This window comes from Vicugna pacos, chromosome 9 (genome assembly GCF_048564905.1).
Source record: "Vicugna pacos chromosome 9, VicPac4, whole genome shotgun sequence".
In the NCBI taxonomy this organism is placed as follows: domain Eukaryota; kingdom Metazoa; phylum Chordata; class Mammalia; order Artiodactyla; family Camelidae; genus Vicugna; species Vicugna pacos.
In genome coordinates, this window is record NC_132995.1 from 42,172,488 (window position 1) to 42,316,666 (window position 144,179).

Here is a 144,179-nt window from a genome sequence, read left to right on the forward strand (position 1 = left end):
ACAGTTGCATCAAGAAGGCAGGATAAGAGTATATATGGTGTAGCCAATTTTCATATATATGATACAAAATGTATCCTAGAGTTTTTCTAGGAAGATATATACTAAATGATCTCCTCTATGTGGTGGTTTATAAGTTTTTGACTAATTGTTATTTATTAACTTCTTATTTGTATTTTCAGTTATTAGTTTTGGTTTTTACAATGAACACATATTGCTTTGACATTATAAAACCCCCATGTAACTTATTTTTGATTAAAAAAAAACCCACTCAGTTCTTTATAAAGCATTGGTGAACATGTTACCTACTGTGTCCTGTCAATTTAGAGAGCAGAGAAGAAGGAAATGGCTGTGTACAGAATTTAATTTAGACATAAGAAGAATTTCCTGAAGGTAAGACCTTTAATCTGTTAAAATGGTAAGGGGCCTCAGTGAAACAATTAGGTGAAGGGAGGTGGTCAGGGTGCTGACGCCCTAGGCTGAGCTGAATGTACAATGGTGGAGAGGACTTAAAGGTAGAAAATCGAAGGCTTTCTAAGGCTGGCTCCCTAGGATACAAATTGCCTTGATAATGACTCGGAGATGCAGTCAGTTAACAAGCATGCATTGAGGACAGAGTTCTGAGGAGAGAAAAGAAATAGAAATTCAGATTGCAATTATCCATTCATTCATTTCTCAACCATTATCCATTGCTCACTATAAGCCAGCATTGTGCTAAGTGTTGGGCTCTGTTCTTTATAAGTTTACAATTTAGCTGGAGAGATAAAAGATGAGGATATAAATCATTTGAGAAGTACTGGACACTAGAAGGAAAAACCAGAGAACTTAGTTCAATTAAAAATAGGGATCAGAAGAGTTGAAGTTAGTGAGAATGGGCTTCGTGAAGATTGAAATTTTAAAGTTTAAGAAAGTTTCATGGAAGTGATAATAAATGTGAAGGGTTTTTGACTAATAATCTGATATTTCACATGTATCTATGGTCTTTTCATTTATGAGATATAGTTCTACTTCCCCAAAATTTGAGATTTTAAAAAATGTGCTCCCTTTCCACAAAATGTTTAGCTCTTTTCCATCAAGAAAGATTTAGTTAAAACAAAATAGATTAGAATTAAAGGATTTCAGAGAGGGAGTTTACCTTTGCCATTATGTAGTCTGTGGCAGACTAAAATTGTCTACCCAACACCTGTTCTCCCCCATCTTCCTTACCAATAGACCCCTAATTGTGCTCAGAGATCAATGTACCCATCTAATGTACCTACACATCTCCCAGCCTTCCTTTCATATGGGATGACCATGTGGCACAGTCCTAGCCAATGATATGTAAGTAGAAGCTACTACGTAAGTCTTCCAGGGACCAGACTTGTTCCTTTTGCCCTTTACCCTTCCACTCTCCTCTCACCTGGAATGCAGACAGGATGCCTAGAGGTGACAGCTATTGGGCAAGCATGAGAATAAGGGACCACATCTCAAAATCTTGCAGAGAGGAAAGTCTGTTTGCCTGATGGCATCATGGGACTGCGAGACTAGCTCTGAATTGCCTAATCCAGACTCCTTGCATAAGGAAAATAAAACCTCTAAGCCACTGGTGTTTGTTACTAGCAGCCAAACCCAATGACTGCCTGATAAATAAGCCACTTATTTCACAGAGAAGAGATAAAGATCCAAGAGAATGTTATAAACCTGGGCAGATTGTATCAAGTTAAGACTTTCTCACTCTGAAGTGACCGAAAACCCAATCCCAAATCCTTTAAGAAGACGAAAAAAAGGAATTTATCGATTCAGATCATTGAAGACAGGAATGGCTTCCTCCAGAGACTAAAGTGATTTTTTTCAGGTTCTGTCTTTTCTCTCTCTCCATCTCTTGGCAATGCTTCTGCTCCTTCCATTTCAGACAGGCTCTTTTCTCTTTGTGGCAAGGTGATACCAGCAGCTCCAGCCTTACTCCACCTAGGATTAAGTCTAAGGAAAAGCAAAAACTCCGCCCTGGAGGAAAGTCATACTACTCAGGAGAAGTGTGATTGCCTGCCGGGTGTTCCAAAAGTGGACATCCTCTGCTTAGTACATGCATAGAACTACAATTTAGAGGACTCCTGGTTCTAAGTCCATTCACTTTCCACTTTATCAAGCAGCCTCTGATAGGTTGAACATAAATAAGTATGTACAACAGCTATGAGAAATACACATCCATCAGATATTTCCTTGGATCATGTGATTACATGCTCCTTCGGTAACTTTTGACTGTGGAGATATTTGAACACTGCAGAAAAAACACCAAGTCTGTCTAGGAGAAATTAGAACCCATGGAGTGCGACATCTAAAGACAGCCCCCAACTCTGAAGATTAAATTGGGGTGGACTCACTCATGAGTAGTGATACAGATTACATCTTCTTCTTTCGCTCTGGAGGAAAATCTACTGGAACAACTGTCCAGAGATGTTTCTCTCATGTTTTTCTCTTCCTGAACTTTCTGCCTCTTCATATTTCTATTGTACCCCAAAAGAGACTTATTTAATAACTACAGAGAGCAGACAACCTGCTTGTTCCTGATGGCCCCAGTTTAGACAACCAGGGCTAAGCGCAGAGTTCCCTCAGCCTATCTTGAACTTGTCTTTTAAATGCTTTCGTCCTTGGTCCACGCCTCCCAGAGTAAACCTTTGGGCCATTATTACCCAAATCTTCCGTGAATGGAAGGTTTGCAAACTGATCTTCTTTAAAGACGTTGTGATTGCTTTTTATTCCTACAAGCCTTTTTTTTTTTCTCTTTTCAGAAGAATTGTTGGCCTTTAGGATTCTTGAAATTCTTCCACATTTAGTTACTATTAAAGTAAGTATGTAAAGACTTAAATGTTAATGTTTAAGTACATTTAGAGTGAAAATTGGGAATGTATGCTCATGTAGATTTGTTTCTTATCAATTTACTCTTTCACTGAGTGTCAGCAAGTTGTGTTTACTTGGATTTCCTACTGGTAAGAAGTAAATCTAGGATAATTTCTTTTCTGGTTAGAGTTTTTGCTGCTCCCAGGCAACAAAGTATAAAGTTTTTTGGGTAATTCATGTGCAATGGCATTTGCTTCTCTGTTAAATACTTTTTTGATAGGCTAAGCCATTGAACTCCAACAATGAAGAAACTATTGGTGGATGTTTCAAATTTTGCCCATCATCTCCTTTTCTTCACTGATCTCAGGCTTTTCTCTCTCCCTCACTCAACATTTAAGCAGTTTTGAGTCCTTTTGGTTCTTATTCCTTAATACATACCCAACGCCTTCTTTCCATTTTTTTCAGTCTCTACCCTTTAAGGCCTTATTCACTCTTGGCTGTGTTCTCTTTCCAGGCCCTTAGCTGCCAATTTACTCTCCACACCTCTCCCTGTTACTTTCTTAAAATACAGCTCTGGGTAGGTCACTTCCCTCCTCAAAAACCTTCAATGGCTCCCCAGTGTCTAGAGGATAAAGAACAAAATCCTCGGTGTCATGTTTAAGGTCTTTCACCTCTGCCCTCTTCTTACTTTTTAAGTTTCTCCTTTCATCCTCTCCATCTCTGTACGCTGCATCAAAATTCCTATTAACATAGCAATACATGGCTTATGAGAGAGTTCGTTTTATTCTGTCTAGGTGCTAAATTATGCGCTCACAATCAATTATAATTTATTTAAGGCAAGGATGTGTTTTAATAATTTTGACTTTCTCAGAGACTGTACAACCAAGTGTTCACAATATAGTAGAGAAAGACCCATGTAATATAATTCACTGATAATTGCTATACCAACAGTTTGAACAAAATGCTATGGGAACCCAGAGGGGAGAACAATTAATATTACTTGGAAGGGTTCAGGATGAATTCACAGATGAACTAATATCTGAGCTGGACTTTGAAGGATAAGTAGGATTTTTGCAGGTGGAGAAACTGAATGAATAAATAAATGAATATTATTTCTAAGCCTCATATTTTATAATTAGATTCCACACCTGTCGGTAGATACCTTATGTGTTGCTTCCCATGTTTGGAGCAGTCCACCTTTCCTTATTCAGGTGAAACAAATGCTTCTCAGGTGGAAAATGTTATTTCCAAAGTTCGTCTAGTTTATCCAATAACTTCACCTTAGCCCTTCAACTCTAGGGCTTAGTTGTGGATGACCAATTCAACTATTTTATCATTGCATTCTTAACCTAAGTATTTAGCCATAATCCTCAGCAAACCTGAAAAAAGACACTCTGTTTCTTTGACCATCCATGGACAAAGTCCAATGAAGCCCAGGTATTTCTTGGAATATTTCTATCAACACATAATAGCTGTGATGCATCACAATGTAAACATTTGTAAAGTCATAACTTTGCCTGGCAACTATCTAGCCTCTTTTAACCACTTTAGGAAACTGGGGTTCGAGCGAAGAGGTATCAGCTGTGGGGGAGTGGGGGATAGTAAGCAGAGAAGAAAAAGTGATGTGTTAGGTCGTATTCCTTCCCCTTCCCCTCTATCAGCTAAGAAAGCAAAAGGACAATTTATTTCTAGACACCTGTACAGAACTCTAGCTTAGCACCTGTCACAATGTGTGTTTGTTTACAGGTCATCTCCTCCATCAGGCTGGGAGTTGATTTCTCATATTCAATAAAATCTTCATGTTTCCTGCATCTAGCATTATTTCTGGAGCCCATTTGTGGAAAGAGGGAAGAGTGGATTTTCTTCCTATACAGGAATAGTTTTTCATCTTATCTGGGTTATGGATCTTTTTCTCCCCCCAGAAATATTATGAAAGTTAAAGACCTTCATCCCAAAGAAAAAGATGCATGTAGGTACACACTTGCAAAACTTTGTATACAAATTTAGGGAGATCACAGATGCTTTGAAGCAAACCCATGGACCTCAGGTTAAAACTCCATGAAAGAGACAGGGTAATAGGAAATTGTAAAACCATTTCTAATTCATACTCTTGGTCACACTAATATCACAGCTGAGGTGAGGCTACTAGACTTAATAAATATTATAATTAGATAATTAGATGTGGAAAGAGCATCATAGCAAACATAGGTGATGGTATCAAGGCCAGTGTGAATAAGTTCTTGTGCAGTTTGCATAAGACTAACCTGCCTACTGTTGGGATGGGATGACCTAGAGAAGTTTTCCTTTCTTGGTTTAATGGGCTAAGCAGTTTCTATTTCCCCATTAAAATTTCTCCTCCCTGATTCACCCTTCGAATTCCTCTGGCATTTATCTCTTTTCTCACTAAGTCCTCTTGATTCAGACTTATTGCAGTGTATCTCAGGACTTGCAATCATTCTAGATCTTGAGAGACTTAACTGGTTCCTATGAGACTTCAAATGAAAACTCTGACTCAGACCAACCAACTCATAAAGTGCTTCATCAAAGTGCATGAGATGCTTGATTATCAGATTTAGGCACTTTGAAAGAGGTAAGGAGTGAGAATATTCTAAACTCAACAGAAAAACTAACAAAACTAATTTCACCTTCAGAAATATTGCTGGAATATGTTCTAAGGGTGAAAATGAACACATAAACATAATCAAACAAGAATCTGGTTACTATTTCAGTGCAAATGCTGTCACTGCTATTTCCCACCGCTATCAATTCTCCATTATTAAGGAGTGCTTTCAAAGTGGGACAAAGATAATTTGTGGTCTAAACTTTTTTTTTGGTCTATGACTTGAATCTGGAAATTTTCCTTTCAGGTTTTGCGTTTGTTTAGCAGGTTCTCTACCATATACGTGTGACTAAAATTATTTTAACAGCCTTAATTGTACTACGATGACGAAGATTCTGTAGATCCTATGACAGCACATTCCTCTGTTCTGTATGATTTTATTTAATTCCTTTTCCGTGGTTGATATTTGAACCTCTTTCATTGAGAGTAGCTCCAGCTACACAATTCATTAAGTGCCTAAACAAGTCCAGGAGGGGTTAAAGAACACACCATCAATATAAAAACTGCCACTATATTGCATAATCTACACAACCTTGTAGTTGAATCTGGGTTCTTGGGAGATTTTAATCAAGTAACTGGGGAATGTGATATAGCAACTGGGAAGTAATATAAAGAAATTCTACTAACTACTAAATCCTCTTTATATTTTGTTCCATGATCCTATTATAATTTTCAGTGAGAGGAAATTTCCAAATTTTATATGCTTAAAGTCTTACTTTTTATTGTGTACACAGAAAGTTTAATGAAGATGTATGTTTGGGTGACAGAGTGGTTTTTAAAATAAGACAAGAGACTATTTCAAATATCAAATACAAGGGGGGAAGCAACTGAGACATTAATGACCAGAGAAGGAAATATCATAGGAACTTGAGGTAGTACGTAATTGATTAAAAATGCAATGACCAGATAGTTATTTTTGGTAACCCTAAATATCATGTAGGTCATATTGTATTTTGTGATCAGAACAGAACAAACATTGTTTACTAATGAATTTATTTGTGTTTTTAGTCACTGGAATTTTAAGGACAAAATGAAAATCTGGGTCTTTATACTATTGCAAAGCATGGCCATTTAAACACTTTTTCAAAAAGCATGTCTCTGTAAAAGGATGGGAGGTGGGTTTAACCACTGAATTTTCAAATATTCATTTATATATAATCACTGCTTGATGCAGGGCTTGGTGGGGTGGGGCCTGAGCCCAAAGAATCTTTAGAATTCACAGGTCTAGGTCAAGTCACACTTTGGGGGACCTCTGTTCACTTTGCTCTTAGCTAATCAGGGGGAAATCTGATTAACATAAACAATGACACATCCTTACTGGGGGAAAAAAATCACAAAAGGGCAGAGAAGTGTTGATGGAAAGGGGAAGGAAGAGGCCTTGCCAATTCTCGTCTTGTTAATTAGGGTCAGAACAGCACTGGGGATTTCCTATACCCTAAATTTGTTGAATTATTACATAGGCCTGGGGAAGAGGAATACGCTCAGAGTGATTCACCCAACTTTCTTTTTAGTATTGGGGTTCTGCCTGGTGCATTGCAACTTCCTCTCCTCACATTATTTATTGACTAATGGAGGGGAGAGGTCTCCAACAGGTGTTTACTCTTACTCAGATTCAAAAGCCTTGGCCTAGCCGTTGGCCTGTTGGGCAATGTGGGGTTTGAATCTTCCTCTCTCAAATGAGTGGGACTCTGACCAGTTTTGAAGGGACTTCCCTTGGGACTTGTTACAACAGCATACAGAGGTGATGGAGATTTGAGGATAGTTTTCTGTTCTGCTCTGCTGTCTTGGGGTGGTTCTGAGAAGCTTTCTTACCTCTGACAGGAAGAAAATGTTCACAGGGCTGATTACTTACTTACTACACAGAATGCAGTGAAAAGAATTGAGCAACCTGGAATCAGATGTTCAGATGTTAAGATACAGAGATTCTGATGACACAAGTTTAAATTCTAGGTCTGCAGGTAAATCTTTGCAAAGGCCCCACCCTAGAGACACCTGCAGGGGCCCCCTGCTAAGAGCTTCTTCCCCCCCCCCCCCCATCTCCACCACTGCAAGTCCAGGTGAATTCCTAGGGGAAAGGCTCTATAAATTATATATATAGCAGCAGACTCATTTTTATGATTTGTAACTATCTTTGTAGATAAAATAACAGAATCGAAACCAACTGGCTGCTGGGATCAATATTCCACACAAGATTAAAATTGTTTCCCAAGTAGCATACCCTGCACTCCAATTGATATTTTAATAACTTGATTAAAAATTTCTCATAAGTCTATTAGACTCAGGAAACGGTCTGCGGTGTAGGTGAGGGTTTTCAGTTTTTGCAACGGAAACTTTTGGCCCCATGAACAGAATAGCAAAAACTCAATTAAAGATGTTCTTCCTCCCTCCTTGCCTGGTCCAAAAGTAAAAAAATGAAAAACTATTTGGAAGAGCGGTGTTTAGGTTTGCTTGTTTCCCTTTTTCCTCTACAACAGCCACGTGGATTCACATGACTCATTTCTAAACCGACTTTTATATCCCACTCCGAATAAACCCGGCCATCGCCATCCCAGCACCATCAGAATGGCTTTTTTTCCCCTCGCTTTTTAAAGTTTTCAGCCTCTAAAGGTTGGGGGAGGAGGGAAGAGAAAGAAGGGGAAGGGCCCAGGAAGGGGGAGAAAGTACTTTGATTAAAAAATCACCAATAACCCGAGGTTTTTACTATATTATCTGTCATTTCCTAATTGAGTTGGCCAACTCAACTTAGACACTGCTACGAAAACCCCAAAGGGATGGTGACAGTGCAAGCAACGAAACTCCATTCCCCTGCGAGACCCCAAGCCAGTCCGCCCTGGCGGCCGGGTTCTGGGGTCCGTCTCTACTTTCCGCACACGTCTCGATTCCCCTGGTCGGTCTCCTCCGGCGCTCAGCTCGGCGCTGGGCCGGTCGCCTCCGGCTCGCCGCCACCAGGTCGGTGCAAATACCTTTTCTTTCCCCGGGGCCCCAGGCGCGGACACCTCCCAGCCTCCCTCCCTCCCTGCCGGCGGGGCCCTTTCCCGGCTGGGGAACAGCAGCCCCGGGCGCGGTGGCAGGAAGCGAAGCCCTTGTTGATGCTGTTCCGTGGCGCGCCTCCCCTCCCTCCGGCGGCCGCCCCGGCTCTTCCCCGCTCGAAGACACCCCCCCTCCGCGCCTGCGCAGTGGCCCGCGGGGGGGCGGGGCTCAGATTCCTGTCAGCGGCAGCGGCGGCGGCGGTGGCGGCGACCGTCAGTTTTCGCTGAGGAGAAGCAAGAAACGGACCCGTTGGCTCTCCCCTTCCCTTTCCCCGCCCTGAACCCCCCTCCTGGCTCGCCGGGAATTAGTCCCCGTGGAGTTCCCCTGCACCCCGCCGTCGTTTCTTCGGTCCTCGGTTCGGTGGAAGTCACTGCCCTCGAGGAGGAGGCAGCGGCAGCCGCCCTCGCCTCGCCGCCCCCGGTTCGGTGCCCGCGGTCCCGGAGAGGAGGTGCCGCCGCCACCGCCGCTCCCCCCCTCCCGCTGCCCTCGGGCCGGGCTGGGTCGAGCTGCGATGCCCTCGGACTTCATCTCATTGCTCAGCGCGGACCTAGACCTGGAGTCGCCCAAGTCCCTGTACTCGCGAGGTGAGTCAGGCTGGGGGCTGGGGCGTGGGGGCGGGGAGGCCTGGCTCGGGGAAGCCGGGGGGTCCCCGTCGGGGGCGGCGGCCCAGCTCGGGCCGGGATGGCCTGCCTTGGAGTGTAGGGAGAGGCCGATGGGGTCGGGTGATGTCGGAAGGGGCCCAGGAGGAGTGGCGGCCCCTCCCCCCGGGAGCCGCCGGCCGCGCGGGGCCCAAATGCCGTTGGCCCCGGGGTCTCTGCGGCACCAGGGGCTCTGAGCGTCCTTCGGTGGGTCCGGCCCCGCCACACTCCTCAAGAGGCCGGCCCTGGCCTCCCCGGCTCGGAAATCACCTTGGACTGGGCCCCGCGCTGGGGCCGGCGCGATATGTGCGCCGCGGCTCCTCTTACCAGGACCATCCTCCCCTGCAAAGTTGCTCCAAACGGGCGGCTTGGCCTGGAGCTGGCTCTGGGTGCAGGATCACCATTTTCTTCCCCCTCCAGGTTGTTTATGCGCCGTGGTTCTACCCCCTTCTCCCTCCGGCCTAGTCCACTCCCTCCCCTTGTTGGGACGGCCCCCCTCAACCAGGCGTCCTTTCCTCGTCATCTTATTGCTGGAAAGAGCCCGAATTTTCTTTTTTCCCCCCTCTCTATCCACCTCTGTGGCATTCTACTTACTTACTTCTCCGTTTCTTTTACAAAGATAGTGGTGTTCTCTCTGGATTAGTTTTATTGCTCTCCTGTCCCAGGGGTACCGGCTCAGGCACAGTCGCTGCCCTTTGAGAATTTTCGGTTTCATTGAAGTTCAGGGGCTCGTTGCAGGGAGTGGGCATTGGACAGAACTTCCCATTTTAAAACTCTTTTGGCTAAGTCCTGAAGGGGATTCCCGGGATATAAAATATTAACACGAGCTGATGTCTTCTGGGGCTAAATTCCTATACTGGACACCACAAGAATGTGTTAGAATAGGTTCCCTGTGCAAGGGCCATCAAACCGCAACGATCCCACTGCACTCTTCATCACTTTTTAAGTCACTGGAAGGGGGCAAAAGATAAACCTGGGCAATTAGCTATTCATTTAGCCATATTAAAATTTTGTGTGTGTGCCGTTGTGAACCTCCTTCCTGAGAAATTCAGTTTCTTCAGTTTTTGGTTTGATTTATCCATCCGCTGATTTCACCTCCTCCAAAAAGAGGGGCTTCAGCTTCGCCTTAGTTTATTTACGTCGTTTAAGTGAATCAGAGTGAGATGGTTTAGACTGACTATTGAGTTTGTACACAGAGTCCTACTTAGTAACTGTAGCCATTGTCTGTTGCTCTGATGGGTTTAGTTGGCAGTCACCATCCTGTAGAATGTTTTTCGGGCCACGTTACCTGAGGTTGTTCGGAAATATTGTAGTTTTGGTTGTCAGAAGGAAGAGACGTTATCAAGCGGTGATTCTTAGAGGAGGGCTAATGTGGTACAATTGGGTGCTAAAAATAGTCAAGACATTAACACCATTTGGGCAGTAATCATCAGATAATTTTCCATGAAACAAATGCTTTATGAAAGTCTAAGTTTAGCACAGAGACCAACATAGAGGCAATTTATCCTTCTTTTGCAGAGAACGTATTCACAAATACTTTAGCTCTTGAAAAAAACATAACAGTTATATAAGAGATGTATGCTATCCTTGGCTTTTTTTATTTTTAAATTATTCAGCATAAAAAGTACTTAATACTTTTTGTGTTTTTCAGATTCTCTGAAGTTACACCCATCACAGAATTTTCATAGAGCTGGACTATTGGAAGGTCAGCAAAGTGCCATTTTAAAGCATGTTGTGTGAGTATGCAAAGGCTTTCTCTGAAATGGAGTTTAAATGAGAAAGTGTGAAACTTTGCAAACTCATACAATGTAGTTTTCTCCTTAAGAGCCTGATCCTTCTTTTAGGGCAGCTGAATGTTTCAGGGGATTTTGTTGCTGTGTTTGATGTCCTTGTTAGCTATTGTATCTGCTTTGAGAAGCTTGGAAAAACCTCCACAAAATCATTAAAAATTATGTGTTAGTCACATAGTTCTACTTTAGAAGTCCAGATCTTAATTCTAACTTTTTACAGACCAAACTGAATAGGAAAAGGATCAAACATTAAGATCACGAATATAACTAAAATAGTGACACCAAACACATACTTAGTTTGAAAAGTCAGAATTTAGAACTTTTATATGCTGAGCATTTCAAAATGGTATATTAATTATTTATTACAAAAGCATTGATGCCATTACTATTCCATTATTTTTAAAGATAAGGAAAGCCAAATAATAGAGATGATGGTTGAGCTATGCTTAGAAAAAAGGGCTTTGGAACGTTCTGGAAATGTTAATAGAATGTGTAGAATAATTTAAACAGCTAACAGTTACTTTAGAAAATTTTATTTTGTGTTGTTTTTAGTATTTGAAGTCAAAAAAGACTGTGGTGTTCTTGCAGTTTTTGAAGTGATTTCACATATATCATCTTTGACTTTTGTAATCCTGGAAGTTGGGCATCAAAGATACTGATTTCCCCATTATAGAGATGAGCAACCTGAGGCTGAAATTAAGGGACTTGGGGGAAAAAAACAGTTATACAGTAACAGAAACAATGCTTTTGTGTTTTAGTTGGTGCTCTTTACCCAAAGTCAACCTGCCACTGTAAAATATATAGGTAACCAGAAACTTAAACATTTTATAGTCCACTTAAAAAAGGCCCTGAATATTTAAATTTTACTTGAATGTAGGTGTTTGCCTACCATATGCTGGTTTGGTATTGCAGGGGAAAAAGTGGTTTTTGTAATTAAGCTGAAGTTTGAATACCAGTTTAGCTACTTATTAGCTCTATGACCTTGGGCAATTGATTTTACTTCTTTAAACTTTAATATTCTTTCTCTAAAAATGTATATAGTCTCCTAAATTTAGTGCGCTAATGTGTATGCAAATTCCTAGTATTGTATCTGGCTTAATAAATATTGAATTTTTTCCTTTAGTGTCTGGTAAATTGTTTTAACTATAACTTAAAGCATATAAAATGTCCTCAAATTAATTATTGATTATATTTATACTTCTAAAAAGCCCATAGACATATATTAGAGTGAAAATTAATAATTTGAAGTGAGGAATTTTTTGGAGTGTTTGTTAGTGAAACAGATTTGTTGTTTTTATTTATATTGTTCAATTTGTGACCCTGTTGTGGTGTCATATTTGTCTGTACAAAAACTCATCCATTTTCTGGGCAACAAACCAGGGTGTCATAATCATAGAGATCAGGCAGCAGAAAGAGTTAATTATTTACGCAGATATTGTTAACAAGTTGATGGAAATGCAGACAACCATTTCATATGTATATTTAGATGTTTATGCCTGAATACTTTTAATAAGTTTTATTTTAGTTGAGAGGATACTCAATTATTTAAAGTAAGACCACCTTTTACAGATTGTGTATAAGTTGTATAGTGTATAAGTATCAAGTATGTCATGTCCTTTTATATCTTTGACAGGGAATCATAAGAAAGTTATTTGCTTGTGTAATGAATGTATTTAATCTATGTACCTTATTTCTATTTTCAACCTTTTTAATGGACATTTTAGAGAATACACCGAAGTAGAATAAAATGTTGAACCCCATATACCCATCACCAAGCTTTTTTTGGTGAGGGGGTAGATAGTTAGTTTTATTTATTTGTTTATTTATTACTTTTAAAATATATTTATTTATAAATGGAGGTACTGAGGATTGAACCCAGGACCTTGTGTATGCTAAGCATGCATTCTACTACTGAGCTATACCTGCCCCCCATACCACTAAGCTTTAACAATCATCAATGTATGTCTAATCTTGTTTCTTTTATCCTTGCTCCTCCCCCAAGCTGTATTATTTTATAACAAATATCAGACATTATAGTCATTTCATATAAGTGCTTCTGTATTCTAGTGATATTTCTTAAATTGCTTTTTAAAATAGTCTTATTTTCTTCCAAAAATATATATATTTTAATTTATTTCAGCAAGATATACTACAGCAGGAGGCTATGCTCCTAATGTATAGGAGCAATCTGTGCTAAAAATTGTAGGACAGAGTTGGGTTCAAATCTTTGTTCAGATTTCTTTATATGATCTCGACTTAGTCGTATGATCTTTTTGTGCTTCAATTTTCTCATCTTTAAATGGTGGCAATAATAATATCTTCATCATTGGTGCTATAAAGATTATTTGAGACAAATTCATGTGAAGCCTAGTGCATAGTTAAGTGTTCAGTAAAAGTTAGCTAAATTTTAAAAAATTTAAACGGCAACCATCCATATAGTGCTTACTAAGTGCCAGGAACTTTACAAATATGAATTCACTGAATTCTCAGAACAGCCCTTTGAGATGGTTATTATTATCCCATTTTACAGTTGAGGAAGCTAAGGAGGCATAGGGAGTTTTCAGTAAATTTACCCAAAGTCACACAGCTGGTGAGTTGTAGAGCCTAGATTCCAGTTCAGGTGGTCTCTCTCTTAACTACTATGCTATACTGACTCCGTATGGTATATAATATGAAGTATTGTCTAGTAATATTTATGTATGTATGCTTTACATCAGTTGTCTAGATTTCCATCTAATAATTAAAAACTCAGCCCAGAGTGAGGATAATTTAATTGTTATCTTATGATTTGTTAAATTTTTTACAGAAAATTAATTTTATAAATTAAAGTTCTGTTTTAGGAAAACGAGGTTGGAAAACCTGCAGTTGGGTATTTAGCTTTAAAAATAGATTCAAAATCTCTTTAATACTCACTTTGTTTGCATTTATCCTACATATCAATGCTTCCTTCTGCTCCCCACATTTTAGGAATAGGAAATTAGTTTTTTTAAATTGAGGTGTAATTGACGTGTTACATTATATTAGTTTCAAATCCACAATGTAATGATTTAATATTTATACATTGGAAAACAATACCCATAATAAGTTTAGTTAACATCTGTTATATTCTAGTCTAGTCACCCTATATAGTTCTGCTACTACCTTTTTATTTAATATGGTGATTGCTGAACAGTGGAAAAGGGGTCTAGCTATTTAATGCAATAATACATAATAATAATGTTTCTGATGACCCCATTATTACATGTGAAACTCTTAATGAAGTAAATAAAAGATACTATTGCAATTATCTTAAAAATAACTTGCATAGGAAAAATACGAGACAAAAATATATACAAGTTTTTACTTGATTCTATTTTTGCACTTTTTCTACCTTCTTTAAAGTAGTTGTGTACATTAAAAAAAAGTAAAATGGTTTATCCCTTTGATGTTCAGACTTGAAGGTTAGGATTCTTCTTTGGAGTTCCTAGAAAATAAGTTCAACTACAGAGAAAAAGGTACTGTTTCTTAGACTTTCTGTGTTAAAAACTGTTAATTTTGGCATATATAATTTGCCATATAAAAACAGGTAAAAATTAAACCAAAGTAAACAAATAAGAAGAGGTCATTCTAGAAACACAGAGATGTAAGATAAGATGGTAGAAAATCAGATAAAACAGGAAAAATAATACAAGCAAATTGGAAAAAATAGAGTAATAAAAACTATGGATTAAAATTTTAAAATGCTTTTAAAAGTATGAATTAAGAAATTACATTAAATGTTTTAAAAAGTATGAGTTAAGGAATTACATTTGGATCAAATTAAAGAACTGGTTAAATAAGAGCTAAACACCAATATGATGTAGTCCTGATATGACTTAAACATTTAAGATTGGAAGATTTTTAAAAGAAAATATGAAATATTACAATCTGTTTTTTACTGGTTTTATGGAATATTTCTGAATTGTCACTAGGCTGATTTATTTCTCTTCCTAGGTCCTGTGTTAGTAAGGTGTTCATCCAACTCTTTGTTTCTAGGATCCATCTTTCTGTGATTTCCTGTCATTGTTTTGTGTCTCTTCTTAAACTCTGCTTTTTATTTTTATTTTATTTTATTCAATACTAGAATTCTATTGGTTATTACAATAAGAGGATAGAAATTCATACTTAATCAGATGGGTCTTGGACTGCTCTTAATTCACTCTTGACTCTACTGTAATTTTTTCAGAAGTCCCCTAAAACTTGAAAATGATAGTAAGAAAAACATTTCTTTTTTTTTTTCCAGAAAAACATTTCTTACTGTGATCAATATTATATATAAAAATAGCCACTTTTTACTAGGAAAAATTCACTCATCAGATTACATTTTCTTTTAAGAATAATAAGTTTTTAGAAAAAAATAAAGATCAGATTATTCTGAGACATCAGTTGGGCCTGATTATGTAGTGATAGAGGATAATTCTGTTAATTTTAGAGAGGTAAAGGACGTTTATTCTTCAATTGAAATGTTGCTTATATGCTGCTGTCTTTTCTTGTTGCTAAGATTTTATTTCAGGTTGTGCAAAAGAGATTCACATGTCTTTCATTTGCTGTTGTCTTAATAAAAATCAAGGTTAAAAATAAAGTATAATACACTAATTATAAAGATGTACTTGAATGAAAAGTATGGATTAACTACAGATAATGATTTTAGCCTCCAAATACAATTGAAATCTGATGTAGTGATGAAGGATCTATATTTTCCATGATTTGAGCTAAAGATGTGATACAGGAGATTTTTCAGTTACTTTTATTTATTCTTAATAAGTATTTAAAATAGATTTTTTCCTTGCTTTTATTTTTCAGTACTTACTTGATTAGTAGGTGATGATTGACTGCTGACTAGCCATGAGTGTTTATTGCTTCTTTCCCACTCAGAAATGTTATGATTAGTCCTTTAGTAAATTTGGTAGTTGGTTTTGAAAGTGAGACAAGAACAGAGGAGTTACTAAAAAATAATGAGCCAAGTTGTTGATTACTCTTAATTCCTTATAAATTTAGTTTTACTTAAAAAAAATCTATGTAAAGCAGTCTTTGTAGGACATGTTAAAAGAAACAGTGCTGGTAGTTAAAGAGAAGAAAGAATAATAAATTCAATGTTAGTGATAATTGAAAACATTTTTTGAGCAATTTGTGTGTTACCAGCATTTTACAGGTATTTTCCACCTTTAGTCCTCAGAAAAATCCTGTGAGACAGTATTATTATCCCTGTTTCATAAATGACTAAACTGAGGTACAGAGGGATTCACTAATTTTCCTAACATCACGCAGCTAATGGAGGAGGCTGGAATTTGAAACTTGACTATTTTACCCCAGAGTTTTGAGTTTATACTGACTCTCACAGTACAAATGTGATAATTTGGCATTTGCACTGAGGTCCTAATAAGATTACCACTACTGTTCAAATGGTATAAAAAGAGTACTTTTTGTAGATTTCTTTCGCTTAACAGTTCCCATAAAGTAATGAGAGAAAATTTGTAAGCTACACATAAAAGTTAGGAAAGATTAAGATGATGACTCTTTTGAGGAGTATTTTAACACTCAAAATTAGCAAATCATTGCCTGGCTTTGGTGGATGTCTTTAAGATGTAGCTGAAGCACCCTGCTGGTTGAACTGCCTCTGTTTTGACTGACAATGGTGCTCAGAAGTGAAAAGTGGGGGAAGGGTAAGCAAGCCACCATCTAAGGAAAATTGCTTTAAAAATGAAGGATACCATGGAGCTCTTTATTTCTTTGGTGGTAGCTTTATGGAAGCATAGAAGTCCTTGCATCCCATTTCTGATGGCATGTTTCAGAGCCTAACTAAACTTGAGAATAGGTGAGCAACAGAAAAAGCAGTACTAACATAGAGCTTTGGGAGTTCTGTTTCTTGTTATGGTTGGTGTTTGTTTCTGAACTTCCTGAAAAATCTGTGTTAGGAAGTAGAAATTTTGGATTTTAATTGTAGTTTAGCCTTAGGCCACTTTGAAAATCGTGTATTTCTTTTCTTCAGTAGAGACATTATTGTCAATCTTGCTTACCTAAGAGTTGTGAGGAAGTCACAATTGAAATAACGTTAGAAGATTTTGAAAACTATGAAATGCTATATGAATAGTGATACTTCGCATACGGCCTTGTTAATTTACTTTGGTTCTTCTTTTCCACTCTCTCTCTCCCTCTTTTTCTTTATCTTCCCATTCTACCCGTGTCTCCATTTTCTCATGGTACTCTACATTTTGCTTATGGTTCTGCTGTCACTTCTTGTATCTTTTCTCTCTTTCTCTTTTTAAAAAAAGACTCCATCTTTATAGAGGTACACAGGTACACCCATTTTAAGTGTTCCTTGAGTTTTAAACAAGTATGTTTGTGTAATCACTAGAGACAAGATAAAGAGTTTTTCAGTCATCCCATAAAGTTACCAATTGCTCTTTTGTAGCCAGTTCTGCCTACTCCAGCCCCTGAGGCAACTACTAATATGTTTATCTCCTTACCATAGATTAGTTTGACCTTTATTTTTAGAATTTCATATAAATGGATTGATTTATACAGTACACACTGACTTATAGTGTACAGTGTATACTCTTTTCTCTTTAACTTCTGTTGTTCAAACACCATAACCTTCTAAAAAGGAAAGTTATTTTAAGGACATAAAGGTAATAAGGTTTTTTTATTCTCTTGTATATTCCTATATTCTATAATGTAGTCATGTGTAGTTTTGTAGAGTTGATTTTTTTAAGCTTAGTTGCAAGTATAGGTTACTTAGTCTTAATATCGTTACTTATTCATTCACTGAGAATGAATTTACACATATCCTGGCCACATATTGCTTATAGTTTAGGAGAAGAGATTATATGTGAATAAACAGTGATAACACAGTTTTAAAGGGAATGGAGAATGAAGTTAATATGAAGTTCCTATTTATTAATAGGGAAGTACTTTTGTGCAAAGTATACCTGAGCATATAGTTTGCCCTTGTACTTAATAATTGTAAATTGAAGTGTAAAACTTTAAACTTTCTTTTAAAAATAGTTTAAGTCTTCAAAGGGTTATAGAGTTGAGGATTATGTAGTGGGTATGTAATTATTTATGCTCTGATAATTTCTGTAAGTTAAGCATAAAGGTGAAAACAGGATATGAACTTTCTGTTCCATACAAGTGAGTACTGTCTTGTTCTTAACTGTATGTCATAAATACTAATTTTGGATAAAATTCACCTTTGCCCAGTAACCATATATACTATATACTATACTGCTAGTTTGGACATTAGACATTAAAATAGTTTTGTTAAACAATGTAACAGAACAATTAAATGTTTGTTGATGGGGGCTTGATTAACCCTTAAGTATTTGTTTTAATTAAAGTTTTCTTTGTAATTGTCTGGGTAAATCAATAAAACACCTTGTGTTTAAAAGTGTGTCTTACAGCAGTGAAACATCCAGACATAGGCTTAAGCTAATAAGCAGCTATCTTTCACAATAGAGTTGTAATTAGAAGTCTTAGAGAATTTTTTACTGTTTCTCTTTTTTTTTTTTCCAATTTTTAAGTAGTAACTTGCTTGTTGGGTTTTCATTCTGAAACAAAGATTTTACTTGAAAAAAAAGTGCTGTAAATTGGAATTAATGATAATAAATTAATGGTGACAAATATAAATATTCAGTTTATAAGCACCAGGATAATGGGCAGTTATGATGACTTTAGAAATACTGTAAATTAAAACTTAATTGAAAAAATTTGTATAAAATTGTATTGTGAACTCTAAGACTTTTCTATTTTTCTTTTTCCATTTTTATTTTTAGATCATACTCTAGAATATTAGGCTAATGTAAAATGAATGGGAAATAGCTTGAATTTTATGATTTTTTTGAATAACTTTCCATTTTTTAGTTTATTTTTACCTATAAAATTGAGTATAGGATGAAAACATATATAATATTAAAAAAACATACTTCTGATAAAATGGCTACTTAATTCCTTCAAAAACCTCATTATTATTATTGTTATTTTTAACTATGTAGTGAAGTAGTGGAAGAACAGAAAGTCATTGTTACCTAAGTTACTACTCTTATAGTAAATGTAAATAACATGTTTACTGTGTAAAATACAGTTAATAAAATAAAAAAATAACTTTCTTGAAAATATTTTTCTATCAAATTTCACAAGAATGGATAGAATGATCATAAATTCTACACAGAAGAAAATTTAGTGCATACTGAATTGAGAAGAGATGAACAAAAGAGTTGAAATTGAAGAGTATGAAGTACTTTTCTTAGAAATTAAAAATGGTAGTGACAATGAGTGTGTATATGTCCATGAATGACTGAAAAATTGTGCTGAACACTGGAATTTGACACAACACTGTAAAATGATTATGAATCAATAAAAAATGTAAAAAAAAAATAAAGACAGAATTGTTGTGACTAAAAAAAAAAGGTAAAAAAATAATAAGCAAATCAAAAAGTCCCACATATCTATCTGACTTGTGAATAAAAACCCAATTCAAAAACATGCATTGCTTAATAGCTGTGTAATTTCAGGCAAGTTACTTAACTTTTCTCGACTCAGTTTGTTCTTCTATAAAGTGGAAATAACAGACTCAAATTTGTTATGAGGATTAGATGAGTTAATATTTCTAAAGCACTTGGAATAATGATTGGCACATAGTAAGCACTATATAAGTATTTGTTAAATAAATAAAAAATGCATATCTATAGGTAAATTAGTTGGCAAACATACTTATTTAAGATGTAGCAAGGAACCAGGATTTTATTTCTGAATACCCAAATCAGATGTTGCTAAATTTATATACTCAGGTTTAGGCATTCACAGCACTATGTTGTGCAGTGTTTATCTTCCTAAAATACAAATCTAATCATACTGCTTGATTAAAAATCTTTTAATGGTGTCCATGGGCTTTGAAATCCAAATTCTTAAATACCTGACTCCTGATTATCTTTTATTTTAATTGAGATGAAATTCATATAACATAAAGTTTATATTTTAACCATTTTAAAGTATGTAATTCAGTGGGTTTTAATCCATTCACAGTGTTGTGCACCCAGCACCAATATAGAGTTCTAGGACATCTTCATCACCCCAGGAAGAAACTCCTTACTCATTTAGCAGTCATTCCCCATTCCCGTCCCCAGGCCCTGACAGCCACTCCTCTACTTTTTGTCTCTATGAATTTGCCTGTTCTAGACATTTCATATAAAAGGAGTCATACATTATGTGGTCTTTTGTGACTTACTTGTTGCAGTGTTTTCAAGGTTCATTCATGTTGTAGCATGTTACCAGTTTTTAATGTCTTTTTATGGGTGGGTAATAATCTGTTTAATAGATCCGTACCACATTTTGTTTATTCATTCACTTATTAGTTGATGGACATTTGGGTTGTTTTGACTATTATGAACAATGTGCTGTGAACATTTTGTGTACAAGTTTTTGTGTGTCCAGATGTTTTCATTTCTATTGAATATATACCTAGGAGTGGAATTGCTGGATCATATGGTTACTCTAGATTTAACTTGTTGAGGAACTGCCAAACTACTTTCTTCAGTAACTCCACAATTTTACATTTTCAGCAACAGTGTACAAGGGTTCTGATTTTTCCACATCCTTTCCAACACTTGTTATTATCTGTCTTTTGTTTATTCATCTCTAGTGAGCATGAAGCAGTGTCTTGTGGTTTTGATTTACATTTCCCTGACGACTAATGATGTTGAGCATCTTTTCATGTATTTATTGGCCATTGATATATCTTTTTTTAAGAAATGTCTATTAAAGGCTTTTCTCATTTTTAAATTGAATTATTTGTCTTTTATATTGTGAATTGTAAGGTTTCTTTATATATACAAGTGCTTTTTATATACATGATTTGCTAAAATTTTCTATTCATTTTTATGTCTATTCTGCCAGTAACATGCTGTCTTGATATAGCTTTGAAATTGGAAAGGGTGAGTCTTCCAATTTTGTTCTTTTGCAAAATTGTTTTGGCTACTCATTGTCCCTTGAATTTCCATTTGAAATTTAGAATCAACTTCTGAATTTCTGCAAAAAGTGAGCTGTGATTTTAGTAGGGATTGCACTGAATTTGTAGGTTAGTTTGAGGAGCATTTCCATCTTAATACAGTATTCAGTCTTACTCTCTACGAACATGGGATGTCTTTCCTTTTATTTAGGTCTTTGTAATTTCTTTCAACAATGTTTTGTAGTTTTCAAAGTATACATTTTACACTTCTTTTTAAACATTCATTTTTAAGTGTTTTATTCCTTTTAATTATTGTTTTTAAGTGTTAATAAAATTATGGAAATAATTTGAGAAAAAGTCTCTCAAAACCTAGGAGAGCTTTAGTATTAAAGTACTAGATAATGCCTGTGTTCAGGAAAGAAAACCCAAACCATGGTAATATAATTGTAAAATACTAGAATCAGCCATAGAATTAAAGCAGCAGTAAACTATAAATAACATTTAGTAAAGTCCAGTTTTGTTTAAAAAGTTATACTGGATGGTATTTTTCTCAAGGACAGTGACTACACCTTGCATTCTCATAGCATCTGGCAGAAATGCTTTCTATCTGAAAGGTGCTTGATATTTTGAATGAATGAATAAATGCATGAATACCACATCCAGAAAAGAAGGAAGGAATGGTATTGAAAGTCTTGAGAATTGTACTCTAGTTATATATAACCATGTAGAGAGCTTTAATTGGAATAATAACTGTGTTAAAATGACTACAGATGAAAACCTAGGCCTTTAAAGAATTGGAGCTATTTAATCTGTAAAGACAAAGGTTTAGATAATTCAGATGAAAATAGAGGTGGATTTGTTCACTATACCCAGAATACTCAAATAAGAAAATTCTCCTGATGCTTGAAAAGGACAGCTCTAGGGCAAAATGTATGACTGTAAAATAGTGAGCAGAAGTTCTCTTCAAGGAACTTTTGTATGCTACAGAACCTAGTAGAATCTAGAATGGTTAGTTAAATTAATAGATATTAGGATCATCATGGATAATTAAGAAAACTAGTTGTGACCTTAGTTTTATGGCATAGATGTTTGGTGCCTTTATCAGAAAATATAATTGTTCTCAAAAGGACTTCTTTTTCCCCTCTGTGTTTTGGAGGTTTTTTTTTGTTTTTTTTTTTTTAGTAAGGTGGGCCTCAATAAAAAAAGTTTTCAAAACTCTGGTACCCCAGAGAATAGAATAACCAGTTAATATAAGGTGGCTGTAGAACTGGAAATGGACCTTTTTATTCAACATCAGTTCTTTATAACCTAGCTTTCTCAGCTCTTACTTGGCATACTTTCCTTGGGACTTGAGTAGAGTGAATTCTGTGTGTAGGTGTGAGGACCACTCCTGTCAATCTCTGCCCCCATCAACTACTAAATTTCTCTTTTAATTTTTAACTGTTATTTCCTAGGAGCAAATTTCACTTAAAATATGTCAGTGGGAAGTAGGACTTAGCAATATTATTTATAGATACATTCTAAAAATACCTATGTCTATATCTATATCTGTATCTGTAATCTCTATACACCTTTCGTGTGCAGAAACACTGTATGGAAATTTTTTTAGCCTTTAATTTCGGCTGGTCCTAGGAACAATGTGGCATCTAAAACACTGATTTGGGATTATACTATATACCATGCTTATAGTATTGATTTCATTGGTATAATACCAATTCCAAACTTTTGGAATAACTGTGTTAAGAGTTAAGAATACTTTAAAAATATTATTTATTTCTTTCAGATAGCAATTAGTCTTTGAATTATGAGATTTTTAAGTCCAGAAGAGTTGTTTTTTTTGTTTGTTTGGGGGTTTTTTGGTCATTTTTTTTTAATTAAAAATTTTATTGAGGTATAATTGACATGTAACATTGTATTAGGTTTAGGTGTATAACAATGATTTGATATATGTATATATTGTTATATGTGTTACATACAATATGTATATAAACTAAACAATAAGTTTAGTTAATATCCATCACTGCATATAGTTAACACTTTTTTTTTCTTGAAATGAGAACTTTAAACATTTACTCTTAGCAACTTTCAAATGTACAGAATGGTATTGATAACTGTAGTCACCATGTTGTATGTTACATTCCAGAACTTATTTATAACTGGAAGTTTGTATCATTACCCACCTTTACCTGTTTTGTTCACAACCTCCATGGTCCCCCACCCCACCCCCCAACCTCCACAATCACCAGTCTGTTCTGTGTATCTATGAGTTCAGTTAAAAAATTCTTTTTATTCCTCATATAAGTGAGATCATACAGTACTTGTCTTTGTCTGACTTATTTCACTTAGCACAATGCCCTCAAGGTCCATTCATGTTTTTAAATGGCAAGATTTCCTTCTTTTTTATGGCTGAATAACATTCAGATGTGTGTATCACATCTTTATCCATTTATTTGTCCATGGACAGTTAGGTTGTTTCCATGCCTTGGCTAGTGTAAATAATGCTGCAGTGATCATGGGAATGAAGGTATCTTTTCAAGGTAGTGACTTTGTTTTCTTCAGATAAATACCCAGATGTGGAATTGCTGGATAATATGGTAGTTCTAGTTTTAATTTTTTGAGGAACATTTATACTGTTTTCCATAGTGGCTGTACCTGATTGGCATTCTTGAGCATAGGAATTGATTGTATTGAAATAAAAATGTGTTAGTTAAATGAGAGAGATATTTAGAAATATTTATGGTTGGCTATAAACAAACACAATATGAAGAGCCTGACTACTTCATTTTACTTATTAGGACAGTAATCAGTATATTTATATTTCTCTATATTTAGTTCAATACAGCAAAATATTGCTTGTGCTATTAAACATGTTAGTTTAAGTTATATTTAAGAACATTCTGACTTTAGTATCTTTTTCATAAACATTGCTAACCATATAAATGTTTTAGTACAAAAGCACGGATACAGTAAACTATATAAAATATTGATAAGTACATGAAAAGATTTTCACTGTCATTAGTCATTAGAGAAATGAAAAGCATAACCGCAATGAGATACCACTTCACACTTAGGATGTCAATAATCAAAAAGATGTATAATAACAAGCATTAGCAAGGATGTGAAGAAATTACCTCACACACTACTGGTGGGAATGTAAAATGGTGCAGCCACTTTGGAAAATAATTTGATAGTTCCTCAGAAAGTTAAACATAGAATTGCCATATACAGCAGTCTCACTTCTAGATACATACCCAAGAGAAATGAAAACACCTGTATGCATAGAATCTTGTGTATATATGTTCATAGCAACATTGTTCATAATAGCCAAAGTATGGAAACAGCCCAAATGTCCTTCAATTAGTAAATGGATGCATAAACAAAATGTAGTTTTGGAATGGTATTTGGCCATAAAAAGGAATGAATTACTGATACATGCTGCAACACGGATGAACCTTGAAAACATACTAAGTGAAATAAGCCCATCAGGAAAGACCACATATCGTTTGACTCCATTTATGTGAAATGTACGGAATAGGCAGATCTATAGAGGCAGAAAGTAGATTAGTAGTTCTTAGGTGTTAGGGGGAGGGAGGGAGGTTATAGTTAACGGGCTTAGGGTTTCTTTTGAGAATGATGGAAATGTTCTAAAATGTATTATGGTGATGGTTGCACAACTCTGAATATACTAAAAGTTAAGTGTCCATCAGCAGAAGAATGGATAAATGTGGTATATACATACAATGGACTATTATCCTTGGAAAGTAATGAAATACTGATATATGTTACAACATAAATTAACCTTGAGAACATAGTCTAAGTAAAATAAGCCAGACACTTGAAGGACAAGTATTGTAAAATTTCATGAGGTAAGTAGAATAGAGAAAGAAAGTAGAACAGTGGTTACCGAGGACTATGAGGAGAGGTCATTAAGGAGTTATTCTTTAATGGGTACAGACTTTATGTTCGAAATGATAAAGAAGTTCTGGAAATGGGTGATTGTTGCATAACATTGTGAATGAACTTAATGCCATTAAATTGTAGAGTTTAAAAAAATGGATACAATGGTAAATTTTATGTTACATGTAATTTACCACACAAAAAATATGTTGAAAAAACAAAAAAAAATTTTTAAGAGTCTGAGATATACTTTTTTTCTAAAAAATAAGACAGGTAGTTGTATGGTGGCATATGGAAAGGAGACTTTTCATTTCTTCATTTAACACAATATATTTTAGTTGTCTAAATCATTTACATGCGCTTTAAATGTAAATAGGATGACCTAAACACCACTGAGTTTGCTAACATATTGGATAATCAAAAACAAAATTTTGATAAGCCAGACTACACTACAGATGACTTTGTGGAAAATTCATAAAGTAGATGAATTAATCTCATTTAGATTGGAAATCATTTTGACTATTAATATGCATGGTTGACTCATTTTGTTGATTTCAGGACAGCAAATGTTTATTTTTAATAGAAGCAAGAGAATTGCAGTTTTCCAGATTTTCCAAATGTCATATAATTGTGACAGTGAGCCTGGAGGAAGAAAACTTCATTAATGAAGTGAGATACCCTTATATAGCTATGGAAACTATAAACCCTGCTAAGTCTCAAAAAGGTGTTCCCTTTTGTTTATATTATTAATTAGACATTAGTAAAGGTTAATGAGGACCCTAGATGACTGCTAGATTAAATATATGTATAATTGTATTCATCAGAGGGCCTGGGTAAGAGGCATTGTTTCGTAGTTTAGATTTGTTTGGTGTGAACATTTTTAAGTGCTTAATGTATTTTTCTTCTATTTGTTATGGTCCTCAACTACTAAAATACTTTCTGTATAAAAGGATGTTTTCTTAGATTATTGTCACAGCTCAAGTTTTAAGTTTGAGAATGAATGGGAGAACATGAACTTGATTCAATTTAGTGAAGTTAAATTATCTTGCCCAATATTTGTATGTTTACTGATAAATGCATGTTAATCTGTATACAGTTAGCTTTTATGAATCAATGTTTTTAGTATAAATTAGACACTTTGGTAATTTACAGTAATTTTTGTCGAATGACTAGTGCTTTTACCAAGTACTAATTTCCTGCTGGATACCCTGACTAACCTATAAGCTTAATATTTCCCCTAACTATAGAAACAAACCTGCTCCTAAGAATACTTAAGGTTAGGTCTGTAATCATTTGGTGGAATTATAATGGCTACTTGAGGTAACAAGCTACAGAAAGGAGATGGCCACTAATTCTAAAAATAGGTAACCTACAGCTGAAAGATAACTACTCAGTAGTAGTGTTCTCACTGTACTTGTTCTCTTTTTTGTGTTTAAACCCAAAGTGCATTTTCCTTTAAATTTAGATGTGTTTTGTTCTCTTATTCACCTATACTGGGAAGTATTTCTTGAACTTGTTAGGCCTTTTCAAGAACATCAGCTGTCAGCCAATTACATTTTGGAATCTCCCGAACAGATTTAGAAGTGAAATTTATCAGTCCTTTATTGTATGAACAAAATGAAACAGAAAACGTGAACTATGAGAAGTAAACTCTTGGAAAAATAATTTTAGGTTTGACCCTATAATATTGCCCGGAAGAGAGAACCCATCCTTTGGAAATGCTGCATTAAAGGGAAATTGGTAGAAAAAAGGTTCTAGGCTTTCTTTCATTAAGAACTGTTTGAATATTCACCACTGTTTAGTTCTGGAACAAAGATGGACCAGAGCATTACAGGAAGAGTCCTTCTCAGTGTTCTGGACCTCTTCTTTTCCTACTTCCTTTTTAGTAGGACATTGTTCATCTACTTGTCCATTAATTGCATATTGTAGAGATCATGGGTTGTAGTAAACATAGCTCTTCATTAAGGGATTGGATGGTATGTCCTGTGAGAAAAGCACCATTTTAGCAATCAAATGTGGACATACTACTTTAGAATGGGTAAGCAAACCCACATTTGGATTACTAAAATTCTTAAATGTAGATAAAACTTCAGCTCAGAAATTCAAAGTGTACAATTTGATCAAAATAAGAGTAAAAAAAATTACCAGTTAAAATAGCTAGGAATAGACAAGAGTAAAAAGCAATATCCCTAATTTTGATATTCAACTGAAACTGAATAGAAACTTCAGGTTGTGGAATCTGTACTTCAGGATGATTCAGATCACTCCTTTGAGTCTTTCAGGGTAAGACTCTTGAATTCCAAATCCAGGTAAAGGAGGTGTCTTTTTTTTTTTTTTTTAAATCTGCAACTGGAAGGTACTTTTTGATATTTTGTTACTTTGTTTTCCATAATCTTTTCTCTGTATGTTTTGTCTTTCATCATAGACGACTCTGACAACCGAGGTATCTGAAGAGTTCCTCACTTTGGCATTTGTATGTTTTCTCAGTACAGATTTTAATGAGTGCTAAGTACCAGGTGACCAAGTATTCTGAAAGAACCAAAAAAAATTGACAAATCTATTTTTAGGCAGTTAGGCTATGATATATAACAAAGTGAATTACTAATAATTTTAGGTTTGAGCATTTATTAGAAAACAAAAAACAGTTACTCAAAGTTCAGGATTTTCCAGGGAGAGGTTTTTCATAAAAACAACAATATTATTTTTTTATGTTAGTTGATTTTCTGCTTATAAATATTGGAAAATTGTCATTCACAGCTACTTTGTTTTACGTTAGAAAACTATACGGAGAAATTTAACTTTTAAAGTGGTTTGGATAATATTTTAGGTTTAATGTTCTATAAACTTCAGGTTGTGTTCTGTGTCTTTTCTAGCTTTTTTCCTCCTTAGCCTGACAGCCTAAAGTTTGTCTTATTGTAATTATTTTTCAATTTTGCTAAACATATTTTTAAATGGCTACCTTTGGGCTAAGGGTATATAAAAAGACATTGAATCTCTCAGTGTCTCATAGGTGAGTTGTTTTATAACATTTTACCAGGTAATTATGCTGTATTTCCTCACTCATAATTTCTCCATTGAAATAAAGATCACACAGAAGTTATGCTGTGTCCTCTGTTTTACAGCAGATCCAATTCCAAAGTCTAATGCCAGACTACATAGGAACATTTCATATCCCACTGTGGGGCCAGTGTTCTTGTTCAACAACAATATTCTTGTGTTCATGCTATACAGAATTTAAAAACATTGAGGCACTTTGTAAAAACTTTTCTTATTCTCTTTACCATATTCTTTCCCATAATAATATATTAATAATATAGAGAGGGCGGTTAGTGTGTGTAGTGGTTAAAGATTTGGGCCTTGAAACAAGATTGCCTTGTTTCAGGTTATATTGTTCACTAGCTATGTGGCAGCTTTGACAAGTTCATTGACCTCTCTGTGATTCATTTTCCTCATCTGTAAAAAGTTATTGATAATAGAGCTTACATCATAGGGTTGCGAGAATTAAATGAGTTAATATAAATAAAGTGCTTAGAATGGGTGCCTAACCTAGGCTACTTAAATTGCTATTATTATTATTGGAATATAGTTTGTACATATTTTTTCAAAAGAAATAAAAAATTACTTTTATTTTGCCGTCATTAGTGCCAAAGACAAAGGGGAAGACATAACACTTTAAGTAAAGCAGAATAAATATCAGTATTGTTCTTTTTGGCATTTTGTGTTTATGGCCATATTTCTTTGGGTGATTTCTTGATTTATCTGATTGTAGGACTTATAACAGTGTCAGGGGGAGGGTATAGCTCAGTGGTAGAATACATGCTTAGCATGCACAAGGCCCTGGGTTCAATCCCCAGTACCTCCACTAAATAAATATAAATAATCCTAATTACCCTCTTCCCCCCAAAAAAGAAAACAAACAAAAAAATATAACAGTGCCAAAGTTTCTTGGGTTTGAAAACAATAATTTGTGCCAGTGCAAGAGGAACTGTACTGCAAATCATCTCTTTACTAATGATTGTACCGTCCAGAGTATATGGTTTTTAAGTTTCTGTTTTCTTATTCTGGGTGAATAAGATGAAAGGAAAAAGCTTTAGGTAGTTGGTTCCAGGCTGGCTACCATGGAAAAATTACTTTTGTATTTTATTTGTATTATATATGCAGTTTAGTTAATCTAGAGGTACCTCTGTGGTAGGGGGAAAAAAGTACAGAATTTGTAAGTAGGAAATATAGTATATTTAAATACGTTTCACATTTTCTTAGTCGAATTTCTTTTTATCCTCATCTCCTCTTTATCCTAACAGGATTATTATGAAGTTTATATGAAATGATGGTTTTCATTATGCATAATGCTTTAAACATTATTTAAATATGAATCTCCAGTTTGCTTCAGACGGCTTGAGAAAAAGTTGAATATATATTGAAGAGTAGAAAGTTAATTTCTCAGGACAAGTTATTCTTTTCGGGTGTTTAAGATTTTTTAATAGAAATTTTTCAAAAATTGAAAAACCTTTTTCAGATTATAATAAAATTACACCTTTTTATGCTTGTTATAAAAATGTTAAGCCATTGTGAAAAGTTTAAAGCATATAAGTGTAAAAGGAAAATAATATGTAATCCTATCATACAGAGATAACTAGTGTTCACACTTTGATGTACAGTATATCATTCTGTACTTTTCTTCTTTTCTGTGCATATGTGGACATTTTATATTTATTTTTCTAAATTAGAATCATACTTTTTCTCTTAGAATGTTTTTAACACCACTCTAGTAAATGTAGCATAATTTAGCTTTATTTTTTATTATAAAAATTTCAAACAAAAATATAACAAAGTAAAAATCACAAAAATATCAATCACATCTCTCATAGATAACCACTATATTTCTGTGCATATATATTTTTTACACAAATGAGATTATTTTTATGTGGTTTCGTACTGCAAATAGGCTGCTTACTCACTCAGCAATGTGTTACAGACATTTTCTATGTCCAAGTAGGTCTGTGTCTTTAATGACTGCATTGTATTTCATAATATGAATGTGCCATCATTGTCATCATTTGTTTAATTACTCTTTTGATGACATTTAGGATGTTTTAGGTTATTATTTCTATAAATAGTGCTGCAGAGAGCATTTTTATATGTGCATATTTTTGCATACTTAACTATATTTTTTCTTAATTTAAATTATATACCTTTACTAAATGTGAATAAGTGAATTAAAGAACATGTCTTTTTTTTTTTTTTTTTTTTTGATTGAGGTACTGGGGATTGAACTCAGGACTTTGTGCATGCATCTACCACTGAACTGTTACCCACCCCCAAACAACAAATCTTAACAATTTTATTTTAACTGGTCAGGTTAAAAAAATAAGACTTAAAAAAAAATAAGACTTTTACTGGGTTCCTGTATCTCTCTGTCTTTTTGGAAGATGTTATAGTGAAACATCTAAGAAGTTAACTGGAATGGCATTTGCCATTGAAATAACTTTAATTCACCTGTAGTATTGCAGTACTGTTATGTTTTAACAAAGTAATTTTGAGGCTACAAATATAAAGGTTGTAATCCTGAAACTGGCAGCTGTGTATGTAGAACAGGATGAGGGAAAGCAAGCAAATTAAAGGAAGAAAATGGTAAATTGAATTTTGAGTTTATTGTTTAAAGAAACTATGCCATTTTTTGGTACAGTATAAGAGTATAAGCTTATCAGTATTTTTTAAATGTAAAAACTTGTATTTTTAACCTGTTTTTATGGTAGAACTTTTTTCCCAGGTGCTATTTTCAGCTGTAACTGTTAGAGGGCTGAATTTATCCCAGTCTTTCTAGTTGTTCATTAACCTTTAGCGCTTGACTACTTTAATAGGTTCAGGTAAGTCTACTGCTTGTTAGCTGAAACTGCTAAGAGCTGGAATTGGAGCTATTCTGCTTCTAATATATCTTCCAAATCTGATTTCATTTTGAGAAAAGTTCCTTTTAACTTTAGTAGACTGACTTAACATGTTATGATAAATAGCAAGTAGGATTATTTCCATTATAGGAGAGTGGTCAAGGTAGATAGTTTACACTGGTGTTGTATTATACTTTGCATATAACTTTGTGGAGCACTTTGATATACATTATTCCATTTAATCTTTTTGTACCTGGGAGATATAGTTATCTTATAGATAATAAAACTAGAACCCAAAATTATTAAGAGACTTGCCCAAGTTGACACTGTTAATCTGTAGAAGAACTAGGTTTTAAAGAAAGGTATTCTGACTTCTGATCTGTTCTTTTTTTTTTTCTGTAACCTTGGCCAAGATAATTTATTTACTAACTATATATATATAACTAGCAGATATAATAGTAAAAGACAAAAAAACCCACCTGAGCTTACCTTCTGGTTTGGTAGACAGACTAATAAATAATTAAAAATAGTATGTATGCTAAGTTCTCTGAAAAGAGAAGTACAAATTGATGAGGTGGGACATGAGAAGGTGCCAGTGTGCCAGGAAATTAGAGTGGGCTTTTGAGAGAATGTGACATCCAAACTCCATTTCTGAAATTATAAATATTCATCAGGTAATGGTGAAGGGGCTGTGTTGGAGGAAGAATGTTTTAGGCAAGGGGAGAATATCGTATTGAAAGATTTGAAGGTGAGCAAGAGCTTAGTATGTTGGAGAATTGATAGAAATTCAGTATGGCTGGATCATAGAGCTAGAGATTGGGGAAGGGTAGGGTAAGGGAGGGAAAAGGAATAGCTGTGCAAGATGTGGTTAAACCAAGGCTGGATATGATAAGAATCTAAATTAGTAGCAGCAAGGATAGAGATAAGAGACCCACAACAAGTATCATAGAAAACTGAATAAATATGATAGAAATATCATAGTCAACATGTGATACTTTATACAGTTGTTATGTATGTTTTGTGTGTTTTTTGTGCATTAAAGGTCACATGATCCTAATAGTAGAAAATAGGTAACTCTGCACTATTTACCGTGGTGAACCCTGGAGATTGCTCTGGTTAGCAAATTCTTTCGCTGCCATTTCTACTCTGGCTTCCCTACTCTGGTATGTTTAGGTTAATCTTCCTCCAGCGTATTCTGAAGTAGGTCTTGGACCTAAGTTAATAGAGGATAAGTAAGTAAGTGAGGGTTACCCTTGCTAGACCTTAATAATCTCTATTGTCTAAGAAAAGAAGGTATTAGGGAGAAAGTAGGAATGGAGAGGTGGAAGTTATGATTTGTTGCTGTAATGGTATTTAGTTATTAATTTAATTTTAAGCATAAATTTAAGTCATTAATACACAGAATATTAAGATATTTAGGAAGTTGCTCATTTGTCCAATATATTTTGTGCCCAGGGCTTAAGGAAAACAGACTTACCATCGTTAGGGCAGACAGACACAATTTCAACATAATTTGGTAAGTGCTACTTTAAAATAATTGTTCCATGCTGAAAATAAGGCAGCAGAAGATAATGAGTTCTATATTGGATATGTTGAAGTTAAGATGCTTGTGGGATATTGAGCACCTACTAAATAACAAGCACTAATCTGGATACTGGGATATAGAATTAAAATGGTCTCTGCCTTCACCAGTTTATATTCTGATGATTGGAAAGACAATAAACAAATAATTATCAAATATCAGAGGGTAAGACTAGGCAAATCCATAGGGACAGAAAGTAAATTAGCGGTTGCCAGGGACTTGGGGCATGAGGGAATCAGGAATGACTACCATTGGGTAAGGAGTTTCTTTTGGGGTTATGAAAATGTTATGGAATTAGGTAGTGTTGATGACTGTAAAACTTTGTGAATATACTCAAACCACTGTATTGTACAGTTGAAAGGGTGCACTTTTGTTCTGTAAATTACATCTCAATAAAAAAAAAATGCCAGGGAATGAAAAAACAAAGCAGGATTAGGAGAGGTAAGAAAGTGGTAGGGAGTGCTGTTTTATATAAGGTGGTCAGAGTGCCTCAAAAAAGTGATGACTCATTTGTACAGAGACCTGAAGGAATTGAGAGAATAACCTGTGGTGATATCTAGGGAAAAAATTTTCCAGATGGAGTAACAGCAACTTGAGAGTATTTGAGATTGGGAAGGTGCTTGGTGTGTTCAAGAAACCACTAGTAAGGAGGCCAGTGTAGCTGGATCAGAGTGGCTAGAGGAGAGTTGTGGGGGAGATACAGTGAGAGGGATGTTAAGGTGCTTAGATCATGTAAGGACGTCTGGTTTTACTCTGAGATGGGAGCTGAGTAGTGGTTTGAATTAGGTTTTAAGTGGATTATTCAGGCTATAATATAGATAATAAACTGTAGGAATGAATATTAAATCAGTTAGGAGGCACTTGCATTAGTCCAGGTGAGATAATTAGATCAGAATGTGAGGTAGTGGAGGTAAGGTAGCAGGAAGTGATGAAATTCTGGATATATTTTGTAGGAAAAACAGATAGGATTTGCTTATGGATTAGGTATGGAGTGTGAGAGAAAAAGATGAATGAAGGATGATAACCAAAATTTTTGAATTGAACAACTGAAAGATTGGAGTTCTCACTTAATGAAATGGTAAAGACTCTGGTGGGTGGGTAAGTAGCAGGAAGTAAACCAAGAGATTGGTTTTAGACATATTAAGGATGAAATATCTGTAAATATCCAAATGAAATTATTGTATAGGTATTTATATCTATAAATCTGGAACTGGAGGCAAACAGTGGTAGTCATCAACTTATGAATATCATTGCAGTTATGACTGAAGCTGAAATGAACAATCAGGAGAGAAGAATGAAAAAGAAGAAGGTTGAAGATTCATTTCCCTGGGGAAAAAGCCCCAAATATTTAAGGGCCATAAAAGAAGTAGTAGACTTAAGAGAGTCAGTGAGGGAAGAAAAGAAACAGAAGATAGTGGAGAGAGGAGTTTCCAGTAGTAGTGTCAGAAGTTGCAAATAAGTCGATTAGGAATTTATTGGTGACAGAAATTTTAATGGGCTAGAGGGAACCGAAGCCAAGTAGTAGTTGGTTGAGTAATAAATGTAAGTAGAGGAAGTGGAGGCAGCTAGTAAATACAACTTCTGTTGTTTTAAGTGTGGTTGTGAAAGGAAGGGGCAGTGGAAGCTAGAAAGATACAATAGGAATAGGAATCAGAATCTTGTGGAGTGAGGGGGTTGAAGATCAAGGATAGGAATTAATAGAAGAAAGTTTTGGAGGAGCAAGGAAGAAAGGGGGGATCTAGTGTTGAGCGTTGCTTCTTCTCTTTGTTCTAAAGGGGCAGAGCAGAGGTAGGGATATTTTGTATATGGGAAAGAAAGTATAAGGAATTCATGCCCTATAGCCAGTTTTCTCTCTGAAGCAATAAACAGTCATTTGCCAAGAATGATAGATACAGGTTGGTAGCTTTAAGATTGCAGGAGTAGGGAGCTGAGGAGGAATACTTAAAAAAGAAAAGAAGAGAAGAAAGGTTTCTTGAGCTACTTTGAGAAAGATCGTTAATTTATGTAAAGTGATAATAGCCTGTCTTGATTTTCTCCATTCAAATTTAGAAGCTATGGTTCAGAAAATGAGTGGTTAGTGTCATTGACAGTTGGGCATGATTAATAGGGTGAATATGTTAGAAAAACATTAAAGGTAGGTTAAAGGAATTCTTCAAGACACAACCTCATCTTTTTCTTGAAGTTATCATCCATTGGTCTTTTTCACTTTGTACTTTTTTCCCCTGCTAATGTTCCATATTTACATAATACATATATATTTATAATTTATTTATCTTGATTTTTTAAAATATGGAAAAGTATAAAGCAAAGACAAATCACATGAAAGCCTGTTGTATGTATATATGACCACTAATATGTTGATTATTCATTCAGACATCTCCGTACTGTATGTATGAATACACAAGTACTTATTAGTACATTTCTGTGTAAAATGGGATACAGTAATCCTGTTTTCTCATCTGCTTACTGATGTTAAGTACAGATCTATTATAATTATTATAATAGTTTCGAAGTACAGTAGTCCCTCAGTATTCACACAGAGTTGGTTCCAGGACCCTCAAGGATACCAAAATTTGCAGATGCTCAAGTCCCTTATATAAAATGGCTAGTATTTGCATATAATCTATGCACACCCTCCCATATACTTTAAATCATCTCTAGATTAGTTATAATACCTAAAATGATGTAATGCTATGTAAATAGTTGCCAACCTATGGCAAATTCAAATTTTACTTTTTGGAACTTTCTCAGTTTTTAAAAAATCTTTTTGATCTGTGGTATGTTGAATCCAAGGATGTGGAACCTGTGAATACAGAGAGCTGACTGTATTAAATAGTTTAAATAACAAAATATACTTAAATCAGCCAATCTTTGACGATGGGCTTTTATTTTATTTTTTACCTGTTATAAACATCATTATAAGGAACACAGTGTATACTTTTTCTCTTTTTCTTCTGTACTATTATGATTATTTCTTATGAGTAATAATAACTAATAATTATGTAGCATTTTCCCTGTGGTGAACACTATGCTAAAGGGCTTTAATTTCTCTTTTATTTTAAAATTTCTACCGCTGTTAAATTTCAAGATGAACTTTTCAGACTAACATCTTTTAGCTTTATCTTGAGAATGAAGTAACTAAGACTGCCCACGTGTTATTAGGTAAGACCACACCCAAATCATCCTCTAATGTTTTGGTTAAGTGCTTAGGCTTTGAAGTCAGAACTGATCTGGATTTAATTCCTTGCTCTGCTATTTACTGTATTTGTAGGATTTGAAACTTCAGCTCTCCAGTCTATTAAATGAAAGATATTTAAAGCATAAGACCTTTTTCCATTGGGAGACTTTTATAACTCAGATGAAATAATTATTTTTTGAAATTTAGCTAACTAAAATTCTTTAAGGTGCAATTTAATGTTAGAATTTTTTTTTCCCATAGGTTAAAAGACGGTAGAGAAATCTTGGTTATCTTTTGTCTGCTAAATGTTCATAAAATTAAATCTTACTGTAAATCATATATTCAAAGAATGGTTAAATGATAGAAGAAAATGTCCAGGATGAATGTTAGATTTTTAAGAAGGAAAATATAAAACTGTGATCCCAATTTTATTTAAAAAAAAATAGTAGGAAAGAGATTAATTAGGATGGTGATCTCTGAGAATTGGAATTTGAATTGGAATTTTTATACTTAACAGATTTCCATGTTTTCCTTAATGATACATTCTTTGTGTATCTTTTTGTCTATCACTTTTATAGCTTAATGAAACATAGAAATGTTAAAATAAGCTTCATGTATTAGAACATTGTAACTAACTGAAACTTTTATGATACCATATTTTTTTCTTCACAGATTTTAATTTTCAATGTTTATATTTATTGCAACCCTCTAAGTGGTCTTCTTGTTTTTCATTTATATCATGCATTATAGAACTTAAAACAGAAACATATTTCTCTTTTAAGGTCTGCTTCTGTGATTGTATAATTCCAGGATTATCATTTCCTTCATGTATATTCTAAATAAAAGAACTTGAGATTTGAATAATTTGCTTGTCAGTACTATCATATGCAAGCAGCTTTTGGTGACTGAGAGACCTACCAGTTAAAATTTCTAACAGCATTAATATTAATTAATGAAATTAGCTATATTATTGATAATTATATAAATAATAATAGCTAAAATTTGTTTAATTCTTTCAAAGAGCATGGGTCATTAAACTTGGATTATCTCATTTAATCCTCAGGACAACGCTGTGAAGTGCAGATAGCATCATAACTCCTCTATTTTACAGATACGAAATCAAATTAAAAGTAACTTGTCCAGGGGTACATGGTATCAGAACTTCCTCTCCCTTTCTGCCCATGATAAATTTATCTGTCCTGGTTGTTGTGTGAGGTTTGCTGAGATAATTTATATTTAAAACATCAAGCATTGCACTGGGTACCTAGTAGGTGGTTGAATGGTTGTGGATTTTTTGTTTGTTGATTGATTTTGTTTTTTTCCTAATAGGAAGAGCAATTACTTTGAATTAGGTGTCATATTCCACCTGGTGGTCAAATAAGGAATTGTTCTTTAAAATGTCTATTGATGTGAAATTCACATAAATTAACCATTTTAAAGTGAACAATTCATAGCATTATGTAACCACCACCTTTATATATCTAGCTCACAAACATTTTCATCACCCCAAAAGGAAACCCCTGTATCCGTTAAAGGGTTGTTTCCCACCTCCCCCTCTCCTAGCCCCTGGTAGCCACCAATCTGCTCTGTCTCTATGGATTTATCTGTTCTGGATATTTTATATAAGTGGAATCATACAATATGTGACCTTTTGTGTCTGGCTTCTTTTACTTAGCATAATGTTTTCAAGATGTATCTACCTTGTAGCATCTGTTAGTACTTCATTCTTTTTTATGAGCAAACACTATTCCATTGTATGTATACCACAATTTGTTAATCCATTCATTTTCTGATGGACATTTAGATTGTTTCCACCTTTTGACCACTGTGAATAGTGCTGCTTGTCACATGCTATGAATATGCATGTATGTGTATTAGCTTGAGTACCAACTTTCAGTTCTTTGGGATATAAGAAGTGGGTTTTTTTGTTTGTTTTTTTAAAGTGGCCTTTATTGGTCCTTATAATTCTATTAAAATATTAACAAAAAATAAAGTGGAAAAATAGTATATTGTAAAAAGTACTACTGTATGTATTTGTATCCATATCATCTTGCATGGTGCCTTACAAGTATTGGATGCTTATTAAAGTTAAATTGAACTCTTGGTTTTGAGACTGCTTTCTAATTCTGATTTTGCTGACAACTATCTGATTTGGGGCAAACTCTTAATATCTCCTTATATAGATAAAATTTACATATCTTTGGCCCTATATAAGGTTTATATATCTATGTAGATACAGTTTCTGTATCTATAACATGAGGAAATAGACCAAGTAAACTCTTGAAAAATCAGATTGTTAACTTCTGTGAAAATCTATACCTTTCTTAAAAATAGAAAGTGTTTTGGTACTGCATCTTTATTTCACCCTCTGAAAGTTCAGGTGCTTAACAGCCCTTATCTATCATATATAGTTTCTTAATTAAATTTGCCTCTGGAGATTGATCAAGAAAGTTATGATTTATATGGTCAAGAAAATTGAAACCACCATTTTTAGTCGTTAAGCACTTCTTCAGAAAAGACTTTGTTTACTCTCCTCTCATTTCATTAAAAGATCTCAATCATACAACTCCTAGTGTAGAGATTGAAAACTCAGATGTCTACAGGACTCAGTATAATGTGAATCAGTAACTGGAAAGCACACTAAAAGAGTTTTTTCCTTGTGGAAATATATACTTACTGCTGCCAGATCTTGTGTTTTGTTGAGAGAAGCCAGAAATCTGGGTTGTGTGACATTCCATTATTAAATGTTGACTACTAATTCAAAATGTTTTAGAACACTGTGCAGGCCAAACAGAACACTTCTGTAGTCCAGATGTGTACTGTAGAAAGTGCAAGACCTGCAGAAAGAAAAGTTGTGCATTTCAAAGTGAAATTAGTCATTTTGAAATGGTCATGAGGTATTCACCTGATTGCCTTTGGAATAAAAGAAATAATGCTCATGGACTATCTCAATAACACCTCCTCATTGCATATTCCCACTCCTTTTTATAATGGAGATCCTGGGGATTGAACCCAGGACCTTGTGCATGCTAAGCATGTGGTCTGCTACTGAGCAGTTACCCTCCCACCTGCATAACCTTTGAGGGCAGGAATTATGACTTATTTATGTTAGTAGCTCCAATTAATACCTCCATAACTAAGTGGTTCCTGGTAAACCCTCACTGAAGGCATGTAATTTAAGCTAATGTGGCTCCATCCATAATAGTTTATAGGCTTATGGTAGAGACAATCACAGATTATAACTAGTTCACATGTAAATTTTTGGCACATTTTAGGTTGGGGGAACACCTGCAGTACTGTGTTTGTTAATGTGTGTTTAGCTCTTGTTTACCTTCCCATCTATATTTTTAGCCTTACTAGGACAATAGTAATTATTTCTGTATTTTTTTACTTTGTTTCACTTCCCTAAAAAGTGAACTAACTTGAATAAGTAGAGCTTCATTGTTTCTGTTTTTTTTTAAAAGTACTGGCCACGTCATTAGGTATTCCTCTCTTCTGAGTTCTTTGTATGAACTTTCAATTCTGTTTTATGCAACTATCCACCTCTTCATCCATTTAATAAACATGACCTTGACCTTATCCAAGATGCCAAGTCCTGCAAGATCCGCCCTCTATCATCCCCACTAACCATATTTCATGCTAGCAAGTGGAAGCTCTTGATTACTATGTTTTAGCCACACTGTGCACCTTTCAGTTACTCGAACACGCCATGTCTTTTCCTGCTTAGGGACTTTTGTACATGTTGTTCCCTCAGATTGTCTTACTTCTTTTTCTTCAATTTGAGTTGCTGATTCTTTCTTATCTCCGTAAACCTGTCAGAGAGGCCTTCCCTCACTATCTTCTCTTAAAGTAGTTTCTACATTATTCTTTGTTACAGATTCTTTTTGTTTTCTTCATAGCATTCACCCCACTTTGAATTGTTAAGAATTATTTCCTTATTTTTCTGTTTCTCTCATTACAGAAAAACTCCTTAAGGACAGGGAACTTTTTGTGTTACTCAATTTTGTATCCTTGGCTCACAGTAAATTACTTTTGAATGAGTTAATTACTCACCAGCATAATAATCACATTGTATACCTACACTATGCCTAACAGTTTATTTTAGGTATGTTGTATAGATTGTTGTTGGTACTCACAATTCTACAAGGTACATAGATAATACTGTCATATTATAAATGAAGACAGCCATGGCTTACTGTGATAAATAACTTGCCCAAAGTAAAAAAATAAGCAATAGAGTTATATTGAAAGCCCAGTTCTCTCCATCTTTTCTTTTTCATTATGACATGCTACCTACCTCTTACTTATTGTGAACAATATTGGTTCCTGACACAAGGATCATACTGCTTTGTATACATTCCTGTGTAACCTTGTGGCTTTCTCCTTCCTTCCTATTCCCCTTCATGCAAAAAAGATTGCAATAATATTTGAAATGCCTACCAACCATCTGTTATATCTGGTAGCTCATGATTTTGACATTCTGATCCGAGCCAAATGTGAATTCATGTACTTTTGTTTAATAATAATATTGACACCCTCTAGTGTTAGAACTTTTATACCCTGAGTCTTAATCCAGCCCTTTAAACATTAATAAGTATAGAAGGAGTTCTTATATGCCTCTTAAGCATCTGTTTCTAGAACACAGCCACTGGTGAAAAGAAATAATTGAATTATCTTCTAGAGCACTTTAAAGTGCTCCTACTGAAGTCCCTCACCTTTTTACCTCTTCATGTCAAAAATTTATTTAGATCTTCTCATTGTCTGTTTTCTTTTCCTTTCATGTCAGTGGAAGAAATGCCCAGGTTTTTTCTAAGTCACCCTCAATCTCCTGGGCTTGATTTCACAACATACTTTATCTCTCTTTAATATTTTTTCACTCTGCTTTTTCATTATTTTCTGTCATGTTTTTGTTTCCTCATAGCAGTAGTTGTCAAACTGTGTTTAACTACACTTTCTATGAGTTGCCTCTGCACATGATATAATTGCAAAAGAAATTATACTTAAAAAGAAAGTTATAAAACAAATTTCTTATAGCAGTATAATTCTATAACAGTGCCCTGGAAAACCATTGTATTACATTCATTACTATGCTAATCTCAGCTTCTTCACCATCTAATTGTCCTTTAACCCTTTAGTAGCATGCAAGCATTTTGTAGGAAATTCAGTTATGATTTCACAATTGTCACGTCTGATGGTGTTTTCTTAATTAAGTCTCTTCTGTATGTCCTCTCTTGAATCTTCAAGCTTTTCCTCATTACTGACTGTTTTCCTTATCCTGTCAAGCATACATAATTTCTTCTTCCACATAACAAAATAGAATTAAACCCTTTATTTGGCCCCATCTCCTTAAGTATTCTTTTTCTTCTCTTTGGAAGGACTTTGTGAAATAGTAGTCTGTATTTATGCTTACGCTGCATTTCCTCACTTCCATTTGGTTGTCAGCTCTTTGCCTTCTGACTTCTGTCTATCCCCATCATTCCCTTGATAGTTCTTTGGCAAAGGCTTCAAGAAATACCTTTTGCCACATCAAATAAGCACATTCTTTCAAGTTTTTCCTTACTTGAACACTAAATGAGGCATTTTTATTTTTGGCAGTCCACTTCCAAGACTGTTCCTTTTTGACACTACTCTCCAGGCTCTCTTCTGACTTTTCTTCCCTAGCTTTTTTTCCTTGACTTCTTTTCTCATTCTGACCCTTCTGCCTCTTTATTCATTATATGGTCCATCACCATTCTTTTATGTATTCCCACAGATTCTGTTTTCTTGCTTATTCATGCATTCATCAAATGAATGCCTGTTTGTGCCAGGCACTGTGCTATTGCTGAGGAGACATTGTGAATGAGATGGACACAGCCACTGTCCTCATGACATGTGTAGCGTAATAGGAAATACAGATAGATAAACTGACAATTGTGGAACAATGGGTGATAAGTGTTCTGGTAGGGGCGATACAGAGAAGGGATACCTGACCAAGACTGGAATGGTCAGTAAAAGCTTCTTGGAAAGAAGTAACAGTTAAAAGGGGCTGTAGAAAAGTGCAGTGTTTCAGACAGAAACAATAGCATTTGCAAAGAAATAAAGATAAGGGGGTGCATAGCTAAAGAATTGAAAATCATTGTATTTTGCAAGTGTGGAAGCAAAGAAGAGAATGGAGAGGGATAAGGCACGTGATCATAAAGTAGGCACTTAAAATGTTCATTCAACAAGTATCTAAATAGTGCTCTGTTACTTTATAGCTATACTGCCACATAATTATACCTTGTAATAGCCTAGTTTTCACTTTTGATGCTGTGGACAATCAAAACTTGGTTTTAGGAGATATCTGAGTCTGTGATAATTGCTTATTGCTATAGACTGGTCTTAAGATAGGTTTGCGCTGTTTATGTTACTAGATCTGACTTAAAAGATTCAGAGTCTTTTATTGATTATTCAAGACTTCGGCCTTTGATCTCTGAGCTTTAATTATAATCATTGTCAATAATGTATAACCTATTCTTATTCTCTAAATATTTAATATATATTGCCTTTCCCCACCATTTTCAGCCTTTTGAGGACATAGACTACTGAATCTTTCATTTCTTTTACATGTTCCTTTATGTATAGAGTACAAAGGGTGCACTTGTGTGTGTCTTTATGTACAGAATATTTTTGTATTTTTACAAAATTGATTCTTTTTTTTAAAACCCCAAAGGGCTTAACCCAATGTTTTTTTCATAGGTCACATATAATATTTATCAAATATTTAATTAAATAACCTAAAAAATATTCAGATCTATTGAAGGTAGTCAAGTAGAATGTGGTGTTATTAGTTCTAAATCCTGAGTATAGAACATACTAATAAAGGTTAAAATTATAGTAGAATAACTTCCTTTTTTAGCCAAGATAGAGGCCGGATTTATCCTCCTGCCTGAAGCAACATAAATCCAGATAAAATATATGAAACAGTAGTTCTCTTTACGTTTAACATCAGGTGAAAAAGGAAAATGATCTCTGAAGAAAAAAGCAAAATAAAATGAACCCTAGAAGTACCCTGGCTTTAACTGCCTGGAGAAAGTTTACAGGCTGTGATGTAGAAGGGGCAATACAAGTATAGTCCATTAGTCTCCCTGAGTTGAGGAAGTGAACCTAGGAGTCTGGAGAAGCCAAGATAGTTAGAGTTCTTGGGGTAGAGTACTGGAAAGGAGGGAAACGGACACACAGTTCTGGAGATCTGCAGAGAGTCTCCTTTGAGTATTCAGTTTAACGGTGATAATTACATGCATGCAAGAAAACTACTCAAGACCGAGGAAAGAACTACCTGAAAGAATTAGAGGTAACAGTGTTCAGACCTCAAAGAGCTGGATATGATGCCTGTTTGCACCAGAAAGAGTAGAAAACCTCTTAATTCAGGGGACATTGTGTAGTGCTAAGAAGGGTCTTGCCTTAGTAGTAAGGAAAAATTAACCCTGGACTAAACATGCTCTGGTCATGCCAAACAAAGCTTAAAAAAAACCAAAAGCCAAAAGGATCAAACTATTCCAAAATAACTTTACCACATCACAGGGAACTCACTGCTTCTTCATTTCTGGGTCCCACCATCTCTAGCTGGTCAATCTTCTTAAAAATTACCTACCGTAAATGAAAAGATTGATAGATTGAACTTCGTTAAAATTAAGAACTCCTGTTTATTAAAGATACCATTAAGGGGGTGGAAAGGCAAATCACATATGGGAGAGGACATTTATGATATGTATATTTGACATAAGAGTTGTATTTAGAATATATAATGAACTCCTACAAATTAATTTTTTTAAAAAAGACAACCAAATTAAAAAATGGGTAAAAGACTTGAATAGCCACTTTAGGAAAGAAGATAACCACATGACCAATAGGCATATGAGAAGGTGCTAAAATCATTAGTTATCAGGGAAATGCAAATTAAAACCACAATGTGATACCATTCGATAACCACTAGACTGCTTATAAAAAATTATAAAAACATTTTCTTATGAATGAGCTTGTGGAGTAGCCAGAACTTTTCATACACTGGTGGTGAGAATGTATACTGGTACAACAACTAAGGAGAAGTATTTAGCATTATCTACTAAAGATGAGTATACACATACCTTATGACTCAGCAGTTTCACCTCTAGGTGTATATCCAATGGAAGTACATATATCACGTATAAGAATATTCAGGGCAGTATTTTTGTAATGGGTAAAAACTGTAGACAACTCAGTCATTTAACAGCAGAATGGATTTAATTGTGGAATACTCACATGACAGTAAATGTATAGCAGTGCTAAAGAATGAACTGCTATTAAATAACAGCACTGATAAACTGAACAGGCATAATACTGAGTGAAAGAAGTTAGGCACAAAAGAGTGTATCCTAGGTAATTTCTTTATATAAAATTCATAAATAGGCAAAACTATAATCTGTAGTGATAGAAGTCAGAAGATTGATTACCTCTTAGAGTAGTTCCTTGGAGGAAGCATGAAGGATGCTAAATCAGCTCGGTGGCAGTTGTGTGTGGCAGTTCACTTTTTAAAATTCTTCAAGCTCTAGACTTAAGATATGTGTACTTTATGTATATGTTAGGCTTTAATAAAACATTAAAAAAGAAACAATCTTCTGAAATTATGATTAGTAATTTATAAGATTAGTAATAAATATGTTTTATTTATATATATTTTCGAGTCAGAGCACTTCACAGTTATCAATACTACAATTGTAAATATAAAAGTACTTTGGAAACTCTAAATTGTAATATGGTCAGATATATTTTGTTTTTAGAACAATTTCAGTTTTCTTGAGCTATATATGTGTGTTTATATCTATCTGTTTATAGACCACATTGTGGCACAAAGATTTGTGTAAGCTACTCTTTCATTTGCTGTTGTAAAAAGACAACTGAAAATCATTATCAGAATTAATGAAACAGTGGCCTCATTGATCAGTAAAGTGACATCTAGTTAGTTCTCACAATCAAACTATCCTTTTTTAACAAGAAATGAAGTATTAAACTTTTATATAACAAGTACTCTTTGTGTTAGAGAATAGCCAGGAGATGATCTGGAAGACTACCATATGCCGGGTGAATTTTATGCATTGAGAATCTTTAGATATCGCCCATGAGAGATAATTCCAGATAATTTCTCTCGGGCTCAAAATAACGACTACTGTGCTAATTTGTTTCAGTATTTTAGGTGTTATTAAAGTCTCCATGTGTCATATCAAATCTAAATATCAAATACCTAAAATCATCTATCATCTTGTGATGTGCTATGCTTTTTATATAATAATGGATTTTATTTTGTAATATTTTAAAGCTTTTGCATCTATATTCATGTTTGTTCTGCAGTTGTTTCTTTAGTCGTTTTTTTCCCATTGTCTGTCTTTAATATTAGGGATATATGAGTAAGCCTCATACGGTGATTTGAGAAGTATTTCCTTCTCTGCTTTCTCAAGAAGTCTATTTAAGATTAATATTTTTCCTTAAATGTTTTAAAATGAATCAGTGTTCTTCTAGGACAGGACATTCATTTGTAGGAAGATTTAAAAATACCATGTGGTCTATCTTGGTGAAAGTTTCATGTGCAATTGAAAAATTTAGTGTAGTGTCCCATAAATGTCATAAATGATGGTCAAGATAGTTGATATTGTCATTCAGATCTCATTTTCTTACTGATCCGTAAAATATATCAATTCCTAAGAGGTGTTAAAATATTAAAAAAAAATCATCTGCCATCATGTGAAATAGCAATTGTCATTTTGTCAGGAAAGATAATGTTCGTTTCCTCTTTTTGATATGTAAGTATAATTGTTTTCCCATTAAGATTTAAAAATTTAGGTAATCTGCAGAGCACTCTTAAGCTCTTTGTTGCTATTATTTTCTACTGTTCAGGAAAAAAATTAACTAGCAATATTGAAAGAGGCAGTAAACTCAGGCCAGTATGTTTGAGGCTGAATTTTATGCTTTAAAGTAATGGCTTTTAGCCAGAATCATCTGTGGAGTTTCATAAAAATATGCATTCTGTGATCCTGCCCACTGAAACCCTTATTCAGTTGGTCTGTGGTAGAATCCCAGGCATCTTCATTCAGGAAAAAAAAATTCATAATTTCATATCCAGTTCTGATATTCCTTGTTGATAACCACTCTCTTAATTTAAGAGGCAGATGAAGTAATGAACTTTGTCGTTTGTTAATTGCACTCATGGTAGGCAGATATTTTTGATCTCTCTGTAAACAATCAGCTTATGTCTAAAAGTATGAGTTTTACATGCTTTTTTGCTTGTTGATAATCCTTGTGTAGAGTAGGAAAGAGGAAGTGAACCTTGATGATCTCTTCAGCATTGGCTTGAAGGAGGAAAAAAATCATTTTACATGAATAGAAAAGAAGAAATTTGATAGAAAATAACGTTAATCATTAAAAATGAAGACCCTACAACATGAAAAGTAATTTTTATTTGTTCATTTAGAAAATGGTAGTTTAGATAAAGATGGGGCAGAAGTTGGAAGATGAGACATGAGAGAATAGGGTATTTCGGTTAGGAGATACCGTATAAAATGACATTTTTAGTTGGGGTGGTAGGACATTCTGGTAATGATTGCAAGGAAAAAAGATTTTTGTTTGTTGTTTTTGTTTTCCCTTACTAAGATTATGAGTATAAAAACAAGAATGTTTTAGGGAGGAATGAATAGATGGAGAACAAGGGATTTTTAGGGCAATAAAATTATTCTGTGTGATTCTATAGTGGTGGCTATATGTTGTTATGCATTTATCAAAACCCATAGAATGTACAACATCAAGAGTGAAGCCTAATATAAACTATGGACTTTGGTTGATAATAATGTGCCCATGTTGGTTCATTGATTGTACCAAATATGCCACACTGATGAGGGATATTAAGGGTGGAGGGGTATATATGTGTGGGTGGGGAGGGCTGTGTGCGAACTCTCTGTATTTTCTGCTCATTCTGTTGTGAACCTGAAACTGCTCTAAAAGAAAAAAGTCTATTAAAAAAAAACAGAATGTTTTAGAATTGCTTCGGTAGAATAATCAAGGTAGATGATTTACTCATTCATATATTCATTCATTAAGCACATTATTGATGTGCCCATTATGTGCCAAGCACAATAATAATATAATAAAATAGATGGAGTTCCTAATTTCAGTATTCTTCCTAATTGCATAGACAGGAATTCTGTGTGGGGAATTTTTTTTTGAGGGGGGAGGTAATTAGGTTTATTTACTTACTTACTTACTTAATGGATGTACTGGGGATTGTGCATGCTAAGCATGTACTCTACCAGTTGAGCTATACCCTCCCCTGGAATTCTGGATAAAGAATTTATCTTTCAGCCAGCTTATTCTTCTGCTCAGGACCCAGCTTTAACCAGTCTTGGCTATGCCAAGCAAGTCAGAACCTAATTGTAATACAGTTTCTTCTATGTAAAAACTGAGAATTAAGCTGAATACTTTCACCACTTCTGCCTCTAAAATTCTGTGCTTTTTATGTGAATTTTAGATTAATCTCATAAAACTACATTCAAACTACATTCATTCCATTCATATTCTTCTCTCCATATTTATATTTTTCCTTTTTTGCACATAGCATCTATATCTTGGTACTGATTTCATTAGTTAGTTATGTATGTATTTGCCGTCTTCCTCACTAGACTATATATAAACTGCTTGAAAACAGATGCAGGTCACTTTAGTGTCTGCATCTATGCACACAAAATGGATCAGTGGTGACCAAATGAGGTTTTTCTTTTTTTAGAGAGTAGACTTATGAGCCACCTTGTCATGCAAGATCTGTGCAATTAGAAATAACATTGAAGTTATGAACTCTGTCTATTTTATTTACTGTATTATTATTCCTGGCACGTAATAGGCAGTTTGGTAATGTACTTTATGAATGAATGAGCAAATCATCGTTTAACTCTTTTCAAGATCAAAACCAAAATAATATACATAAAATAATATCATATTAGTTCTATTTATTTCTTTTATTGATAAATTATTACATACATTCATAAGTACATTTTAGTTTAAAAAGGAATGGCTATTAAATATATGGTTATATAGTATGGTTAATTGTTGAGTAAAGGAACAGATTTCTATTCAGTATTGGTTCTGCAAACATTCAGCTAAATTATAAATGTGTATACTATAAAGTTTTTTTTTAAATCAAGTTTTAAAGTCAGTGTATGTTGAGACTCTTCTACTGCTTATATTCCAGAAATGAATTTATTTTAGTAATACTACAATTATATTTAATTTTACTAAGGGTGAAAAATTAAGTTTACTAAGAGTAGAAAATTATAGGACACTGGATCCTCCTCTCTTTAGCAAGCAAGTGGTCACCATAATTTAAGTCCATTAGAGTGGAAGGTCTATGACACAGATTGTTGTCTGTTTTATTACTAATGTATTCCCAGGACCTGGGATGGTATTTGACTTAAATCAGTCAGTAGATATTTGTTGAGTGAATGAGTACATGAATAAATGAATAAAAATATTTTTTGAACTGCTTCATTCTATAGCAGCTACAGTGTTGTCACCACTCATATGTTATTTATTACCTCTTTTGTTTATTAGCAATGTTTTTGAAATAATATGAAAACTAGAAATTTTCCAAAAGCGTAATTCACAACTTAAAATTATTACCCAGTAGCTTTCCTTAGGTTTTTGATAAACTTATCAGCTAACATTGAGTGCCTATTGTAAGTAGGGTATTGCTAAACTTTAGTCATTCAAAGAGGATATACTATAGTTTCTTCCCTAGACGTTTTCAACTAATTGGAGAAGTAGAAGATAGACATAAAGATAATACATAGCAATAGGAAAGTGTCAAAGATACAGTACATATGAGAAATTAATATATTCATTAAAAGTTTGATATTAAGTTTATGTGCATTATTATTCAACTTTTAAAACATATGCATAGAAGAATAGGGAAAGGCAGTAAATGTACTAGTGTTTTAATAATCAACTTTGGATAGTGCAATCATGGGCATATTTAATTTTTATTTCTTACATGCCTGTATTTTTAAAAGCAAGCAATAACTTTAAATAAATTAATAATTTTCTATTCCGGTTCTAGAGCAGAATTTGTATAAAAAAGAAAAATAAAGCAGTCTGTGTGCCTTGCATTATCAATTGCTGCACCTCTTTCCTGTTTATACATTCACTAGGCTGCCCCATAGGTACCTCAGCCTTATAGTTTAAAACTGAATTCATTGCCTTTCCAGATTAACTCTTTTTCTTCAGTTCCTTATCATGGGAAATAGCACCACCTTCCATCAGTTTTCCCGAGCCAGAATTCCTATGAGCTGCTTGGAACTTTTTTTTCCCTCTCTCTCTCTGTCCCTCTGCAGCTAGTCATCCAGTTCAGTATTCAGTTTCCTGAAACCTTTAAATTCATATCCTATTTGCCATTCTCATTGCTACTGGCCAGGACCTCATTATTTCTTACTTAGAGGATTGTAAACACCTTCTTACTCATCTCCATCTCTAGGATCTAGCCTATTTTGCATATACCTGGGAGGATGGTCTTCAAAAATAAGTCTGAGCTTATCATTTCTTTGCTTAAAACCCTCAAAGCCTCCCTATGCGCTGAGGGATAAAATCTTTACTGCTTAGTGTAACATCCAAGACCTTTTAATATCTAGCCTCTGCATGTCTTTAGTGGCCTCGTCTCATGTTACTTCTACCGTATTTAAACTTAATTGAATTACTTGAAAAATTAAAATAACCTACACACACACACACACACACACTCTTACATATATATATTTATATTCTCTTTGTTCAGGTTTGCTTTTTTAGTTTCTCTTCTGTTTTCACAAATTTGTCTGTCAGTTGCCCATTTCAGTGTTCAAGATTGACCTCAGGTGTTAGTATACCCTGTGCAGCTTTTTCTCATCCTTTGCAGGTAGTGTTAAGGATTTCCTCTTCTCAATTTACGTAACACCCCATATTTCTATTAAATCACATAATGTATCATTTTAAACTTGACTAATTTTATTTTCTCTTGACAGTGAACTTCATAAGAGTGATTTCATTTTGTATTTGGGTCTTTAGTTCAGTATAGAAACTAATAAATGTTGAATGAATGTTTAAATTAATTGTTCTGTCCAGTTGAAGGTGTTAGTGAAGAGGGGATAGCATAGGTAAAAATACTGAGCCTATGAATGTGGCAAATAAGATGTCAAACAAGTGAGTGTGACTAGGAAGATAACTTGTGATATATTTTGTAACCCAGACTGCCTTTTTCTACTGGAGTATTTGGTTTTGTTTGTTTGATTTTAGGCAGAAACGGTAGCAAAAGTGAGAAGGACAATGTAGATTATTTTTTGATGACCAGGTATTCAAATATGAATATGTGAACTAAACTTGTTTCCTCTGATACATTCATTTCTTTGGAAATTGCAATTAAAAAAAGCAAAATTATTAGTTTTAGAGCTGAATATTTGGATTATGTAGTAATTAAATATTAAATCTTTAGTGAAATGTATACATGTGTGCCTCTATGTACTTTTTAGAACAGTCTTGAATTTATAAAGCAGTTGTGAGTACAGTGCAAAGAACTTTTTCTTTTTTCCTGAACCATTTGAGAGTTAGTTATTGACATGATGCCCCAACACCTTCGGATAGTTTAGTAAGTATTTCCAGCAAACAAGGATATTCTCCCAACATAATCAGAATATAATCAGCAAAATGTAAAAAATTCACATTGATACATTTTTCCCATCTAATCTGGAGACCCCCCCTCCCTCCATGCATATTTCTCCAGCTGCCCCATTAATGTCCTGGATAGCATAAGAATCCAGTTTAGAATTACATATCCATTTAGTTGTTGTGTATTGTTAGTTTCCTTCAGTCTGGAGTAGTTCCTTCATTTTTCTTGGACTCTTATGGTTCTGATAATGTTAAAGATTACAAGTCCATTATTTTGTGGAATATTTCTCAATTTGGATTTGTATGCTTCCTCATGACTGCGTTCAAATTATGCATCTTTGGCAAGAGCATCACAGAAATAATGATGTATTTTTAGTTCATCCCCTCAGTGGTATATACAGTGTTGATTTGTGTCATTACTGATGATACTCACTTTGATCACTTAATTAAGATGGTATCTGTCAGACTTCTTCACTTTAAAGCTACCTGATTTCTCTTTTATAAATGATAAATATTTTGTGGAGTTAGTTGTACTTTGAAACTGTATAAATACCTCATTCTTCATCACTCTTTCATTTATTTATTACTATTTTATATCAGTATAGACTCCTATGTTTTCAGTAGATTATAATCTGTTACTGTTATTACTTATTTTCATGCTCATATTGTGTCATATTGGAGACTCTTCAAACTGGTTTCTGTATCCTTTTTTTTGAGTTATAGTCAGTTCACAATGTCGTGTCAATTTCTGGTGTACAGCACAATTTTTCAGTAATACATGAATATTCATTACATGTTCATTTTCATATTCTTTTTCACCATGAGCTACTACAAGATCTTGAATATATTTCCCTTTGCTATACAATATAAACTTGTTTATCTATTCTAAATATACCTGTCAGTATCTACAGATCTCGAACTCCCAGTCTGCCCCTTCCCACTCTTCTCCCCCCGGCAACCGCAAGTTTCTATTCTATGTCTGTTAGTCTGTTTCTCTTTTATATGTAAGTTCATTTGTCTTCTTCTTCTTTTTTTAGATTCCACATATGAGTGATATCATAGGGTATTTTTCTTCCTTTTCCTGGCTTACTTCACTTAGAATGACATTCTCCAGGGACATCCATGTTGCTGCGAATGGCATTATGTTGTCATTTTTATGGCTGAATAGTATTCCATTGAATAAATTAAACACAACTTCTTTATCCAGTCATCTGTTGATGGACGTTTAGGTTGTTTCCATGTCTTGGCTATTGTAAATAGTGCTGCTATGAACACTGGGGTGCAGGTGTCTTTTTGAATTAGGGTTCTTTCTGAATATATGCCCAGGAGTGGGATTGCTGAATCATATGGTAAGTCTATTTTTAGTCTTCTGAGGAATCTCCATACTGTTCTCCAAAGTCGCTGCACTAAACTGCATTCCCACCAACAGTGTAGGAGGGTTCCCTTTTCTCTACACCCTCTCCAGCATTTATCATTTGTGGACTTTTGAATGATGGCCATTCTGACTGCTGTGAGGTGATACCTCATTGTAGTTTTGATTTGCATTTCTCTGATAATTAGTGATATTGAGCATTTTTTCATGTGCCTATTGGTCATTCATATATCTTCATTGGAGAATTGCTTGTTTAGGTCTTCTGCCCATTTTTGGATTGGGTTGTTTGTTTTTTTCTTTTTAAGTCATATGAGCTGTTTATATATTCTATAGATAAGCCTTTGTCAGTTTTATCTTTTGCAGAAATTTTCTCCCGTTCCGTAGGTTGTTGTTTTGTTTTATTTATGGTTTCCTTTGCTGTGCAAAAGCTTATGAACTTAATTAGGTCCCATTTGTTTATTTTTGCTTTTATTTCTATTTCTTGGGTAGACTGACCTAGGAGAACATTGCTGAGATTTATGTCAGAGAATGTTTTGCCTATGTTTCTTTCTAGGAGGTTTATTGTATCTTGTCTTATGTTTAAATCTTTGAGTTTATTTTTGTGTATGGTGTGAGGGAGTATTCTAACTTCTTTGATTTACATGCTGCTGTCCAGTTTTCCCAACCCATTTGCCGAAGAGACTATTTTTATTCCATTGTACGTTCTTGCTTCCTTTATCAAAGATTAACTGACCAAAAGTTTGTGGGTTTATTTCTGGGCTCTGTTCTGTTCCATTGATCCATATGTCTGTTTTTGTACCAATACCATGCTGTTTTGATTACTGTAGCTCTGTAGTATTGTCTGAAGTCTGGGAGGGTTATTCCTCCAGCCTCATTCTTTTTCTTCAGTAATGCTTTGGCAATTCTGGGTCTTTTGTGATTCCATATAAATTTTATTATGATTTGTTCTAGTTCTGTGATATATGTCCTGGGTAATTTGATAGGGATTGCATTAAATCTTTAGATTGCCTTGGGCAGTATGACCACTCTAACAATATTGATTCTTCCAACCCAGGAGCATGGGATATCTTTCCATTTTTTTAAGTCTTCTTTAATTTCCTTGATTAATGTTTTGTAGCTCTCCATGTATAATTCTTTCACCTCCTTGGTTAGATTTATCCCTAGGTATTTTATTACTTTGGGTGCTATTTTAAAAAGGATTTTTTTTTTACCTTATTTTCCTGTTGATTCATTGTTAGTGTGAAGAAATGCAGCTAATTTTTGTACATTAATCTTGTATCCTACTCCCTTGCTGAATTCTCTTATTAGTTCTAGTAGTTTTTTGTGTGGAACTTTCAGGGTTTTCTGTATATAGTATCATAATCATCTGCATATAGTGGCAATTTTACCTCTTCTTTTCCGATTTGGATCCCTTTTATTTCTTTTTCTTGCCTGATTGCTGTGACTAGGACTTCTAAGACTATGTTGAATAGAAGTGGTGAGAGTGGACAGCGTTGTCTTGTCCCAGATTTTAGTGGGAAGGTTTTCAGTTTTTCACCATTGAGTACTATGCTGGCTGTAGGTTTGTCATAAATAGCTTTTATTATGTTCAGATATGTTCCCTCTATACCTACTTTGGTGAAAGTTTTTATCATAAATGGGTGTTGAATTTTATCAAATGCTTTTTCTGCATGTATTGAGATGATCATGTGGTTTTTGTCCTTTCTCTTGTTGATGTGGTGTATTACATTGATTGATATGCGTATGTTGAACCATCCTTGTGTTCCTGGGATGAACCCCACTTGATCATGGTGTGATTTCTATATCCTTTTGACATGCCTCCCATAATTCTTTTAGTACTTCCTTTCTTTTAGGAAAACAATGTATTTCAGGCTCATCTTGTATTTTCCCTGTCTGAGTCCTGATAACAGTTTTTCCTCACAGAAGCCCTAGCTGCTTTTGGTAGAAAAGAGTTTAGAAATCAAGATCTGGATACTAGATGTGCTCATTTTGCATGAGTATGATTTTGGGGTGCTGCTGCTCACAGGACCCTTCAAAAGACAGCTAGGGAATATATGTTTGCTTATACACATATTCTTGTTCATACATGCATTTATGTCTTTATTTTATTCTTTCTCTCATGAGTTCATGCTGATACCTCCAGTTGCAACTCAGTACCATAGAGTTCTTTCTTATTTTTCTCCCTTTTTATGTTTGTAACTTCTTTGACACTAAGAAACTTTATTCCCTTTAATTTTAATATATTTACTTATTTGAACTATCTCCGTCTGTGTAATTAAGCTTCTTTTGCCATTGCTTCCCCCTTTCCTACATATTTATAGTCTTATTATCCAACCTGGACTCCCATGTCTTGCCTGCAGGCTGTGGCTGCTGTCCTCCTACATGAATGTTCTCTTCAACCCATGTATGGTATGACACCCAGAGTTGCCTTCCTGCTTATCTATGGACACCCTCCTCACCCTGGTCAGGTTCTGACTCCCCACATTGGGCAGATATCATCCTATAGCCCTCACCTTCTAGGATTTTGATACTCTACCTAAAGTTATCCTTTGCTCCTGCTCCCTTGACCCCCGTGGATGTCTTGCTTACCCTACTTGAACTCCAAAATCTTATGTTGGGCTGCCCACCCATGGGAATGTCCTCTTAATCCTGCTCAGGCTTGAAGACCTCACATAAATGCCTTCCTCACCCTACTTGGATTTCTAATCCCCATGCTGGACTTCCTACTCCTCCATATGGGCACACACTACCTCCTGCTTAACCTTTGATATCCAGCCATGGGTAGCCCTGCTATATTGAGATCCTTCTTAACTGCTTGGATTCTAACACCCTATGCTGGATGCCCTTGCACAGATACCCTTCACGTCCTGCTTCTCTGTACTGGCTATCCTCCATCACCTTCTCACTGACTTTGGCTGTGATACTCTGTGCCATCCCCTTGAGGATAAACTTCTCACCATGCTCTGGCTCTGACACCCAATGCGAGGCTCTCCCCACTCCCTCCTATGGATACTATCCTCATTGTGCTTAGGCTCCTCATCCCAGGAGACTCACTTTGCTTGGGCTCCAGTCCCCCATAGTAGGCTGTCCCTCTGTGCGTTAGGCTTCCCTCTTATAAGGATGCTCTTGTCATCTCACTTTCTTGGACTCCATCCCAAGCTGGGTCATCCTTCCATTTCCCCTTGCCACCAAGATATATTCTTCATCCTGCTTGGGCTCTGACATCACACGCTAAGCTGCAGATACTTTATTTGCATTTCTTGGACTCTGCACCTGTTTGTCTCTTCTCTCTCTCTCTTCCTCCCCATTATTGCTTTCCTCACCCTGCGTGGGCTCTCAGACTCCTTGCCGGGCCTCCCCTCACCATCATCCCTCGGTCATGGATTCCGTATTCACTCCACTGGGCTTCTGACACCCAGGTCTGTGTCCTCCTCACTCCTCTTGGACTCTGTATGAACTCTACAGTTCTTAAAGCTCTATTGAAAAGTATTCTTGTAAGATCTTTGAAAATTATAAATAAGCCATAAATGTTTTACTCAATAGTTTTATGTCATGGATAGGACTTTGAAAGTCTTGTTCCTTCTAGAATAGACTTAAGTAATTTCTTTAGAAAATTGTATAAATAAATTAAGAAAGTATATAACCAAAATGGTTAGTTGACTAGTATACTCCATTCTTTATTTCATTATTGTTAAGAGGTTATTTCAAAAATAATTGGTAAGTTTAAAGTGAAAAGTAATACCTGTTAGAAAAAATATATGATGTACTATATTAAAATGATTGTGGAACTCATTATTTTTCTTATTCCCCAGTTGTAATCTATGCTGCTGTATATTATTTAAAATTACCATAGAACACTAGTTTGAGGAAAATACAATCATGAAGAAGGGATATGATTACATAAATAAGTAATTGCAAGCTAGTAAGTTGGTTTAAACTTAAATGAGAAAAATTTGTTAAAATAGAACATCACCTACCAGTTATTCTTGGACTTAATACTCTTTTAGAAACCAAATATCCAGTAAACCTGCAGCCAGTACATTTTTCCAGTTAAGATGCCAAGTATGATGACTGTCAAGCCTGAAGTGTTTTTAACAGGATGAATGCCGTCTCTTTTCAATGCCGAACTCTGTTGGCACAGTGGAGGTGCCAGGCATTTTGTTTTAGAATGTCTGACGTGAAACCAGAGAGCCTTGGGATTCATAAGCTTATTGAGATAGTTAATGGAGACATGGAAGAGTAAAGCAATTAATTTCAAAACTGTTTGCAAGAAATTTTTGAAAGTCTTTTAACTCTTTTGGGTGTTAAAACAGCTCTGTATATAGAGTTTAAAAAGAAAAACCCATTTTAAAAACAAGACAGAGCGGGGAGGATATACTTCAGTGGTAGAGTGCATGCCTAGCATGCATGAGGTCCTGGGTTCAATCCCCAGTACGTCCATTTAAAAACAAACAAACAAACAAACAGACCAACCTAATTGCCTCCCCCCAAAAATAATAATTTAAAAAATAAGTAAAAACAAGATAGAAACATTTATAAATATGTTTTCCAGTATTATAGTGCTTGCATCTGATATCAGGGAGCATTCATTATTTGAATAATATCTGTACTGAGTATTAACTCACTTTTAGTTTTTTAAAGCATTCTTGCTACAAAGTATCATCAATTATACATATATTTTATACATATTTAGCTGCTTGCTTGACAATTGAATGGAAAAGTGTTACTTACAGAGCTTTCCCCCCACTTTTTTTGTTCATCTCTGCATGAAGTTAAGTCTATAGTATTAGTTGTGTACAACTTTTATTTATTTTGTTACCTAAAAGTTAATGAGAATCTTCAGAAAAATGATAAAGTAGATGGGCTCTGACAATTTTGATTTTTTCTTTCTGACCCTAAAGTAATTGAACACTGAATGCTAGCTATCAGGTCCACAAAAGAAGGTGGGGTAAAAATTCCATAAAAAAGAATAAAGATTTAAGAGTTCTTCCCTCTGCCACCCTCCACAGAGTTCTTTTTAACAGATCATCTTATTTAATCCTTACAGCACCTTGGTGAGGCTATGCAGTATGTTCAGCCTTAGTATTTATTGTATTTTTGATTTGATTTGATTATATATTTTATTAAAAACATTCATGAGCCCAACTTATTTCTGCTACTCCTTTGTCCTGTATCCTTGTCTTGTCATCAAAGGAAACTACTATCCTAAACTTAATATTTATCATTTCCTTCTTTTATCACATGTATTTTTCACTTTCTAGTATTATACAAGTTTCATATTCTTTATTGGTCAAACCTACCTCACATTATTGTTTTGAAATTAAGTGAGAATATGTGTATAATGAACTTTGCACAGTATCTGCCCCTGTCCTCAAGTGCTCAATAATTGGTAGCTATAATTGTATTATTAATGTTATTTTCCAAAGAGAGAAGAACTAGAAAATCATGCTTTTTTCCTCAGATGTTTTCTTTCTTTTATTTCCATGGACTCTTCTGGGGGAAAGGGAGGAGTATGGGGATTCGAAATCTTTTCATCTTTTCCTGGAGCTGAGCAACATGCAGAATCTAACAGTAGAGAGTGGGATTTGGTTGATCAGCAGTTAGGGAACAGTTCCCAACTGAGGAGGAAAAAAAAAAAGCTGCATTATTAAGCTATCAATTTTTCCTTCTCTTTCAATGCCTTGTGCCCTCAGGATAGGGTGTCTTTCTATCTTGAGTTTGTGTGTGGCAAAACTCCCACCCCTTCATAGCCAGTGTTGAAGACTGAAAGACCAAATTGACACAGAAATAATCAGTGACATAAATGGATCAAGTAGAGTTTACTGAATGGCCAAAAAACAAGCCAGCCAGTTGGCTCGTTTTTTACCTTGTTCACCTTCCCACCCAACGTTGGGAAGCGTTAGTTTGCTTTCAGTATGTGAAAATGATTTCATTCCTCCATTTCTGTCTTTCCGCAGTCACCCTAGACTCTGTACTGTTGCACCAACGTAAAACAAATTCTTCATCTTCTGAGCTTATTCCCTTTTCTGCCTAATTTTTTTCATATACTTCTGTTAATAATTTATGTTATTGTATGTTAACATTATTATATTGTACTTGACCTAAGTCTACTACATGGTTACTTAAGCAATACACTTATATTGGAATTTTGGTCAACTTAAAATTCATAATGAATCATTAAATGAGTTGACTAAATATATTATTGCATGAATTAATTAGCCACATTAATAGAATATATATATGACAGCAGTCACCCTGATTCTGGCAGACCAAGGAAATCATTCTTTAGAAAACAAAAGTAAAATAATTTCTAGATTTAAAAAGGAGAGAGAATGAGAAAGAGTGTGAGTGCATTTAAGTACATTGCAAAAGAGCAGTTTTTACCAGCTGGCACATTGATCCTTATTAAATTTCACTTTATTCCTTTGGGCAGATACTCCAGCCTTTCATGATCTGTGATGAATTATGACATATGATATATCTCTCTTAAACTATGTCATTTGCAAATTCCATATATTTGTTCAAGTTGTCGATGTAGTAACCACCTCCCTCATACATTTTGGGGTGCTGGTGCTTATTAGAGTCATCTGTTTTATTAAGTTGTCATTTCTTCATAAGAACTTGTTAAGATTTTCATCAGATATTTTACTGGATGTAGGATAATGATGCCTGTGACATTGTCCTGATCCTCTGGTAGAAGAGCCTTCAAAAGCAAATTAGATTGGTTTGCAGCTTAGCCTTCATATTTTCACTTTTCACAAATAGAAGCTATGTGAAGAGATATTTTTGTCCACGAAGTTTATTAGGAACATTGAGAGACCTAGCTCACTCCTGTGCAGTTCTCACTTGTCCTTGTTCTATTCCTCTTTCTCTCTTTTTAAAAACAGCTCTATCTATGTATAATTTACTTACCATAAAATTCACCCATTTAGAGTGCACAAATTCAAAGGTGGTTAGTATATTTATAGAGCTTTGTAACCATTGCCATAATCTAATTTTGGAATTTTTATCACCTCCAACAGAAACCTTTTAAACATTCTCTCTCTTAAAAAAAAAAAAAAGTCTAGTAGAGTTTATACCTTGTTTTCTAAGGAAGTCTTTCCTCAGGAAACTGCCTTTCCTCTGTGGATTTCTCATTTTCTTTCTTCATATTCTGTATTTCTAAATCTAGAATTTCATTCTCCCCTCATCTAACTGATTTAAAAGATAACACAAGAAAAATAGATATGGTGGCTTACCATGAGGTAGGATTCTTTGTTGTTTTATGGATTTAAAGTACCTATGCTTTTGTTCTGGAGTTCTTTCATTGGCTAGTGGAGGATGTAAAGGTATTTAATTTGGATTAAATTTAGGACTAAATGACAGTAGTATTGATAGCATAATTTATATTCTTTTAATGTTTTATGAGAGTAAGACCAGTATATGTTCTTGAGTTGTACAGTTATATCTTGGAGAGAATCTCTTTGAGATAATGGGGTACAAAAAGAGTTTCAATGAGGAATTAAGTCTGAGAGAGGTTGTTTAAAGTAGCAGAGCCAACCCAGTTCTGTATGAAATCAGAGCCTGTGATGGTAAGGACCGTATATTAACTGCTGCTTTCCTTGGATAGAAAGGATAAAACTTCTGACTTCTCTAATTTCCAAATACTTGAGTCAGTTAATCAGAAAATACCTTTGATAAAGGAATGAATCCATGCTTCCTACATTTTCCACTTGACTATCTTGTTACTTTGGTTTGGGGGTAGGCTGTAGTGGATAGGGGGTAAAATATAATAAGTTCTTTATTTAGGTACACTCCAATGTATTTTTATTAACATTGCTTTTATACCTCTGATGTAGACCCAACTTTATTTCGTTCTTTGGGAAAGGTGGTATTTCAGTCTACAAGGGTTTGTTTTGTTTTGTTTTGATTTATTTAATTTAATAATTAGGGAAGTGGAGAAGTAGTCCCGACTGGTGTGGGGTTAGTGATTGAGCTCTTACTAGGTTAAGTATTTTTCCTCTTGACGTAAATGCATTTTGGTAGATCCTTTCTCTTTTTATCTAACCCAGTTTTTACTTTCAGATTTCCTTTTTGTTTGTTTGGACCACCCCCCTTAAAAAAGGGACTTGAATATGCTTCTTTTTTGTGTATAAGGATTTCTTGTTTTCAATATGGATTGAGAAAAATAATTTTACTAAAATCAATATTTGATGATATATTGAAAAGTTAAATTAAAAAATTTTGATGATATTGCATTTCAGTTTTAATTAGGTTTTCTCTCCTTTGCCTTATATTTAAAAGATGGAAGTAATTTACTTAAGGTTTTTAGCAATATTTTAACAAGCTAAAAAATTTCAGTCAGGGCATATTATATTCAGACAGATGTAAAATTTGCTTAATGCTTTGAAGATTAAAATTTCAAGTGTTAGATAATAGAGTATTTCAAAAGAAAATTTTAGTTGATTCTTTACTATGAATGAAGATTATTTAATACTGCTACTTCTAAGTTTAGCTTTCCTTCATGAAGTTCTTTTTTATCCCTATCTACATTGAACTCAGGATACATACTTTAATGATTAACTGGAAGGATCCAAGTATATTTATGAATTCAATTATTGGTTAACTAAAATTATTGTTTGTTACCAAGGATAAAATGTCTTATAGTGCCACCTTTGTTTTTAAAATCACTTATTAATGCAAATAATTAATTATCTTATTTAATTTTTAGAATATTGGGTTTCTTGGAATACTGGACAAGTCCATTAAACTCTGTGCCTCAGTTCTTTAAAAAGTAACCATATGATTTAAATTGGTCTTTTGAAGATTTTCCCAACATTGATTCTTCTACCTTTAGAGGATATCTTAAGAATTATTTCTGTCTAAATACCATATAATAATAACTATAAAAGAATTTTTAAATAGTTTATATACATTTGATTTTATGGACAATTAGAATATTATAAATATACTTAAAAGATACAGTATTCTCTAATCTGGGATACAAAGGTAATCATAGTCTAATATAGGTATTTGTGCTTTCTGTGATTTAAGAGTATCCTATACTTGTGCCTTTCTAGAGTTGGAGATACCTCAGAGTAAGAAGTGTTTTCTTGTGTCATAACATTCTTCTTTTTAGCTTCTTTAGGAGGGTAATATGTAATATGCATTATGATAGTGAATTAAAATATTTGCTGAAAGGTGCTGCGTAAAATCAGTTGTGGTCTAATGGTCTAATTGGAGAAGCCAATTTAAAGCTGATAAACACTAGTACATGTTCTCTTATATGTAAAGGATAGTAAGTTATACTGTTACTTTTACAAAGGGTATATTGGACCATTTTGGGTTATTTGACATCTCTTCTGTCTAGTTGTATCCAGTTTTAAAATTTAACAACTTTTTTGTAGACCATCTTAAACAGGGATGAAGCCAAGAAAAAAGCAGGGGATAGAATGAATGGAAAATTCATTCTTCTGTTCAATAAAATTATTTAATAAAGGAAAAATATTTGCTAATAATTGTTTACAACAGTAATTATATGAAGTGTGTATGTGTGAATAATATAGTTCTCCTTGTGAGTGAAAAGACTTTACTTTTGTGCTCATATATTAGGTTATTGACTTACATGCTTTTAAAAAATGTTTTCCTTCCCTCCCAACAGAATCTGTCTATGATCTTCTCCCAAAGGAGTTACAGTTACCTCCATCTAGAGAAACATCTGTAGCATCAATGAGTCAGACAAGCGGTGGTGAGGCAGGCTCGCCTCCTCCAGCTGTAGTTGCTGCTGGTATGCATTTCATTTTACTTTTTAAAGAAAACTAAATTATTATCTGGCCAATGTGAACAGTGCTGGCAAAGTTCATATCAAAGAGTATAATTTGAGGGCTTGTTTTCGGAGATTTTTTAAGTATATACTTTTAACATTAAAAATTTCAGTATAATGTTCTTGATACAATTATTATTCCTTGCAATTTCACATTGGCACATCTATTAGTACTGTCTCCTAGAATGCACCTATCTTCATCTGTGTGGAGAAGGTTAAAGCTCTTTTGTTGCCTGCACATAAGAAGGTTAAATACCAATCTATGGATAGAAAATTATATTTGAGACTCTGTTTAACAATTTTTAAAAAAAATTTGCTCAAAGGGGAAAACATTTTGTGTAATCTGAAAAACACTCAAGCACTCAAGTGTCTTTTCTGTTTGTAACATGTTTCTATAACCTTTTCCCTACATTTAAGAACATACATGACTTTAGACATTTTAAATTCGGTTGAAAGTAATAGAAGATTTGAATGTAATATTTATATAAAGACATTTTTTTTCATCAGTGAAAAAGTATTCAAAGTAATGTTTGAAATTTATCAAGTTTATTTGTACTCTGCTCTCAAATCATAGACTTTATAATTATATAAAATTGGTTCAAATTTTGGATGAATTAAACTAAAAGATTGATGGACCAGTGAATGGAAAAGTCTTGATTAGTGATCAGTTACTAAGAATGCTTTCAGTAATAATGTTAGAGTGCCCAACTGTAATTCTTTTTTGGGGGAGGGGCATTTATAGACTACCTGTGTTTAATTTTTTTTTAAAGTTTTAAAATTATGTATATACTCTGAAGTTTTATCTTTCCTACGAATTCGAGGTTTCTTGTTTAATATGATACCTCATTTTAAATGGTACTTAAACTCCATCAGAGAATTGTTTTCAGTACAGTGTTTCAAAAAGAAAAGCGAAGTAGAAAGTTGTGATTTAAATGAGGATTTTGGTGCTATAATAGAACTTTGGGTATTTTTCTCATTTGCGTTAACCTATGTACCATTAACCTTGTGTACCAGTCTTTCCCCTGAGCTGTGTAGTGCAGTATGCAGCCTTCCTGGTTGAGGGCAGGAAAACTTTAAACATTGCAAAGAAACTTACCAGCCCTGCTCACTTTCATGTGTTGCCAGACATTTGCTAACAGATTCTGTGGATTTAACTGTGAATTTTTTAGTAATCAAATTGTTAAGATGACCTGGTCTCACTTTATAATTCACTGGGTTCTGAAGTGTCCCTGAATATTTTTTCTGGAATTAAAATTTTTAATTGTTTAAAAATTATATCAGATAACAAAATATGAAAAAAGATTGTTTAATGAGTTATTTCACTTTAAATCCACAGGTAGAAATTGACTAACTGATTTCTTTTGTATCTTTTGAGATTGGTTTTTAAAGACATGTTGAATCTGTATAGAACTAAAAGTCTGTTTCTTCGGTGCTTTTTAACGTCTGTTGACAGTAGATCCAGTTCCTTTTAAAAGCTGAAAAACTGTTAACTAGGCTTGGAAAAAGAACAACACTTCCTTTAAAATAATATCAAACTCAATTTTAGAAGTTTTTATATATAAGTATTGAAAGTTCTTAAATTTGAGTCACTAATGGAATGTTGATCCTCCCTCCCTCCCTTCATAATTCTTTCCAGATAAATTAGGTTGAAAACTTTGAGTTAAAAAATCATGGCAATAAAAAAATTAACCAAAGGAGGTATTCTGAAGTAATAATAAACTCTTATTAGATAGAGAAGTTATTGACATTTAAAGATGATGAGAATAAGGAGGTGACCTTGGCAGTTTTCTTATATTCACATATGGAAAGTTTCTGTGATCTAAAACTGCAAGTCATTTGTTTCTTTTTTTTTTTTTTTTTTGACTTGTTTACTTCTAGTAACCAACATAGTCTTATTCTTATTCTAGCATTCTAATGTATTATTAGTAGAATTGAATCTTTATTGTATAACATTATAGGTAAGAGAGTTTAAATTGCAGAGTGATTATTGTAGGGAGAACAGTTAGTGTATCATTAGAGTTCCTTTTTTAATATGATATGTTAATATCCTTAGTGACATAAATGTCAAAGAGAGATTTGGAGTAAATTACCAGTTACTCAGTGTTTCCTGGCTAAAAGACAAGATGTCTAGGGAAAGACAAATTAATTTAGACTTCTGTGAGTTTTTTTTTAATCTATAGTTTTTACTGTTTAAATATGAAATGCATAAAAATGATGACTCTTGATGTAGTTAATTCTTCAGAGTTTTGAAGGAGCCGGATTGGCTGCTATCAGGTATGAGGGCCTGGTGGGAACAGACTTCTAGTTCTGCCATAAAGGTTTGTGTTTCACAAGTTCTAAATCAATTTACATTTTAAACTTTGGAGGCTGGACATATAGGTGTTCATGTACATTTTAAATCAAGTTCATGTAAATTTTAAATGTAAAAATGTATTTCTCAGATTCGCCAATCTAGATTTTTTTCCCTTTACATGTTACTGAGGGAATGAGTAAACATGATGCTGCTAATCCACAATCCAGAATATTGGATAGAAGAGTGTCTCTTAAACCTTTTTCTGCCTCTGCAGTAGTCACACTTTTACATACTCCCATTAACAACATATTTTTATCTGGTAAGACCCAGGGTTGAGAGTGGGGGAAAGAGGGCTTACTTGTACACAACTCTTCCCCTCTCCATGGGGACAAATGTCAAAATCTGGGAGGTGTAGTTGAAGATCAACAGTTTGAAATTTGTACTCTTCTCCTCCTTTTAAAGACATCATTTTTTGTTCCACTGGTAAGGTACTTAAGAGTTTGAGGTTCAATATGTGAATGAATAAAGGTTTTATAATACAGAGTTTCTGAAGAATGTTGTAGGTTCTTAGTCATAAAGACAGAAGCCATTTTCCTAACACAAAGTTATCCAGATGAGTTGATGGTATTTTTTGGCAGAATAAGAAGTTGATCAATAAGAAATGCAAATTGTTAAAGTATTCTTTTTGTTTGGGTTTTTTCCCCCAATCCTGTAGTATAGGTTATAAAGAAATAAAATGTAAGTATTATTACAGAGAACTAAAACAACTAGACCTGAAGTTTGAGTTTATGAAATGGCAGGTATTTTTCTTAAATAACAGCTTTATTGAGATATAATTCACATACCAATCAAATATTTTTAAAAATCTACTTATATGTTTACAGTTTTTATCCTTAGATTATTTTTCCAAATAGGAAATCTTTCACAGACGTGAACAGTAAACTTTAATCTTCACTTTAAGAAATCAAATTATTTTCTTGTTCTATCCTAAATTCTATTTGTTTGCCCTTACTTTGTGTTATAGCATTATGTTTATTAGCTTATATCAAAATATGATTTTGATAAGGTAACTGTTTCAGGTTTCTTTAGAAATTTTTATTCTAATTCTTGAGATATGCAGTGAGTTAATCACACTGCAGATTTTATAATTCAACCAGAGAATTTTAGGAATAACTAGTTCGTAATTCTTCTATTGTTCGTTTTCGTAAAATTGTTATTTTGCTTTCAATAGATATATATTAGTCCTTTTTTTTAGAAATGACATAGTCTTGATACACTAATACTTTGTAGCAATTTTTAACATGTATATGTATGCACAGTAATAAATCACATACAGTAGGAATCTCGACTAGTTGGATCACTGGAGGTTTTTAAAGGCTGTAATTTAAGTTAATAGCTTTTATGAAGTATTCCACGTAACAAACTGTTCTGTTGAAAGAGACTACTTAAATAGTGCTTTGAGTTTTATGCCGCAGCAAATACCTAACAAGTATTTCCTATACTGAAAGAACTTATCTTAGTGCTGTTTACACTACAGAAGACACTAAAGAACTGAATAATGCCCTATAATCAGGTAACAGTTATGCTTTAATTCACTTCAGACATCTCAATCACCTAAAGTAAAATCCTAAGAATTTCTAAACTATCCATAACAACAAAACTGTATACAAATTGAGTTGAAGAAAATATAAACTATCATTTTTGAGTTCCTACTGGGTAATAGGAATTGTACCAAACAATTTGCATGTCCTATCTCAGTCCTTCCAGGCACAGGATACTTCTCTTCCTTCCCACTAAGGTCTAAGTTCTTTTCTCCTTGCCATTGTACTTTAGGGAATTTAGCATTGTGAGCTATCACTTCAATTAGGTAAACACAAGATATTGGGCTAGGCAGTGTGTAGGATATTGAGTTGAAAAAGCTCTACTCCTTCTTTTCCTCTGCAGATTTCTGGATCTGCAAAATGGGAATATGATTTCTAGAAGAATATTAATTTTTAATAAAAGTGATTCATAGGAACAGAATACATAGGCCATTGAATTTATTGTAACTTATTTACTAGTGTTAGTAAATATTTACAGTTATGTAATTTGTATTTTCTTGAGTTGACTAAATTTAAGGAGCGACTTTGCCTTTGCTCTCTATCTAGTTTAATGTATTTCAGAATTTTGCCTTTTTATGTAGTATACTATTCCTAAGGTTAAGCCCAAAGCCCATCAGCCTGAAAAGTAATTCACCTACGTAACCTGTGTATTGATGATGTGGCTAAAATGTGAATTGATCTTGGTTATTCCATATGGCCATTCCTAATTTTCCTCGAAAACCGGACCCCTTCCAGAAGGAAGGCAGATCATAGTTATAAATAGTTGTTATATATAGTTGTAAATAGGTTTAAAAACTCTACTCCTCATTCTGTCTTTTAAAATTACATAGTAAATCTAAATACATACATTTATACATGTAGAAATATATGTTTATGTATGTATGTATGTATTGATTTATGCTAACATCTGCATTGTTAGAATGAAAAGCATTAGCATACTTGGACCACACTGGTTAATTCATAAATAACTATCAATTCAAGAGACTATGCATATTATAAATTTTCACTGAGTACATTGAGTAAATTTTCAAAAAGTACACATGGCCTATTATTATTGATTTATTCCCTAAATATTTACATTTTTATTGTCTTCTTAATAATTTTAGCAACTTTTATAAATACTGTGATTTATTCATTTTCTGATAGAATAAGCACGTTTTTATATTACCTGAGTCTAGAATAGCATTTTAAAACTGCATAGATTCTCAACCATTCACAGACAAAATACATATATCAAATAGACAACAATGTCTTTTTATATCTGTTTTGTAGAATTTCACATTAAGAAATTAATGCACAGAACTGGGCTTTTTGTATATTACCATTAAGATTGATAATATCACAAGCAAAAAGTATTGTTATAACTAGTTGTTTTATAACAAGTAGTTGTATAAATAATAGTAATAAAGTTATATAAAAACACTGTAACTGGGGCAGGAGTGAGGGGAATGGATTAGGGTAGGATACAACAAAAGACTTCATTCATCTGCTTCTGTGACATTATTTCTCTTAAAATAAAATTATCCATAGTAAAATGATAGCATTTGTTAAATATGAGCATAGGGTGTACGGGTGTTAGTTTTAAGTATTTCATAATTTAAAAAATACCAGAAATCAAAATGCGCAATGAACCATGCTCTTAGAAAGTTAACAAAAGTGTGGGATATATCAGATACTTGATGAATTTATTTTAAATAAGGGTGCATTAACTTTTCATCCATAAATTCAAGTATATGTCTGTCAGCAGTATTTATTTAACCCACTGCGGTAAAATTCATTCTTCCCTTGTTATCCCTTTATAACAAGGTGTTACTGTCAATTCGATTAAATTGGAAAATAAATGAGAAAGTACCTCAAAGCACCAGGCCCATATAGCTACAGTCTAGATTAAACACACAGAGACACATTCCCATACACACACACACACACACACACACACTTTATTTCTCTTTATTTTTCCCATATATGAAATATGATAAAATTGGCATGGACTAATTTGAATCTGATTACTATAGACAGAATCTTGTGGAAGTTCAGTAAATTTCTAGTAATATTACCCCTGTAACTAGACAATATTACCAACTTTTTCTTAAGGTTATTATGAAGATAAGTATGTAAAATACTTAACATTACCTGACAATTAGTGGTCATTCAAAAGACATTGACCTTGCTCCCTTATGTATTTATTTCATTTGTTAGTAAGATTTTAAAAAATAGACCTTATTTTTATAAAAACAAGTTTTTAAACTTATTTTCCTTCTTCCTTTCCATTCTGAGTCTACTTTTTAACCTTATTTTGAAGTTTTGCCTATCAGTCAAGATACAGCCACACATGAGCCTTGGGATTTCCTTTTGGACTTACTCTTTCATGTTGATACTCCTTCAGTAGGAACTCTTGTGAATAAAAGAAACATTGATAGAGGATGATGAATCACAGGGAGAGCAGACATTTCCCAAAGAGATGATTCTGCAAAGTTGACTGTTTACAAGTTCTTCCTAGAATTCTCTTCTCACTTTTTAAAAAATGAAATGATAAAGTTGCATGATCAGTTATCAAAACTTCTAGTAGAGCAATTTATGACTTCTGTTTTTTCCCTAGACAGTTTATTTTGTCTACAGTTGGATCTAATATACACTCTAATCCAGATCCATGTGTGAAACCTGAATAATTAAATTAGAGGATTTAAATGATACAGGTACTATTTTCTTTCCCTTTTTTGGCCATCTCTAAAAGAGAGAAATGTGTAGACATTGGACTAGAGTTGGCAAGAATACCTTTATATTATTTAATCTAAACTATATTAAAATGTATTATATGATAAAGCATTGAAGTGACCTTCAAATTGCATCCCTTAGAACTGTTTTTCTCTCCAATTCTTACATTAGTGTAGTAGTAATCTCTTTTTGTCTTGAAGTTACATTTCCTTTCAAGTAGTATAATAGCTGTCTTTTTTTTTTTTTAAACCAGTACTTCCTGGGGTCTTTGACAGTAATAAATATAGTCATCAGCTAGTATAATTATTCCCTTTTGTGTTTAAATTTATGAAGGTGAGGATTCTTTCTGGGATTTTTTAGTCTTTTCACTCAATATCAATGAGTGATGCTACCCAGTTGTACTTAAATCACTGGATAATAGATCTTTCTCTTCCAATGGGAAAGGATTTAAAAATCAAATTGTGTAGTATGTACTTAATACATATTTTACACTGTGTTTAGATACTTCGGTTTGGATAAGACAAAAAATATATTTGAAACATTGCTCTGTCGGGACACTTACACAAATTTTGTTAGCATTTTAATTTTTAGGAAACATTCTTTAATAAATATTCTGTGAATATATTAATGGCACTCAGATGAGATAAAAATAATTATTTTAGGAGAAATCAGATTAAAAATGGAACAGTAATTATTGTGTAGTATTAGAACCCTGACTGGCAGTTTGATGGACTGGAGAAGAAAAAGATGATCTCCAATAAATCGGTAACAAGCTTTTCAGCTTCAGGAATAGTGCTAATTATTTTTTTTAAATAGAGCCTCTAGGATCAAGCATTTAATGCACAATAGCATATCTAATTTAAAAGTGTCAATTGGGAACTTTTTTTGAGAGGAGAATAAGGAAGTATGTGGAAGTTGGCCTGAGAAATGAAAATACTCTTTTGTTGCTAAAATGTAGATATTTCTTACTGCTTGAGTGTATTGGTCAGAATATATCCTCTTCCACTCTTTAAGGTATTTGTGTAAGGGCACAGCCTAAAAACACCTAGAGAGAACATTCTGGCTTATGGATTAGATTGCATTAGTAAACAGAAGAACAAATTGGTGAATATGAGTTAACAAAAATTTTGAATAAGAAATTTCCCCACATGCATTTATTTGGGTGTTAATAATTTAATTTTTTGCAGTTTGTTTTGAAACATTGCTTATTGTAGCATGTTAACTTATGTTGGGTGGGGAAAGTGCAAATGGAAATTTGAAACTGTTTTAAAAATGTAAATTAAATGATCGACCCTACAATTTTTTTTTGGTTTGTTTTTTTAATTTTTGTTTTTGGTAAAATAATCTGGATTGCTTATTTTATATGCTGGGATGCTAGTTGTTTTTCTATTAATACACTTAACTTGCATTCTAGCTTCGCCATTCAGAGACAGGCATCGTGTGGTGGGTTGTGTGACAGTGTCTGTCAATAGTGAAGACAAATAGTGCCAGAGACACTTAACCCATCCAATCTCACCCAGGGTATAGGTCGGTCTTGTTTTCAGACTTCTTCATAAGTCGTTTTTTCTTTCTTTCTTTCTTCCTTCCTTCCTTTCTTTTTTGGTTTCTGAATAGTGGATTGATACTGATTGAAACTAAAACTTTTTGTAAAGTTTTGAACTTTACATTAACATTATAAAAAGAAAAAAGATGAAAAGTAGAAAATGAAGGTTGGCATGTAAGGTGTTGACAAAGCAGGTTTGCAGCCACTTTGCGTGTTCTAGATTTTACAATCCTTTGGCAACATGAATGTTCGCCTCATGATTTTTTTTCTCTCAGTGTCTTTCTTCTTTGATCTGAAAATATGTCCTCTTATCTGGTGACTTTTATCAGACAAGATGTTTAGATGTGAAGTCATTATTACCAAGTAAGAAAAATGAAATATTTAAAAAAGAATAACTCAGGTTGAACAGTAAATGTTTTAGGCCAGGAATTGTTTCCAGATAAACTGTTGCTTTTTATGATTCTATTCTGAACAGTCGATAGTTTACTCCTTCTCCGTTCCACTATTGGTTCACTTAGCACACTTGCAGAGTTGGATGGCTTTTTAAGGAAACTCAACTGATTTTGCACTGCTCTTGAGAAGTTATAAGATATAAGTGCAAATTTAAATGCAAGGGATCACGTTTTTATCTTGGAAGCTTAGTTAAATGTCATTTCTGTTATATTTATTTTTGTATCAGTGAAAGATATTTGTTTTGAGAACTTAAAAGAGGGTCTCTAATCTCAAAGCTTTCTATAAGTTTAGTTTGTTCCATATAAAGTATTATCTCTTTTTTATGGTATTTTAAGCACTAAAATGATATGATAATTTAAATAATTTCTCATTCACAAATCTAGAACTAATAGTTCTTAATTTTAAAACATAGTTTAAGCAGTATATAACATCTACATGGGTTTCTGTATGTGATTCCATTTAAAAATCCATTTTCATTTTTCTAATCAAATTAATACAGTTGCTGCTTGAGCAACCCAGTGCAGAAGTGGCAGGGTTAGGGGTGCCTCAGCGCAGTCAAAAATCCATGTATTATTTCACAGTCGGCCCTCCGAATCCTCTACTCTGCATCTACAGATTCAACCAACCACAGATTGCATAGTACTGTATAATCTATTTATTGAAAAAAATCTGTGAATAAGTGGACCCATGCAGTTCAAACCTGTCTTGTTCAAGGGTCAACTGTACTTACAAATTCTGGTATGTCCATGTAGATATGATCTCTTTTTATCCCAACTGCTGAATATTCATAGTGAACTTTAATGATTCCATCAATTCTGAAAATAAGTCAGGTATACATTTTAAATTCACCATCATTACTGGCATTTGGTCTGGTAGCTGGCTACTGCTTACTGCTAATAATAGATTTATTAGATTTACATATAGAGCACTAAAGATGTGATGCTTTCCTTCACTTACACATTTTAAAATTATTCTTTTGAGATTATAAATTTCCATCTGTAAGTTGTAGAAATAGTCTGTCAGTTTTCCCTTTAGTTTGCTGTACTACCTGTGGTCACAGAAAATACTATGGAAAAATAAAATTCTTCCAAATTCAAAGATAAATTTTTCATAGAAGAAAAATCAGTAAAAATTTATTCCCGTTAGGTGAGAAAATAATTTTAAGAAAAAATTTAAGAATAACTTTCAACTTTATGAAGAATTGTTAAGGGATTTAAAAAACAAAATTGTAAAGCTATAAAATAGAAATACATTATGACCATTCTGCTTGGTGAGAAAATAAAAGCAATTATTTAAACATCTTTATGTTGGAGTGTTTGTATTTTAATTAGCAGCACTTAAACATAGTTTCTACATTCCTAAGAGATAAAAATGGAGATTCAAAATCAAAACAGAAGAGAAGTAGTAGTTAGCATATCTTGTTTATAAGAACTTAAAGATAAAAACAGAATGTATAGAGGAGGCAAGATTGCATTAGCATTTTAATTCTACAGAATGTCAGTTAAGCTATTTCTTGATATTTAATAACATAGTGACTGAAAGATTTCTTGTAAATATTTTAAGAACATTCATAATATTCCCAGGAATGTTCTTTAGTGCTTTTATGGAAATACTTGGAAATGACGAATTACTGTTTGGAAATCTAAAATGTTCTTGATATTATTTTTATGCATTTATTTTTAAATAGATAACATTAAGAATTTGTTATTTTTAATAAATTTATAGACCCATACAAGTAGGTAATTTGGCTTATATATAGTTTCAAGAAAGAAAATTACTAGCACATTCTTCATAAAAATAGCAAATAGTTACCTCTAAACTCTTAAGTTACTTCTAAACCTTCCCTGTATCACATAATGCTGTTATACTAAGATATATCCTAAGCATTTTGAGTAATGTATTTTTTAAACCTGATGTGTGTCCATTATGAACACATTGGTACATTTTTTTGCCCGTTTAACTTTAATATACTTCAACATATATATCAAATACTGACTTTCCATGAATCAATTTAATAACAAATTGAATTATTACTACATGGCAAGTCATAGTGTGTTACATATCAGGAGGGTCCAAGATGAGAAAGATGTCCATGCTCTTAAGGAGCCCATAGTTCTTATCCTCCACTTCACCTCACGTTGCATTATTAATGCACTCAGATGATGTCTTGCTAACATGAATATAACATGCTTATGTGAAGAGTTTTGTACACCATTTTCATCATCAGAGGAACAATGATACTATTGTGGAGAGCTTTATAATTTTCAAAAATTGTCGTTATATTCTTAAAGTAAGTAGAATCTTTGTAATTTAGGATCAAACTGAGGTAGCCTTTAAAGGATGCTTACTACTGTCTTCTGACAGAGTTTATGTTTCAGCTTCATAGTTTTATGCTAATGAACTTTTTTATTTAGTAAGTATGTCCAGGAAACTGCAGGTAAAATATTTAAAATTTGTGTTAGGTGTCCAAAGGAAATGTATAGAATAATTTATGTAGGGTATGAGATCACAGTTTGGCATAGCTGTCCCAGAACAGACATTTATGTGAGATTATATCAGTTGGGTTTTATAACCATGATTGTTTTGATGAGATTTGCAAGATAAAATCACATATACCTTAAAGAGCAATGGTGGATTATATCTTGCATATTAAATTCATAACTTGCTTTTTAAATTCATGATTGCATTTCACCTGACTCTCCATCTGTCATGGACAGGGATCCCTGAGATGTTCATATTCTGCATTCTCACGTGCATGGTACTTAGATTCAAAAAGGTTGGATGGGGAAAAGCTGCTTTATAGAAATACAAGTTCACAGCATTCATGCTGCATGTTTTGTGTGTTCCACTGCAAATACTGCATGCTGCATACTTGTATTTCTTTGAAAATGATGAACATAGGCTCGTATACACACAAAAATTTAGTTTCATTTTTGCCAATAGTTGGAACAGATGGAGGAATGTTAGACATGCTACCTTTTCTATTTTTTTCTAAAATGAATTATGTAATATTTTTCAAAAAACAAGGAAAAAATTGGTTATTTAAACCCAAAGTGGCTACAAATCAGCTCCTAAACTGTCACTGACATTAGCATCTAGATTTTGTAGTTTTTACAAATCTTTGAAAATATTTATTTACTAAGAAAACATTGCATTAATGCATGATACAAAATTGATAAATTTTTCTTTAAATTGGAATGCAGTTTAAAGTGACTGAATTTTCCAATTTCAGCTACTGCATTTGTCAAGAATACAGACTGGAAAATGGAACTGGTATCATCTAATTGCTCTAGGTGCTTTAACTTATGGTAGTTGGGAAGAATCTTTCCATGTGGGATTTATGTAGATCTCATTATTGATGACTAATACTAATAACTGTGCTCTTCAGCCTTGACAGCAATGAAAAATTGTGAGTGAATTTAGTTCTTTCAAATGACTTAAGTGTTTTGGTACATGTTTTCAATTTAAAAATAGATTTTTGGCACTTGGCTTTTTGATTATCTGAACATTGGCATTCTTAAATTTCACTCTTTATATAATTGATGTGAATGTGACAATTCCAATAACTGCACATCACGATTTTAAGTTTTATCAAACTACTTCAGAACAGTGGCATACTTGGCTATAGATAAAAATTAATTTTAGATTTAAACATATTTTTAGTTACATCACGTTACCTATTTTCATTCTTGTATGTGTTTATGATTATAAACCTTTCCATATCCTATACAAGATAAAATCGTATAGGACTGACAACTTCTGACCTTAACATTAGTGTGCCTTCTGAGATTATGTTGTTAAGGGTTTAGTAGTAGTATTTTTCAATGAGCTGTTACGCCAGTTGCCACACGTTTTGAAAAGATCTACTTTTAACTCTTCTTGCTAGGCATAATAGATAAATGGTTTTATAAAAAACCTTTTTATAGGAACTAATTCTGGTACTCTCTAGAGATTTTTTTCTACTCACTTCTTTTTTTGTTAGACTTCAGTCAGTAAAATTTACTGTTACTCATCTGAGGAGATTCCCTTAATAGTTAAAATCAAACAGGCCTTTTAAAGAGAGAGGAAATGGGACAGTGGTAACCAATTGCTGAGTGTGTAATCAAGTTCTTTATAAGAAAAATCCGTCCAGTAATTAGTCCTTACTGTTTTTCATTCTACCATAAAGGATGGATTTATTACTTTAGAGATCATGGTTTTGAACTGCTACTTCCTTCTTCTAGAGACCCTCAGTGGTTAACTTGCTTATCTTCTGCAGCCTAGCATGTTCCAAATCAAACCTTTCTCACTTTTATTCTAGATTTTACAGCAATCATAGTGACGATACCAGTTCCATTTTGCCAGCAATTCAGTTGATTATATATTTTTTCTATTTATTTCTCATTTTATAATTGATATCTGGAATAATCAGCAGCTCTTTTCTCATTTATTTTCTCATATTTTTATTCCAGGATTTGCCTCTGAAGCAGGGAGTGTCTGCATTAAAAATGACCTGTAGTTCTCTGCTTCATAGGTTAGAAACTTATTTTAATATTTTGTGGCTAAGCACAGTCCCACTTTTCAAATTCTATAATGAATTATTTAATTGGCATTGAATGTGGACCACAAGCATATATTTCATATTGGGGTTTTCTTTATTATTTTAAATGATTAAAATTCAATAGAACATCCAGCTGAGGCAATAAATGCTTTATTCTTGCTTTACAGCTTAAAACATTAAATTAGATTTTTTAAAAAATCTATTGATTGTAATACAAGTAAAAATAATGCTATTTGGGCATTTTTAAAAATTGCATTTCTTAGGCCTTGTATTGCTTGAAGCATTTATATTCTAAAACTTAACCAAATTCCAACTATTCATTTTGGGGAAAAACAATCAGTTCACAAATCACATTTTCAATGGGACTGCTAGCCAGCATAGGTGAAAACATGTATAGTGTATTTACTCTTAAATTATACACTGCAGATGCTTCTTCAGCTCCCTCCTCTTCCTCCATGGGCGGTGCTTGCAGCTCCTTTACCACCTCTTCCAGCCCTACCATTTATTCTACCTCAGTCACCGACAGCAAGGCTATGCAAGTGGAGAGCTGCTCCTCAGCCTTGGGGGTAAGTAACCGAGGGGTAAGTGAAAAGCAGTTAACCAGTAACACAGTTCAGCAGCATCCATCAACACCGAAGAGGCACACAGTCTTGTACATCTCACCACCACCTGAGGACTTGCTGGATAACAGTCGGATGTCCTGCCAGGATGAGGGGTGTGGATTGGAATCTGAGCAGAGCTGCAGTATGTGGATGGAGGATTCCCCCTCCAACTTCAGTAACATGAGCACCAGTTCCTACAATGATAACACTGAGGTACCTCGTAAATCACGAAAGCGAAATCCAAAGCAGAGGCCGGGGGTCAAACGACGAGATTGTGAAGAATCTAATATGGATATATTTGATGCCGACAGTGCCAAAGCACCTCACTATGTGCTTTCTCAGCTTACCACGGACAACAAAGGCAACTCAAAAGCAGGAAATGGGTTGGTATTCACATTTTTTTAAAGTTCTCTCACCATTATGCAAAACAAAAAAATAAATCATTCCTCATCTTTCTTAATTGCTCAGCTCAAGTTTGCCTCTAAAGCAAAGATACTAATTTTATCATTGAAATATATGAAAAATTTTAACTTAAAATTATTGAGTTTCACTGGAGAATAAAATAAAATACCAGTAGATTTTACGAATAGATACCTTAGTATGATTAAGTACTAGAAAATGAAAATAGTCTATTTAGAAATAACTTCTAAATTTCAGATTTATATTTTAAAAGGATTTTAAAATATTTTTACTCATGGAAATAACTAGCAATGTAATGAATGCTTCTAGCTAAAACAACTCTATCTGGTTCTAGCTACATTTACCAAGGGCCTGTTTGTGTTCTCTTTCACATTGTCTCCCCATATGGTTCAGTCTGTTTCCATTTTTGTGAAGATTTTAAACTTTCTTTTCCTTTTTTCTTTTATTTGATAAAAACTGAAAAATTAAATTGATAGTGTGATTTTCATCATGTAGATTCATGTATTTATTTTAAGCTTTTCTTTGATACATTGTACCAATTCAGGATTTTTAAAAAATAAATATGTCACTTTTTTTTTTTCTGAATCTAGGTTATGTTTCTGAAGGGTGATAGAACAGGATCATGGAACACTTTTAGTTTTCATTCATTTCTTCAAGTTTACAGTACTCACTAAATATACTTCAGTAGCCATATTACAGAATATTTACATCTAAAGTATAAAATACTGTGACTTATTTTTAACTCCTTTAATATTTTTGTTGTAATATTTAATTTCTAGAGTTTTTACTGTATTTCCTACAGTATATTCAACATAGTTTGATAAAATTTAACTCATTGGATTTTGAGAGATTACTTTTTTGGGTGACAGGGTGTGTATAGTCCTTTAGTTGACCCAGAATTTCCTACAATTTCAGGTTGTCACAGAAGGTGATGGAGAAGCTTTTGACTGGTTTACTATTTGATGACATCAGTAGTATCTTTTAAGTTAAAAATCTGGTTGAGTGTTACAGAGAATATTTTTTTTAACATTTTTTATTGATATATAATCATTTTACAATGTTGTGTCCAGAGAATATTCTTAATATATATTAAACTTGTCCTGAAATATTCTCTCAGTATATTTTTAAAGCAGAATCTATTCTATACTACTTTCTTCTAAACTCTTACGTAAAACTCCTTTGGGGTGATATAGTTAAATTAAAATGCACATTTAAATGTTTTTCACTTTTTGAAAGTCCAAATTAGGAAATTTTCTAAAGAAAACAAGGTATACCCATTCCTAAAGTGTTACCATTATTAGCAGAGTCAAAAATTCTAGAACATATTTGTAGAGCTATCACCTATAGAATAATGCTCTGAAACTTAAATCTAAAAGGCTCATGTCTGTCTATCATTAAATACAGGTATGTGTTTATTTGGGCTTCTATGGAGAAAGTGGGTTTTTTTTCAAGTTCCATAAGACAGATTTTCATATTTATACTGAAATAAATGTTAAGATTCAAATGAAGAACAAATAAAAGTTTGACTTACAGTTAGTCAACACACATGGTTTGCAGTTGCTGTTAAAGAGATATCTTGACCTACATCTTTTCTGCTTCTGCTTTTGTATGATAGATATATCTTAGAAATGATTTGAGGTTACCCAGGGAAAGTATAATAACATTTGTCAAGACAAAATCTCTCATGAAATAATTCATGGAACAGAAACTCATCAAGCAGCAGAAGAAATGTCCAGCTTCTTAGGTAATGGAAAAATATTTGACACTAGCATATGGAAATGATGGAAGAAGTTTAAAATTTGAATTTATAAGAAATATATTTAGGAAAAGATAAAATCATATGTAAATATAGAAGAATGGACCTTTGAAAACAGTTAAGAGGATCTCAAAATAAAGTCCTATATTCTTCAACAAGAAAGATGTTAGAAACATGAAAAAATTTAGAAATGTTTTGAGAGATAAGCTATATAGCCTTAGATCTAATATGCCATAAATTTACAATTTATGTAATGCTAAATTATAGAAAATGTACTCTCAAACATGTGTACAGCAGTTTTATTGATCTTCAAGAGGGAAATAGTATTTTTGTACAATTAAAATGTTATATAAAAGAGTTTATTAAGAAAATAAAACCATTGTTCAAAAAACTTCTCGGTGTTTAAACATTCCTGGCCATATAATTCTTAAATTCTTGAACTAAATGTCCTGAGAAGCAGTAGCCCAATGTCTTTTCTAGCCTAGAAATTAAGATATGCTGTCACTTGGATGTGAAACCTGTTCTAGGCATTTTATAGTGAAAATTACTTTTGTGACAGACAACCAGAAGGATGTGCAGCACAAAGGAATTAGAATGTCATTTTAAGCCTTCTGAACAGAATATGCCAAGACAGTGGATTTCCTTTTTACATGTCATTTAGAAGTAAAATCCCATACAGTTAGCTACTACTTTCTTGTTTTTCCTTAAGTCATAATGCCTTAAAAATTAGTAATTCGAATGACTATTTTTCTAAGAATTAGTTCTTATTTTCATTGTTTTACATGGCTAGAGATCTAAATATGTATGTATTCCATGTTTACATTTAAACCTAGAGAATAAATTTAATTTTAAGGGCTTTTAAAAGTATCATTTCAGAAATTGTTTGATTACATGTGTGATTCTTCTTTAAGCTGTACTGTATATACTTTTATTGACTCACTTAATAGTCTTGATACCAAATGAAATTTTTTTAACTTTTTTTTATTGAGTTATAGTCATTTTACAATGTTGTGTCAAATTCCAGTGTAGAGCACAGTTTTTCAGTTATACATGAACATACATATATTCATTGTCACATTTTTTTTTCTGTGAGCTACCACAAGATCTTGTATATATTTCCCTGTGCTATACAGTATAATCTTGTTTATCTGTTCTACAATTTGAAATCCCAGTCTGTCCATTCCCACCCCCCACCCCCCAAATGAAATATTTTGTTTTGTTGAAATACTGAAACTCTGTTTACCTTCATAAATATTAGCTTGGCTGGCTTAAGTGAATATAAAATCCGTATCTTACCAGACCAATTGGTATACCAAAGTTTCCTTATATTTCAGACTAAAATGTTCCCTTTTTTATTATGAAATTAGTAGATACTAATTATAAACATTTGAAAAATATAGAAAATAGAAGAAAATAAGTAAATCTAGTAACTCAGTATAACTACGGTTAGCATTTTGCTGTATTTTTGTTTAGTCCCTTTCAGTGCATATTTTGGGTATTTTTTTACCTAGTTTCAGTAAGTGAATATTTTTGCTTTGATTTTTATAATAAGCAAAAAACAGAGTATCACTATAGAATTTCATATATAAAGGACTGCACATTGTATTCAGTGTAAATTTTTTAATTTCTACCAGAATGATGAAAAAAAACAGGATTTATTGCCCTTTGTTCCAGCTTCAACTCAGTACTTTTGTTTGTAGAATTGATTCTCCCAGGGCCTTTTAAACTACTTACTCAGATAATCTTTGACTTAATTATATCAAGCTTCATCAACAAATACTTTTTTAGCATCTGTTGTTTCAGGAATTGTGAAAGTTTCAGGGAATATGAAGATGATTGAGTACAGTACTTACCCCCCAGAACTCAGTCCAGTCAATCTTACTGCATTCCTTTGCATTCCTAGCTGTGGGTTCATTCCAGTTCCAGGTCCCATTGCAAGTACAGCCTTTCCCCTCTTTATTATTGATGACTGAGGCAACAACTTGGTTAAAGATGAAGGGGTAAGCATTAAATCTAGGTTTAAGGCTGCTTAGCCATCTTTGCTCCTCCATGTTTGAAATCATAATATTCCTCCTGGGACCTGTTTGCTTTTGAAGGAAATTTTGTCCACAATTATTTCTTGACTCCTGTATCTTCATTGTGAGTGTAAATTTAGGACTGGGAAGGTCATACAGAAAGTATTACAGGCCCTGGTTCTATTTTTAAATGTACATGGGTGATTTTTAAACTAATAGTATTGCTTCCTATTTATTTTTATAACATATTTGCAGTACTTCAGATTAAATGTCAACCTGAAGTCCTAACAACCATTTAAAATATTTTTCTTTGAACATACATTCCACGTAGCAAATGCATGATATACAAATAAATGTTAGAAACACAATTTAAAAAAATAAGTTAGATTGCCTATCTGTAAGACTCCAATTATATAATTTTTATATGCTTAAGACTTTAATTCTTTAATCATAAATAAAAATACTCTGATAAATTAAACTTCTGGGAAAGATTGTTTAAAGCTAATTTCCAATAAAAAATTAATCACTGGGTTTTTTATTATAATTTTTTCAATTTGATGTACTGAGAAAGACATCCAAGAGAATATGCTACATGTACCTTTAGTTTTCCTTAAGGCCTTTTGGGGTTTTTTTTGTTTCTTTTTGCTACCCCCACTTTTCTTTTGTTCTGCAAGTCTTATTAGAAAATAATTATAATCTTGTAGCTTTATATAACACTCACACATATTTGTAGTTTTTAAACTTTTTTTTTTGACTGAAATGCAACTTGAAAGGTTATAGTGACATTAGCTATTCTCTTTCCTGTTATTCCCGTTTTATTGCATTCAGTCTTCCTTCCTCCTGCCACAAGTATGCATTCTTTGTCTTCTCTATCCAACTTACTTTCTTTTATTTTTTTATTACATAATTAAATTTTATTACAAACTTTTAAAAGATTCTTTGGTAATAGAATGTATCATCCCCTAGGCTGTATTTTATTTTGTCAATAAGATTAATTAGCTGTTTTTAATTGTTACTGCCTATTCTGTTTCTTCCTTTATCTTAGATGACTTTTATAGAAAACTCTTTTTGATACTATTTCCATGTTGTGCTTTGACTTCTCAGAACATTGGAAAACCAAAAAGGAACTGGAGTAAAGAAGAGCCCTATGTTGTGTGGACAATATCCTGTTAAAAGTGAGGGAAAGGAGCTGAAGATAGTTGTACAGCCTGAGACGCAGCACCGAGCTCGGTACCTGACTGAGGGTAGCCGTGGCTCGGTGAAGGACAGAACACAGCAAGGTTTTCCTACAGTGAAGGTGCTTACTTTATTTAGAAATATATGAAGAATTTTATCCACTTTTACTTATTAGATACTTTGTTTTTAACCAGCAAAAGCTGCCTAAAATAAAATTACTAGCTATATGTACTAGAAATTCAAGTCAAGAGTCTGACTGAAGCATAGGTCAAATGTTGTTACTCAGATGTCATTTGAATTTTAGTCTAAATGAAAGGAGAAATAAGAATGTGTTATAACAAGTAAAATATATGGAAATCATGGATTATCTTCCCCTTACATTTGACATTGGTAGCAACTGTATTAGATTCTTCCCATATTTAAGAAGAAATTTTAATGTGAATTCAGAGACATTGTAAAAATTACTTGGAAAACAAGGTTTTTGAGATGGCTGAAGTAATCAGGACCACTCAACTCAGAAAAGAACTGATTGATAGTCTTCAGTTCAAGAAACAGGATATCAATTGAGTCTTTGTCTTTTCAGAATTTAGACTAGAAGAAAAAAGGAAGGGCACTCAGTATCTGGGATACCTTTTTCAAAGACTATTTCTCTTTGAAGACAAGCCAAAAAAAAGTAGGATGGGGATATTTAACAAGTGTTCCTGCCCTTTGCAAAATGCAAAACAGGGAGGAATTTTGGCTAGTCACATGGTAGATTCTTATAAATACAGTTTGTGTAAATGTGTTAGTTGGACAATATTTAGTTGGACTGTCTTTGATTATGCTTATACTTGAATGAAACAATGTTAGAAACTTGGGATCAGGAGACTTACTCGGAACCATTTATAAAGTGTACAATATCATTCCTACCCCTCTACTACTCACCACACCAACTCTTCTCCTATCCCCCAAACTCAGGACAAGTAACAGGCAAGTGAGAAATTTAAATTAAGCTTTGTGTAAATATTTGTCTAACCAGACATTTTGATAATTTGATAAATATTCTTAACCTAATTGCTCTGGCTTTAAATTATGCCATGTCTGAGTACTTATCTGCAGAAGTATTGTTAGATTAATTGCCTAACTGTGATAGGGAGTGAATTGACTTACCTCCAAAGTTTATTTATTCACTCACTCAACAAGTATTGCATCCCTCTATGTGCCAGACACTGTTATAGGTACTGCTGACTAACAGTTTGGATAGATTGCTTATTTGCCTGCTTATTTGTCTCATTATGTTGATACACATAGATACTCACAGAGATACAGCTATTCTAGGATAGAAAAGATGTATGAGTTTTTTAAAGCACTTTGATATGCATTGTACGAGTTATTTTTGATTTTCTCCATTCTACATTTTAGCAGTTTCAGTATTTAACTATAAGTTGATCAAGAGCTAGCATTGGAAACATTTGTTCCCAAATGCTGTATTAAATATTTATTCTTCAGCATACAAATTATAATTTAATTTATGAAGACTTGCTTGAGACCTACAATGACCCATAGATCCTGGTTTGGACCAGCAGTTTTTCAGACCATAATGTTTTGGCCCAGGATTTTATGATGTTGTATATATGCATCTAGTCTATGAAAATGAGCTCTATTTCCCTATTATTTATATAGCTGCACTTCAAACACTTTTCCTACTCAAATAGCTTTAACAGAGTAAAATTTTAGTATATGTACTTTCATTTGATGATGATGATGGTAATGATGCCACTAATACGGTTTAGTGAATTTTTCCATTAGTGGTGGTGGTAAATCCTAAGTAACACACATGCTTCTTTGGCAGTCCATAAATTTGTTAATACCTTAAGGACTGTGTATTCATTCTCACCTGGTTGCACAAATTAATTACAAATGATAATTTATCATTAAACATACAAAATTTTAATTAAAATGTGATTATTGCAGAACTAAACCATCATTTTCTGCAGTAACTTAGCCAACTCTCCTTTATGAAAATATTTTACCTCTGTTTTTCTTGAAGATATAAGTTTTTTCTTTATTGTAATCTAGTTATAAATATAGGACTTGGTCTTAAATATTTGATTTTACAATTAGGTTATTTGAAATGCTAATTAATGTTTATGCTCCATGTTCTCTCACTCCAGCTGGAAGGCCATAATGAGCCAGTAGTGTTGCAAGTGTTTGTGGGCAACGACTCTGGTCGAGTGAAACCACATGGATTTTATCAGGCCTGCAGGGTAACTGGGCGAAATACAACTCCCTGCAAAGAAGTGGACATTGAAGGCACTACTGTTATAGAAGTTGGCCTTGATCCGAGCAACAACATGACACTGGCGTAAGTACTTAGTAAAAATGTTTTTTGTTATTCATTACACTTCTATCGAGGCAGGAAAAATTTTTAGTTTCTAATGTATAAAAGAAGATTTTGAGTATTTTTTAAAATGTTTTAAACATTGCAAATTAAAAAATAGATTATTGCTGAATAGTAAATGAGTGAAATTGCTAGAGAATTCCCAATGTGAAAGGCAGGGATATAAAAGCCATGTGGAAACCTGGCTTTTGGGAAAGTAATATAGACTTACATGTTGGAATTAATAATTAACATTAAAAATAAAATTACAAACAATTTGATTTGCTTTCCAAAATTCTGCTTTCTTAGTGTTTACAGTAGAAACTAACAGAAACCATTCATGGCGCCTTGACCCATCTTGGAATGAAATAGCATTATTGCTAGTTTAAATTTACCTTTTCTATTTTCCTATATTAAAAAAATTTATGTCTTGGGGCTATTTTTCATCTTGTGCAATTTTCTTGCCTGAAAAATACTAGAAGTGTTAATGCCTTAAATTAAAACAAACTTTTTCTTAATCCTTTTGTTAAGGATCTTTAATCCTAAAGAAGAATCATAATGGCAGCAAATATTGACATCAATAAACCTGTATTGTAATCATTTTTATTGGATAGCTAAAGACTTCTCTGCTTGGTTTTCAGGGTTTTTTGAAAGCCGTTTTGAATAAGTAAGAAGGTAATTGGAAAAGGGAAATTTTGAAAGTAAAGATTTTTTTAACTTTTGAAATTATAAAAACATACATAGTAGGAGATAGGGAGTTACTGATTATAAAAATATTACTCATTCTTTGTAAGTTAAAAAACACAGAATAATTAAAAAAGTAAAAATTAGTAATAATAAAATACTAAAAAATACCCTTCAAGAGCCAACTTCCCAGAACTAATTACTGTTTTTAAATTTGTTGTTTCATCCTTCTTTTCTGATAAAATTGAGGCAATACTGTAGTCATTGTTTTATTACCTGCTTTTCACTTACAAGCATTTTCTGTAACATTAAATATTATTTATAGAATTTATAAATATAAATATTATTTATAGTTCTGATGGCTATATATAGTTCCATTTGGGGGAAGCTGCTAATTTTTTAAAAGTAAAATCCATTCCCTCTATTTAAATGTCTGAGTTAGCTGCAAAAAGAAATGTATTTGCTAATTTGCTTGATTTATTTTTTTAAAGCAAAAGTATTTTTGTAAACCATTACTTATGTTTAGATTTTGAAATAGTGATTCTTGCTTTTGTACTATTTTTCCATTATTATTATAAATGAAAAGTTGACAGGATTAGGAATTACGAATATTTAGAATCTATCCTTTTGTACTTTTTGAATTTGGAACTGTATGATTATATTATATGTTTTAAAAATTAATAAGGAAGCAAATTATTTTTAAAAAGAAAATTTGTTTAAGAGTATTGTACTATTTATACAACAGAAAATATCAATTAATATAATTTTTTCTGTGTTAGGGTGGACTGCGTAGGGATATTGAAATTGAGGAATGCTGATGTTGAAGCCAGAATAGGGATTGCTGGTTCCAAGAAAAAAAGCACTCGTGCCAGATTGGTTTTTCGAGTTAATATCACAAGGAAAGATGGCTCCACTTTGACGCTGCAAACACCCTCTTCTCCGATTTTATGTAGTAAGTACGAAAATGTGGAGATGTTAAATATATGGAGGTTTTCTTCATTTTCTATTAATCTTTGAGACATCTCAGTTTCAGTTGTTTTACACACTCCAGCTTGTGAGCATTACTGAAACATTTTTAAAGCTGTAGTCAAATTTTCCAGAGTAAACTAAAAGTGGGTAATTTCTAATAAAATTCAAAAGGTATGTCACATTTTGTAGTTTCTTATTATCATCCTATCCTAACTTAAAAAGTAATTTGAATAGTTTACCTGAAGTAAATTACAAAGCCAAAGGATTTTCACAGCATCTTTGTTGTGTAATAAATTGCTATGATCCTAAGTTTTGTGTTGGAACGTAAGAAACACTAAGATAAGCAGACCTTGGTAAATGTATAACATTTGAAGTTCTGATTACAAATTAAAGTATTATAGCATAGTGGGAAATGAAATTCTTGTTTTACTAACTTTGACATAGAAAATAAATAATGTGTGTGTTTAAATTCAGTCATGTTGTATGTGCCTCACCATATAGTCTGGTTTCCCTGTAATGAGTATTATTACAAGTAATAGACAGGAAAATTTTTCCTTTATATATCCCTTAAGAAGATTTTCATTAAGTGTAATTTTCTTTGACATGACTTCTGAATTCAAAAGATCAGAAGAAACTCCATTCAGTTGAATTTTCTGTTGGGTTGTTATTGGTATTTTGACCATGGTACCGGTAGGACAGTAGCAGAACCTTTGTTATTTAATTGTGGCTTAGTTTTGCCAAATTATTCACTTTTTGTAAATCTCATTTTTCCCTTTTTTTAATTACTCTCAGAAGTGATTATATCCATACGTTAGTTTAGCAAATACCCTAATTTTAAAAAGAAAGTAATAAATATCTTTCTAGTCTCAAGAGAACACAATTGGATTTCTCTATTTTTCATTATTATGAAAATTTTGTTTTGATACTAGTTTTTTCTTTGGACTATTTCTGGGTACTGTTCAATTATACATATACTGCTTTTGAAGTTTGTAGATTCCATGTCCATTCTATTGTGTTCAGTTAGGGACACAATAAGTTATTGGTAGATGGTATATTGAGTTCTAAAACTTTTCTAATTGAGGTGCTGAATTGCTGTAATTCACAATGTGTCCCAACTTGAATATTATTAGGGTGGAGTTTCAATTTTAATGGGGCATGTGCAGTTCTTCTTTTACATGATCTAATACTTTTGAGTATGACCATGCCACTCTCTGAAGGCCAGATCCAGGAGATGCTCAGTAATTCAGATCATACTGCCTTAGCAGAAACTGGGAAACGGTTGTCAACTCTGTTTGATTGTTTGTTTCTTCTTTCATTAGTTCATCCATTTCTTTAGTTTCTAGTTATTAAAGTATTATTAAGGTATAAGTTATAAGTATATCCAGCTAAAGATGATAGAAAATAAAAATAAATAGAAAACATGATTTCTGAGATTTTTTTTCATCTGTAAGTATTACTATTATTTGTTAATTATCACCACTAATGGTAATTTATGGCCACATTGCAAAAAAATGTATCTATGTCCGAGGTGGATATGATATTCCTAAGAAGCAGCAGCATACAGTGGAAGGCTTATATATTTAATAATAAAAGTTACCATATTTTGAACTCTGGATGATAAGCTGGGGATTTTGTTAACCATTTTATAATCATTGTATCATTTAACCCTTACCATCACCTTTTATTCTACAGTTGATGAAACTGAGACTTACGTTAAATAGCTTCCTCAAGGTCACATAGCTAGTAAATAGTAAGACCAGAACTAAGTCTCTTCTTTTTAGTTACTATGCAATATTGCTGCCACAATCATTTAAAATTACAGTGCTGAAACCAAGGCTGAATGATTCATTTTATTCTAGCCATAGCCTCTGGCTGGCTGGGATTATGGTTATAGTAAGAAATTATGTTAGAAAACTGTTTTCTCTACCTACAAGATTTATGTTATGTAATTTAGACTTTTTGTGAATTTAGAAAGTAGATGTCAGTTTATATTAAGGGATTTTACTTAAATACCTATATTGTCCCACTTACTTTTGTAGATATCACTTATTATGGAGATATAGGATATATATTTTTATTCCTTTAGTTTAGTGTTGGGCACTTGCCATCTGCTTAGAGAAACTGAATTAGATAAACATGAACTGTATTTTCTTTTAAAGGAAGAAGTACCTTTGCAGTAATGGTTCCCATACCTCTTTTTGAAAAAAAAAATTTTAAATAATCATTAATTTGTAATTAAGTTTACATGATAGTTTCATATTTGTTTCTTATTATTATTTTCATAGAATTTCTTGCAAACTGATTTTTTCTTAAAACAGTATAATTAGCTTAAATATTTATTAATTTCTATGAATATCAAGTAGAACTAATCATTTAGGCAGGAGTATGCAGATCACACCTCCTAATGGGTTAATGATTTGACTTTTAAAAAACTCAGTCTTTGTAATGAATGTCATCATTCTTTGTTCAAAATGTAATTTTACTTAATCTCAATGGATTCTCATTAATTACACCACCCAGAAGTCTGTAGGTTGGTGAGACAATCCTGCTTTACTGTTTAACTGGCAACAAAATGAAATATTTTAAAGTTTTTATTACTTTTTAATTATTTTTGCTAAATATTAGATTAGATGAATGGGAAAAGACTAACTTCAATACTACTTTTCATAGTGATCCCTTGTCTCTATATTATACTCTGTGGTTTATAAAGTACTTTCATGTTTTGTTGAGGTTTTAGAAAGTTAATGTTCCTTTTGTAATTGGAGTCAGACACATAGGAGTTAGAGAAATTGAGATGAAAATACCAACTTTACTACTGATAAAACTGTTAGAAAAAGGACTGTCTTCTTTAGTCTATAGTAGAATCAATCTATCCACCCAGTCAAAGCAGCCCTCCATAATTGCGGGCTCTTACCAGCCAGCAGCAGTCTAAAACTTCTGCTTTGTGTGGTAGGCAGATGTAGAGGGTGGAGGGAAGAAGACTGGGCTAATCGTTCCCAAGCTCTGCTTACAACTCTTCAGTAGTTAAGACATTCCTCCTCTGTAGTATTACTATAGTGGAGTTTCCCATTAATAATTATGCTACATTATCCCATTTGATCCTGACACCAACTCTGTGATGTTAACAGAATAGAAATGAATTGGTTTTACTTTTTATATAACAAGAGAGAGCAGAAATCTTGTTAGTTCAAGATTGGACATGGCAGATGAAAGGGACATCTGATTTTATTCGTCCGTTGTTTAGAACTGATATCTACAATAGAATATGGGAAGTAGGGTATTGGCATACAGGCATTTAATTGGTTATTTTAAATTTACATACAATGAGTCATGCTTTCTGTCCTGTAGAAGACAGTTTCTTTTTTCTTTTATAATAGTTTATATTACATTATAGTATAGCATATATTATATATTATATATTTATATTATATTAACTACTATAAAGATGTAATTTGCATACCTATAATTCAGCCTTTTAAAGTGTACAACTGAGTGGTTTTTATTATATTCAGAAAGTTGTATAACCATCATTATTACCTATTTTAGGACATTTTTATTACCACCTCAAAAAGAAATCGTGTACTATTACTATTAATAGGCATTCTCAATTCCCCGTCACCTCAGTCCCTGGAAACCACTATTTTGCTTTCTGTCTCTGGATTTGCCTACTTCGGACATTGTGTATAAATAAAATCATTCAATGTATGGCCTTTTTGTCTGACGTCCTTTGTTTAGCATGTTTTCAAGGTCCATCAACATTATAGCATGTGTCAGTACTTCATTCCTTTTGATAACTGAATGATATTCCATTGTTTGTATATACCACACTTTGTCCATTCATCCATTGATGGACATTTGGGTTGTTTCCATATTTTGTTTGTTGTGAACAATGCTGCTATGAACACATGGGTACAAGTTTTTGTGTGGACATATGTTTTCAATTCTCCTGGGCATATGCTTGGAGTGGAATTGTTGGATTATTATTGTTAGACAGTTTCTTGTGTAACATTTCTCTTAAATCCATCTTGTGACTCGTAGATAGTTAAAAAAATTTTTTTTCTCTATACTTCTACTCCCTGTTTTAACATCATTTTTTGGAAAATATTGAAGGGAACTGAATTCTTTGTTTTAATTTCATCATTTTGTGTCTGTTACTCAGTCATTTTGACTTATTTTTAAAAAACAAAATGTGATATACCACTTCAAATTTTTCATATTCATGTGATCAGTCAGCAGATTTTGGCAGACAATAAATTTGTTCAGATGAGTTTTTTCTTTTTTTAAGCAATTGTGCTTATTGGGGCTACAATTTAGTTCACAGAAACAGTACTATATTCTAACAAAATGGTACCTTATTGCCATTTAGTCAGTTATACAAAATAAACAATGCTTCTGAATCCTGGCTATTTGTTAAGAGTGGTGCATTAAAAAGAAAAAAAAAAGACATGCCACTTAATCAGAATCTCCAAAGGTAGATCTTGGGAATGTTTCAGGAAAGCTTAATAGTTAATTTAATGGGTTATTACAATGTACCCAGCTTGGGAAATAAAGATATGATAGCTTAAGGAGCTTACAGTCTAGCAGGCTAGAGGAGAAACAGACAAGTAAACTTCCTATTATATTATATTATATTATATTATATTATATTATATTATATTATAAAGTGATATAAAGGCTACAGTAGATGCATGAATAAGGTAGAGTGGGAACACAGGAGAGAACAACATCTAATCCAGACTGCTTGGAGATGGTAAAACTTGTGCTGTGTCTTGAAGGACATATAGAATTAAGCCAGGCAGAATGGGGTTTACATGTAGATCATTCTGGACAGAGGGAGCAGTGTATAAATATACTCCATGAAAGGGTTTGCTTCTTTAGAGGTATTAAAAAAGAGTTTAATGTGATTGGAACAAAGAGATACCTATGAAGAAGTGGTAAGATTTGAGGCTAATAGAGCTGGGCAAGATCTCTTTTATAAAGAGATTCTGTGTTGAGCTAAAGAATTTGTATTTTCTCCTGACCTCTTTAGAGAGCCTGGGACTTGAACTTAGGCCCTGGAATGGGAGTTCTGAGGAGAGAGGAGAAGTAAATATTATAATAATACACAGTGAAACAAAGGACTCCCAAATATTTTTATTAAAAAATTTGGAAATAAGAATGTTTTTTCTATTGTGAGTTTCTGGTTTGTGTTTATTTCCGTGAATATAACTTTTTTGGCAGGTTTGAGCAGCTGGAGTAGAATGAGAGGTAAAAAGGAAATAGATTAATAAGAAGGGTTAGATTTGGAATGGGAGGTAGAAGGAAACAGGAAAATGAGAGGGAGGTTAAAAAAAAAAATGGAAGTGGGGCCAAAAGGTGCTAGAGGTAGAAGGGAGGAGAGGAAACAGATACTTAATCTTCCATCTAGAGACACTCCGTGGAAAGAAAGCCTAATGCCAGAATTCAGGTTGACCTTGTGACCTTAGGGAAAAAGTCCTGCTTCTATGTGTTGGTTTAACAGTGGCCATTTGGATCCATTTGTCTTTTTGTTTGTTTGTTTCTAAAGGGATAGGAGAATCATTCTATTTTACATTCTTGACATCTTTAGACTTCTCCAGACATTTTTTATATATATGCTTTTTGTTTTGGTATGTTATATTATTTGGTTATACTAGATCAAATTAAGAATGTCAATTTTCATAATTTTCAGTACCTACCCTTCTATAGTAATTTTTTAATATGGCAATGTTAATCATGGCTTTCTTAAATAAAATGTATTAAAGATTTTATCTTACTAATGCTTATTGTAATAAATCTTGCTGAATTTAACAAGTTGCTACTTTCCTAATCTCTAGCTATACCACAACTTTTTAGAGAAAGGGTAATATCATTGAGTAAACTTTCCTTCTCTTCACAGACATTAAAATGCCTTACTAAAGTTGAAATACTTGCTTTGTTATTTTTCAGTATTCAAATATTCATTAATTTTTTCAGCTTTATTTTTGAGACTGCTCTTTGAATAGCATCTAAAAGTGCATTATTGTTTTTTTTAATACCAGAAAGGTGACCGCTTTTTTTGTCTTAATTTTTTAAAGCACTATGATCACTTTCAAGAGTAAGCTTACTAATTACTTAAAGATAAAAATAAAACAGTCAGTTCTTAAATAATCCCAACTTTAATTCTGTTTAGTATAGCGTCTGTCCTGTTAGGTAACCATTGAACTTTTTAATAGAAAAGACCTTTAAAGTTCAAAAGTATTATCCTGAAAAATAATAGACTAGTTCTATAATTACAAATATATAGAAGATAAATACATATTGTACCTTCAGAGAGGCCTCATTTGGCCACCATATGCCATTAATACATAAAACGAAAAAAATGAGATGGGAAAAAAAGTTTTGATAATCATGGGTGAAGTGGAATTTCCCTATAGTATTTGAAAATGGGAGGAAAAGGGTATAGAGTATCCATTCATTTTGTTGATACAGTATATTCATTAATCTTACACTTATTTTATAATCAAAATAAAATTTATCATATTTATCTTGAATGTCCTTTAGAAACAAATATGTAGTTCCAGTGTTACTCCAAAATGTTTTAAGTTAGTTCAGTTAATTCTTCATTTTAAAAGGGTATGTAATTGCCAGTGTACCACCAATAAGTATTTCCATTCTGTTCACACGTTAACCCTATGGGTTCTAGACAGTGTATGTGTATATATCTTCACAATTTCTTTTAAATTCTCAGACATAGCTGAAAATATTATTTGTCATTTACATACTTAATTAGGATATGAAACTTGTTTGTGTCAGTAAGTGAGGCTAAATAGTGCTACAGTAACAAAAAACCAAAAAAAAAATCTCAGTGGCTTACACAACCAAGTTTTACTTTTCCCCCTCATTTTATAATATGTTGGCTGCAGTTTAGAAGCAGGTCCATTTCCTTCACTCTGGGATCCAGGCTGAAGAAGCTGCCCTTTTCTGGGATATTGCCATTTTTGTAGTAGAGAAAACCGGATATGATGGAATCACGTGGGGCTCTTAAATAGAACTTTTGCTTGGGACAGGCATATTACTTCAGTTCGTATTTCATTGTATGAACAAGTCACATGGCCAGTCCTGATGTGAGTGGAGCAAGAATGACGTGAATGGAGCAAGAGACTTCCCAAAAGGAAGGGCCTAGGGAAAGAGGGGCAGTAAATATTTTAATAGGAATAATTTCCCATATTACATTCTTGTAAAGATAATATTAATTATTAATTATGTAAGTATCTAAGGAGAAAAAAACCTAAACTTTCCCTAAAGTTTAATGGAATATCTCATTAATTTTTGAAATTCATGAATTATACAGCTGTATTTAAGTTTACTTTGGCAGTATGTATATTGTAAGGGTTTCACTGAAATAGCAAATAATGTAATCTGTGTCAAGGTACTTAATCTTAGGGGAACAGTTTTTTTAGTACCTAATAGGTATTTATTTGCATTAACCAGTAAGTACCCCAGGGATTATTTTCGTGGAAAACTAGACCTTCGATGTCAATAAGGAAGAATATTTCTGGAACCAGGTGTATTGGGGAAACTGTATACTATACCCACTTCTTGGTATTTACAGTGTACATCAGAATGTGAAATGCTTAGAAAAATCCTTTTGTTCATTTAGCTTTGCTTAACTCAAAAATTCCCAGATTTAATTGACTTTGGAACCTGTTTTACTAAGCACTACTTATTGAAGTTTAAGGAAGTCATGGCATGAGGAAGTTGGTAGGACAATTATAAATTATTTATTAGATCTAGCTTCTCAATACTTGTCAGCCTCTTTGTTAATTTTAGCAGTGGTTGGTCAGTCTTTGTAATTGAAAAACAAGTACATTTTATTTTTAACCTTAGGGTATCCTAATTCAGGGAGATCCGCTGGTAAAAAGAATTATTCTGAATTGGATTCATCTGTTTTCAGGTGTTCTTTTGGTTTGGGGCCTCTGAGTCCTTCGTGGGTTTTGATCCTTGAAGAAGCTCTCATTACCAGCCACCCAGAGATTCACATTATCTCAGAAGTCTTATAATGGTGTAGCATAGCTGACATTTTTAAGGTTAGGATTGTGAGACAAGCTTGTTTTTAAATTGAATTTTTTAAAAATATTGAGACAAAAAACATGACCAAGTTCATATTTTATAACTTTTTTATTCATGTAATGAGAAAACAAAAATGACATACAATAAATTAAAACATTATCTTAGACATTAATCTGTCCCTTAAAAATTTAATGAGTTATTAAAAATAAATATGGACTTTTCTGGGTTTTTCTTTACTTTCTCTTAAGGTAAAATTTAAGTTGCAGAATAAAAGAAATCAAATTCAGGGGTCAACAAAGACAACTTATAGAATTGGATAATTGAGAGTTAATTTAGGTAAGAAGTAAATGTTGGTGGTTCTTTTTATGGAATGCTTATATATACCCACAGCTCAGCCAGCAGGAGTGCCGGAAATATTAAAGAAAAGCTTACATAGCTGTTCGGTGAAAGGAGAGGAAGAAGTATTTTTAATTGGCAAGAACTTTCTAAAAGGAACTAAAGTTATTTTCCAAGAAAATGTTTCTGGTAAGTAGGCATAATACTGCCTTAGAGATTGTTGCATGTTTCACTTTATTATAAAGATACAGTCATAACTACAAAGTACAAAAATTTTCAAAATTTTATTAAGTCACTGTTTTTATTTCAATCAGATGAAAATTCTTGGAAGTCAGAAGCAGAAATTGACATGGAATTATTTCATCAGGTATAATTTAAGCCTCTAATAATTTATTATTTACTCTTTGAGAAATTCAGTTTTGTTCCAAAATTTTTCTGAATCAACAGATTAAATTTCTCATTTATATGGGATTGATGTAAATAATTCAAAGTTTCTTCCTTGGGTTTCTTTAACTGAAATAGAATTACTGAATTGAGGCTAGCAAGGACAGTTCTTTATTTGAAAAAGTTATGGGCTTTAGCAAACTACAGTTGTTAATAAAGGAAACATTTCTTTTCTAGTATTTATTTGCTCTGAGGATTTGGATTATCTTAATCTACTATTTGGTTAAATCAAAGGGAAACTTATTTATTGAGTACCTGCTGAGTACTAAGTACTAAGGTGTTTTATATTTGTTAGTTACCCTTTTGCATTCAGGCACACTATTTGTTACACTTATATTAAAGAGTCTATATTTTAGGACCTGACTATGTATGTATTGTTTCTTGAATAACAAGGAAAAAAGAGCTTGAAAACAAGGATAAAGAATAGACTTAAGAATTAGTATGTAGAGCATCTAGGACCAAACTCATAGAAGTTGAAACTAACAAAAGAGAAGGACAAACTTATAAGTAAATCAGACAGAAGGCATATGCAGAAGAGTAACATAGATATAGTTCATAGAGAAGAAAGACGCAGAAACAAACTAATGTATGTAGTACATAAACCCTAAAATTTAGCATAAAATGCTGATGAGAATAGAAAAGAGCACATGAGAGCAAGCAGAGAAATGGAAGTGGCAAAAGTTGAAGAATCTATAGCCAATTTATCAGAAAAATTTGTTAATTCCTTTGTGGTTTAAAAAATTTAATTAAAAAATTTTAAACTGTATGTATCTAATATATTGCCCAACTTAAAGCTAAGGGTATAGTGCTCCTTAAGACTGCCCTCACTTCAGACACCAGCCATAACTTCAGGGATCTTCTGGCCATTCTCACTTTTGAACAGTTCCCTTCAAATTCAAGGGTTCCCACTCACCCCTCAGATTTGCTAGAACAATTCACAGAATTTAAGAAAACACTATACTTAACAGTTTCAGTTTTATTATAATGAAAGGACACAAATCAGAACCAGCCAAAGGTAGACACCTAGAACAAGGTCTCGGACGGTCCTGAAGATGTAATTTCCTCTCCTAAAAGATGCCTTACCTTCTCAACACATCAACATGTGCCAGCATACCCAGTATTGCCAATCAGGAAGCTAATCTAGACTACTGGTCTTTGGAGTTTTTATTTGGGATGGATTATATACTGCCTGTGTAGCTAACCTTTTGTCTCCAGTTCCACCAGAGGTTGGAACGTATATACATGTTTCAGGAGTCCCCCTCATAAATCACTTTGTTAGACTGTTCAGTGGCCAAAACCCCTAACCAAACAAAGATACTTTTATCAGACATACCAGGGGCCTAGAGATCACCTACCAGTAACCAAGGGAAAAGGCTAGACCTCACTTTGAGTTAAATTAATTCCTCACTATATAGAATCATGTAAAGTGGAATTTCCTATATACCTAGACAGATACTATGTAGAAAGTTTCCCTCTAGCCTTATGCTACTATATGCTGTTAGAAAGAGATAGTGGGACTCAGCAGCCATTCCTTTGCACATTTACCATTGGACAGTCTCTGCTGGACTGGGTTTAACTGAAGTTCTAGTACCTGCTTTTTCACTAACAGTCTGTGTTTATCTATGTAAATCAAGTTGCTCTTGTGCCCCAGTTTTCTAATCTATAAAATAAGCTCTTTTACTAGATTATTTGAGGCTCCTTCTAACTCTGACATTTTATGATTTCTTATATAACTTGTTGATCAGACTATGCCTGCTGCCCATGAACAAACAGTGGCTTTCTCTGGAGGACTCCTAGAGGTTTGGGCCAGTGTATTATGACTCTTCTGTGTTCCTCATGATATTAAGAATTTAATGGATACTAATGAAAAACTTGTTGGTTCATTTTATCACTTTGAAGAAAAAGGAATCTCTGGGGTCTGAGGTTCTTTTTGAGGGCACTTCAAATCCTAATTTCATCCAGGTTCTTATATGCCTGTAGTTTTGGTCCTGACCAAAGTTTAATTTATCCTTGTTAGACTTTTGTGTGCCCTGAACATGTTTTATTTTTTGATAAGTTGGTTAGATTGATATAAACTCCTTTGCTAGTAATATTTTATTACAATTGGTATTCTTTACCTTATCCTGTGGTGCAGTTTTATAGATAAGAAAAATCGTTTTGGAGACTGAGAGGCTTGCCTTATAAATTATATAAAATACTAATGAAATAGCCCCAACAAATTATAGTCTTAACTTTCTGCTTCATATAGAACTTAATATTAAGTCTTTGTTTCGTCCTCCTCCTCACTCCCCCTTTCCTTCTTTCTCTCTCCTTCCTTCTTTACTTTTTTCTTTACCTTTGAGGCGTGGGGTAGTTATATTTTTTAAACACTTTTTTTCAGGGCATTTATGCCAGCTACAATAGATTAAAGAAGAATAATCATAAAAATAACCCACGTAGTGAAATGGAAAGGAATTATGTCCTAATTTGGTGGCTATATCTAGAGGTTCTGGGGTTTTTGCAAGCAAATATGTAAACAAACTAAATCATAATATGATCTTTCATTAATTCTGTGGTTCTGCTGTCCATTAAAAGAAATTGATCTTTTTCAGAGAAAGCTTTCTGTCTTTTTTTCTAAGGGGCTTTCTGGAAAAGTGTTTTAAAGTGAAATTAGAGCTGAGATATATAAAGAATCAATCCTAGAAATTATATTAAAGAAAAAAAACACAAAAAGTTTTGGAGTGAAGTGTAATCAGAAAGTACATTGAAAGTAAAGAAATTTTGAGTGTGGCCAATAAAGAAATAACAGGCCTATAAAGAAAAGTTGAAAGGGCCTCTACAATAGTTAAAAATGACCAGAATACGGTATAGTAGGAAAGACCCCTTAAAGATAACTGCAAATTATAGTTAAGAATAATTGTAATAGCATTCATCTGAATCCCAGAAATCAACTCATCAGATATTAAACTTTTTCTATTACATAAAAATTGAGATTAACAAAGCGTGGGAAAATAGTTCTTTATTTAATATTTGGCTGTTCTAGTCAAGGCCATAATATATCTCGTGCTCATGTATGTCAAATTTGATAAGCACATGGTCATATCTACTGCCATTTTAACAACTTTAGATGAATTCCATAGGACCTTAATTCCCTATTAAACATATATAAAAGATACACTTTAAAGATCTCTCTCCCTTCTCTCTCTTATATAGAATGTGAATTTTTTCTCATGTATATGAATTTTTTAAAAGATAAGTTAGTTTTGAAAGAAAGCAGGAGAGTTTAATACCTTTTTAATGTGGAGATGATTTTAAAAGGAAAGAAACTAAAAACATATATTAGAAACTAAGAAGTGGTTTATAATTCAATTTAAATACAACTTGTTTTACAAAACATGATATAAACATCAGTATATCAAAAGTAGAAAATTGTATAGATTATTATTTCTCAACCCTTAGTCTTCTGGGTTCTTTCTATTGCATTTTTTAGAGTGTAAGAATAGAAAAAAGGTGGAGCTTTGGGGAAGATGGAATTTTTCAGTATAATTATGGAAAGAAAGTTCTTGGAAGAAATGCCCAAAAAGAGCCCAGAATTTGTGGGATCAACTAGACTAAACAAAGGCTTGAGATCAAGTTTAGAGGTTATATATTTTCAAACTGGTTTTATTAGGAACTTTGTTTTATGTGTCTCCAGTTATTTTTATATATATATCCTAAATTGCAAAATGAATGTGGCAGTGATAAATTATCTTTCTTTCTTAAGAGAGTGAAAAGTATCTAGCACCATTGCTTGTAAGCTCTGGAAAAGAATATCTGCTAGGAAAGAGAAAATTGTTGTTTTGAACCCAAGCAGATTTTTATAAGAAATTAAAAGTCACATATTCTTCACTTTTTACCCCAAAGAGCGTTCTACCTACTGCAGAGGCCACCCAACCTTTTTTGTTTTGTCTGTATGAACTCTTAGCTCAGTGATAGTTAATTGCTCTTAATTTTTGAAAGTAGTACTTAAAAACAACTTACTGTTCACCACTCACAATTTACTTAGTTTTTAATTCAGATCACTTGCAGAATTTCTAGATTTGGATTGAGGAAGTATGAAGAATTAGTATGAAAATAGGCTCATTTGGTTTTAGAAAGATTTCAAATTAGATTTGCTTGCATATGCTCTTCAAAGCAAGTGAAGTAAAAGTTTTGTTTGTTGGTTGGTTGGTTTTGTGAGGAGGTTAATAGTTTTACTTACCTATTTTTAGAGGAGGTACTGGGGATTGAACCTAGGACCTTGTGAATGCTAAGCATGTGCTCTACCACCGGAGCTATACTCTCCCCCTAAAAGTTTTTTTTTTTCAATAAAATATGTGTCTGACTTTTAGACACAAATTCTGTTACTAATTACCAAGAAATACATTTTTATTCAGAAAAGTAATTTCAATAATTGAGTTTACCAAATAATTTTAAGACCAGGAAGATACTTCACAAGTCCCTTTGTTTAATCATCTCCTTTCCTGTAGGCAGGACTGCTTTATGATGTAGTTGCAGTGTTTAAACAAAAGAGGAAAAATGAGGGTGCACAAGATTTTTAAAAAAACTCTGTTTCTTAGAATTGAAATCAGTGCAAGTACATTTTTTGATGGCCTCATGTGCAATTGAGTATATGCTTTCAGATTTCTGCCCCCAATACCTGTGGATGTACACACATTTATTTATACATGGTTTTTCCACCTAACTTTTAAAAGTGTGATTTTTTTTTTCTTTTTTTGAGATGGCTAACTGGGCTCAGGAAGCATTCTATTAATGCCATAAATAAGAAGCTCTTTTAAAATTTATAATGTGACTGTTTGGGGGAGTATTTATAAGATGGCTTAGAAACAAATGAAGTGCTCAAAAATTGAAGCCTTGACCTTGGCCTCATTTGTCACATGTTCTTTTCAATTTTTCAACTGAGTTAGCCAGCTACCATAGTCATCAAACTCACTTCCTCCTCAGCTGTCAGCATTGGCCTCCTGCATATCATACTCAGTACAGAAGCATAATCACTACCCCTCCTTGATGCTCTCTCCCATTACTATAATATACTAGGGAAGAAGAGAACAAGTCAAATGTGGTTCATGGTATCTTCTAAGAAGATAGAGTCCCACTGAGTGAGTGCTGGTGAAACATTTATGAACTCTTCCCTTTTCTTAAAAGGATGCTTTCTACCACCGTTCTCACAAAAAGTAACTTTACTGTAGTTTGGGTAAACTGAACCCTATTGACTTTAAATGAGAAAGTGGTTAGGAAGCAGTTACTGTGTTGCAAAGTACATCCTACTGTTACGGTTGTACAAAACATATGGTAACTGATACTGTGCTTGGTGGGCGTATTTTTTTCCTCAAAATTTTTTCATTCTTTTTTCACCAAGTTTTTTGAGTATATTTTGTGCAAGATGCTTAACAGTGAAGATAAAAAGAACAAAGCATCTAGGTTCTCATGGAGCTTACATTCTTGTGATTGGAGAGGGACAAAAAACAAGCAAATAATAGTAATTTCAGGTGGTGATAAGTGTTATTGTAGACATAAACAAGATTTTTTGATAAGATGGGAGAGGGATGCTGCTTTAAATAGGATGGTCAGAGAAGGCTTCTCTGAGGAGATGACATTTGAATGAGACCTGAAAACGGGTAAGGAACTAGCCATTTGAAAATGTGAAGGGAGGGTATTCTAGTGGGAGAGAAAAGCAGGTTAAAAGGCTCTGAGGTGGAAATGAATTTATTGTGTTAAAAAAATGGACTGAGAAGGCCAGTGTGGCTGGAGTGTAACAAGCTAGGGAAGAATGGCAATGAGATAAAGTTGACAGGGCAGAGACCTTGTGAGCCATTGTAAAACACTGATATTTTACCTTAAAAGCAATTTTAAGATTAATGTCCTGATGCCTGTGAACCTGAACTTTAAAATAATACATTTTCCCCCCTAGTCAGACTTTTTAAACTTCATACTAACAGGAAATGTACTTAATTATAGTATTTTAGTTCAAATTTTTAATTTAAATATTTCTGACCCTTGTAATTTTCTTTCAATTAGAATCATCTTATTGTGAAGGTTCCCCCATATCATGACCAACATATAACTTTGCCAGTATCAGTGGGAATATATGTAGTGACCAATGCTGGAAGATCTCATGACGTTCAGCCATTCACTTACACTCCAGACCCAGGTATGTCAAAATAAAAAAATTTTAAAATTCTGAACCAAAAGTAATGATTAATTTCTAGTTCTTTGGAAGAATATGAAGACCAGCCAGCTTAAAGGAGAGAGTTGTGTACTAAGATGAAATGATATCAGTATTTTTTGGAGATGGCATTATTTCCTAAGATGATGGCCATCATACACTGTTTTTACTTTTATGTTAAGAGAATCATTTCTGCCTTATGCTCTAATAATAAAAGAAAAGCTAGGAATGCTCTGAAGTCAGGGTCTCCAGAGTTACCATGTAAGTTACTCCTTAGCAAGAATTACCATTCATTGAATACCTCTTACATGCAGAAAGATGAGAGTGACAACTTTGGGAGACTGCTAATAGTTTTTAGATTAGCTGGCTTATAGCATGCATTTTGGGAGAGGCGAGAGATAAACTTGGAGTGATAAGTGATGATACTGCAAACAGAATTATATACCTGTAACGTTTTCTAATTTTTGTGATCATATCAAATAGCAAAGACTGTTGATGAATAAATATTTTAAATATAATGTAAAACATTGAGGTAAAATAAGTGCTTTAGAAACCAAAGCAGTAAGAGCAATTAAATTTAGAAGATCTCTGGTTAAGAAATAACTTGTGAGTTTTTTGCTCACATTTATTTAGTTGCCTCAAGAAGAGAAGACTTTTTCTGGCAGACATAGGGAGAACATTTTGGAAATGGAAACTCTTCACATAAGTTTTATTGACCTAGGCTTGGTTTCTGCTGTGCTTGCCTTTGATTTACTTCATTCCTACCTTAGGCATACTTTAGAGTTAGCAATTACTCCATGTCTCTTAAGTTTATTGTTACGTTGTTCCCAAATAGTCAAGATTCAGTGGGGTATAAAGCGAAAAATGGTGGCAGGGAAAAAAAGCCCTGGCAACAAAAAGTAATGGAAACAATAGCTAGGACGGAGCTGCAACAAGTCTTGATAATTACTTTCTACCACCTTAATGTATCTGTTCCCTTTTTCTTTTCTTTTTTTTTCCCCCAATTATTGTTTGAGTTACAACATTGGTTATTTCCCACCAGTTATCTATAAAAGTATGCCACAGTATAGCACGAATGAAATCCTCTTAGTACTTGTTTCAAAATAAAAAATAACAAGTAGAAATTTCAGACAGAAAAAGGCAACGCTTTAACAAAAATAGGAAAGAGGAGATTGGCTTATACTTAAAGATGAAATATTTGATTATTTTCTTTTTAGAAATGCCTCAAAAATCCACAAAAGTCTGACTTAAAACTAGTGGTAAAGTACTTTAGTAACTGCTAGTTAGTAAATATTGACATTCAGTACTTCGTGTGAAGAGAAGCTTGTTTATGTGGGGAGAAAAATGTAATTAATACATTTGCGTAGGGAAGTAAGAGGGAAGTATGTGTGTGTGGGAATAGTCTTTACAAATTTTAATTTTTGCTATCCCGAAAATACTGAGGTTTTGTTTCTGCTGATCAGTTACAAAGAACTTTAGGACTTTGAAATGCTTAGCATCAGCACTATGAATCCTCATTTCTTAGTGGTGAATGCTGATTATTAGAAATTTCCCTTTGATAAATTGCCAAATAAAACAGCTTTTAAATCTTCTATTTGAAAGCCTATACTAATTGGCTGTATTTGGCCACATTTAGGCAAACATTAACAAATTATTCTTTTTAAGTTTTTCTCCCTTGTATTTTATATGTCATAGACAGTAGTTACTCAGAAAATCTTAATGAATAAATACATAATATGCAAAATTTATGGTGAAATATAATGTTTCAGTTTCTGCCTTTATGATGTAGCTAATTAAAGAATCTTCCCATAATTTCACTTTTTTGTATTTTATAAAGTGCAAGCATCTTTTTAGGTGTGTATGAGAGAGAACATGATTTTAGGAAAACTTGGCTATAGAAAATTTGCAGCGTTTCATTATGATAAACTAGTAACTGTTGTGATTCTTCTGGAGACTGTGTTTAAACATATGAGTATTCAGTGGTATTGAATTACTGTAGTAATTATAATAGCTGAAACAAGCCCACCCCAATTTTTGTGAGTCAGAGTAGAAATGATGACTGTGATACCATTTTGTCTGAATATTTAAAAGTTATAAATTAAAATAACGAATTATTAAATAAAATATATCCTGTCTTCCTAATTTGATCAGGACACCTTCATAATAGCCTAGAAGGCCAGATTTGAATTTAGAATTTTCAAACTGCTCGGAGTTCCAAGCTGGAATATGGCAATATGAGAAAAGAGGATTCCCTAGCCTGCCACCCTTTTCCTTCTCCTGGCTCCATCCTCTACTGGGAGGGCCTTAATACACTGGCTGCTGCTCCAAGCTCTGTTCACGTTATAGGCCTGAGATTTCACACATAGTCTAAAGCATAGTTATACAGAAAATTTGGGAATCTGCCAGAGAGAGGGCCCCTCTAAAGCCCTCTGGGTCTATAATGCCAAAAATATATTGCATGTGCACGCTCTCAGGCACTTACTTTGCAGAGTCATAAAATTTTTGCTTCATTGCCTATTAGTCACTGAAGCTTTGCTTAACCATTAAAGCACCTTGAATTTGTTTTACTTTAGTCTATTAAGACAGAAATCATATTAGCTATTTTTTGCAGTGACTCTGCAGTGCTGATTCCTGTAAGAAATGGAGGCTAAAATATTCATATTTTTTGTTGCTTTAGAAACAGATGACTAAAACTTGTTTTAAAAGTAGAAATTTAAAATTTTTTCAAAGATTAGTTTCTATTTTTAAATCTGTAATTGTTAGGATTAATGTTACACTTTAAAATTGTCCTTGGATTTCCTTTCCAATCAATCCCATTCAATTGATAATTCCATTCAATTGATAGTTCATTCACATTATCATTTGTTGGCCCTCCTGTGAATCTTATGCTAAGATAAATTTGTGTACGTTTTGTCTCTCTAGTCATAATTAACTGTTTCTTTATATTCTCTATAACCATCATTTCACATTGTCCTGTTAAGAATAAATTGAAAATAAGCTAACTCAATTCCCAGTTTGAATAATTGAAAAAATGGAAATTAACATCTATTTAAATAAAGTTCTTATACAGCATTTTAAGCAAAAACCTGTTTATTTGAAATTTATTTAACTTTACATTCGGAACTGATCTCTACTCTTAAACAGTCATTAAAATTTTCATGATAGATGTAGTTGATATGACTAGGTATAATAACCTAGCAATTCTCCACTAATAATAGCAAAGATTATTTTTTCTAAGGCTTTATAAAAAGAATAATCATAATATTATAGATTTTGTATGTTCATCACAGCTTTTTTTTTTAATTTAGCTCAATTAACTGACTAATGTTTCGGAATGAGTGTTTTTTAAATAAATCATTTATGTAGGTAAATGGTGGGGTTTCTTTAATGCTAGTGTTACAGTATATTTGGTAAGTTTAAAAAGTCTCATGAATCTTCTGCTCATCTGATATCAATTTGTGTACTGTTACAAGAAAAAAATTTTAAAGTTGCTATTGCTTTTATTTTGTTTTGTTAAGTAAGCATATGCTTCTGCTCACTTGGAGATTGGTGAATTTTAGAGCACAGACTGCTGGTTATAAAAACTCATCTCAACTTAGAATCTCTGCTAAACAAATAGTTTAGTAATGCTTTGTGAGAAAATATTCCAGTTAAAGGGTTTTGAGATAACACAGTTTGTTACAATAAGTTTAATAAATACTTTAATCTTTTTTTGTTTGTTCTAATAGCAGCAGCTACTGCTTTGAATGTAAATGTCAAGAAGGAAATATCTAGTCCGGCAAGACCTTGCTCTTTTGAAGAGGCCATGAAAGGTACCAAGTTGATTCTTCTCAAAAACTATAAATTGGTGATGCTATATATATTCTCTAGCAAACCTTACTATTTTATTTTCTCTTGTGTACTCAGAACACACAGCAGGGTAATATCTTCCATATTGTAAAATAAATACTTGTTTAATGTTACTGAATGCGGAGATTTGTTTCCCAACACTATATTTCCCTTGATTCACCATATAAACAACTTTTTTTCCAACATATGTTGAAATGGAGGAATCTTCTGTTTTGTTTTGCATTCCCTAGTATTAAAAATCTTAAAAGTATATGTAAAGTACAATAATCTATGTAAAATAGGCTATAAAGTTTCTTGCTTCTTGTAGTGCTTGGCGTTGAGACTAAAGAGACCAAAATAAAAATTGTTGGTTTTTCAGTCCCACTCCTGGGCATGTATCTGGAGGAAACTCTAATTCAAAAAGATACATGCACCCCAGTGTTCATAGCAGCATTATTTACAATAGCCAAGACATGGAAGCAACTTTAATATCCACTGAGAGATGACTGTGTAAAGAAGTTGTGGTGTATATATGTGCAATGGAGTACTTCTCAGCCATGAAAAAGAGGAAAATGCCATTTGCAGCACCATGGATAGTCCTGGAGATTGTCATACTAAGTGAAGTAAGCCAGAAAGAGAAAGAAAAATACCATATGATGTCACTTAAATGTGGAATCTTTAAAAAAAAAAAAGATACAAATCAACTTATTTACAGAACAGAGAGTCACATACATAGAAAACAAACATGGGAAGGGGGTGGAGAGGGATAATGTGGGAGTTCAAGATTTACAGATACTAATTACTATATATAAAATAGATAAACAACAAGGGAATTATATTCAATACCTTGTATAGCACAAGGAACTATATTCAATACCTTGTAATGGCCTATTATGAAAAACAATATGAAAACGAATACATACGCGCGTGTGTGCACACACACACACGAATCACTGTGCTGTACACCAGAAATTAACACAACATTGTAAATCAACTATACTTCAATTAAATAAAAAAAATAGTACTAGAACTTAGAAAAAAGAAAAAACTATTGGCTTTTGAAAAAGCTGCTTTAGGCTCTTTAGTTACCATTCTTTATTCTGACATCATTATTTCCCAATAGATAATGAAGATGTCTTCAGGATGTTATAATGTGGTAGATTCACTTCTTAGCAGATTTCTAATAACTATGATATTCGATTATGATGCTTTTGTAGTATTACATATGAAGATGTCAGTTACATTATGGCCATTGATTTATTCCTATAATTCTAGCTTTTACTTGTATTTTTCTGCCATGAAATTGAGTGAAATTAAATTTTAAACTTTTAAATACTTATTTTTAAGGGACATAATACATGTAATACATTTTCTCAGATACAGTATCATTAGTAAAATTCAGCATTCCCATGATACATAATGTGTTTATATAGCTTGCCATTATCATTTCTGACCAGGCACATTTCCAGAATAGATTAGTGAGGAATTATGCACTAGTAAGTAAACTGCCCAAGATTATCTGATTTGACTACAGGAAAATTTACAAATCTTTGCTGTGGATAACCATAGCTAATGTTTATCAAGTGCCAGGCAATATACCACATTCTTTACCAGCATTATCTCATTTACTCTGCCAAACTCTATGAGGTAGGTAATTTTATGATTCTCATTTCACAGATGAGGATAATCAAGGTTACAGAGAGGTTAATTTGCCAAGATCACTTAGCTAGGATGTAAAAAGAATAGGTTGAGTTTCAGTGTGTAAGGTAACATCTAAGCAATAATAATTCAGACCACGTTTATTAGATGAATAACACCATAATTAATCAATCATTTTAAAAAGTCAGGGACATTTGTGGTTTGTCCTTTGCCAACTTTCATGTGTTCGTGCTTTTCTCTAAAAGTTCCTTGATGCTCCTTTCATAGAGAATCAGGCTGGTGGAACACCAGACTAATCCAAGTGAAATTTCTTATACAAGATAATGAATTGAAGGGTGGAAGGTTTTAAACACTATGTTTAATTTTGGTAATAAAATTATTTAGTTATTTGATCAAAATCTTACCCAAGCCTCAAAAATGGGTAAGAAACAAACACACATACATATATTTTTTTCACAATTCAGATGATCTTATTTTGACATTTTTATCAATTGAAACCATGTAAAATAATTTTATGAAGATATAAAATTAAATAGAATACTAAACTACCTTACAAGTTTAAAATTTGTATTTGTCCCTTTTAAATACAATATCATTAAATTGGAGATTCCTGATCAGTTAAAAAAAAAACAGCTTTCAACCAGGAATTGTCCTTGACAAATGGCTTATTTCTGTGATTCCTTGAAATCAGAGCTTTAGTATAACACCCAGGTGCCATCTGAGAAATTTGATTAGGTGCTCTTTCATGACGAAGACTGAGCAACATAAATGACTTTTAAATTTGTGTTATGACATAATCCTCTAAGTAACAATCTTTAAAATAGTCACCAATTACAGTAAGATTTAGAACTTCATGTACAAGTATGATATTATGGCCAAATACTGAAAACTTTCACTCTGAAGTTTCTCATTCCTTGGAGAGGGTTTGCAGAGGGAGGTGGAGAGTACAGGCATAACTGCACAGCTACTCAGTGAGATATTAAGTCTAGTGCTAAAGCATCATGATTCATTTTCATTTTTACCCAACTGTGTATATATCCTTAACATAAAGCAATACAAATTAAATGATAAAATAAAGTGTACAGTGTAAACTATTGTTAACAGTTGCTTGGGAATATTTCCAGGAAGTTTTCTATATCTCTATAGGTGGAGTATGATGTGAATGAAAATTCAAGATAGATCGTTCAAAGACTCTGTGATGCAGGTTTAAGACCCAGAGATAAAGTACTGAAGTGCAGTCTCTCAGTTTCCAGTTTGTAAGGAGTGGTTAATTGGATGAGTGTGAAAAGACAGTTGAGAGCATATGTTTTTCTCTAACTGGTTGCCACTATGCAGAAAGGTTTAGGAGCATGGAGGATTCATTGAGATAATCTAGTTCAGTCTCATTTTACAGGTAAATAAACCAAGGTTTAGAGAAGTTAAGTGATTTGCTCAAGGTCACACAGCTAATAACTGACAGAGGTTGCAACTTAGATTTCCCCCAAAACTCTGTTTTCTTTTTGTTCTAGTATTTCCTCCCTTATAAATCTTAATACATATTTTAACACAACATATTTGTATGTGACCTAAACGCCGCTTGCTCACAACAACCTTTTAGAAAAGATTGTTCTAAGTTTGGAAAGTTACTGTTTGACATGGATGGAAGGAGAACCCTGTTTAAAAGTTATTTGGCATAATCCATGTTAAGTTTTCATAAAATAGTTTATAATTGTGTGCATTTTATATTACTGTGGTGTCTGTGTGTACCGTATTTCTAAATATTCAGTATTAAATTGATACTTGTAAAAACCTTAACTTGAAAAAGTTATTTGGCATAAACTATCATAACTATTTTTTATAAATTCAAATTGATATTGGGAGGGTTAAATATATCTGTCTTATTTACTTCCTAGATCTCTGAATTGGCTTAAAATTTCTCCCCCAACTTCTAGGTAGTACACAAACTTTACTTGTTTGTATTTTTTCCCTCCTTGACTAAAATGTAGCCTCCGGATAGTAGGGCTTTATCCATCTTATTCACCACTGGATGTCCAGAACCTAGAACAGTGCCTGGAGCTTTGTAAGGGCTCATTAAGTACATAGTGAAGATGTAGGAAGAAAAGATAGGGTGACATCTCTCAAGCCATTTAATATTGTTCACAAGTCCATTAAGATGTGGTTGTGAGTTCTGAGACAAGATAGTATAGACTCACTCTTCCCTGTTTCTCCCTTCTAAATCTACTCAATACCTTGGAAATATTCAACAGTCATAAAAGGACTTGGAAACATAGAAAGAAGAAGGTAGACTGACTCAGGACCTTAGAACTTACAGAACAACACCAAGTGAGTTTCCTGGGTTTTCCTTTTATCTCCCATTTATCTAAATTGGGCAGCAGTTGCAACTCAGAACTAGCAACAGGCATAGACAAAAAATAAGTCAATAAATAAGCATGAAAAGCCTGTTCTCTTTGGCCAAAAGAGCAGGAAAGGGAAAACCCAGCAGAGACTTAATGGGATGACACATACCTAGTGATAGCGGGTGACCCATTAGCAGAGTTTGGAGGCCAACCCGTCCCCCACCCATACCTGCAGTAGCAATAGCAGAACTTAGAAGGGTCAACCCATCCCATGCCTTGTGCCTGCCAAGTAGTAGTGGGCCCAGTCTGCCAACAGTGGAACCCAGGAAGGCCAAAACATAGGACTCATATGCGCTAGCAGCAGCACATCAGTCTCTGCAAGAATGTTAACAAAACCCAGAGGGTCAACCCATCCCCCACCTCACACCAGGCAGCAGCATACAGACCCCTTCCACCTGCACTGGTGATACCAGCAGGCTCTGTGTCTTTCTATCCTTCCCCCAACATCAGAGCAAGACCTAGACCTGGCAACTCCAGGCCTTCCACCCACGAGCAGAGGAAGATACAGACCAAATGTCTTCCAAACCTCCACCCAGTGATAGAAGGCAATCCAGGGGCAGAAGGTAAAACAGCCCAGGGTCTCCCAAACCTCCACCCAGTGACAGAGAGCTACCCAGCCCAGACCCCACAGTTTTTGACCTTATACCCAGTGACAAAAGACAGCGCACGTAGTTTCTTCCCTCCCCCAGCAACACCAAAAGTGATAGAATAGGAATCCCATTAGTACCAGGAGACCAGAGAACATGCCAGGAGAAATGTTTTCACTCCTGCAGGTTCAGCATCCCTCACTCACACCTAATGACACCAGACAGCCCAAGGAAGCACCTTCTACTCCTATAGTCAGCATCAGCAGGATTTCAGCTGGAGCCCATACAAAGCTAGCACAGAAAGCAGACCAGAATAGGGCTCAGAAAACTAAATAACCATTGGCCATACAAAGACTTTGTGCATACGGCCATGGGAAGATCTGTTATCTTTGCATAGGCATTAGACAAGAAGTCCTTTTCTTGTTTGTCTATACCAATAGACATACCTATTTGTCATTGGTCTCCTTGGGAGGAGTAAAAGACTCTTGCTCAATTTATTCTACCTATTCTCACTTTCCAGAAGGGGAAAAAATTATGATAATAAGAGTTATTCTCTGAATAAATTGGGGGCAAAATTGTATATAGATCTGTTAAGCAGTAACTGTGTAGGTAATGCATTTGTCAATGGATATTTATATGCAGTTTTTAACTGAAATGTAATATAAACCTGTTTGTAGATAGAGAAAATTTTAGATCTGAAATACTAATGAAATTAGTATTAATGAAAATATGCAACTCTCTACTATACAATTAACCAAACAGTTCACAACAAACTTAATTGACTGATAAAGTTAGATTGATTAATTCATTTATTTAGTCATTCAACAAATATTTATTGATTACCAACTATGCACCAGGCAACAATGAAAAAAATCTTGCCTTCGTGGAGCTCATATTCTAACAGAATTTAAAAGCAAGAATAGCAGTTGATATTATAGGATCAACTTAAGACGACACTAATTGTCTTTAAAATTGCCCTGGATTTCTAGGGGTGGGCCTAGAATACTTAAATGCCTGTCTTATGCATGATCTGAAGCTTTGTCTCAGTCAGAATTGGATTGTGAGTTGAATGGTATTGGTAGAATCTAGGTGAAAATAGGTCCAAAGGACTCATGAGTAAATGATCAATTTCTCAGAGCAATAAAGTATAGGATATCAAAAGTTAAATGGGCACTTTCCTCTTCCTTAGTAAGATCAATTTCCATAGGAATTATTTCTAGCCAGTTGACTGTGAGACAAGTTAAAGTAAGATTGGATAAAGTTTTAAATATTTTTAAATAAAAATATTTACAAAGATAAATATCATGCATATACCGCAATCCATTCTAAAATTCTCTTTGTAGCCAAGATTTTTTCTCAGTATCAAATTAAGAAGCCTGTGTATAAAAATATCAAATCACTGTGTTGTATTTAAAGTAAGATTGGATAAAGTTTTAAATATTTTTAAATAAAAATATTTACAAAGATAAATATCATGCATATACCGCAATCCATTCTAAAATTCTCTTTGTAGCCAAGATTTTTTCTCAGTATCAAATTAAGAAGCCTGTGTATAAAAATATCAAATCACTGTGTTGTATGCCTGAAGCTAATATAGTATTATATGTTTATAATAGTTCAGTTAAAAAAAAAAAGAGAGAACTTTAACAGCTATGGCTTCTGGGGAACCTATGTTTCTTTACACAGGGTCTGAAAGTAGTGGTAAACTTTTAGATCAAAATTTGGCTATGTGTTCCAATTCAGAAGAAGACTGAGAAGACTGCATTATTGATTTTCAGTAGGCTCCACTAAGTGCCAGTGGCAGACCTAAGTAGATGAAAAAGAAAGAGAATCAAGGGGAAAAAGTAGATACAATGAAGTGGTCAGACCTACTTATCTGCCTTACATATTGCCTCTGCTCGGTTGTTAATCTCTAACTATCCCCAGAAATAGGAGTAGATGGAAGTAGAAAAACACTTGCTGCTTTTGCTTTGGAAATTTAATTGGTAGACCTAAAAGAGTCCTTTAATTTCTGAAAAGAAAAAAAAAATTTAACTCCTATCTAAAAGAGAAATGTGTTCATTTGTCAATTTGGCAAATTCAAGTTTTCTAAGACATTTAATTTAGAAAAGCAAAATCTGTTTGGCTAATTGATAGCATCTTCTAATGAGAAGTTTGAGTTTTGTTGAGGAGAGATATCTGTCAGACAGTCCTGTAGCCCTTAAAATTTTGACTTTATATACAGCCAGCCAGTCAGATACTAAGAGGAGAATGCAAGAGTTGTAATTAAGTAACTTTAATCTCTTGGAGATTTCTACACTGTATCCTGTCATGTTAATATATCATGGTTGTGTTAGGCAGTGTAATTCAAGGCACCTTGGAAGGGTCCTGGGATTATCACTTGATAACTGAAATGCTCAAGCTTGTTGATATTTACCTTGTGGTCTTAGACTCTTACTAGGAGTCCTCAAGACACTGCTCCTTAAAAAAAGGGTAGACACATTTTGATACACCAATACTGTGTCTCCTGCTGCCATCATAGCATCAAAAAATAGACATTTAAATCATGACTAATGTGTTAACACATATTAGAATGAAATAACTGATGATTTTAGTGATTTTTAATTTTTCTTTCTTTTTTTGGTATGTGTGCAGCAATGAAAACGACTGGATGTAACTTAGATAAGGTAAATATTCTTCCTAATGCTCTGATCACTCCACTCATATCAAGCAGTATGATTAAGAGTGAAGATGTTACTCCAATGGAAGTAACAGCAGAGAAAAGATCTTCCCCTATTTTTAAGGTGAGCTACAGTGACTAGTGTCCCACATCTTAACCTCAAATATAAAAATTGCTTTATTTTGAATGATTTAATTTCTTTTCCCTGTGTTTATGCTTTTTACTTTTCCTGTTTCTTTCACATTTGTTTCTCTTCAGATGCACTTGATATATTTTGCTTTTCAGAGTGAATAATTTATACTCAAATAAAATGTCTACAAAGCAACTTCCAGTATACATTTTCAACAAGGGTCCTAAATGTTAACTTGACCTGTGGGATGTAGGGAATTAATGAATGTACTGGTTTAGCATTTTCAGAATTAGAGACATACAATTTCCTTTTCTCCTCCAGTCCTTTCCTGTAACTCATTTCCTTTTTTCACTTATTTCCCCTCCACCATAATGTTACCATTGATCCACAAAATGGAGCTATTTTAAAATTTACTATTAATTCATAAGCCATAGAATTAATGTGTTCTTACTGTCCTCAGCATATCAACAGCTGATTTTTCTCCTTCTTTGTTTGACTATATTTGCTTATGGTACTCATTTTAAAATCCTGATGACAATAAGGCATCATGTTATGACTGAGAATCATAGTCTTACACCTGTTCTCCAAATTAATCATATAGAGTGGAAAACTGGTCCTGCATATGCATATATTTTTATAATAATTTTTAAGAGATCATATGAGCTCATTTAATATTTATATATACATGTTATTTGGCAATTTTTATTTTTTAGACTACAAAGACGGTTGGATCAACTCAGCAAACATTAGAAAATATCTCTAACATAGCAGGAAATGGGTCTTTTTCATCATCATCATCTTCCCACTTGCCTTCTGAAAATGAAAAGCAGCAACAGATTCAGCCCAAGGCATACAACCCAGAGAGCCTGACAACTATCCAAACACAGGACATTTCACAGCCCGGAACCTTTCCAGCAGTTTCTGCGTCTAGTCAGCTGCCCAACAGTGATGCGCTACTGCAGCAGGCTACACAGTTTCAGACAAGAGAAACTCAGTCTAGAGAGGTATTACAGTCAGATGGTACGGTGGTGAATCTGTCGCACCTGACTGAGGCGTCACAGCAGCAGCAGCAGTCACCACTGCAAGAACAAGCACAGACTTTACAGCAGCAGATTTCATCAAGTATTTTCCCATCACCAAATAGTGTGAGTCAGCTGCAGAGTACGATTCAGCAGTTGCAGGCAGGAAGTTTTACAGGCAGTACCGCTAGTGGCAGCAATGGAAATGTTGACTTGGTCCAACAAGTTTTAGAGGCACAGCAACAGTTATCTTCAGTTTTATTTTCTGCTCCAGATGGTAATGAGAATGTTCAAGAACAGCTTAGTGCAGACATTTTTCAGCAAGTCAGTCAAATTCAAAATAGCGTAAGCCCTGGAATGTTTTCCTCAGCAGAGCCAGCAGTTCATACCAGACCAGATAATTTAATAGCTGGAAGAGCTGAAAGTGTTCACCCACAGACTGAAAACACATTATCTAATCAACAGCAGCAGCAACAGCAACAGCAAGTGATGGAATCGTCAGCTGCAATGGTGATAGAAATGCAACAGAGTATCTGCCAGGCAGCTGCCCAGATTCAGTCAGAGTTATTTCCTTCAACTGCTTCAGCAAACGGAAACCTTCAGCAATCTCCAGTTTACCAGCCGACTTCTCATATGATGAGTGCATTATCTACCAATGAGGACATGCAAATGCAGTGTGAATTGTTTTCTTCTTCTCCTGCAGTTTCTGGAAATGAAACTGCTACAACCACCACACAGCAGGTTGCAACCCCAGGCACAACCATGTTTCAGACATCAGGTTCAGGAGATGGAGAAGAAACTGGAGCACAAGCAAAACAGATTCAGAACAGTGTCTTTCAGACGATGGTCCAAATGCAACATAGTGGGGACAGTCAATCTCAAGTTAACCTTTTTTCATCTACAAAGGGCATGATGAGTGTTCAGAATAGTGGTACCCAGCAGCAAGGTAATGGTTTATTCCAGCAAGGTAATGAGATGATGTCCCTCCAGTCAGGAAATTTTTTGCAGCAGTCTTCTCATTCACAGGCTCAACTTTTTCATCCTCAAAATCCTATTGCTGATGCTCAGAACCTTTCCCAGGAACCACAAGGCTCCATTTTTCATAGTCCAAGTCCTATTGTCCACAGTCAGACTTCTACAACCTCTTCTGAACAAATGCAGCCTCCAATGTTTCACTCTCAGAATACCATGGCTGTGTTACAGGGCTCTTCTGTTCCTCAAGACCAGCAGTCAGCCAACATATTTCTTTCCCAGAGTCCAATGAATAATCTTCAAACTAACACAGTAGCACAAGAAGAACAGATAACATTTTTTGCAGCTCAGAATTCAATTTCTCCACTTCAGTCAACATCAAACACTGAGCAGCAAGCTGCTTTCCAACAGCAGGCTCCAATATCACACATCCAGACCCCCATGCTTTCCCAAGAACAGGCACAACCCGCCCAGCAAGGTCTGTTTCAGCCTCAGGTTCCCCTGGGCTCCCTTCCTCCTAATCCAATGCCTCAAAACCAACAAGGAACCATCTTCCAGTCACAACACTCAATGGTTACCATCCAGAGCAACTCTCCATCCCAGGAGCAGCAGCAGCAGCAGCAGCAGCAGCAGCAGCAACAACAACAACAACAACAACAACAGAGCATTTTGTTCAGTAACCAGAATACCATGGCCACAATGGCACCTCAGAAGCAGCCACCACCAAACATGATATTCAACCCAAGTCAGAATCCATTGGCTAATCAGGAGCAGCAAAACCAGTCAGTTTTTCATCAACAAAATAATATGGCCACAATGAATCAAGAGCAGCAGCCCATGCAATTTCAGAATCAACCCACTGTTTCCTCACTTCAGAACCCAGGTCCTGCTCAGTCTGAATCTTCACAGACCTTGTTCCATAGCTCTCCTCAAATTCAGTTGGTGCAAGGGTCACCCAGTTCTCAAGAGCAGCAAGTAACACTCTTCCTGTCTCCAGCATCCATGTCTGCATTGCAGACCAGTATAAACCAACAAGACATGCAACAGTCTCCTCTTTATTCCCCTCAGAACAACATGCCTGGAATCCAAGGAGCCACATCTTCACCTCAACCACAGGCTACTTTATTTCACAACACTACAGGAGGCACCATGAACCAACTACAGAATTCTCCTGGCTCTTCTCAACAGACTTCAGGAATGTTCTTATTTGGCATTCAAAATAGTAAGGAATTCTTTCTAATTTCTCATTTCTTAAATGTTATTGGTTGAAATGATCAGATTATTATTACTAGAAGGAAGCAAACACAATGGTTTTAAGAGCACAGATTGTAGTTAGAACTGAATTCAAGTCCTAGCTATACCATTTATATGGACTGAGACCTTAGGCAAGTTACTTGACCTGCATGAGCCTCAATTTCCACATCTAAAATGGTGATAATATTATATACTTGATAAGGATATTGGGAGGATTAAATGTAGTGGTAGTGTGTGTGTGTGTGTTTGTGTGTGTGTGTTTGCCATTTTAAGCTATAAACTTGAAAGGAAAAGGAAGTAAGAATGACAAAAAAAATCTCAGCCAATTAAAGTAAGTCATTTCCAAGGAGACAGAAGTCCATCTAATGTTCATAATACCATGGAAATTATAAGACTTATGATGAAAACTAAGCAATGTTGTATTTTTATACCACTTAGAGGAAACCTGGGATGAATTCCAGTACTGTTTAATGAAAACCTTTTTTGGAGACTGTGAGGTGCCTCACTTTTAGCTCTATACTGAGTGAGCACAGTAGTGAATTTCCCCTAGCAACTAATAAATATCTTCTTGTGAATCCTAACAGAAAGTAACTAATCAGATGTCTTCTCTATTTTAAATGTCTCTGCAGACTGTAGTCAGCTTTTAACTTCTGGACCAGCTACATTGCCAGATCAGTTGATGGCCATAAGTCAGCCAGGCCAACCACAAAATGAGGGCCAGCCACCTGTGACAACACTTCTTTCTCAGCAAATGCCAGAGAATTCTCCACTGGCATCCTCTATAAACACCAACCAGAACATTGAAAAGATTGATTTGCTTGTTTCATTGCAAAACCAAGGGAACAACTTGACTGGCTCCTTTTAACTGGGTATGTAAGTATTGCATTTTGGCTTCTTTCTTACTGAAAATATCAATAAATTTTATTATTATTAACAGATTTGAGTTAAGTAATAACAACTGTTTAGATTCTGATCTTTTAAAATATGGCTTTCTCACAATATGGTGCTTTTTTACTCTGAGTAAATTACTCTGAATGATAGCTTTTGGTTGTATTGTTAGTTCTGGGCATCCCTTCTGGCTCTAAGCTTCTTTGCCTTGGATGACAAAACATCTGATGATGACTGTACTATATATTGGATATTATTATGTCTCATTTCTCCCTTCCTCAAGAAATAAATATTGAGTCTGAAAAGTCTGGCAGTATAAATATGATAAAGTATCATTTATAGTACTGTATTATACTTTGGGATCCTTCAGGGTGAGAGGAGCTTTATAAATGCTTTCCCTTCCTAGTGAGTATATTAAAATTCTTCTTTTTTTTAGAAATTCCATGAAGAAAATCCTGATTTCAAGAGATCCTGAAATCTGTGATTCCATGAGGATTATTGAACTGTTACTTTAAAAACAAAACAAAATATGAAAAACTGTGACTGAGTAAATAGATTTTACTCTGACTGCAAAAGAGCACACCTATGCTGTCTATTGCAGTGATTAACCACCATCATTAACATCTTTATATTTTATGTTCCTAATAACAGTGATGACTGAGAATCTATTTGAGTTTCCAGCTGACAGAATTAATTGTTGCTATTTACCTAGGCACTATTATATCTTTAAAAGTACAGTTTAAATTGATAAGCTGGACCACTCAGTTATTATTGCTATTAGAAAATAATTCATATTGTCATGTTTACTTTTGTTCTTCATTCATATTTTCTTTCCTGCATTGTTTTAGTCAAGTAGTGGTTTCTGAAAAAGGAAAGTTTAAATAATAACTAATGCTGTGATTTTTCAATATAAAAAACCACAGCTATTGGCCAAAGTGAAGGAATTCTTTTTCAGTTTTTATGGAGAAACTGAAGAGATAACATTTTGACAAGTAAGCTGTATTAAGAGCTCTACACAGATTCAAGGCCTCTTTATCACAGACAACACACAAACTGGGAACAGCTGGATGCTATTGATTTTGTTTTTCAGAGAGTTGTTAATTCCCTGTTTCTGTTAATGAATTTAACCATAACTGCATAGAAAAATAATCATCTTGCTCTATAAAAAATGAAAGGGAGAATGTATGGTAAATTAGGTTCTGATATCCTCCTACAGTAGTTAAAACTGACAGTAATTGGAGTGTTTTTTTCTTTTCCCAGTCTTCGACTGGTGTTCCCTTTTTATATTCATCTTTATTATTATTCTCCTCTTCTTCATTTTATTTTAGACAATTAGTAATATACTAACTTTGTGACCCTGTGGTAACTTAAATGAAAAGGCCACTATGACCTGGGGTAACCCAGCAACTCCTGCAGCACAGGCTGGGGAGGGGGCCACCCTTTCAGAAGTGAGGGGAGCTGATTCCTGAGAAACAAGAAACTGCATTTTTTTTCCATGAACGGTGCTGTTCTGAAGTCTTCAAATTTTTCCCTCTAATAGGAAATAGTATCAATTTTAATTAAAAAAAAAAGACAAACTAAAATTTCTGGAAACATCACTTCTCCCTGAGCTGCAGTGGGTGTAATTCACTTGTCACCTCAGTGCTTTACAGTCTGAAGTGGTCACTTATCTGATGGTTCCCACAAGCCTTAGGCTTTACAGGGTCATATCATTGACTTAAAATGAAGAATTAATTTGTGTTACATCTGTAGAGAGCAAAATAACACACTCCAGAACTTGCAGTTGTAGCATTAGTTATACAGTTTTGGGTGTTCTCACCACCCATGGGATGCCTGCTTCTCACTACAACCTGTTGTCTGGACACATGCTTGTATCTTATTTTCCTTTTGGCATGTAGAAAGCTGTTAATACAGTTTAAGGCCAAATTGTGTGTGGCATCTATATATAGATAAGATGTTTTGGCATTCTTGTCTGTTTCCTTTATTTTTTAAGTGTACAAAAAAAGAGCCTGTTAATTGTTTGTTGAAGGCTACTTTTCTGTTTTTGTTTTTTTTTTTTTTTATTTTAATTTTTTCTATCCTATACATTTAGTTGAACTTTGTGGAATTGTGGTGTTGGTTTTGTTTATACAGCCAGATTTTTCTCCCCCCTTTGTGATGGTCTTCCTTGGTTCTTTGAATGTGCTCTTCTTTAATTTGTTTTTTCTCTTTGTTCTCATATATTCTTCCCTCCATCCCCAACCCTTTCTTTCTTTCTCTCTCTGATTGAGAGGCATTGAATTATGTTTTCAGTAGTACAGGCTTCTTGCCGATATGAAGGGAACTTTTCAGAAAGAGACCTACTCTGGGTCATTTAATTTTGAATACAGTTTTCAATCGTTCAAGTTTTGGATGGTTTATATCTAATGTGTGTTTCATTTTTTTGGAAAGCTATATTTTGTATTTAGGAAATGGTATACTATTTTGCTATTTGTACTGAGTGAGTACATTGGCATAAATATAGAAATTTATATATATACATATATATAAACTATTCTTTTTTGCCACACATTTTTGTGGTAAATTTGTGAGTTTGTCTGATGTTCTACCACAACGTGGCGTCTGATAACAGTGAGGGGGGGAGGGTTTGTTATGTCTTTATTGAGTATTTAAGTATCTTTTGAAACAAATGACCTGTTCATCTGTGGCCATTCCATCAGGCAGTTCCTTGATGTGATTAGTGGGCTAAAGGCAGCTTACTGTGTGTTCGCTGGATCTTTCACTCAGCAAAATGTTAGAGTAAGGAAACCCATATAGGCAGTTGCGTCAAATGGTGTTTCACATGAATGAGCCATTCAGTCTTTGCTCACTATATATTTAATATTTTATTATTGTTGTTATTATTAATTGGCTTTCTGTATTCTATGCCTTTTATTTATAAAGACACTAAAAAAAAACATGTTTGTAATTTTAATAACATTTTCCCCATCTTGTAATATCCAGAGCTACTTTATAAATTCTCTAAACCAAAAACATTTTCTTCAATATATCTCTTCTCTCCCTACCCCATCAGGAAAAATTACCCAATATAGTTCAGGTTATGAGAAGGACTAGCCACACAATCCAGTGCTTTAGTTTTAAAATGTAAAACTCTAACTGCAAAAGGTTGGCTAATGTCTGAAAGCTTACTTACAGGTATAAAAATAGGAGTAGAAATAAAATGCTGTAAGTTTATTTCTGAGTTTTCTGAATTTTTTTCTAAGAGATAACCCAGGAGACTCAGAAATTCTATCTGTTCATCGAGTTCCAGTTAGAATGTTAACACTGCTCTATAGATGAAGTGGTGGCAAAAAGACTGGCTTGTGTGCTGACTTCTGTTCTGTTGTTTAGCAAGAGGTTTATCATTGTAAAATGCTGATTGCCAATGCCAAGTCACCAGGGACCAATTTTCTGTTTTATAATATCTAAGTTTAGAACAGAACATACACCTGAACTGTAGTGGTTTGATTGGATGGAGGCAGAAAACCCAATTTTTATTTTCATAAATTTTGTGGTTATTTATATAAGGGCTGTGCTAAGCTACCATATTCTTATTCAGTAATGATGGATTTCTTTTTAACATTGTTAAATGTTCCTTACCCCTAAAGGTCAATATTAAGTACCGCATTATGAATATACAATTTGGTTACAAAAAGTGTTTGTCGTCTTATTAAAAAGTTAGCTCAACGGTCAGTGGTTGATACTTGTGCTAATAATGCAGTTTCCAGATTACTGTTACAAGTTATAGCTGCATCTAGGAGAGACTCCATGAGCCAGCAAAGGCCTTGGAAACAACAATTTATTAACTTTTACTTATGGCAGAAGGACCTAAGCAAACTATGAACCGTATTTTATTCCTTTATATTGTTATACTCAATTGTTCTTTCTTCTAGCAACTTACATTAATGCTTGGAGCTTATCTTTGTGTCTGTGTAAGAGAGAGAGAGAGAGAGAGAGAGAGAGTGTGTGTGTGTGTGTGTGTGTGTGTGTTCCTTATTGTCATTCCATTATATATCCACAGCAATGTAGGGGAAGATAATTAGAAGTCATATTTTGCTTCTGACTTTTATCATGTTACCTTTGTAATTAGAGTATTATGTTATTTAACCAATGCAAATCTGTTTTCATCAGTTTCCCTAGAACAGATGTTTAAAGGGCTTTGTTTTATTATAGAAGCAGTATCAATGAGGGACCTTCCTTCCTTTCTTTTTTTATAATACTGTATATGCTATATTTGGGAATTCCATTATAGTACATTTCTTGCCCATCAGAACCTGTTAATCTGCCTACAAAAATTGTGTCAAAGGAAATGAGAAAGAAGTTATATCTGAGTCCCTGTAAAACTAAGATTATAATTCCTTTTGACCATTTAAGCCATTGTAGATGTTTTAGAAAAATGAAATCTGTTTAAATATATCAACAATTGCAGACTGGAGTTAAATGCTTTAATAGAGTCTCAAATTCAACATGGTTTATAAATATTCACTAGGAGTAATTTGAGAATTTTTTATCTTTCTGGTGAGAATTTCTGTTCTAATATCTGTTTTCTAGTTGATTTGTTTCTAATTAATTGAAAATTTTACAAACCTATTAGGTCTACTCTGCTTCATGACCACAGACTTCATCCCTAGACAGCCACGTTACATCTGTATGCCTTTGGTTATACTGAGGGACTTAAGGAAAGAGAGAGACAGTATGTATAGTTCAGCAGCTTCATTAGAAAAATAACTCAAAATATGTATCCTACTAGGCGGGTTAATAGAATCTCATAACATGTATTTAAGAAGAGGTTTTCTCCATTGCTTATTTGTGTCATTAGAGCTAAATTGTGAAGATAATGTTCATTATGTGGTAAATGTCGGAATAATACCTAGAATATCACTTGTGAATTGTCCCAGTGTTCTCATTATTTCTTTAATCCCCATTTATTTTAATGCCATTTTAGCCTCATTTATTAATAAAATTCTATTTTTATTCCACTTTCAGGAAATTTTTTAAAATTAATATTTTATATCTAGGTTTAAATGCTTATAGAAAAGTGCCTTTTTACCATGATAGTGCCCCTTTCTTGTAATTTCATTTTTCACTATTGCCAAAAAAAGATAAACAAATGACTTTCATAGTTCCAACTTTCACTTTTTTCTATTTAGTCATTCTTTTCTACATTTCTTGATTATAACCATAGACAACAACTTCATAACTTTCTGACTCCCTTTGGCATAAGAGGAGCAGAAAAGATACATAGCTAGAATTGTTTCTTTGAAGGAGGGTAAGTGAAAGATCACAAAATTATACTATTTAGGCTTTATGTAAATTAGCTAAATTTGTCTTTATCTTGACCAACTAATGATAGGTTTTATCTGAATACTGATGAAAATTTTACTATATGTGAGACTCTTAAATATCTATAGTTTAAAATAAATAAATAAATATATATAGTTAAATTTCAGAAAGGAAGAGTTTGAAGCATTCTCTGTTCGTAATTATAAAATGGATGAAAATAAATCACTAACACATAGTTTAGGTAAAGACTGGTAATGTCAGTTTGCCATTTAACTGTACAGAGCCCAGTAATTCATTATACTGTACTTCTTGCCCATCAGAACCTCTTAGTAATCTGTCTCTGAAAATTAATGTCAGTGGAAATGAAGAAGTTATATCTGAGTCTATCCAGAACTAAAATAATTCCTTGCAGCCAGATACAGTTGGATTGAGGGGATCCCTCTGGTTTTTGTTAATTTTGCCTATGGTTCCAGTTCCTTACTATAGTGGTAGTGCCTGAAGAAAGGGTTGTCAGCAACAGGTCAGACTAGTAGTAGCTTAGGGATAGAGCTGCCTTCCCCATGTGAGTATTTCCATGACTGTTAGTGGCACTGAAGACTGCAAACCTTTATGCAATATTCTTAACACCCTAATGGTGGTATTATGCACTTTAGTCATTCCAAAGAAGTCAAGAATGCTGTATAATGATGATTGCTATCTTAACTACTTAGAATATTTATATCCCTTTTATTTTGGCTAGCCAACTTGGTGTATGTGTTATGTGAATATTTTCTAAAATGACTGTATAGTAAGAATTAAGACTTTGAAATGTAATTGACTATAAGGGGAAATGCCTACACTTCAGAAAATCATTTTAGAAACATGAAGGTGTTCATCTTGCTAATCTATATGTTGGAGAGTTCATTAAAACCAGCCCTCTTCCTATATATTTTGTGTCATATTAATAACATTATTGTATATACTTTTCTACATATATAGTATGTATAAACCAATAGTTCTCCAAGTATGCTTCTCAGCCCACCAGCCAACGTCAGTATTTCCTGGGAACTAGTTAAAAATGCAAAATCTTGGGCCCTATCCAAACACAGTGAATCAGAAACTCTGGAGTGGGACTCAGCAACTGTGTTTTAACAAGCCTTCCAGGTGATTCTGATGCTTGCTAAGGTTTGAGAACCACTGGTGTAAGTTGTATACAGTAAGATCCAGAAAGGGCTATTTTTGGGGGGGGGTTTTGTTTTTTTTTTCACTCACACAGACACAGTTATACATTGTTTTTGATGTAAATTCAACTTAACCTGGTTATCTATAATCATTTATTGGCAATGATAATTTATTCTCAGTACTGCCTGTAGAAATACAGTATATTTTATGTACATAAATAGTTACTCTAGTTATTGATAATTCAGTTAACTTAGTTTGGCATTTTCTACCACTTATTAAAAAGTTTACATTAAATGACTGATTTAAATATATAGGTGCAATGTTCTATATTTATTTTAATTATTATGACATTTAAAGTAGCTAACATAATTGACAGGTGCTAAAGCCTCCTGTTTATCCATAAAATGGGTACACTGTGGCAGTGATAATACAAGCTTTCTTTTCATTGCCTCTTACTTTACCAGCAGACCACAATTTTGGCCTGGCTAGACCAACTCTCATAACAAAATTATTTGTCATTCCTTGTAATTATAGTTTTACCCGAGATATTTAAACATCATGGCTGGCCAGGTCAACAAAGCACCTTATTTAATTTCTTTTTTTAATAGATAAATCTTTAAAAATAGCTTGCTTTGTATGAGAACTGATGCAGTAAAAATTTAGTATCCTTGGAACTTAGGCTTCAGACAAGATATTAAATAGGACCATGCATTGTATAATTTGGACATTTCTCCCTTCCCAATTGTATGCATCATGGAAAATAAATTAACCACAGTAGATTTATTCATTCATTTTAATCTCCCTGTATATTCAGTACCTCTTTAATTTTTCTAATTTTCCCACTGTTTACAAATCACCAACTAATAAACTCGTGAAAGAAAAACGTGCGTTTCAAAATAAAAGTCATTGTATACTCACTTTATAAAAATAACCACTGCTGTCTTTACTTAATACCTGCAGTGGAAATGTAAGTGGCTTACTCTACAAACTTTGGTGCTGGAAATGCATAGGCAAACTGTTGGGAGATGCTCAACCTACATTCCTCTTTTCTTGTTCCTTTCCCCTCTTCCCTACTTGATTGCATAGTATATTCCTGTATCGAAAGCATTCTACCATACCACAATTCTGTTTGACTCCAACTTGTAGTATTTCCTTTAAAAGCCCTGTGTTTAACCATATCATTCTGCTCTTTTTGCCCAGAGGTAATTTATTTTATATATATATATATATATATATATATATATATATATATATATATATATATATTTTTTTTTTTTTTTTTTTTTTTTTTTTTTTTTTTTAGCTAGTGAACCTCAGGACAACACACACACACAGACCCCATATCAGATGTTTGGGAGTAGCTTTGGAATCAGACTGTGTCCAATAAAGAACTATCCTGCACTGAAGTGTTTGTGATTTTCAAAGCTACAAACTGATTCCAATGACATAGTGCTAATTTCTTTTGATCTAATGAATGTATCTGCTCACCTTGTTCCCTTATTTCTAATTGATAAGCTCCAAGTATCTGTTACTTTTTTTTGACAATTTTTACTGAGTTTCATTCACTTCTTTTACTTATTCTTTTAATAAACATAATACAGTTATTTCATTAGCCTGTTCTCAAGTAGTTTAGCTGCCATTCTGCCATTTAATTTTTTTAACTTTATTTTGTTTGCTTGAGCACACTGATCAACCACTGAACTGCCATCTTCCATTGTCCTGCAGTGATATAAGGGTTACATTTTTGTGTATATGGCTTTCATAGTTGGGATTCCAGAGCACTGACACCAGATATTTTCAGTTTGTTCTCTGGGGGATTTTCATTTGCATCTATGTTTTTAGCTATCTGTGATAACTTGTTAAATATTAAAAAGATATTTTGCTTCTATTGGAACATTTGTATACTCGCAACTATATTTCTGTAAACAGCTGCAGTCAAAAATAAAACATTGAAAGTTTTCATTTTGTAGTGGGTGACTCTTTTTTCCTCAAACTTTGTGAATCAATTCATATCTATGAATGTCAGTTTTGAGCAACAGGAGTATGTGACAAATTATAAAAATGTTAAGGAAAGGTATGAAACACAGAAGTATTCTTAAGTAGTTACACTGAGCCTACTATTTTGCCAGGCAGTGTACAAAGTGACTTAGTATTACAGAATTTTTGTTTTAACTTAGTGTTTCATGTTTAGTAAAACAGTACATAAACATGGTGGCAAATCATGTAGCATGGATGTGCTTTTGATGAAAACCAAGTCTTCCCAGCCCTCAGTCCCACATCCAGAGGCAGTCTATTTTTCTGTTATGTCCACACACATACTCAGACACATAATAGTGTTTATCAGAATGTGGTACGTGAAATGTATCACTAGTGGTACTGAAAATGATTCCAGGTGATACACGGGTAAACGTTCCTTGTAAACACATATATGTAAGTATTTGTACATTTGAATAAAATATAAGGTGTCTGCCTACTAAACTATGGGGAAGTGTGCATCAGACAAATATTAAATCAATACTGATACAGGCGATACATCAACGTCATGTATACAATATATAAATAACTAAAACTTCAGAACCGCTGCTTTAAACAGAATCCTTATACCTTCATATCAAATGTAGACAGTGTCTGTTGATTCTATGAAAGTGACTGAATTTTTAACACATCCAAATGTATATACTAAATGAGTTGTCCCTTTAGGAGTGGGTATATGTTTCAACAATGCTGCCATTGTTCTAAATATGTTTAAAACAGCATATGTGGGCAAAAGACTGGTCTGAAGGTGGGACTACAAGTGGCTGCCAGAAAAGCTGACGCACTCCTGGGTTGCATAATTCAAGTTTCAGTGTCTAGAACCATGGAGATGTTTGTCCTGCTTTACTGGGGCTGGTAAGAGTACTGCTCTATCATCCTGTGAGGACCAATTTTCAGCAGCCATATAAATCAGGCCTGTAAGAGAGTTGAACGTCATTTATCCCTGCTCAGGACACATGGGGACTCTAGAAGTATAAAAGCAGCTACGGTTTCTCAAAAACACTTGATGGTCTTTCTCTCAGGAAGATAGCTGATTGCTGCTCTCGTGTTCTGTTTCATGTTGTCATTGTCCCTGCTTCGACTGAGGCAATATAGTATTTACAAGCGTAGGCTCTTGAGTTTGCCTGCCTGGGTGGAGTTCTGGCTCCTTTACCTGCTATTTAACCTCTCCATTCCTCAATTTCCTAATCTATGAGGTAGAAAGAAAAACAGAATGATCCTCTGAGGGTTGTTACAAGAATAAAGTAAATTAAACAGTATAAAATTGCTTAGTTCCTGGCATCCAGGAGCTGAGTGCCTAGTGAGTGTGACCTTGTATTAGTAACACTAGTCCTGGTACTACTTTGCTCTTCTCTTTTGTGCACTAGATCCATATCCTTTTGCATTTTTCAAATTCACGTTCCTTTAATTGTCCTCTTTCTCTAACATCAAAACCTTTTCTCTCTGAGTCATCCCCACTGGCATATAAATGTTCTGTAATGTCCCTTATCTCTTAAAAGATCAAACAAGTAATACTCTTTGGCTATACATCCCCCTATACACACTATTTCCACTTCCTCTCCTTCCAGTCTTGAATCCATTCCAGTCAGGTTTCATCACCCCGCTCTACTGAAAAAGCTCTCAAAATCACCAGTGGCCTCCCAAGGGTCAGTTCTCATGCCTGTTTCACTCGGCTTAGCAGCAGCATTTGACACTTTGAAACACTTTCTTGGCTGTCAGGACACAACACTCATCTCTCTTGCTTCACTGGCCACTCCTTTTTCATTCTCATCTTGACCGCCTAACACTGGAGAGCTCTACAAGTCAATCATCAGATCTCTATCATAACTTGGTTTTTAGGTGATCTCATTCAGTCACCATTGCTTTATATACTATCTGTATGTTGAAGATTCCCAAGTGTATATCTCCGGCCATAACTTCTCCTTTAATTCCAGGTTCCTATTACCCAATTGTCTACTTCACAGTCCTAATAGAAATCTCAAACATAACATGTCTGAAGTCACATTTTGATCCTCCCCTTCCCACCTCCTGTATCTACCCCTAGTACTCTTTCCAGATTCTTCCTCATCTTAGCAAATGAAATCTCCATTCTTCCAATTGCTTAAGGCAAAATACCTTTGAGTTTTTAATTTGACCTTGATTCAGTCCATCATCAAATCCCGTGACTCTGACCTTTGAAATATATCCAGAATTCAACCACTTCTCAACGTATCTGTTGCTGTCAGTCTGATCCAAAGCATTTTTTGCCTAGATTGTCATTACAGACTCCCAACAGTTCTTCCTGCTTCTGTTATTGCCCCTTACAGTTGATTCCAGACATACCAGCCAGGATTAAACTAAGTCATATTATGTTATCTCTCTGCTCAAAACCCTCCAGTGACTTCCTATCTTTACATTTCTGCAATGTTTAAGAGGCCCTTTGTGGTCTGATGGCAGCTGTGTGTCTAACCTATCCCTCTCTTGCTTTTTCTGTTTCAGTCATACTAACTTGCTTTCTCTCCCTCCAACATACTGATCATGCTTCTGCCGCAGGGGTTTGGGCTCGTATCCTGCCTGACTTCCTTCCCTCAGATATCTACTTGTCTCACTCTCACTTTATCAGGTCTTTGCTCAAATGTAACCTTGTTAGAGGTCTTTCTTGATCACGTGATATAAAACTTGTATCCCATCTCTCTCTTGCCCTGCTCCTTCTTCCTAGCATTTATCACCACCTGACATATCTGTTCTGTTGTTCTTCACTAGAATTCAGACTCCATGAGGGCAGGTATCTTGTTTTGTTCATTGCTGTATTCCCAGTGCCTAGAAGAATGCCTGGCCCATTGATTGGATAAATCAGAATAAATCTGGCAAACCAGAATAAATACTGCCCCTTGGCATTTATTTATCACATTCCATGTTCTTGATTTCTACACCACCCTCTTTCCTGGATCCCTTTAATGTCCTTTAAATTTCCTGAGAGGATCTTAATAGGTTCCATTACCATTCAGAATGAAGCAGCCCTGTCGGTCAAGCGTTCAAGCCAAGTCACCTTAGAGGCTTCTGGCCATAATTTATTACTGAATCCTCTGATTCCATCTTCCCCAGTAGATTCCACTTTTGCCTAAATGCCTCTGTCACTAGCTTCACTGAAACCAGTGAGTGTGGTTCTGTTTTGTAGAAATGGATTTTATTTACTAAATTTGGAACTGTTAGAAATTTACACAAAACTGCAGTGAACAGAAAATAAAGTATTTTCAAACTGAAGCACCCAGCCATCTACCTTGTGGATGCTGTAGATGAACACCCAGTGCCTGCAGGCATCTAGCACATGCAGTTCTCCAGCCACCGTTTCCTCCGCAGGTAAGAGGCTGTTCCCAGTTTCAGGCGACTTGTTTTGCACCATTTCTCATGTTTTTTTGTCAGTGCACCACAAGAGGGCGGTCTTTCATCATTCTGCTTAAATTATACTGACACCAAGGAGAGATGCACTTAAGTAATTTAAATGGGAAGTTAGAGTGTTATACCAATATTGTTCACTGAAGTTAATGAAACTCTAGTCTTACAATTTTATCTCAAAAGTCATGGGACCAAAACACATTCTTAAAAGGAAAGTCATCAGTTTAGCAATGATACAGGAAAAAACTTCCAGACAGTTGTATGGATCAGAAATAAAGTACTGAGAGTATCCTTTCCTTTTATGAATTCATTCATTGTAAAGGATGTGGTATATAGAATGTGTTGGTTTGCTTGTGCAGACATTAAATCAGAAGACTGAGTTAAAGAAAAGATTTTTATTAGCTTTTCATTTCAAGGTATCTATGTGGATTGTATACTAACAACAAAAGTTGAAGGAAGGCTGACACTCATATTAGGAATAATAGTCACTGTGTAGTAATTAAAGCCAATATATATCACAAGTAAGCGTAGAGTAGTAACTATTAAACAAGCCCCTTAGGTCAGACAGATTCTGTCATCTCTTTCTCTGAGCAATTCCCTTCTGCCATGACCCACACAGAGGTAATTAAAAGAAAAATAGATAGAGAAGTTGGGTGCTCTCTAGCCAGATTTACTCCTAAAAATATATCCTTAAAGAGAGGGATTAAATTGTGCTGAGGACCTTAAAGAACACTGTCTGGCATCTTTCTATACCTTTCCTGTCTTTATTATCCTAAGAGGCCTCTTGAGCCGAATCAGATTTTGCCATGATAGCAATCGTAAGAATCAGTTATATTTATGAATACAGTCTGTTCTCTCCTGTTGGCGTGGGAAAAGGAAAAACACCAATCTTAAAGAAGCAAGCAAGTCAAAGAAGCTTGAAAAAGAAACCTAGATTTGCCTACATTTTAGAAGGAAAGCAGGTCTTGTGAATCTTATTTTCTAGCTTTGATCTGGTTGTCCGCTGGGATGGGCTTGCCCAAGTGATGGCCCACAGAAAGGCCAAAATTCTTATTTTTTTGCTCATCCTGCACCTCCTTTTTCATTAAGAATCCTGCCTGGAAGTTAAGGTCAAATAGGCTACTTGGAGCAAAATACAGCGGCGTCTCATCCCAAATATTCTCCAGGCGTTTCTTCCATCCTTCCAGGATCTGAATTCGAGCATCCTCGGGAGTGTGGCCAATGCTATACGTCAGCTGAGGTTCCAAGACTTGGAAGCCACAGAAATGCAGAGTGCCACTCTGGGGATTCACAAAGCACAGAGGTGAGTCACGGAACAGACCCCACGCACCTTGTACTGTACACAGCGAAATAAAATGAAAGTTAACCTGGGCTTCCCAGGAAGACACCCCACAGTGGAGGCCAGAGGCACTCTGGAGAATTAATTCACCTAGTCTCTCACCTTGTGTTCTCTGTACGTATGTAGCTGTTACCTATTTTAGCCTAGTCAGATGTGCTCTTCTTTAAATGAATAAAACCTTGAAACTGTGCCAGCCTGGGATTCTCTGCCAAAAGTGCTGGAAGTTCTGTTACCTAAGGGAGAGTCTCAGCTTCTTGGCAGCTGACTCTTGCCAGAGCACAGAGGTGTGCACTTCTCTGCCTCCACATAACTAGACAAGTCTCAATAAGTGATTCTTACCACTTATTCTCCAATGTTAATAGTAATTCCCCAGTATTTTAGGAGGCCACCTCAGTTGCTCTTTTCTCCAACTCCCTTCCTGAGAAGAGATTATCTTGAGAGTCCAAGTGACTGCCAGAAAGCCTACTTTACAAACCTAGGGTTATCTGTACAAGTCCTTGGTTAGGGGAGAGTGGCGTTTGGACTTGTGCACACACTGGTTATTCTGTAAGCACAGGGTAAGTCCTAAGAGGAAGCCCCCTGTAGTTCTGAAGCATTACTGTGCTTTCGTTTTCACACCTTAGGTCTGCTTTCAGCTGCCTTCTGGAGGATATGGACCCCATGGAAAGCTCACTTAATCCCCCTGAAGGGTCACCAAAACAAGGTACCTGAATGGGCCAGAGAATAATGTTCATGTCCCCGTGGATACCCTGCAGAGAGTACATGGAGCCGCTGCCACCAGTGGTGATGGAAAGCACTGCCTTCTTATTCTGTAAAAGAAAAGACATTACCTTCCACAGCTCCTTGGTGACAGTAAGTTAATGAAACAGCCCCAGGGAAAGGAACACACAAGTCCCCCGACCTGCTGTTTATGTCACTTCATACCTTGGCTCCTCTGAGCCGCTCAGTGTGACTGCAGAAGTACCAGCCTGGAAGGTGGTATGCAGAGGGGTGGGGGGGCAGGCCCGGGACTGCACACTCCCAGATGTGGCCAGTCAGGTGAGGGTTGTCATGGCAATGCAGAGTCAGTGCTGACTGCTGATGCCTACGTGGAGTTACTCACTTGTTGTTTTTATCTGTCACCCCACGGTGCCAGGCATGTATCCAGGCATGGAATCCAGAAGTTCTCAAAAATGTTTCTTGTATAGTTGGGGGTCTCAGAAATGAGGCTAGACCTTCTTTTTTTATTATTATGGTGGACAATTCAAACATACATAAAGAAGAGAGAATAGTATAATGATGCATTATAACAGTACAAAACAGTGTAATGATGCATCCACTGTCCAGCTCTCAGTATCTTGCCATTCTACTTTTATTTAATCATTTAATTTAGTTTTATTTAATTATGTGTTTCTTTTCATCTAATCCCCTCATCCCTGTTTTTCCTGGAATATTTTAAAGAAAGTCCAAGATGTCTGTGAAAATATCTATAAAAATTTGGGGAGAGACATGCATGCCTCCCACAGGGGCTTGGAGCCTAATCTTGGTGTCTCATCTGTGCTCAGAACTCCGCCTCAGGACAGACCCTACCCAGAATCCCGGTGTTGGGAAAAGCAGAACCATCCACCTACCCGGAAAGGTCCCTTGTCATACATGGCAGCATACGTGTAAGCAAATTCCCCTATGAGCACGCGTTCAAACCAGCCTTTCAGGATGGCAGGGACCCCAAACCACTGCAGCGGGAACTGTGGGACAGAGGACAGAAAGGTCAGATGAGGAACACCCCTAGCACAGAAGAGGGGTCAGGATGCTTAGCTGCTGCCCGTGACGTCACTGAGGGTTGACCCATTCTTCAGGCCCTACTGTGCCTTCTGGAGGACTTAGCACATGAAAGAAAAGAGAGTTACTGCTCTTGGTCAGTCGACAATGACACTCCTGTTTCCACCTAAAGATACAAATATTGGGTGGGTGTGAAGAAAGCCACATGCAGTAAGATGTGTTTCTGTGAAGCCACATTTGGCAGCGAAGTCTAAACAGCAAGGATTGCAGGCAAAGTTGGCTTCAGTGTGCATTGCCTAAATCAAATTTCCTCAAGAGCCTCTTTAAGTGGGTGTGGAATCAAAAATATGAAATATGTACCTTGTGCTCATGGATGTAAAATCCTATCACTTAGAATAAATAGAACCACTCCCGTATGCAAAACAATGATCAGCGTGACTGAGCTTCATCAGGGAATTCCCATGAGAAAGTCCTGTTGGGCCTCTTGTCCTGATAAAAGCCAAGCAAGGACTGTACCAGTACTTCTCCTCCTTGGTTCATGATTTCAAGGCAATGACAACAGGAACACACCCAGAGGTTAAAAAAACTAGGACAGAGAAGAAATTTTTAGGACTTGATAGCTCTCTCTTTGAAGGATGGTTGACCTACAGGAAAGGGGATAAGAAAGCAGTGTTTTAGGACAGAAAGAACACACGACTGAGAGCAAGACTGGCGTCCTCACCCTGAATCTGCCACTAACGTGAGCGTGACCCTTGCCACGCAAGGCCCACACCTTCTCTAGGTTTCACATGCCTCATCTGTAAGAAGAGGGGCTTGAGTGACCTCTAATAGCTCCTCACATTCTCGTATTTATGACTCTAAATGTGAGGGGCCAGAGCTGCAGCTTTTCGGCTATAAACGTGTAGGTTGTTCAGGCAAGCACATCTGGCCCCCTGTGAAGGTTCTGCAGTCAGGGCTGGTCGGCTTGCTGGGTATGAAAAGTTTACTCTTTCAAGTTGTTCTTTGAGAAGTGAGAAAACTAAGCAGGAGCTAGCCCATATGGCACCTCAGTATCGATTAAGGCACTCCTTCCTCAGGACATTTATTTCCATGTTGAAAGACTATCCTATATAGTGTGCTGGTTTTGCCACTGTCATCTGTCAGGACGCTGTTATAACTATATTAATCTGCAGTGTGTACATTGCCCTTCAATGTGTTGCTTTTGTGCAGTGCACAACCTGCACAGATGTGCTGATAGTAAAGGAGACTTACACATTGGATAGAAGCCAACTTTAAAGGCCAGCAAGGTCCTTTCCAATTCTAAAAGTCAGTGATTTTAGATGCAGAAATTAAAGCTGCTGCTGCCGCTGCCTTGTCTGCACTACAAGAGAGTAGAAAATGTGGACCAAGAGGGGATCCTTTGGGTCACTGGCTAATGGCGTGTGGCTTAGATTCAGAGCAATAGGTAGAATAAGGGACTTCAAAGGTTAGAGTCTTTGCAGCTGATAAAATAATTGCAAAAGCCACAACCAGTATCACCCTTCTTGTGAAGTTTCCGGTGTCACATATGTTCCATGTTCAATATCAAAAAGCTGGTTGGGATTGGTAGCAGCAAAGTCATTGAGGACAGTCTGGCATTTTCAGGAAAGGTGACTTACAAGAGGCACATTGTTTTCAGTACTAACTACTAAATGGCGAGGCAGCTTCCAGGGGAGAAAGGCTGGGTTCGCTGCTGGAACACATTAAGCCGGGCAATGCACACAGTAGCTGGGAAGCCCACTGGCAGAGAAGACAATCCCTCATGCCTTACTCCGCAAACCATTTTCAGGATGCTTACTGAGATGGGGGGAGCACTGCAAACATTGAGTGATCCCACAAGAAATCACTAATTGAAGAAAAGATTAAACACTCTGGGAAGAAAAGCTCAAGGCTCACATGCCACCTCAGCCGTCACATTCACATTTTCAAAGAGTAATTCAGCCAGAGTCACAATACCTGTAAAGCTGTGTAACGCTGCGCCTTTGAAGTAAACACCCTTCTTTACAGAGAATATGGTCAAGTGGCTAAGTGACTTTTCTAAGCTCACATAGCTAATTAGGTGACAGGTCTAGGACAATAAGAATGCAAGTGTCCCGACACCCCTTCTGATGTTTTACCACACCTGAAAAATCACCAGGTCTGCCGCTTCCAGCTTCTTTTGTTCAGCCACAATATCCGGGCTCAGACGGCCTTCTTTATAAGCTAGAACAGACTCGGCAGGATACTGAAAGTTCCCAGGGTCCTTCAGTTTACCTGCAGAGAGGAAAAAGAGAGGCCAATGCCAGAGGGGCCAAGGCGGGGCCAGAGAGCCCACAGGCGAGAAGTTCCACAAAGACTTAATTAAAGGGGAGAGCAGCTCCCACCTGTGATGTCCTTTCTGGAGATGACAGGATTGAAGTTCATGGCATACAGATCCGACACAATGACCTCCCATCCTTTCCTCTTCAAAGCCTCTACAGCGGCCTCCTTCATAGCATAGTTGAAGGACGTCCTCTCTGAGTGCGCCAGTACCATCAGTGCTTTCCTGACTATTTAGACACACACAAGGCACATGGAGAAAATCAGTCATCAACCAGCAAAGCTCTGGCTACAGGGGGCCCAGCTGGAATCCAAAATGGAAGATCCGACTTTGTTAGACACTGGGTGATGCAATCCATCTACTGCAACCAGAAATATATTTTTCTTTATAAGTACCAATGAATAAGAAGGCATTTTAGCTTAATGGGAAAAGAGTGGCTATTTTAATAAATGGTGTTGGCATACTTAATCAGCCACCTGCATGAAAATAAAATTACCTCTTTAGAAAACTAATACAAGGTGTTAGAAGTCAGTAGAGTGGTTACCCTCATCAGGGGGAGTGACTGGAAGGCCACAAAAGGGGCGCTGGCCCCGTCCTGTTTCTTGTGTTTCTTGATCTGGGTGCCGACTACACAAGTCCGTGTTCATTTGGTGAAAATTGACTTAGAACGTGTGCACTTTTCAATGTGTCTGTTGTATTCAATAAGTTTTTGGTTTTAACTATCCCACTGACACACCACATCGCAGCAATAATTTGCTAGCACACAAAAGATCTAAATTTTTTAAATGAAACTATTAGAATAGTATCGGATGAAATAGAAAATTTGTATTACTTCAGGACTGAGAATATTTTTAAGGAAAGACTAGAGATTCAGAAACCACGAAGGAAAAACTTGACGGTTAAAGCCACATAAACACCAAAAATTTGTATTTAAAAAAGGTCGCATAAACAGAATCAAAAGACAATCAGCGAGGAAGAGATATCCACAACTCTTATCACAAAGAGTTAAAATCCCAAAGAATGCCTACAAATAATTAGAAAAAGACAGTGCATTAGAAAAATAAGTCAAGGATATGAACACATGATTCAAAGAGGAGGAAACTGCAAATGACAGTAAACAAATGAGAAGGCACCCTGCCTGGCCTGCAAGGAAAAACAAATTAAATGAGATATTATTTACTCATCAAATTGGCAAAGCAATTTAAGACAAACAACGAGGGCGATTAAGACTGAAAGAAAACCAGCACGTTGCCAGTGGGACTATGAATTGCCTCAGCCTTTGGGGAAAGTAATCAGGCTGAATCTTTAAACATTTCAGAGGCATATAAATCTTTGATCTAGTTGTTCAACTTTGGGGAATCTGACTGAAAGCATCGGACACATGAGCAAGGATATGCACTGGACCATTCTCATCATTGGCAAAAATTAGATAAAACCCGATCGTCTATTTAGGCAGCACATTTGAATAAATTATGGTACAGACATACTGCAGAATATTATGCAGAATATTAACAAGAATGAGTTAGCTACATGTATACAGTCACCCTGAAAGATACCATGATGTATCTTCAAATGATAAAACAAAGTGAATGTGAATTCAATTTTACAAAAAAGAAAGAAACTCCGTACATGAAGGTAGATTTGCAGTATGTTGGTATGAGGGGAAAACAGATGTGGAATGATCACATGAAACTGTTAATAGTTCTCTTGGGTAAGAAAGAGAGGGCAAGGGGGTAGAGGCAGAGTGGAAAGATGGGGTTTTTCTTTGATCTCTTCTGTATTAATAAAATTGTTAGAACAAGCATGCTTTAATTTTGCAATAACAGCATGTAAAGGGTGCTTACTACGTGCTAGGCAACAAGTGCTTCGTATATTTTTTTCAGTTATCACAGTAACCCTGTGAGGTAAATAGAATTAATATCCCCATATTATGGATGGGAAACCTGAGGCAAAGAAACTTTAAGCAAGTTACCCAAATGGGTGGTGAAGCTGGAATAATTTTAAAATATTTAAGCATGGATAAATCCATGCAACATAGTGTAGAGGGCGGGGAGGAGTTCCAGAGGCAGTTTACCACCACCTTTCTCCTAAGAATTGGTGCCACGATTTCATATCTTACTAACTTAACAGTGGCAACTGTGGGTGGAGCTGGGAGAGAAAGCACCTGCAACTTTTTTGTATTATTTGAAGAAAATTAACTAGAAAGGCACAGGTGAACCTTCAGTCCTCGTCCTGCTTTCAATATTAACCACACCTGGCAGAGGCAGCTCCTATTGGGTTAAATTCAGCCAGGTTTAAGCTTCAGGCTCCCGCTTGCCAAAAAGGAGTATTGCCAAGCTTGGTCCTGGCATTTCAGACTCCATACACTCAAATTCTGTGGAATATAAATTTGATGAGGATTTATATGCTTTGGACAACACCTGGGAAAAGGGAAAGGAATTCCTGAGGCTGAATTCCTGAGGCTGCGTCCACAAATTCCACCCCTGTTGTTATCACTTCGCAGACTGAACACTATGGAGAGAAATGTGAGTATATTAAGCTTTGACATGCATTTTATTTGTGATTTATCTTTGCATTAGTCATATCAGTGTTTACTGAATACTGCTGTGTTAGTTTTTATTCTCTTGGCTTACTTCTTATCCATATATTTTTATTTTTTAACTTCTTACCAATATTAACAAACATTTCCTAAGTACTAAAACATAAAGGTGCATCCTAGAAAATGAGAAAGTTAGGACATCTATCCCCTGCTTTCAAGGAGCTCACCATCTACTAGGTCCAGTAGATGCATGACTGTTACCTTCAAAAACAAGAAAAAAACAAGATGAGACACAAACAGGAAGATTATATTTGCAAGAAATATAACTAACAAAGTTTTGTTCCTAAAAACAACCCAGTAGCAAAATGGTCTAAGGTTATGAATAGGCAATTAACAACATTTATTTGCAATTAACAGAACAGCCGTGCGTATTTGTCAGAGGTAAGGGTAAGTCAAGAGATTTACGACCCAAACGTAATTAATCCTGAGTGTCTTGTTTCCAATTCATTTTTCACAGGCAAATCTGAGGGTTTTTTGGACTTAGAGGATTCAGTTTCCCTCCTGCCATTTAACTAGCTACATGACAAGCTAGACCTTCTAGGAATTTATCCTAAGAAAGGTATAAGACACATAGGCAAGTAACACATAGAAGGCTCTTCACTTCAGGGCGGGCCCACCACCAAAGGCCTTCAGAAGGATCTGCCATTTGAGCCGAGTCTTGAACAATAAATGGGATTATTATCAATACCTCTAGTTTACCATTCATTTCTGCTGGTCATGCACATCATTCATCCGTCTGATAGAGGCGGTCAGATCTAACACAGCTGAGCACATCTTGTTACTGCTTCTCTCTCCCTGCACGGGTTCCCTTTCAGATCTCAGTCTCCAAGCAAGATGCTCCCAGTTCAGCCTCACACCTCGGTGTCCTGAAAGCCCCTCATTCCTTCCCCATTATCCTGCCTTCTATTTCTTCCTCATGTTCACACCAGTCAACCTTCTTTCTCCCCCTTAAAATGCTAATGTTCTCAATGACCCATCTCTCAGCCTTGAGATCACAGTTTATTGAACACCTACTGTGAATGAGGCACTGCTCTAGGCATTTGGGGTATATCAGTGTACAAAAGAGACACAAATCTTTGTCTTCATGGAGAGTACATTCCGGTGGCCAGAGCATCCCTTGAGGGCTGACCTCTGTCCCCATCTATTCCTCTGACATTCCACAATTCTCTGCCTTCAAACTCAGGTCAATCTGACACCAAGGATTTTTACTAACCTTTCAGATTAAACTATACTCTGTCAACCTGCAGTTGTATTGATGGCCAACACAGAATTTAATGACAAAAAAAGATGAAGCTGGCAGAGAAAGAAAGGGGTTGTGGTACATCAGGTTAATGTAACCCGTGTCTAAATACCTTTAGCAGTAATAGATATATTACCCACATGATCATTTTGGCAGGAAGAATAAGCAATCAAGGAAAGCCTATTGGAAATAAAATAAGGGCAGACTCTCAAATCGTTTTGTGCATTCTGGTTCTGTCCTCTGGGCTCACTGGATTCCTCAAGGAATGTGCAGGCCACTTGGATGCATCTATTGGTTGTAAACAAATGCTCTGGATGACTCAGTTAACCTCAAGATTTGGTTAACTGGGGTAGGCTACTACTAGTTATACAAGATCTGAATCCCATTTCCCTCCTTTTGCTCCCCCCCCATTTTTTTTGGTCTAAGTTTCATATACAGAACATGCTGTAGGATTGAAAACATAGTGCTTGCCCTCGTATTTCAGGAGTGGGTGCTGGTGCCCTCCAGACAGCTGAAGAATGAATGAAGAATGAAGGGAAACAGCCACTAACTTGCACTCAGGAAGCCTGGTCAGGTACCCTCAGCCCTTCCCAGATGCTTCTGCTCTAGGGCCTCTTCCCTACCACCCCCGAAACTCTCAGTGGGCTTCCAATCCCCAGTTAAGCCCCTTTTTCGGAGACTCTAACTACTTTGTCAACTATAAAAGCAATCTCCCTCCCTCTCCTTCGGCCCCTCACTTTAAGCAAGATGAAATTGTGTGTATGTGAGTTTTCAGAAAGCAGAATTAGGTTCAGAGGAAAGGAAATTACAAAAAGGTAGAGAATTCTGCCCCAGACGAGAAACAGATTTCCAGATTTTAGCGCTGTCCAATCTCAGAGCGAGGCTCTCTGGGAAACAGGGCCCCCAGACCCGGCAGGTGTTGCAGCTGATTCAGGATGGGTGAGAGGCTGTCCACACATTGGATTAAAGGTGGTGACCTCCAAGTTCCCTTCAGGTTGATGGCAGAGAGGGGAGACTCTTCTCATTCGCCATGCACCCAATACAGATCAGGTTTGCCCACTGTAAAGGTCACAGTCAAAAATGTCTCCTGGCCCGGCAGCCCGGAGCTGGGTCTGGCATCAGTCAAACTAAAGGGAGCTGCTTCCCCCAGCTCGGCCTCACCTATTGTCAGATATTTGAAATTTTCTGCCAGAAGTTGGGAATCCACATTTTTAAGTGAAATTGCCCATATTTATTTTAAATTTTAGCAACTTCAAAATATTTTAAACATAGTTTAGGCCAAACTAGGTGTGCCAGCGGGCCGATTTTGCCTCTGACAGCCGATTTCCGACCTGTTTGGAAAGGAATGTTTTACTTCCAAGGTCAATTCTCTCCTGAACGCCCACTGGAGTTTGTGGGGGTTGGGTAGGAACAGGAGCTCCCCGCTCCCGGCGTCTTGTCAGGGCTCATCCTGGAATCCTGATGCTTTCACTTTTCCAGTTTTGAGTCACGAAAGAAAACTCAGGCCAAGCCCTGAGCCCTACAGGTTCCTGCGGGAGAACGAGGGCAGGGGACCTCAGGACTCCACAGAGAAGACTCACCAGACATGGCTCCGGCGGCGCGCTGATTGGCTGAGCTCCTGGTTGCCGGGGCGACTCAAACCGGGGAAGGGTGGAGACAAGGTCTCCACTGCTGAACCGGCTGCAACCCGGGAGACGTCACAAGCGCTGTCCTCAGAGCGCCCGCGGCTTTATACCCGGTCTGGCTCGGCCCACAAACGGGAGGGTTTGAGGCTGGCGGAGGGGGAGCAGGGGGCCGCAAGGGCGGAGCTGCCGTTCAGTTCTTGGGGTGCGGAGCAGAGCACTCCGTGGCTGTGATTCTAGGAAGGACTGGGAATTTGGGGGCAGGATTAGGGACCAATGATGTGGAAGAGGGGAGCCGAGGAGCCGCGAAGTGAGAGGGGCCTCATAGGTCTGAGCCGGGGTGGGAGGCATGCCCTTCTGGGCCCTGTTCTGAAACCCCCTGGGGACAGAAGGAGGAAGTGTCCGATGGAGTCACAACATTACGTTGGGCGCGCCCTTTGTGCCTCTCCCAGCCCTGGGAAATCGCCTTTGCACAGAATGGGACAAGGAGAGGGGGTGCAGAGGACTGCAGTCCTTTAGACTCAGGTTCGCTGAGTCACTATGACTCTAGACTTTGGTTTAGGGAGCTGAGACGACCAGGGAGACTTGCTCCCAGGGAAATGAATTTGTTTCTGCTTTTGCAGGGTTCAGAGTCTGCATTTGTGGGGGGGCCCAAGAATTCACTTCCCTGGGTGCAAACCCCTCCTCCTCACAATCGAGAACTAATTGGTTTTGCGCCCCAAGAGCTAGTCCAAGACTGGTAGGGGAGACAGCACCAGGGGAAGCATCTAAAGACAAGCCCAGACAGATGAAAATGTAGTGGCTTTACCCAAAGTCCTACTTGGGGCAACTGAACAGAACAGAGCAAAAATTTTAAATGTCTACAAAGCACTTACAGTAAAAGTCCTCATCCTACAGAACACAGAGGAGACACTGTCAAAAGACGAAGGGAAAAGAAATAGAACTTTAAAGTGTAACCCTCAGACAAATTACGAAAATTACTGAGAAAATTCAGAGGGAAGAGATGTGGGAAGCAGACTCTTAGGGTGAAGTACCTGGGGAGTGGAATGTAAAGGGGTGCCAGAGCACTCAGTGATCAAGATAAAGAACTCCTTAGGGCAAAGTTTTTAAAAATCACTTCGCAGAAAAAAGTCATGACAGACAAAAAATTAAAATATGGGGACGGGTATAGCCCAGTAGTAGAGCATGTGCTTAGCATGCACGAAGTCCTGGGTTCAAACCCCAGTACCTCCATACAAATAAATAAATTAAATAAATAAATAAACACCCAATTACCCCCCAAATAAATAAAGTAGAATATATATATTTTAAAAAATTAAAATGTGAAATAAAGACCAGCTTAATAACAGTACCAAGCCAAGCAATATTAAGCCTAAAGCAAAAGGAAGACTCAGTGAAAATTGTTTTGTTAAAAACAGAATTCAATGGAGTATATTTTAAAGCTCTTACTGGCTTTAATCAACAATTCAAGAATTGGGCAGCATTCAGTCTAGCAGATAGAAAGAAGCTCTGAGGAGCTGTCCAAATTAAAGACTTCTATAGGCAGAAGGGAGAAGGAACTAGAATTTATCCTAGGCAGAAGATGGGTTGGTTATTGCAAGGTTACTTTCCTTTAAGGGATGACAGGGATCTATCAGGCAGATTACCTAACCGGTGCTGATCAGGCGTTTCCTGATTGTCTCATTTAAGATTCCATTTCTGGGAGAGTCAAAAGTATAAATAAGTCTGGTAACATGGGGCTTAGCCTAATCACCTCCATTTTGGGACTGTTGTTTTTAACAATGCCTTCCTTTTGTTCAGACTCTCAGCCTGAACGACATGATTAAAAAACATTTTTTTAAGGTGTTAGTGCTACTCCCAGCTAAACTCTGAAATGCTTGCAGTTTTTGCTGAATCTCTGTGTAGTATTCGCAGTGCACAACATCTGGTTCACTTTCTTTACATCAGTCATTCTTTTTGATCTTCTGACATGCCAGTCTTTGGGAAACTATTTGCTTGGGGGTTATGCATTTAAAATGTGCATTTAAAACTTTTGAGAGAATACAGCACACCTTGGAGATTACTATGATTGTTTATAAGCAGGGTGATTTCCAGTGTCTGGAGTGCGCTTCAAAGCCATGGTCCCCCAAGACCCCAACCAATCAGAATCTAAGTCAAAGAAAGACCCTGTTGAAGGAGTTACTTTCTTAAGCCGACTGACTTATCCAGTGATCTTATGTAGTGAAGGCTCAACTTCTCCAGAAGTGTCAGTCCAAGTGCAGCAAATGGTGTTGGCCACAGTACAAGCACTTCCTTGCTCAGCTAAAGATAATCAGGGGCTCTCTTATTACCAAGAACAACTTTAACCAGAGAGTCTGAGGATTTTTGTTGGGCAGCTATTGCTTTAGCAGAAGATTCTGCAATATCTTCAAGAGGTAAGGAGAGATTCTTAATCATAGCCTCATTTGTACTTACTCTTAGGGCAGCAGGGATCTGCCAAAGGAAGAAAATTTTGAATCACGTGTGCCTCCTGATAATCCCTGTATGAGTCTGTGACTCAGCACTAGAAAAGTGACAGCCAGGAAAATTTAAGGGTCTGTAGACTGCAAAGGCAGTTTTATTCTGGTTACCCTTAGCATGTGTCCCTTTCGTCCCTTTCTTTGTATAAAGCCTGGACGCAAGTTTCCCCGGGTTTGGGATAACTAATGAGAGTCAGGGAAATGGACCCACAGGATTAGAGAGTCTGAAACAATAGAGAGGAAGCTGCGTTTGTTCCAGAGAAATTGAGGCATTAGAAATCAGGGAGTAGTGAAAACAGCCTAAATGTCCATCAACAGATGACTGGATAAAGAAGATGTGGTATGTTTATACAATGGAATACTATTCAGCCATAAAAACCGACAACATAACGCCATTTGCAGCAACATGGATGTTCCTGGAGAATGTCATTCTAAGTGAAGTAAGCCAGAAAGAGAAAGAAAAATACCATATGAGATCGCTCATATGTGGAATCTTTAAAAAATAATAATAATAAATAAATACAAAACAGAAACAGACTCATAGACATAGAATACAAACTTGTGGTTGCCAAGGGGGCAGGGGGTGGGAAGGGACAGACTGGGATTTCAAAATGTAGAATAGATAAACAGGATTATACTGTATAGCACAGGGAGATACATACAAGATCTTATGGTAGCTCATAGAGAAGAAAATGTGACAATGAATATATGTATGTTCATGTATAACTGAAAAATTGTGCTCTACACTGGAATTTGACACAACATTGTAAAAAGATTATAACTCAATAAAAAATGTTAAAAAAAAAAACACAGAAAAGAAATCAGGGAGTAGTTTGTGATGGCAGAACTGCAAGATCGCCAGCATCATGGCAAATCTAACAGTCATCTGGAGATTTGATTACCCACCTATGCAATGGCCTGAGATATGTGAACAATGACATTATCTTTCCATGCCAAAGCAAGGTGAAGAATCATAAAGACCTTCATGGTGTAGGAATTAGAAAAAGGACGGTCAGAAAGTGAAGGGAGAATGGAAAGAAACATTCTTGATCTGACACCTTGGGAGGAAGTAGTCTACCTTGATGTTGGCTACTTCTCTTCCTAGTCAATTTGAGGTTGAAATCTCCAGTATTTGCACAGGACCAGATGTCAGGTGGAGCCTTCTTCAGTCATGAAATATGCACCCAAGTTTCAACATCTTGTAATTTGGCAGGGGTATCAGTGATGAGGTGTACTTGGTATGGTCCTTTCCATGAATCTGACTTTTACAAAGCATCAGAGTAAAACAATAACTGTCCATAAGTGACAAAAGACTTTAGAATGCCCATAATTAAAAATAGGATGACAATTATTACAGTGGAATAACAAGAAAATTTGGCTATTTCTGTGATCTACAAAATTTTAAGATCATAACTGGAATTAAGACTGATAATGTTATACCAGGACATAACAGATTTCTAGGAATTTTACACAATTTCTAAAACACCTTTATTAATAACATGAATCCACACAAATATAATCTAAGGAGGTTTAATGTCACTTCTTATTTGATAATGCTTCCCATGTAATGTAACAACTCAAATAAATATAAGTAGCTTAACGTCTCACCAGATGAGAGACAAATTCTTTAGATTTTCCAGGGGCTTTTTTGGAAAAGCTTAAAGAAAGTTGGAGGTCAAAAGACTCCATTTAGAATTTAATTTTAGGAAAATGTCAAAAAGTTTGAACATTTGATTAAATAGGATCACAGATCATTATGAAATAATACTGAATTATGTATTTAACCAAAGTGACCTTAGATGATGATAAAGGCAATACAGAAATTTACATGGTTGTGAACAAAACTTCTCTATTTTAAGGAGACTGAGTTTTCTTAAGTAACCAAAGACTTGATACAGACAGCATGCACAGTAAGTTGTTTTGGTAAAACACAAAATCTTTGAGGTCCAGGCAGATTGCTTAAAAGTTAAGAACACTTTCACAATCTCCTGTCAAAAGCAAACCAGAAGTCCAATAAAACTTTGTTCTTTTAACAGAGAGAAAACCAAGATCTAATTTTGTACCACTATAATTTGATATTAAAATTTATTTTTAAAAAATCTTAAATTCTTTCTGTCTTAGCCAGCTTGATTACACATAAAATTCCCTTTCCAAGATTCCTTTTTTACAAATCTTCTATGATTGTTTATGTCCATTCAGATTTTGTCCTATTCCCCCCCCCCCCCCTTTCTCATTTGGGAACAACAAATCATTTTACTTTACTTACCTACTTTTCATACAGTTGTTTCCTTTCACCCTTATTATTCCTAAGTAGTTTTTAAAACTTGAGATATAATTGACATGTAATATTGTGTAAGTTTATGGTGTACAATGTGTTGGTTTGGTACATTTATATACTGCAATTTGATTCAGTAGCATAAGCTAACACTTCATCATGTCATATATTTATCATCATTTTTTTGTGTTGAGAACAGTAATATTTAGTCTCTTAGAAACTTTGAAGTTTATAATACAGTATTGTTGACTATAATCACTATGTTGTGCCTTAGATCTCCAAAACTTACCTTCCTACTAATTATAGTTTGTACCCTTAAACAGCATTTGTCCAATTGCCCTCCCCCCAGCCCCTGAATACCACTGTTCTACTCTCTGTTTTTGTAAGTTTAGTGTTTTTGGATTCCACATGTAAGTGATATCATATGGTATTTGTCCTTCCTTGTCTGGCTTATCTCACTTAGCATAGTGCCTTCACGATCCATCCATGTTGTTGCAAGTGTCAGGATTTCCTTCTTTCTCATGGCTGAATAATATTCCATTGTATATATTTACTATATCTTCTTTATCCATTCATCCATTGATGGTCACTTAGGTTGTTTCCATATCTTGGTTATTGTGATTAATGTTGCAGTGAACATGATTATACAGATATCCCTTTGAGATACTGATTTTAATTCCTTTGCATATATACCTAGAAGTGGGATTGCTGGATCATATGGTAGTTCAGTTTTTTGAAGAATCATCATACTGTTTTCTATAATGGCTATAGTAAGTAGTTTTAATTATACACAATGATTAGAATTTTTAACCCTTAGAATCCTTTATTTCTATTGAAACTATGAAATAAGTAACTGTGGACAGTCTGTTAAACTGGCATTCTATGGATTGGCAAATTTATAAATACATTTTACAATTTCTAGGAGTATATTATTTCTCACAGCAAATTTTTCAATACGATAGCAAGGTGTTTAATAATAGATCTAATTATCTTTAGTTTCTCTGTAAAAGGAAACCAAAAATGGATAAGCCTAAGAAATTAATGGTTCAATATTTTATCTTATTTGGAAATGATCTACTTATTTAATGAATATCCATCATTTAACTTATCTCAGCATAACTTTAAGGTTTCAAGTGCCAAAAAGACTTTGGAAACTATTTTTAGGTAGACATACCATAAAGCATAATTATTGTTGAAAGTGTCATTTGTAAATTTTTATCTTAGATCTGTTTAATTTACTTGTTCTTAAAAATTATGTTTGGGGGAAGGGTATAGCTCAGTGGTAGAACACATGCTTAGCATGAACAAGCGCCTGGGTTCAATCCCCAGTATTTTCATTAAAAAAAATTATATATATATTATATATATATAATATATATACACACACACCTAATTACCCCCTCAAAAATAAAGTCAACAGTGTCACATAAAAATTATAAAAAGTATTTTAAATTTTTAAAAATCAAAAATTAAAAAAATTGTGTTTAGATTACTTAAGAAAATTTCATGAGACATTAAACAGCTAACCATCATATAACATTATTTTTCTTGCTGACAAATTCTGTAAAAAGATAACATGATCTTATTTCATAAACCTGGGTAGAATAAAAGTATTATATTTAATGCCAGTAACTCTAAAGGCATACCTGTTTAATTAAACCACAGACAAACTAGCTTTTACTTACCAAAGATGATCCTAGAACACGTAAACTTGAGTAGGGCTCTTTACACATAATACTATCTGGAGGTAGAAGAGAATTACACATTTATAACGGATAGACATACATAAACATAGAGACAGACACAAGCAGGATCTTAAAGCTTTTGTTTTACAATTTTAGTGATGGGACAGGTACGATAATGCAAAATTTACTATTTCATAATGGAACA

The 144,179-nt window shown here is 34.7% G+C and overlaps 2 protein-coding genes across 18 annotated transcripts; one reads left to right on the plus strand and one right to left on the minus strand.

Annotated features, from left to right (window-relative positions):
- The first annotated feature begins 8,541 nt into the window (after window positions 1–8,541).
- NFAT5 (nuclear factor of activated T cells 5) lies at window positions 8,542–116,329 on the plus strand. 15 transcript variants are annotated; one of them, XM_072967631.1, is made up of 15 exons: window positions 8,542–9,048; window positions 10,754–10,807; window positions 61,078–61,203; window positions 74,811–75,369; window positions 80,282–80,474; window positions 82,507–82,697; window positions 84,176–84,348; window positions 92,805–92,939; window positions 93,065–93,117; window positions 99,231–99,363; window positions 103,107–103,190; window positions 110,483–110,631; window positions 111,351–113,850; window positions 114,512–114,755; window positions 115,207–116,329. In XM_072967631.1, the coding sequence occupies exons 1-14, from the start codon at window positions 8,976–8,978 to the stop codon at window positions 114,745–114,747; spliced, it is 4,659 nt and encodes a 1,552-aa protein (XP_072823732.1). In that variant the 5' UTR covers window positions 8,542–8,975; the 3' UTR covers window positions 114,748–114,755; window positions 115,207–116,329. The 15 variants fall into 15 exon arrangements, with proteins under 15 accessions (XP_072823732.1, XP_072823731.1, XP_072823738.1 ...); XM_072967630.1 differs by having other exon boundaries at window positions 114,512–114,751; XM_072967637.1 differs by having other exon boundaries at window positions 110,483–110,514; window positions 114,512–114,751.
- A 10,682-nt stretch (window positions 116,330–127,011) lies between these two features.
- NQO1 (NAD(P)H quinone dehydrogenase 1) lies at window positions 127,012–137,612 on the minus strand. 3 transcript variants are annotated; one of them, XM_072967643.1, is made up of 7 exons: window positions 137,226–137,320; window positions 134,822–134,855; window positions 132,120–132,284; window positions 131,879–132,009; window positions 129,591–129,704; window positions 128,688–128,789; window positions 127,012–127,921 (listed from the first exon to the last, which is right to left on the minus strand). In XM_072967643.1, exons 2-7 carry the CDS (start codon window positions 134,844–134,846, stop codon window positions 127,616–127,618), a joined length of 843 nt encoding a protein of 280 aa, XP_072823744.1. In that variant the 5' UTR covers window positions 134,847–134,855; window positions 137,226–137,320; the 3' UTR covers window positions 127,012–127,615. The 3 variants fall into 3 exon arrangements, with proteins under 3 accessions (XP_072823744.1, XP_006203814.1, XP_072823743.1); XM_006203752.4 differs by lacking the exons at window positions 134,822–134,855; window positions 137,226–137,320 and adding an exon at window positions 137,475–137,612; XM_072967642.1 differs by lacking the exon at window positions 134,822–134,855 and having other exon boundaries at window positions 137,226–137,461.
- Window positions 137,613–144,179: the final 6,567 nt, after the last annotated feature.

Excerpts from the sequence above, each read along its gene's own strand:
- NQO1 (XM_072967643.1), bottom strand. The coding sequence starts at position 134,846 with ATGCATCTACTGGACCTAGTAGATG. Across the intron at positions 129,705-131,878 it reads CAGACCTGGTGATTTTTCAG|TTCCCGCTGCAGTGGTTTGG; the intron begins GTGTGGTAAAAC and ends TCTGTCCCACAG. Across the intron at positions 128,790-129,590 it reads ATGACAAGGGACCTTTCCGG|AATAAGAAGGCAGTGCTTTC; the intron begins GTAGGTGGATGG and ends TTTCTTTTACAG.
- NFAT5 (XM_072967631.1), top strand. The coding sequence starts at position 8,976 with ATGCCCTCGGACTTCATCTCATTGCTCAGCGCGGACCTAGACCTGGAG. Across the intron at positions 61,204-74,810 it reads TCCAGCTGTAGTTGCTGCTG|ATGCTTCTTCAGCTCCCTCC; the intron begins GTATGCATTTCA and ends TATACACTGCAG. Across the intron at positions 92,940-93,064 it reads TTTCCAAGAAAATGTTTCTG|ATGAAAATTCTTGGAAGTCA; the intron begins GTAAGTAGGCAT and ends TATTTCAATCAG.